Source organism: Cucumis melo, chromosome 4 (assembly GCF_025177605.1).
Source record: "Cucumis melo cultivar AY chromosome 4, USDA_Cmelo_AY_1.0, whole genome shotgun sequence".
Taxonomy (NCBI): domain Eukaryota; kingdom Viridiplantae; phylum Streptophyta; class Magnoliopsida; order Cucurbitales; family Cucurbitaceae; genus Cucumis; species Cucumis melo.
In genome coordinates, this window is record NC_066860.1 from 26,997,819 (window position 1) to 27,127,795 (window position 129,977).

Here is a 129,977-nt window from a genome sequence, read left to right on the forward strand (position 1 = left end):
TTAAGGTTGGTTTGAGGCTAAGTTTGTTGTACTTACACATTTGGTTGCCATTTTCTTTGTGATCTTTGAAGTGCTTTTTTTCACGGTTCTTGACTCTTCGGTACGTTGGGAGTTGTAAACCCACACTTAAACTTTGTGAGGTTGTTTTTAAAGTTTCAAGTGATACGTAGACTCGGTTGGAACACTTTTTAAGTTTGTTTGAGACTAAGTCTGTTGCACTTACATACTTGGTTGGGTTGCCATTTTAGGTCCTCGGTGCTTTTTTCACTCTTTTTGAACTTTTTGGTGGGTTATGAGTTGCGAATTTACACTTAAGCAATGTTCAGAGGTTTTAAACTCTTTTTATTTTGGTTTGGAACTAAGTTTGTTGAACTTGCACACTTGGTTGACATGTCGGGTGCTTTTGTCGCACTTTTTGACATTTTGGTCGGTTGTGATTTACGAACTTATACTTAAGCATTGTTCGATCGTTTTGAAAGCCTACACACGTTTTGAACTCTTTTTAGGTTGGTCTGAAACAAAGTCTGTCGCACTAACACACTTGGTTGCCATTTTCGGCCTTGAAGTGCTTTTTTTCACACTTTTTGAATTTTTTTGGTAGGTTATGGTTTACGAAACTACACTTAAGTTTTGTTAGGTCATTTTGATAGTTCAAGTGATACTTAGACACGTTTTGAACACCTTTTAGGTTTGTTTGAGACTCAGTTTGTTGCATCTACACACTTAATTGCCATTTTGGGTCTTGAAGTGCTTTTTTTACAATGTTTGAATTTTTTTGGTAGGTTATGAGTTACGAAATTATACTTGAGCATTGTTAGGCCATTTTTTTAAGTTCGAATGGTACTTAGACATGTTTTGAACAGGTTTTAGGTTGTTTCGAACTAAGTTTGTTGCACATACAGACATGATTGCCATCGAAGGGCTTTTTCCACACTTTTTTGAACTTTTTGGCAAGTTATGAGTTACAAACTTATACTTAAGCGTCATTAGGTCGTTTGGAAGCTAAGACGTGTTTCGAATGCTTTTTTGGTTTGTTTGAATTTAAGTTTGTTGCACTTACACACTTGGCATTCTAGGTCTTGAAGTGCTTCTTTTCAATCTTTTTTGAACTTTTTGGTACGTTATGAGTTACGAACTTACAGTTAAGATTTGTTAGACCGTTTTGAAAGTTCAAGCGATACTTAGACATGTTTTGAATGCGTTTTAGGTTGGTTCGGCACTAAGTTTGTTGCACTCACACACACACGGTTGCCACTTTGGGTCTTAAAGTGCTTTTTTCACACTTTTTGAACTTTCTGCTAGGTTGTGAGTTATGAACTTACACTTAAGATGTCTTAGGTCGTTTTTTTAAGGTCCAAGTGATACGTAGACATGTTTTCAACACTTTTTAGGTTCGTTTTAAACTTAAACTTACACACTTTGTCGCCATTTTGGGTCTTGAAAGGCTCTTTTCTCACTTTTTTAACTTTTTGCTAGGCTATGAGTAACGAACTAACACTTAAGCTTTGTTAGATCGTTTCTAAAATTCAAGCGATAGTTAGACTCATTTTGAACACTTTTAAGGTTGGTTTGAGGCTAAGTTTGTTGTACTTACACATTTGGTTGCCATTTTCTTTGTGATCTTTGAAGTGCTTTTTTTCACGGTTCTTGACTCTTCGGTACGTTGGGAGTTGTAAACCCACACTTAAACTTTGTGAGGTTGTTTTTAAAGTTTCAAGTGATACGTAGACTCGGTTGGAACACTTTTTAAGTTTGTTTGAGACTAAGTCTGTTGCACTTACATACTTGGTTGGGTTGCCATTTTAGGTCCTCGGTGCTTTTTTCACTCTTTTTGAACTTTTTGGTCGGTTATGAGTTGCGAATTTACACTTAAGCAATGTTCAGAGGTTTTAAACTCTTTTTATTTTGGTTTGGAACTAAGTTTGTTGAACTTGCACACTTGGTTGACATGTCGGGTGCTTTTGTCGCACTTTTTGACATTTTGGTCGGTTGTGATTTACGAACTTATACTTAAGCATTGTTCGATCGTTTTGAAAGCCTACACACGTTTTGAACTCTTTTTAGGTTGGTCTGAAACAAAGTCTGTCGCACTAACACACTTGGTTGCCATTTTCGGCCTTGAAGTGCTTTTTTTCACACTTTTTGAATTTTTTTGGTAGGTTATGGTTTACGAAACTACACTTAAGTTTTGTTAGGTCATTTTGATAGTTCAAGTGATACTTAGACACGTTTTGAACACCTTTTAGGTTTGTTTGAGACTCAGTTTGTTGCATCTACACACTTAATTGCCATTTTGGGTCTTGAAGTGCTTTTTTTACAATGTTTGAATTTTTTTGGTAGGTTATGAGTTACGAAATTATACTTGAGCATTGTTAGGCCATTTTTTTAAGTTCGAATGGTACTTAGACATGTTTTGAACAGGTTTTAGGTTGTTTCGAACTAAGTTTGTTGCACATACAGACATGATTGCCATCGAAGGGCTTTTTCCACACTTTTTTGAACTTTTTGGCAAGTTATGAGTTACAAACTTATACTTAAGCGTCATTAGGTCGTTTGGAAGCTAAGACGTGTTTCGAATGCTTTTTTGGTTTGTTTGAATTTAAGTTTGTTGCACTTACACACTTGGCATTCTAGGTCTTGAAGTGCTTCTTTTCAATCTTTTTTGAACTTTTTGGTACGTTATGAGTTACGAACTTACAGTTAAGATTTGTTAGACCGTTTTGAAAGTTCAAGCGATACTTAGACATGTTTTGAATGCGTTTTAGGTTGGTTCGGCACTAAGTTTGTTGCACTCACACACACACGGTTGCCACTTTGGGTCTTAAAGTGCTTTTTTCACACTTTTTGAACTTTCTGCTAGGTTGTGAGTTATGAACTTACACTTAAGATGTCTTAGGTCGTTTTTTTAAGGTCCAAGTGATACGTAGACATGTTTTCAACACTTTTTAGGTTCGTTTTAAACTTAAACTTACACACTTTGTCGCCATTTTGGGTCTTGAAAGGCTCTTTTCTCACTTTTTTAACTTTTTGCTAGGCTATGAGTAACGAACTAACACTTAAGCTTTGTTAGATCGTTTCTAAAATTCAAGCGATAGTTAGACTCATTTTGAACACTTTTAAGGTTGGTTTGAGGCTAAGTTTGTTGTACTTACACATTTGGTTGCCATTTTCTTTGTGATCTTTGAAGTGCTTTTTTTCACGGTTCTTGACTCTTCGGTACGTTGGGAGTTGTAAACCCACACTTAAACTTTGTGAGGTTGTTTTTAAAGTTTCAAGTGATACGTAGACTCGGTTGGAACACTTTTTAAGTTTGTTTGAGACTAAGTCTGTTGCACTTACATACTTGGTTGGGTTGCCATTTTAGGTCCTCGGTGCTTTTTTCACTCTTTTTGAACTTTTTGGTCGGTTATGAGTTGCGAATTTACACTTAAGCAATGTTCAGAGGTTTTAAACTCTTTTTATTTTGGTTTGGAACTAAGTTTGTTGAACTTGCACACTTGGTTGACATGTCGGGTGCTTTTGTCGCACTTTTTGACATTTTGGTCGGTTGTGATTTACGAACTTATACTTAAGCATTGTTCGATCGTTTTGAAAGCCTACACACGTTTTGAACTCTTTTTAGGTTGGTCTGAAACAAAGTCTGTCGCACTAACACACTTGGTTGCCATTTTCGGCCTTGAAGTGCTTTTTTTCACACTTTTTGAATTTTTTTGGTAGGTTATGGTTTACGAAACTACACTTAAGTTTTGTTAGGTCATTTTGATAGTTCAAGTGATACTTAGACACGTTTTGAACACCTTTTAGGTTTGTTTGAGACTCAGTTTGTTGCATCTACACACTTAATTGCCATTTTGGGTCTTGAAGTGCTTTTTTTACAATGTTTGAATTTTTTTGGTAGGTTATGAGTTACGAAATTATACTTGAGCATTGTTAGGCCATTTTTTTAAGTTCGAATGGTACTTAGACATGTTTTGAACAGGTTTTAGGTTGTTTCGAACTAAGTTTGTTGCACATACAGACATGATTGCCATCGAAGGGCTTTTTCCACACTTTTTTGAACTTTTTGGCAAGTTATGAGTTACAAACTTATACTTAAGCGTCATTAGGTCGTTTGGAAGCTAAGACGTGTTTCGAATGCTTTTTTGGTTTGTTTGAATTTAAGTTTGTTGCACTTACACACTTGGCATTCTAGGTCTTGAAGTGCTTCTTTTCAATCTTTTTTGAACTTTTTGGTACGTTATGAGTTACGAACTTACAGTTAAGATTTGTTAGACCGTTTTGAAAGTTCAAGCGATACTTAGACATGTTTTGAATGCGTTTTAGGTTGGTTCGGCACTAAGTTTGTTGCACTCACACACACACGGTTGCCACTTTGGGTCTTAAAGTGCTTTTTTCACACTTTTTGAACTTTCTGCTAGGTTGTGAGTTATGAACTTACACTTAAGATGTCTTAGGTCGTTTTTTAAGGTCCAAGTGATACGTAGACATGTTTTCAACACTTTTTAGGTTTGTTTTAAACTTAAACTTACACACTTTGTTGCCATTTTTGGTCTTTAAGTGCTTGTTTTACAATGTTTGTATTTAAACTTTGTGAGGTTGTTTTAAAAGTTCAAGTGATACATAGATACGGTTGGATCAAACCGTCAGGACTATTAGTTGTCTCTCTCATATATAATATGTAAATTTCAATGGGTTTACATTTTGTACTTGTTCGCATTCTTGTTGATTGTCTAAGGTGTAGGTATTTAAAGCAATTAACAAAAACCCGAGACTTACGTGGAATCCAGAGAATCGGGAGAAAAACCACGATACTTTAGTTTTTATTATTTTTCTTATTAATACAATAGGTACAGAGGGAGAGAATAAATGGAGTACAATAGAAGTAAGAAAGAAAAAGATCTAGGAAATATTTAGGAAATAAAATCTTTTATATTATTCTTTCCAAAAATACTCTACAGGCAAAGCCCTACTAATTCTAACACTCCCCCTCAAGTTGAGCAGATCAAGGGTGTATTTTCTCTGAGATATGGAGATACCTTATTTAGATCTGGCCACCTCCATTCCAAGGAAATATTTCAGATTTCCCAACTCCTTGATTTCAAATTCATCACCCATTCTCTGTTTTAATTGATTGATTTCTGTTTGATCATCTCCGGTCAAAACAATGTCATCTACATAAACTATTAGAATAGCAATCTTTCCTGTCTTGGAAACCTTTGTAAATAGAGTATGGTCAGAGTGCCCTTGACTATACCCTTGGGACTTGACAAAGGTAGTGAATCTGTCAAACCATGCTCTCGGAGACTGTTTCAGACCGTATAGGGATTTTTGGAGTTTACACACCTGCTGACCAAATTGGGCTTCAAATCTTTGCGGGGGCTCATGTAGACTTCCTCCACAAGGTCTCCATTCAAAAAAGCATTCTTAACATCCAGCTGGTATAGAGGCCAATCTTTGTTCACAACAACAGATAGGAAGACTCTAACAGTATTCAACTTAGCAACTGGAGAAACGGTTTCTGAACAGTTAATACCATAGGTTTGAGTAAATCCCTTTTCAACTAACATTGCCTTGTGTCTATCAAGCGTACCATCTGCTTTTTATTTGAGAGAGAACACCCATTTGTGTCCTACAGTTTTATGTCTCTTGGGTAGAGCACAGATCTCCCAAGTTCTATTCTTTTCAAGAGCATTCATCTCTTCCATAACAGCATTTTTCCATTCATGACACTTTAGAGCAGTGTAGATATTTTTCGGTATTATGGTAGAGTCAAGGCTTGCTGTAAACGTTCTAAACTGTGAAGAGAGATTATCATAGGAAACATAGTTGCAAATGGGATGTTTAGTGCAGGATCTGGTACCTTTTTTCAAAGCAATGGGAATGTCAAGAGAGGGATCATACTCATCAAGTTTCCTTGTATGACCCTGTTCTGCTTCATCATTACTGATTTCTATTCTAACCTCAATCTCATCACCACAGTTATTTTCACCCATATTTTCAAGAACAGCAACATCAGACTTGTCATTCTCACTCATCGTATTATTAGTACAAGGTTCTGTAGGGTTTTCCATACCTTGGTCTCGAGGAGGTTCGAAGTCTTGGACTGGAGCCGGCAGTTGACTAGTAGGGGACCCAACTTCTTTTCTGAGATTCCTCCTGTAATATGCTTTCCAGGGAACTTGGTTTGCGGGTAAGATTATGGGATGAAGATCAACGTCAGATACGCTACGAGGAGTAGGTTTAGTAAATTCGAAAGTGCTGTTAGACTATTCACTCTCACTCTCCCCCTGAAGATGGCTAACGGGAAAGTAGGGTTGGTTCTCACAGAAAGTAACATCCATAGTGACAAAGTATTTCCTGGACGGCGGGTGAAAACATTTATATCCGCGTTGGTGTATGGGATATCCAACAAACGCACAAGCCTGAGCCCGAGGGCTAATAGTCTGATTAAGGCCAAAATTATGGACATAAGGGGTACACCCAAACACACGAAGAGGAACCTCAGACACAAGGCGAGTAGAGGGGTAAGACTCCTTAAGACAATCTAAGGGAGTCTGAAGGTGGAGGATACGAGAAGGCATTCTATTGATTAAGTGAGTGGTTGTAAGAATAGCATCTCCCCACAGGTATGATGGAAGGGAAGTGGGAAGCATAACGGAGCGAGCTACTTCCACAAGGTGACGGTTTTTTTTGTTTGACCACTCTATTTTGTTAAGGAGTGTAGGCACATGAGGTTTGGTGAACAATCCCTTTGGAGGTTAGAAATTCACTAAGGTTATGGTTTTGGAATTTCCAACCATTATCACTTCGAAGAATTGCAATTTTTGTATGAAATTATGTTTCAATAGTATGATAGAAGTTTTGGAAAATGGATGAAACCTCGGATTTATCTGTGATAAGGTAGACCTAGGTAAGATGGGTATGGTCATCGATGAAAGTTACAAACCACCGCTTTCCCGATGAGGTGGTGACCTTGGAAGGACCCCAAACGTCACTATGGATGAGGGTAAACGATTGTGTAGGTTTATATGGTTGTGAGGGAAAAGAGACCCGATGTTGTTTAGCCCGAATACACACATCGCAAGATAGAGAAGAGACATCAAGTTTAGAAAAAAGGTGGGGAAATAAATATTGCATATATGTAAAGTTTGGGTGGTCCAGTCGAAAATGCCACAACATACAGTCTTGTTCAGAAGTACTAAAGTAAGATGACAGTAAACTAACCCTAGACAAACTACTATAAGAAGTATCATCATCAAGGATGTAAAGTCCCCTGCTATGTCAAGCAGTGCCAATCGTCCTCCCCGAGCTCATGTCCTAGAAATAAACCGATTCAGGTAAGAAGATAGCTTTACATTGCAACTCACGAGTGATCTTGCTTATAGATAACAAATTGTAAGACAGTTTAGAGACATGCAAAACATTCTGGAGAGTAAAACTGTCAGAGGGAACTATTTGTCCTTTGCCAGCGATTGGAGCTAGAGAGCCATCAGCTATTCGGATTTTTTCATTACCGACACACGGGGCATACGAGATAAAGTGTTTCGAAGAACCTGTCAAGTGATTTGTAGCCCTTAAGTCTAAGATCCAGGGATTATTCCCATCAACACTAATAAGCCCAAGGGACTGAGGCATACCTGACTGAGCAATGGCACCCAGAGTCGGAGTCTTGGTCTGGCTTGCAGTAGGATCAGTTGATTGAGAGGTGCTGGCAGGGGTAGTCTCACTAATGTAGGCACGTCCTGAGTTCTGTTTCTCGTTGGAGGACCGTTTCTTACCTCTTGGGGGACGACTGTGGAGTTTCCAACACTGATCCTTGGTGTGTCATTGTTTCTTACAATGCTCACACACAGGAATTGATTTACCATTATTCTTGTCACTGTCATGATTTGAGGACCGAGCGCTAAAGGCAGCGGAGTCAATGGTAGGGGTAGTAGTACACTCATGGCATTAGTGCGATCCTCTTCCAGGCGGACTTCAAAACAAACTTCCATTAGGGAGGGAAGAGGACTTTGTCCGAGTATACGACAATAAACAGTATCAGATTTGGGATTAAGTCCTGCAAGGAAGTCATAAACACGGTCAGCCTCTTCAAGTTTAGCATATTGAGTACCATCATTTGGTGTGTCCCAAACTGTCTCTCAGCATAAATCCATCTCTTTCTAGAGGAGAGAGAGCTTGTTAAAATAGGTAGTCACGTCCAGAGTCCCTTGTTTGCAATTATGGACCTGTTTTCGCAGTGTATACAACCGAGAGGCATTCTGTCGTTTCGAGTAAAGGGTTTGAGTTGTATCCCATAAATCTTTTGTTGTGGCAGCATATAGTAGAGGCTTGCCGATCTGTGGTTCTATACTATTAATCAGCATGGACCGAGTAAGTGAGTCCTCCCCTTTCCAAAGTCGTTCTAAGGCCTCTCCTGGAAGAGGACGTACAGTCCCTCCAGATAAGAAGCCAAACTTGTGGCGACCTTCGAGGAACATCTTTATTGATTGGGACCAAGAAAAATAATTTTGCCCATTTAATTTTTCACCTGAAAAATTCCCTGTAGACGAACCCAAAGAGCCAGTTATATAATTAGATAGTAAATTAGGGAACGAAGTTACCGGATTCTTGGAAAACATCGGCAACTCGGTTGGTTTGGAATGCGTCGAAGACTCGCCCGTTTCGATGTTCGATCTGTTCTAGGGTTGATCAATTCCGTTACCAGAAAACAACGATTGTTGTAAAGAGTCAACGTACAGCGGATGCTTACTATACAGATTTCAAAGATTTACGGTTGAGGGTTGCTGTCTAGAGCTCATAGGCGGCGTGTGAGGATGCGGGTGGCTGGAAGGGTTTGATGGTTGGACATCCGAAAGTGCGTAGAAGAGAATGGGCTGGGCGGTGAGATGAAACCGCCCACGTGCCGGATGTCAAGGGCATACTTGTCCAAGGTATTATTTATCTATGGTCGTATGCCCGAATACCCCTAAATTGCTTTATCTTTATGTCTTAATAGTAGTTTAGGTTAATTCTTTTGTTTTCGTGTCGCCGAGCCACAGTGTGACATTTCGACTTTTTCATATGCAAGCCTGGCAAGGCCAAAAATCTCAATATGTACTATAGGGGGTACATGAGTAGTCGCACCCCGCCGAGCCTTGTCGCACTCTTTGCAAACTAAGCTTTTTCTTTGCAACTGACAGTCTTCAATGCCCACTTTTATGATGTTTTCAACAATTTATTTTCTCTCTCACGTTTTATAAAACCATTTTCTCAAGAACGTGAAGGGAGAATACGTCATACTGCATGTTTGTCCGCGGATTCCGAATTTCGAACGGCTGACTTGTTGATCGAGCTAAACAAGTGTCGCACAATCGTGTTGAGAAGTTACGATTGTGACAAGTGGTATCAGAGCCAAATCGGCTTATTGACAATAAGACCGAAACATGTCGTCCGCGAACCCATTGGGCAAGGCCCAGAGAGACTGACTAGTAGAGTTGGAGGAGCAGATGCTTTACCTAGTCGAAGTCCCTGTCTCCATCCGCTTCTTGGAGTCCCGTCTCGAAGAGATTGCTGAGAAAATTGACATGATCGATGCGGTAGCTGGCCGTGTCGAAGGATTATCGATACAAGAGTTGTTGGCAAGAGTCGACACTCTAGAGGGAATTGTTGGAAGAATTGGTAGCCACGAACGTGGGGACAGTTCAACGGGCTCTGTTGCCCATATTGAGGAGCGTGTCCAGGAGCTGGATAGCTCTCAAAAGACACTGTTAGAGATGATAAACGGCATGTCAGAGGATTTTCGAGCTACCCTCGATGTCGTCAGAAACGAAATCGCAGATGTGAATGCGAGACTGAGCCTCACAATGCGAGCAATGGCAAACCAAGCTCCCGCTGGGGGAGCCATTCCGGTTAGTAGAGTGAAGATCCCGGAACCAAAGCCCTTCTGTGGGGCAAGAGACGCGAAGGCCCTAGAAAACTATTATCTTTGACCTGGAGCAGTACTTCAGGGCCACAAACATGGTTACAGAGGAAGCCAACGTCACGTTGGCGACGATGCATCTGTTTGAGGATGCCAGGTTATGGTGGAGGTTCCGATTTGTTGACATGCAGGAGGGACATTGCATGATAGATACTTGGGACGCTTTGAAGAGAGAAATTCGCTCACAATTCTTCCCCGAAGATGTCGAGATCTTGGCTCGACGGAAGTTACGCGAGCTGAAACACACCGGTAGTATTCGGGAGTATGTGAAACAGTTCGCGGGGCTGATGTTGGATATACGCGATATGTTCGAGAAAGACAAAGTTTTCTGTTTTGTCGAAGGATTGAAGCCGTGGGCGAAGACAAAGCTATATGAACAAAGAGTTCAAGACCTCACGTCCGCGTACGCTGCAACCGAACGACTGTTTGACCTGTCTAACGACTCTCAGGATGCGAGACGTCATCCAAGTTCCTCATCTGGAGGAAGTAGGAACAACCGCCCAAGTTCTCCTAAAACTACGGGAGGGGACAGACGCTTTAATGGATCGTAGGTCCCATCAATCGAATACTGGAAACTCCTGGCGAGGACCAAGTAACCAGAATGTGTCCAATCGTCCTCTTAGTTGCTTCATATGTAAGGGACCACACTTGGCCAGAGAATGCCCGAACAAAACTGCTTTCAATGCATTCCAGGCATCTTTAGCCTCAGATTCAGACAACCAACCAAGTCAAACCGAGAGGGAAGTAGACCAGACGGAAGAAGTTGATAACCCTCGAATGGGGGCCTTGAAATTTTTGTCCTCTCTCCAGAAAAAGGTGCGGGAGACGAACACACCAGTGGAAAGGGGCTTAATGTACGTTGAAACCTGGATCAACTAGAAGCCAACCAAAAGCACTATGGTTGACTCCGGTGCCACCCACAATTTCATAACAGAAGCAGAAGCTAAACGTTTGAATCTCCGCTGGGAGAAGGATGCAGGAAGAATGAAAGTCGTGAATTCTGTTGCCCTACCTATCATCGGACTAGTGAAACGAACGATGATAAGATTGGGAGGATGGAGTGGCCTCGTAGACTTTGTAGGTAGTAAAGATGGATGACTTTGATGTGGTACTGGGAATGGAATTCCTACTCGAACATCAAGTAATCCCAATGCCTTTGACCAAATGCTTGGTGATCACTGGATTTACCCCCTCGGTTGTACAGACTGACCTACGTCAGCCAGATGGGTTGAAAATGATCTCGGCCATGCAATTAAAGAAGGGTCTCTCTCGAGACGAACCAACGTTTATGGGCATCCCACTTAATTCGTCAGAGAACTCAGGGGAGACAGTCCCTAAGGAGTTATGCACGTGCTAGAGAAGTACCGTGATGCGATGCCCGATAGTTTGCCCAAGTCTTTGCCACCTCGAAGAATGATTGATCATGAGATCGAGTTGGTGCCAGGGGCAAAACCGCTTGCGAAGAATGCTTATCGTATGGCACCTCCGGAGTTAGCTGAACTTCGGAAACAGTTAGATGAGTTACTCAATGCGAGGTTCATTAGGCCTGCAAAAGCTTCGTATGGGGCCCCAGTTCTTTTCCAGAAGAAGAAAGATGGGAGTTTACGATTGTGCATTGATTATCGTGTCCTGAATAAGCTCACGGTTCGCAACAAGTATCCACTTCCCATAATTACTGACTTGTTCGATCGCTTATATGGGGTGAAGTATTTTTCAAAGTTAGACTTGCGATCGGGATACTGCCAAGTGAGAATTGCAGAGGGAGATGAGCCGAAGACAACCTGTGTCACCCGATATGGTGCGTTCGAATTCCTCGTAATGCCATTTGGTCTCACCAATGCCCCTGCAACCTTCTGTACGTTGATGAACCAGGTCTTCCACGAATATCTCGATAAATTCATAGTAGTCTACCTGGATGATATAGTGGTCTATAGTACGACCATGGAGGAACATAGAGACCATCTACAAAAGGTTTTTTAGAAATTGAAGGAGAATCAACTGTATGTCAAAAGAGAAAAATGTTCTTTTGCACAAGAGCGGATAAACTTCTTGGGCCATGTGATAGAGTGTGGCCGAATTGAAATGGAAGAAGGGAAGATTGCTGCGATACGCGACTGGGCAGTGGCAAAATCAGTCTCGGAGTTACGCTCCTTCCTCGGGCTGGCGAATTACTATTGTCGATTTGTCGAGGGATTCTCCAAACGAGCAAGCCCGCTGATTGAACTACTGAAAAAAGACGTTCGCTGGAGTTGGGACCCCGAGTGCCAAGCCGCCTTCGACGGCCTAAAACAAGCCATGATGGAGGGGCCACTTCTGGGGATTGCGGATGTGACCAAACCTTTCAAAGTCGAGACAAATGCGTCAGATTATGCGTTGGGAGGTGTGCTCCTGCAGAATGGGCACCCGATCGCATACGAAAGTCGAAAGTTGAATGCAGCCGAAAGGAGGTATACTGTGTCCGAAAAAGAAATGCTCGCAGTAATACATTGTTTGAGGGCCTGGAGACAATACCTACTAGGTTCGTCGTTTGTAGTGAAGACGGACAACAGTGCAACCTGCCACTTCTTTACCCAGCCAAAGTTGACTTCGAAGCAAGCAAGATGACAGGAATTTCTGGCCGAGTTCGACTTCGAATTTGAACATAAGAAGGGGTCGAGCAACCAGGCTGCTGATGCCCTAAGTCGAAAACAAGAACATGCAGCCATATGCCTGTTAGCTGACCTCCGGGGGAGCGAGATTGGTGGGTCGGTTAGAGACACCTTGAGAGAGTTCCTACAGAAAGATCATGCCGCTCAGAATGTCATGAATTTAGTGAAGGCGGGCAAAACACGATAGTTTTGGGTCGAGGAAGACTTGTTAGTCACAAAGGGCAATCGGCTATATGTTCCTAAAGCAGAGGACTTAAGGAAGAAATTGTTGTATGAGTGTCACGACACTCTATGGGCTGGCCATCCCGGAGGCAGCAGACGTACGCCTTGCTGAAGAAGGGCTACTTTTGGCCGAATATGAGAGATGATGTCATGCAGTACACTAAGACGTGTCTCATCTGCCAACAAGATAAAGTAGAGAAAGTGAAGGTTGCTGGACTTCTTGACCCTCTACCGGTTCCAACAAGACCTTGGGAGAGTGTCTCTATGAACTTTATCACCCATCTTTCTAAGGTAGGCGACTTTGAAGCCATCTTAGTCATCATTGATCGTTTTTCAAAGTACGCCACCTTCATCCCCACCACCAGGCAGTGTTCAGCAGAAATGACAGCTCAATTGTTCTTTAAGCATGTTGTTAAGTTGTGGGGAGTCCCGACAAGTATAGTGAGTGACAGGGATGGTAGATTCATTGGCTCCTTCTGGACGGAGTTATTTTCCTTCTTGGGTACAAGTCTGAACATATCCTCAAGCTACCACCCCCAAACTGACGACCAGACTGAGCGATTCAACTGCATGCTCGAGGAATACTTGCACCATTTTGTAAACACAAGGCAAAAGAACTGGGTCCAACTATTGGACGTAGCCCAATTCTGTTTCAACGCTCAGACAAGTTCATTTACAGGAAGAAGCCCGTTTGAGATTGTTTCTGGGAGGCAACCAGTACTGCCACACCTTGTCGATCATCCCTTTGCAGGGAAGAACCCTCAAGCCATCAATTTCACGAAAGAGTGGAAACAGACAAACGACATCGCCCGAGCATACTTAGAAAAAGCGTCGAAGCGGATGAAGAAGTGGGCGGACAAGAAGCGACGACCTCTTGAGTTTCGGACGGGAGACCAGGTACTCATCAAACTACGACCAGAGCAAGTCAGGTTTCGAGGACGCAAAGACCAGCTCCTCGTCAGGAAGTATGAAGGACCAGTTGAAGTGCTGAAAAAGGTAGGGAATACTTCTTACAGAGTAGCGTTGCCCACATGGATGAAAATCTACCCAGTAATTCATGTTAGTAACCTGAAACCGTACTATCAAGACACTGAGGACCTGTAGCAGAATATCGTAACTCGCCCAATTATCGATCTTAGTCAGAAGGAAGACAAAGATGTTGAAGAAATTCTGGCCGAGCGAGTAAAAAGGGGCAGAAGACCCATACGAAGGATCCACGAGTATCTGGTAAAGTGGAAGAACCTTCCTGTGGAGGAAACCAGCTGGGAACGTGTCGAAGATCTTAAAGCGTGGAAGCAGAAGATTTCAAGCTTCGCCAGTTGACGGGGACGTCAACCATTTAGGTGAGGGAGAATGTCAAGGGCATACTTGTCCAAGGTATTATTTATCTATGGTCGTATGTTCGAATACCCCTAAATCGCTTTATCTTTATGTCTTGAAAGTAGTTTAGGTTCGTTTTCGTGTCGCCGAGCCACACTGTGACATTTCGGCTTTTTCATATGCAAGCCTGCCAAGGCCAAAAATCTCAATATGTACTATAGAGGGTATATGAGTAGTCGCACCCCCGCCGAGCCTTGTCTCACTCTTTGCAAACTAAGCTCTTTCTTTGCAACTGACAGTCTTCAATGCTCACTTTTATTATGTTTTCAACAATTTATTTTCTCTCACGTTTTATAAAACCATTTTCTCAAGAACGTGAAGAGAGGCTACGTCATACTGCGAGTTTGTCCGCGGATTCCGAATTTCGAACGGCTGACTTGTTGATCGAGCTAAACAAGTACCGCACAATCGTGTTGAGAAGTTACGATTGTAACACTGGACAGGAGCGGCGCGTGAAGCATCTTCATATCAGACGGCGGCTCGTACGGCCTCTTCAAGTTTAGCATATTGAGTACCGTCATTTTGTGTGTCCCAAACTGTCTCTCGGCACAAATCCATCTCTTTCCAGAGGAGAGAGAGCTTGTTAAAATAGGTAGTCACCTCTAGAGACCCTTGTTTGCAATTATGGACCTGTTTTCACAGTGTATACAACCGAGAGGCATTCTGTCGTTTCGAGTAAAAGGTTTGAGTTGTATCCCATAAATCTTTTGCTGTGGCAGCATATAGTAGAGGCTTGTCGATCTGTGGTTCCATACTATTAATCAGCATGGACCGAGTAAGTGAGTCCTCCTCTTTCCAAAGTCGTTCCAAGGCGTCTCCTGGTAGAGGACGTACAGTCCCTCCAGTTAAGAAGCTGAACTTGTGGCGACCTTCGAGGAACATCTTTATTGATTGGGACCAAGAAAAATAATTTTGCCCCATTTAATTTTTCACCTGAAAAATTCCCTGTAGACGAACCCAAAGAGCCAGTTATATAATTTAACAGTAAATTAGGGAACGAAGTTACCGGGTTTTTGGAATACATCGGCAACTCGGTTGGTTTGGAATGCGTCGAAGACTCGCTTGCTTCAATGTTCGATCTGTTCTAGGGTTGATCAATTCCGTTACCAGAAAACAACAGTTGTTGTAAAGAGTCAACGTACAATGGATGCTTACTGTACAGATTTCAAAGATTTACGGTTGAGGGTTGCTATCCGGAGCTCATAGGCGGCGCGTGAGGATGCGGATGGCTGGAAGGGTTTGACGGTTGGACATCCGATGGTGCGTAGAAGGGAATGGGCTGGGCGATGAGATGAAACGGCCCACGTGTCGGACAGGAGCGGCGCGTGAAGCATCTTCTGGTCAGACGGCGGCTCGTACGGCTGCGAAACCACTCCCGTTGGGTAGATTGGCAGTTTCTGTAGGTTCTGGAGCAGTTTCTCCATGGCGGCGGCGGCAGTGACGGGTTCAGTTTCGATCTGGTTTTCTCCTAGGGTTTCGTTATTGCCTTGCTCTGATACCATATTGAAAGCAATTAACAACAACCCGAGACTTACGTGGAAACCAGAGAACTGGGAGAAAAACCACGATACTTTAGCTTTTATTATTTTTCTTATGAATACAATTGGTACAAATGGAGAAAATAAATAGAGTACAATAGGAGTAAGAAAGGAAAAGATCTAGGAAATATTTAGGAAATAAAATCTTATATATTATTCTTTTCAAAAATACTCTAAGGGCAAAGCCCTACTAATTCTAACAGTAGGCTTTAAGGTTTTCTTTGTGAAGATTCTGATTTCAGATTTAAGTTAACGAAAGTGTTTTACATTCCTACATCATGAAGTTGCATCCTTTATCTTTTTAAACATGTGTAGCCATATACTGCTTTAACTTTAAGTTTAAACTGTAACAATCTATTCTTTCAGTGCAGATCATACTTACGGTTGTTGAACATCATAGTGCCATTGTTCCTTGGCAACTTATAGCTGAAAGGACCGGTGTTGTTATGAAGTTTGTAAGTTTAGGTGAACATAATGTCCCAAACTTACTAGAGTTAAAGGAAATGTTTTCTACAAAAACAAAGCTTGTGGTTACCTATCATGTCTCAAAATGTACTGGGTACACCCTTTTATTTGATATTTAGCATTTTTTTAATCTATTTTCTTTTTTTACCATTCAATTTATAAACATTACTCAAATAAAACAAGTAGTAGGTGAATATTTCAAACTGAAGTGTTATCATATTACTTCAGTTATCACACTTCTAGTGGAAAGGTGTGCAGCTGAATAAAAATAATAAAGTCAAATGAATGAAGAACGAAAAGAACTGTCAGACATTTTTCCTTCTCTTGATTTGTGTCCAATTACTCTTGATATCTTTCTAATAATAACTCTATGGAAATAGTGGAATTCAGTATGATTTGATTTTTTTTCTCTGCAACTTCTATTCTTCCAATTGAAGAAATAGTTGGCTTGGCACATCATTTTGAGGCAAAAGTGCTTGTAGATGCGTGCTTGAGTGTTTCACATATGTTTGTCGATATCCAGACACTTGATGCTGACTTTCTTGTTGCTTCTTCTCACAAGGTTAGGTTGTTTTCTTATTAATTAAATGGCAAGCCTTACATTTGGGCATATGAAGATAAGGAATAAACATGCTTCAGATGTGTGGGCCTACGGGCATTGGATTCTTGTACGGAAAGATTGATCTATTGTTTGCAATGCCTCCATTCTTAGGTATGTCCTTTGAGAAGATAAGTTATGAAATTAAAATTGCATCAATTCGTTTTTAGGAAGTCAATATCTAATTTTCATATTTGGTCCTACATGGCTCCAGATGGTGGAGATTTCTTGACCATTCCACATTTGCACAACCTCGTTCCAGGTTAGTGGACTCCATGGTTGCAATTTTGTCCTTTTATTTTACTTTAAAATGAAAATTTTCTCAATGTATTTATTTTATATGATGTGGAAAAATTAAAACGTTCAATATATAGGGCTCAAGAATTGCAAGAGAGCTAAATAACTGTCGTTTATTTAGCATTATTTGTTTGCTCATTTATTCTCATAATAATTGACACTTGATAAATCATCTTTTTGAAGTCATTATGAGATTTAAATAGATGACTTCTTGAATGGTGTTAACATTTTGTGATGTCTATTTTATTCGAACTATTCATTAATTGATGCATTTTTACACATCCTTTTATCTCTTCTATGTAATCTCTTCCTATCCAAATGCCTTTTGGTATTTGCATTAAAAAGTCTTTTTGGTGGACAATATTGTCCTTAATTCTACTAATTACTCATATCCCCCTTCGTTAGATTTGAAGCTGGGACGCCTGCAATTGGAGAAGCAATTGGTTTGGGAGCTGCTATTGATTATTTATCTAGGGTCGAAATGCAAAAAATTCATAGTTACGAAGTGAGTTGATTGAAATTTGGTATATACCCTTTGTTTGAGAATTTTTGGGTTGTGAAAAATGCGTGAAGCAACTAAATCAGGGTATCAACTAAATAATTACCTTCGTAGTAAGTTAGTAATAGAACTTTTTTTCTTTAATCAAAGAATTTAGGTATTATTTTTCTATCAACTAGGTTACCTGGAATACTGAAAATTCAGAATGATATGATAAATATGTTTACAAGTTTTAAGACTTTAGTCTAACGACGAGGAGGTGTTGTATGCTAACAGGAAGAATTGGCGAATTATCTATATGAAAACCTTCGTGCAGTTCCTAACATTCGGTTATATGGCCCAGCGCAATTTAGACTTTAGTGTATTTATAAATTATTTAATTAAGCAACGGTTTCATGGACTACATTTTTTCTACGTAATTATCGATGTATACATCGTTGACACTTACCTGCCTTTGTTTTTTTCAATACAAAGTCTCAAATTCCCTGGGATCAAAATTATAGTGACTCGTTGAACTAGTTAATGAGATTTTAATTATTGCTTAATTAGCCATGTTATTTGGCAATTGCTAAGAGACATCCATAGGCATAAGCAATATTTTATGGTTGAACAAATAAGTTAGGTAGATGAAGTATTGATATATAAAATCATGTAGCTATAAATTTTATTGTTATTATTATTGGTTGGCCTAATAGTGTTAACATTAATGTGTTATTAAATATTTTGAAAAAAAAAGTGAAAAAAGAGACTAAACTAATAATCTACCCTATTATATAAGGGTGTGTTCATAGTTTTTTGGAGTTTGTGTTTTTTAGAATAGAATCAGACCAAAATCGAAAATCAAATTGCATTATGTGGTTTGGTTTGGCTTCACAGTTTTCCTTTTATTAGCATATGTTTTTTTATATATATTTTTTAAATTCCTGAAAGTGATCGTGGCTATGAGAGAGTGAGAGTGGCATGGCATGGCGGTAACGGTAGGAGTGAGAGATGTTGGAGTGGAGACAACCAAATTTAAGAGACTGAAAGTGGTGTGACCGTCGGAGGTGAGGTGAGGCGTGAGTGAGTGAGTGAGGTGATCATCGAAAAAGTTAGATGGAGAGAAAAAGAAAACATAAAGTTAAGTTGAATAAAATTGAATAGATATATATTTTCAAAGAAATATATATTTTCCTAGTAATTGGGGAATAACATTTGTATCCCTTTTGATGTGATGAATAGCCTAGAAAAAAGAACTTTGGGGATATTGGGTCAAAGTTTGGATCGAGGAGGAGAATGATTGTGAACAAAGAAGGAACATACAAAAACCCGAAAGTGTAAATTTGAAGAAAAGTTATGTAATTGGAAGTGAATTTGGAGTAAGACACGCTACAAGAAAAATGGACTTCCATCACAACTTACTATAGTGATCAATTGAAAGAGGAGAAAAATAGTTTCATAAATGTCAAAATTCATATCTTTGGTGGGTAAAAAAATGTTGTTTTCGAATTCTACTTTTTCGTGACACTTATGTGCTGTAGTAAATACATAAAATAACGCTAAATAAATTTAAGTATTATTTTAATAAATATATTTTTCCTAATTACAGTCAAACCCTAATCCCTTTTAGCAAGGAAAAATTCATAAAGTAACCCAAAGAGTAAAGTTATTATGAAAGTGGTAGGAAAATTGAAAAATCAAATTCAAATATTTTGAGAGAATTCCATTGGAGAATTATTTTTCAGCGAAGAGTAAATAATGAAAATTAATGTCTGAGAGGAGCTTTTCTTGTCCCATTGTTGATACAAGATCATTCAATATTGTTGAGAATAAATGTTTTGGTGGAATGTTAGGTAAAAGGTCGAGAAAAAAAGAAAACATAAAGTTAAGTTGAATAAAATTGAATAGATAAAGGTAACAATATAAATTTACATTTTGTCATACCTAATAAAATCTTTAAAAATGAGTTGGTAATAAAAAAGGTTTGTCTTTGATTACTTGTGAAACTACCCTTTCCCTTCCACGAAAACTCTCTCCATCACTCTAATTTGCTACACACTCCTCCGATTTGCCATTTGAGTTCGTCGAGTTCCTCTTCTTCATGTGAATTCGTAGCTATGTATGCTTTTCTTCCTTCTTTTCTTTTTTCGAACATCACCTTCTTCCATTATCCCAACCTTGGTTATGTTCGTTGGAAAATGTTTATTTGACGAAACCAGCTGGTCATACATAGCTTGAAGAACAAAGAAAGGAAGTTGGTTCTCAAGCATTATTATTATTATTATGCATGTCCCTAATTATTTCTCGTTCTATAGATTCATAGTAGCAAGAATAGACATTCTTTTGAATTATTGGAAAATGATCTGGGGAATTAAATAGTCATATACATAATCTGATATTGTAAAATCAATAAAACATCAGTTTGAGTACAAGAATCCTACAGTAAAAAATAAAAAACATAAAGTATCCTAATTCAACGAAATGTATAACTACCTCCCAGCTACTAGTTACTTCTTTACACTTTGAAGTCACTTAGCCCATGTGGAGCAAAGAGTTATTAAAGTCAATATTAGTCATACTACAATAAACAAAAAAGAAAGAAAGAAAATTATAATATTTGTCATTAAGTCTCGTAACATAGAGACATTGTAGTTGAATAAGTTTAGCCCTTGTCTTTGAATGAACAAAATACAGAGAAGGTAAGTGAGTAGACCCATAAATGATCCAATTTGAGTTTTTACAATCTATCTTTTAGACAATATAGTAGATTGAAAATCTAGTTAATACAACAATTAGTTTTAAAATCAAAATGGAGTACATGTATCCAAAGGTAAGTACAAAAGCAAGATTAGATTCGTAGATAGTTTTTGAAGGAAGTTCAAATAATGAACTCTGCATCAGTTTGAGTTTTTTCCTTATAAATATTCACTCATTAATGGAGATAGAGTGTTCTGTTCGGTTGGTGGTTGTGGAAAAAAAAAGGAAAAAGATTTGTGGTTTTCCTAATCCTAGGTCATCCCTCAAGTCCTAAGCCGTTCATGTGGTTTTCCGATCCAAGTACAATTTCATAAGGTGATGAAAAAATTCTACCCTTAATACTATTACTTTTAATTTTATTGTCTTTCTAGTTAAGGCCCCTCTTGCATTTTTCATTTTTCTCACAAAGAGCAGATATAAAATCAGGAAACTTTTTTTACCCACCCATGTCCTGAAATTTCTACCGAATGCTAAAGATATATCCACAGCCCCAACAAACATGACAATGAATCAAAAGCTTGATCATACATTGAAGTTCTTAACAACTCTTAGTTACTGAGATATATACATCTAACAATCTGTCATTTTGATGCTCACTTTCTGACAACTATTCCATGTTAAACTTTGGACCATTTGATTAGTTAATAGACAACATTATTCTTTTTTTTTTTTAAAAAAAAATCATTAATCTTACAAATTAGCTTAAGAACTTTCTTGAGAAAGTTAGAGAATAGGTTATATAAAAGAGAGTTACAACTTTTGGGTAAAAAGAGTAGGGAGGGGGTTGAAAAATGAGAAATGGGTAGAGAAGAGTTTATTGTGTTCTGTCAAAATTTGTTGGTATAGAGGGTGGGGGTTAATTTGTTCCTTGGTTAAAGGAGATTACCAAATATAGAAAAGGAAAAACAAATAAATAAAATTTTGAATTCCAACTTTGTATTCCAACTTCGAGCCATTTCCACAATGCCTTGAACACTCACATTTGTGCGACATAGATAGCTATTTAAAAAGGGAGCTTAAGCGCTCTTTTACCATTTTTAAGAAATGCTTAGATATAGCCTTAAAGATACTATAAATAATTTATGAATATCTTGCTATCCTAGTATTAGAAATTTCTTCAAGATTCTATTGAATCTAATTTCAATTTTGCAACTATTTCCAAAGTAAACAATAATAACAATATTGTAACGTTTCAAAAGAATTCAGGTTTCTTTTTTTTTTTTTTTTTTTTTTTTTATAGAAATGACTATGTACTTTTTTATATTTTCCCCATGAATATTAAACTAGAGTCATGAAATATGATAAGACTCAATTGTGATCAAATTATATGGTAGAAACTTATAACTAATTACGGAATACTTAAATAGGAAGAATTAAGAAATAAAAATGAGTTGTGATTTATTGTAAATTGTAGTTAAATAGATAAATGGTTGAATTTCGGGCACTAAAACGAAACACCGAATCGGCGCCCGATAGGACACGTTTTCACACTTTTTATTTTTTTCTCCACGTGGCTATAAAAAATACAAAATAAATCATTTATGGAAAAAACATAGTTTGATGAAAAGTTATGAAGAAATTATTTTAAATTACTGAATTTATTTTTTAACATATTTATAAATAAAATATTTTAATGATATATAGTTATTTATGTTTAATAAGAAACTTCAACGAGACAAATTTTTTATACTTGATAGAAAAATATTTTATCTGTTTTATTATTATTTTTAATATAAAATTAGAGTTGTTTTAAAAATTAGATTTGTTTTTAAATATATTAAATTTTCAGATTTTATTAAATAATGTCTATTAGTAAAATAGCATCACAATTTATAATAGTTTGTCTAAAAACTATTTAAAAAAACAAGTGCATTAAATATTCTTTTGCAAAAAATGTGTATGCACGTATATATTCTTTTAACTTTAATTATATATTATTTTTTTAATTCAAAATCTCTAATAACTTGTTAAAAATTAAAAAGTTTCATTTCATTTCAAATTTCAAAAAAGCAACTCCGCTTCTCCCTCATTTCTAATTTCTTCATCTTTCTTCTCAACGGCAACTATCTCCCCCCTCTTACCCCTCTCTCCGCCTCCCCTTCTCTCTCGATCTCTTGTCTCCTTCGTCTTCCTCAGAATCTTCACTCTTCCTTTCTCTCAATTTCTATTCTCTAAAATGAAGCATCCACCCAAGAAACCCTATCTTGCTAAATACCCATCTCGCCGATCCACTGCCCATTTTCTATTCCTTGCGCTAACGGCGCCGGAATCAAGGGCGGAAGACCCCTAGGAAACCTATGTCGTCTTCCAAAGAAAATGCTTCACCGTCAGATCCCAAATTCCCAACTCCATGGTTCCCGATTCCAAACCCTCGCCGACTAAGTTGAAGAGCCTGCTCCATCTTCTAACCCACTTAAGCGGAAGCTCAGTATGGAGACCGTTCCGGATAATTCCATCCCTGGGTTGTCTGATTCTGTTGCTAAGGTAGTTTACGTAGTGTGATTATGGGGGTTTTGGTATATTTTTTTCTTAATTTGTGTGGTGTAATGATATTTTTCTGTAATATGAAAAATTAATTTGGTCTTATGTTGAATCATCTCACAGATTAGAGAAGATGTAAAATCTGGTGTAGAAAATTTAACAGAGGAGTGTGTATCCACAATGGCAGCCGTTACTCGGCTTCTAATGAAGGTTTTTATCTTCCTCGTGCTAATATGCGCACCTGAGTGCACCCCTATCCCTGCAACCGTGTACTAAAAAAAAGTTGCAGTTGTCCAAAATGTCTATATATAATTTGTATGCCATCCTTTATATTTTTAATATTGTAATTTTGTAGATTGGTGGAACTGACTTCAGTATGCATTGGACCTTGTTAAGTGAAATTAGTTCTGTTACTAAAGCATGAAAAAAGATCAACTTTAATAAAGATTAGAAAATGTTTGACACTTTATAGTCTTGATTTGTGTCAAAGACTACTTAAAGCATGAAGTCTCTCATCATGATATTGTGAAAAATTGCATGCCTTTAGTAGTTCATGGTCTCCACTGTTCTTCCTTTTCATGGTTAACCTTTTAAAATGAATTGAATACAATTTTAAACACCATCTTTATAATCTCAGAATAATTATGCAGGGTTTATCAGAATAATATGTTTGTTTCTTCAGATATACTTAATATTTCTTTGATTGCTCATTCATTTTGGTTTCCATTTTTAGTCGATTATGGTGGCTCACTTTGGAAACTTGTTACATAGCTACTGCCAAAAGCTTTAAATTGCCTTCCGGATGCACCTCAAAATCAGCTTCATTCTTTGTGTTTTCTAATTTCTAGCTCACTCAATTCAGCCATGGAAGTACGGAGGTAAGTAAAGTTCCCTTTTGGAATTCAAGTTCTTCTGTACTTCTTGTTGGAGTTTAAGAGGCATTTTTGTTCTTGTTCTTCTTCTTGCATAACTGTGGTTGTGGAATTTAGGTTTTAGGTAGTGAAAGAACTTGTATTATAGTTTTCTGTGGTAAAAGGAATTGAACCCACTTGCCATATGTTCACTCAATTTGATTTTTTACTGTAAGTTGAGTCAGTTATGGTCATTTTGAAGGGGTTCAACTGCATCTAGGAAGTTGGGAAGGAGTCAAAAGGGATTTTTTAAGCCAAAACTGACTTCTCTCACTTTGCCAGAATTGACTTCTCTCACTTTCTTTCTCTACACTTCTAACTTCCAAAGTTTTTGTGACTGTTAGTAGTTTCATCAAGTGTTTGTGTTTGCTACTTGGTTATGCTTCATAATTGCTTTAGATTCACAAAAATACTATAACCTGTAGCCCTGTAATTCTATCCATTTCAGGAGTTTGAGATCTTTTTGTGTGTAGGAACTAACACAAATTGAATATTTCAAAAGTGAAAAGAAGTTGGGTTTGTAGAAAATAAGTGCCATTTGGTTGAGTTATGACTACTTTTGAAAATGGTTTTATTTTAACTATGACTGCATTTGCTAGTTTCTTTTTTGGTACTTCATTCACCATCCATTTTCTCTCCATGGTTGAGTTTCTCCCCTCATTTACTTTTTATAACATTCATTAGATCACTCTTTAAATCATTCAATTACAAAGGAAAGGCTACTTCAATTCATCATCAGTAAACTATTTTTTTCCTTTAGTAACAATCACTCACATCATTGTCATTTCTCTATGTATTGTATATAGACCAGGGCGATTTCTAGTTCTCTTCTAAGATTAAAGAATTACCAGCTAATCATTTAGGAAATATTGCAGTTAAATGGTTGTTGGGTTGTCAACTATACTATTTTTTATCTGTTTTCTGTGTGCGGTTGAAATTCTTCTGATGTCCCCCATCTCCTGTGATTCTTTTCTTCAAAATCAAATAGTAGAAGTATCTGTTGGTTCATCTGTTCCACTTGCTTTGTCCCCTGTCCAGGAGTAAACCTTCGTATATTGGAGAAACATGCTCACTGAGAACATTTCGATCAATTTCAACAAGCTTTACTACTAGTTTTGATAGGCTTACGAGTTTTGGAAACATAAGATTTGATCGAGAAGTTAGGAGTAAAGGTTTGGGATATCTTAAATGTTTGGGTGATAGAAACCCGGTATTTCTTCATTTGTGGAATGAAATACTTGTCATGTTGTGTGTGATTGCTACCTTGTTGGATCCTTTGTTCTGTTACACCTTGTTGGTTGATTAAGGCAAAAGATGTGTTGGATTTGACAACAAGATGAGAATAGTAGTTGTAATTGTTAGCTCAATCATAGACTTCCTCTACATAATTCTCATAGTCTGTCATTTTCATTTTAGATATTCCACATTTTATAATGCAAAACCTGATGAAGCCGGTGATGGTGTTTGCACAAGAGCTTGGAGATTCTTTTTATCTTACTTCACAATTGACGTTCTTTCAATTCTTCCACTCCCCCAGGTATGAAACTTCATCCTTTGCTGGCTTAGATTCTATCAATCTTATTGTCAAATTTGTCCATTCCATTCGTAACCAAGGATTCATTTGTAGGACAAGAAAGATAATCATCATTTAGAATATATATGTGAGAGTGCACACACAAAAACAACTAATTATTGAAGCAGAAACATAAAAGCATAATTTACGGAGCATACTGTTCTAAGTTAAGTTTGTGCTACAACAAGATATCCACTCTTGATGTTAAAACACAAAGTCGTATTGTCTAATCCCTTTAGTAATCTACAAGAACTCCAAGGAAATAAGCTCTGGGTCATTATCAATTTTGTTTTCCATCCTAAAATATTCAATTATTCTCCTCTTTGGGAAATTATTGGAGGATGACCATGATGGAGATCTCAAATCTTTACACCAACCAACAGTTGTTTGAATGTCTTTTCTATCATTTCTTTCTTCTTACCTGGGAGGGGTTAAAAATTTTCATTTCTTGTGCATTATTAGCCATGCAGGGTTCACAGAAAGATTTGAACTTTTCATTTGTGGTCGTGAGCTGGCCAATGCATTTTCCGAATTGATCGATCGTATTTATCAAGTAAGAGTTGATTATATCAATCATTAATGTTAGAAGGGTGCACACATGATGAAACTTTTTAGCCAATTTCATGGCATTTGAAAGAGAGAAAGTACATTGGTATTGAACTAAAATTAAACTGGATAATCTATCACCTTTTGGAAGATAACTTTCCTACACTTTGTTCCATCTTGTATAGACCCTTTCAGTCAAAAGGTTACCAAAGGAATCGTTTTTGTTATGTGTTATGTGCTTAACTCCATAACAATGTGCGTCCAAGCTCTACATGAGCATTCTATTCTTCTTGCTTGGTATACTTGTGCATTATTGGTTTATGTGCCATGTCAAGAAATAATAGTTTCTATTGGAACGTTTTAGTGTTTCGGTTCCATGATAATTGGAATGGTTGTAATGATCCTTTTCTTTTAAAACAAACAAAATTGGCACAGAGGATGATTAGAAAACCAGATCAGGCAACACAATGAAAAGCATGGCTCAGCTGTTTCTGAAACAGACTCTTTGGACTTCAATTGCCAAAAAGATGAGGATGGTTCTTATGAAGTGACACTTGATGATGATTTTCTTACTGCTCTGGAATATGGAATGCCACTAGCTTCTGGACTGGTATGCTTGTCTTTTCTGTCTGTCCACTTTTATGTATCTCGTTTCGGATGGGATCCTTAATGCACCGCTAGTGAAACTCTAGATCATTCCATTCTTTTGACATAATAAAATCACAGAAAAAGTAGATTAGAGAGTGGCCAATGAAAGTATCTTGAATAGATATTTCATAGCTGCTATGAAGTTTTTCCACATGCAAACATTTAAAAACCAGCTGCTGAAGTCTCCCATGTGAAAGCAACTAAGCAAGTAGTCTATAATTTTGAAGTGCATACAAATTAACGAATCTGGGATGATATTTGATCTATAATTAAATTGTGGAACGTATGATGGATGTTTCGTTGTACTTGGATGTTTAGTATCCCTTTTCCTCGCTGTAATAGATGGAAAAATTTAACTTTCAAGGAATTGGAATTGATAGATTATATGTAGACCTCAAGATCGTAGCCTTTTATTTATTTAGGGTGATGGTATTATTCTGATGCATGTGAAAAATACTCGTGTGTAGGTGGTGGTTTTAGTTCTCATTCCAAGCTTAAGAGGAAATGGATTTAGATACCCATCAATTGATGATTTGTGGGGTATGTGGGAAAAGAACTAGGGTTAAATAATTTGCAAAAGATCAATGTAAGTATCCAATTAGTGGATAGGTCCTATATGTTAGCCCCATAGGCATAGTTGAGGATGTTCTTATTAAAACAGAACTTATTTTTCTCGTTGATTTTAACATCCTAGATACCCATAAATTTTTAGTTTAACTTCTTTAATAAAATTTTATAGAAATTATTGTTTTCTTTTTGTAGGAATAAAGGAAAATGAAGTATAATCGAATTTGGAACCTTTGCAAGCAAGGGGAAGTTTTCTGTTCCCTATCTCTTTTTTTTATCCTTACAATCTTGCTTAAAATGCTTTGAAGACAAGTTAAAGTTTTAAGTGGGGGGTAGGGTTGTAGCTTTGCATGTTCTATGTCCTTTGGGAAATTTTCATTTTGCCAAAAATGTCCAAATTTTAAACTTTTTCAATTTCTTTATTCTTAAAATAAATACCATGTCTAATTTGCTTTCTAGCTTAGACAAGCATGTCTGCCTAACCCTTGAGCATGGAGCTCGGGTTTGTGATTGTGTTTGTCATTTGAATATTTTAAATATGTTGAAAATGCATTCTTTGATAGCTTAGAAATGTGTAGAAGACATGCTATCCATTTTCTAAATATTTTAAATACTGTACATACTTAATAATATGTGTTGAAAACATGGCCTAACCAAAACAAGATCTGCCTAGCCCTTAGAGTCGACTCGGTTAGGTCAAGTAGAATACGTTAGGCTCCCTCAGTATCAGAGCTTGTGTGGGGAACTCTTCACTTTTCGCCTAACCACAACCAGACCTACATAGCCCTTAAAGTCCAGCCGGTTAGGTCAAGTAGAATGCGTTGAGCTCCCTCAGTATCAGAGCTTGTGTGGGGAACTCTTCACTTTTGGCCTAACCAAAACCAGACCTTCCTAGCCTTCAAAACCCAACCGGTTAGGTGAAGTAGAATGCGTTGAGTTCCCTCAGTATCAGAGCTTGTGTGGGGAACTCTTCACTTTTCGCCTAACCAAAACAAGACCTGCCTAGCCCTTAGAGTCCAGCCGGTTAGGTCAAGTAGAATGCGTTGAGCTCCCTCAGTATCAGAGCTTGTGTGGGGAACTCTTCACTTTTGGCCTAACCAAAACCAGACCTACTTAACACATAAAGTCCAGCCGGTTAGGTCAATTAGAATGCGTTGAGCTCCCTCAGTATCAGAGCTTGTGTGGGGAACTCTTCACTTTTGGCCTAACCAAAACCAGACCTTCCTAGCCTTCAAAACCCAACCGGTTAGTTGAAGTAGAATGCGTTGAGTTCCCTCAGTATCAGAGCTTGTGTGGGGAACTCTTCACTTTTCGCCTAACCAAAACAAGACCTGCCTAGCCCTTAGAGTCCAGCCGGTTAGGTCAAGTAGAATGCGTTGAGCTCCCTCAGTATCAGAGCTTGTGTGGGGAACTCTTCACTTTTGGCCTAACCAAAACCAGACCTACTTAACACATAAAGTCCAGCCGGTTAGGTCAATTAGAATGCGTTGAGCTCCCTCAGTATCAGAGCTTGTGTGGGGAACTCTTCACTTTTGGCCTAACCAAAACCAGACCTTCCTAGCCTTCAAAACCCAACCGGTTAGGTGAAGAATGCGTTGAGCTCCCTCAGTATCAGAGCTTGTGTGGGGAACTCTTCACTTTTCGCTTAACCAAAACCAGACTTGCCTAGCCCTTAGAGTCCAGCCGGTTAGGTCAAGTAGAATGCGTTGAGCTCCCTCAGTATCAGAGCTTGTGTGGGGAACTCTTCACTTTTGGCCTAACCAAAACCAGACCTACGTAGCCCATAAAGTCGAGCCGGTTAGGTCAATTAGAATGCGTTGAGCTCCCTCAGTATCAGAGCTTGTGTGGGGAACTCTTCACTTTTGGCCTAACCAAAACCAGACCTTCCTAGCCTTTAAAACCCAACCGGTTAGGTGAAGTAGAATGCATTGAGCTCCCTCAGTATCAGAGCTTGTGTGGGGAACTCTTCACTTTTCGCCTAACCAAAACCAAACTTGCCTAGCCCTTAGAATCCAACCGGTTAGGTCAAGTAGAATGCGTTGAGCTCCCTCAGTATCAGAGCTTGTGTGGGGAACTCTTCACTTTTGGCCTAACCAAAACCAGACCTTCCTAGCCATCAAAACCCAACCGGTTAGGTGAAGTAGAATGCATTGAGCTCCCTCAGTATCAGAGCTTGTGTGGGGAACTCTTCACTTTTCGCCTAACCAAAACCATACTTGCCTAGCCCTTAGAATCCAGCCGGTTAGGTCAAGTAGAATGCGTTGAGCTCCCTCAGTATCAGAGCTTGTGTGGGGAACTCTTCACTTTTGGCCTAACCAAAACCAGACCTTCCTAGCCTTCAAAACCCAACCGGTTAGGTGAAGTAGAATGCGTTGAGCTCCCTCAGTATCAGAGCTTGTGTGGGGAACTCTTCACTTTTCGCCTAACCAAAACCAGACTTGCCTAGCCCTTAGAATCCAGCCGGTTAGGTCAAGTAGAATGCGTTGAGCTCCCTCAGTATCAGAGCTTGTGTGGGGAACTCTTCACTTTTGGCCTAACCAAAACCAGACCTTCCTAGCCTTCAAAACCCAACCGGTTAGGTGAAGTAGAATGCATTGAGCTCCCTCAGTATCAGAGCTTGTGTGGGGAACTCTTCACTTTTCGCCTAACCAAAACCATACTTGCCTAGCCCTTAGAATCCAGCCGGTTAGGTCAAGTAGAATGCGTTGAGCTCCCTCAGTATCAGAGCTTGTGTGGGGAACTCTTCACTTTTGGCCTAACCAAAACCAGACCTTCCTAGCCTTCAAAACCCAACCGGTTAGGTGAAGTAGAATGCGTTGAGTTCCCTCAGTATCAGAGCTTGTGTGGGGAACTTTTCACTTTTCGCCTAACAAAAACAAGACCTGCCTAGCCCTTAGAGTCCTGCCGGTTAGGTGAAGTAGAATGCGTTGAGCTCCCTCAGTATCAGAGCTTGTGTGGGGAACTCTTCACTTTTGGCCTAACCAAAACCAGACCTACCTTGCACATAAAGTCCAGCCGGTTAGGTCAATTAGAATGCGTTGAGCTCCCTCAGTATCAGAGCTTGTGTGGGGAACTCTTCACTTTTGGCCTAACCAAAACCAGACCTTCCTAGCCTTTAGAACCAAACCGGTTAGGTGAAGAAAGCGTTGAGCTCCCTCAGTATCAGAGCTTGTGTGGGGAACTCTTCACTTTTCGCTTAACCAAAACAGACTTGCCTAGCCCTTAGATTCCAGCCGGTTAGGTCAAGTAGAATGCGTTGAGCTCCCTCAGTATCAGAGCTTGTGTGGGGAACTCTTCACTTTTGGCCTAACCAAAACCAGACCTACGTAGCCCATAAAGTCGAGCCGGTTAGGTCAATTAGAATGCGTTGAGCTCCCTCAGTATCAGAGCTTGTGTGGGGAACTCTTCACTTTTGGCCTAACCAAAACCAGACCTTCCTAGCCTTTAAAACCCAACCGGTTAGGTGAAGTAGAATGCGTTGAGCTCCCTCAGTATCAGAGCTTGTGTGGGGAACTCTTCACTCTTCGCTTAACCAAAACCAGACTTGCCTAGCCCTTAGAGTCCAACCGGTTAGGTCAAGTAGAATGCGTTGAGCTCCCTCAGTATCAGAGCTTGTGTAGGGAACTCTTCAATTTTGGCCTAACCAAAACAAGACCTACGTAGCCCATAAAGTCGAGCCGGTTAGGTCAATTAGAATGCGTTGAGCTCCCTCAGTATCAGAGCTTGTGTGGGGAACTCTTCACTTTTGGCCTAACCAAAACCATACATTCCTAGCCTTTAAAACCCAACCGGTTAGGTGAAGAATGCGTTGAGCTCCCTCAGTATCAGAGCTTGTGTGGGGAACTCTTCACTTTGGGCCTAACCAAAACCCGACCTTCCTAGCCTTTAAAACCCAGCCGGTTAGGTGAAGTAGAATGCGTTGAGCTCCCTCAGTATCAGAGCTTGTGTGGGGAACTTTTCACTTTTGGCCTAACCAAAACCAGACCTGCCTATCCCTTAGAGTCTAGCCGGTTAGGTCAAGTAGAAAGCCTTGAGCTCCATCAGTATCAGAGCTTGTGTGAGGAACTCTTCACTTTTGGCCTAACCAAAACCAGACCTGCCTAACCCTTAAATTCCAACCAGTTAGGTCAAGTTAAATGCGTTGAGCTCCCTCAGTATTAGAGCTTGTGTGGGGAAGTCTTCCCTTTTGGCCTAACCAAAACCAGACCTGCCTATCCCTTAGAGTCCAACCGATTAGGTCAAGTAGACACATACATATATATATGAATAAATGAGTCTAAATTCATTTAATTTCGCTTTCAAATTTTTAAGAATGAAGTGACTTAATTGAATTCCAATTTTGGTCATTCCAATCGCACGATTGAGTTTGATTTCTAAAAGATGTAGGCTGGAAAAGGAGGTGAGTTAACATTGAATAGAAGAACCATAACAAGAGGGGCACTGGATTCATTGAGAAATGGGCGAGAGATTCCATGGCTCCCATTTCTTTAAGTTTTGCAATCGATAGTAATGTCGATCTAGACAGGTAATGTTAATCTGTTTAAGTTGAGAGGTTTAGAATACTTCATGAAAATTAAGCTTGATATAGTCTTAATTTAATGTTGGTTTAGTAGAGATACAAACATAAGATTCAATCTTGGTTCTTTTTTGAATGCAATTCTTGTGGAATGTTCTGAAAAAAATTAAAGTCTGCTAAATTTGAGATTGGATATTGAAACAACTATCTTTTTTACTTGAAAATCTTGATGAAATTGCATTTCTCTTTTGTTTGAGTCAGATTCTTCTTTGAATCTTGGAAACTTTTTTTATTCATGTTTCTGTAATGTGAATGGGTGTGAAACAAAGTTAGGGGTTGAAATCTTGCAGGAATGTTGGGATGAAGATTTAGGAATTAATTCCTCTTTCTTAGAAGAATCCGAATCTATACAAAGGTCTTCTTCTTTGTTTCCAATCATCTGAGGTAATCTTGTACGTTATTTAATTCTTGGTGGAAATTCTAGGATACCTGAGGTAATTTTTCCTTTCTTAATAGTTTTTGTTGCATGTTTTCATGCCATTGTTGAAATTTCTTGAGGTTGTTCTTGATTGTTCCCATGTTTGGTTTCGGTTTGTTTTGAACACCTTTTAGTTTGTTTTGAACACCTTTTAAGTTTGTTTGAGACTCAGTTTGTTGCATCTACATACTTAATTGCTATTTTGGGTCTTGAAGTGCTAAGTTTGTCGTACTTACACATTTGGTTGTCATTTTCTTTGTGGTCTTTGAAGTGCTTTTTTCACAGTTCTTGACTTTTCGGTACGTTGGGAGTTGTAAACTTTTGTTAGACCGTTTTGAAAGTTCAAGTGATACTTAGACATGTTTTGAATGCGTTTTAGGTTGGTTCGGCACTAAGTTTGTTGCACTCACACACACACGGTTGCCACTTTGGGTCTTAAAGTGCTTTTTTCACACTTTTTGAACTTTCTGCTAGGTTGTGAGTTATGAACTTACACTTAAGATGTCTTAGGTCGTTTTTTAAGGTCCAAGTGATACGTAGACATGTTTTCAACACTTTTTAGGTTCGTTTTAAACTTAAACTTACACACTTTGTCGCCATTTTGGGTCTTGAAAGGCTCTTTTCTCACATTTTTAACTTTTTGCTAGGCTATGAGTAACGAACTAACACTTAAGCTTTGTTAGATCGTTTCTAAAATTCAAGCGATAGTTAGACTCATTTTGAACACTTTTAAGGTTGGTTTGAGGCTAAGTTTGTTGTACTTACACATTTGGTTGCCATTTTCTTTGTGATCTTTGAAGTGCTTTTTTTCACGGTTCTTGACTCTTCGGTACGTTGGGAGTTGTAAACCTACACTTAAACTTTGTGAGGTTGTTTTTAAAGTTTCAAGTGATACGTAGACTCGGTTGGAACACTTTTTAAGTTTGTTTGAGACTAAGTCTGTTGCACTTACATACTTGGTTGGGTTGCCATTTTAGGTCCTCGGTGCTTTTTTCACTCTTTTTGAACTTTTTGGTCGGTTATGAGTTGCGAATTTACACTTAAGCAATGTTCAGAGGTTTTAAACTCTTTTTATTTTGGTTTGGAACTAAGTTTGTTGAACTTGCACACTTGGTTGACATGTCGGGTGCTTTTGTCGCACTTTTTGACATTTTGGTCGGTTGTGATTTACGAACTTATACTTAAGCATTGATCGATCGTTTTGAAAGCCTACACACGTTTTGAACTCTTTTTAGGTTGGTCTGAAACAAAGTTTGTCGCACTAACACACTTGGTTGCCATTTTCGGCCTTGAAGTGCTTTTTTTCACACTTTTTGAATTTTTTTGGTAGGTTATGGTTTACGAAACTACACTTAAGTTTTGTTAGGTCATTTTGATAGTTCAAGTGATACTTAGACACGTTTTGAACACCTTTTAGGTTTGTTTGAGACTCAGTTTGTTGCATCTACACACTTAATTGCCATTTTGGGTCTTGAAGTGCTTTTTTTACAATGTTTGAATTTTTTTGGTAGGTTATGAGTTACGAAATTATACTTGAGCATTGTTAGGCCATTTTTTTAAGTTCGAATGGTACTTAGACATGTTTTGAACAGGTTTTAGGTTGTTTCGAACTAAGTTTGTTGCACATACAGACATGATTGCCATCGAAGGGCTTTTTCCACACTTTTTTGAACTTTTTGGCAAGTTATGAGTTACAAACTTATACTTAAGCGTCATTAGGTCGTTTGGAAGCTAAGACGTGTTTCGAATGCTTTTTTGGTTTGTTTGAATTTAAGTTTGTTGCACTTACACACTTGGCATTCTAGGTCTTGAAGTGCTTCTTTTCAATCTTTTTTGAACTTTTTGGTACGTTATGAGTTACGAACTTACAGTTAAGATTTGTTAGACCGTTTTGAAAGTTCAAGCGATACTTAGACATGTTTTGAATGCGTTTTAGGTTGGTTCGGCACTAAGTTTGTTGCACTCACACACACACGGTTGCCACTTTGGGTCTTAAAGTGCTTTTTTCACACTTTTTGAACTTTCTGCTAGGTTGTGAGTTATGAACTTACACTTAAGATGTCTTAGGTCGTTTTTTTAAGGTCCAAGTGATACGTAGACATGTTTTCAACACTTTTTAGGTTCGTTTTAAACTTAAACTTACACACTTTGTCGCCATTTTGGGTCTTGAAAGGCTCTTTTCTCACTTTTTTAACTTTTTGCTAGGCTATGAGTAACGAACTAACACTTAAGCTTTGTTAGATCGTTTCTAAAATTCAAGCGATAGTTAGACTCATTTTGAACACTTTTAAGGTTGGTTTGAGGCTAAGTTTGTTGTACTTACACATTTGGTTGCCATTTTCTTTGTGATCTTTGAAGTGCTTTTTTTCACGGTTCTTGACTCTTCGGTACGTTGGGAGTTGTAAACCCACACTTAAACTTTGTGAGGTTGTTTTTAAAGTTTCAAGTGATACGTAGACTCGGTTGGAACACTTTTTAAGTTTGTTTGAGACTAAGTCTGTTGCACTTACATACTTGGTTGGGTTGCCATTTTAGGTCCTCGGTGCTTTTTTCACTCTTTTTGAACTTTTTGGTGGGTTATGAGTTGCGAATTTACACTTAAGCAATGTTCAGAGGTTTTAAACTCTTTTTATTTTGGTTTGGAACTAAGTTTGTTGAATTTGCACACTTGGTTGACATGTCGGGTGCTTTTGTCGCACTTTTTGACATTTTGGTCGGTTGTGATTTACGAACTTATACTTAAGCATTGTTCGATCGTTTTGAAAGCCTACACACGTTTTGAACTCTTTTTAGGTTGGTCTGAAACAAAGTCTGTCGCACTAACACACTTGGTTGCCATTTTCGGCCTTGAAGTGCTTTTTTTCACACTTTTTGAATTTTTTTGGTAGGTTATGGTTTACGAAACTACACTTAAGTTTTGTTAGGTCATTTTGATAGTTCAAGTGATACTTAGACACGTTTTGAACACCTTTTAGGTTTGTTTGAGACTCAGTTTGTTGCATCTACACACTTAATTGCCATTTTGGGTCTTGAAGTGCTTTTTTTACAATGTTTGAATTTTTTTGGTAGGTTATGAGTTACGAAATTATACTTGAGCATTGTTAGGCCATTTTTTTAAGTTCGAATGGTACTTAGACATGTTTTGAACAGGTTTTAGGTTGTTTCGAACTAAGTTTGTTGCACATACAGACATGATTGCCATCGAAGGGCTTTTTCCACACTTTTTTGAACTTTTTGGCAAGTTATGAGTTACAAACTTATACTTAAGCGTCATTAGGTCGTTTGGAAGCTAAGACGTGTTTCGAATGCTTTTTTGGTTTGTTTGAATTTAAGTTTGTTGCACTTACACACTTGGCATTCTAGGTCTTGAAGTGCTTCTTTTCAATCTTTTTTGAACTTTTTGGTACGTTATGAGTTACGAACTTACAGTTAAGATTTGTTAGACCGTTTTGAAAGTTCAAGTGATACTTAGACATGTTTTGAATGCGTTTTAGGTTGGTTCGGCACTAAGTTTGTTGCACTCACACACACACGGTTGCCACTTTGGGTCTTAAAGTGCTTTTTTCACACTTTTTGAACTTTCTGCTAGGTTGTGAGTTATGAACTTACACTTAAGATGTCTTAGGTCGTTTTTTAAGGTCCAAGTGATACGTAGACATGTTTTCAACACTTTTTAGGTTCGTTTTAAACTTAAACTTACACACTTTGTCGCCATTTTGGGTCTTGAAAGGCTCTTTTCTCACTTTTTTAACTTTTTGCTAGGCTATGAGTAACGAACTAACACTTAAGCTTTGTTAGATCGTGTGAGGATTCTCACTTCTTTCTTATATTCTCTTACTAACTCAAGGGCAAAAACAGAGGCAGCACTCTGTGTTTATATATTTATAATGCCAAAAACAGTAGATACAAGATATATGATAGAAATAACTAGGAAATAAAACAAGGAAAACAGTAAAGAACCAACCAACCTATTCTCCTAGGCTAAGGTAGGGTTCCCCAGCCGCCAATCTCTATTCTTTCTCAAAACATTCTTTATAAATCTCTCATACCTAGAATGCTACCCTCCCCTTGCTATTTATAAGACATTTGGCCGAATAGGACAAACAATATGATCCTGTAGGGCCCACTTGCTGCTCCACTAATCCACTATTTCATTTCCATTCTCTCTTTCCTCCTTGCTGTCATGTAACTTTCCTTTCTTACCCCTCCTCTTATACACATTAATAATAGGAGGTCTTACAATACCCCGGGGTTCCAAAATCACCTTGTCCTCAAGGTGGAATGAAGGAAACTGTTGATTCATTGAGTAAACTGATTCCCAGGTGGCTTCACTGTCTGGCAGTCCTTTCCATTTCACCAGCCATTCATTGGCTCCCAATTCAGGACTCCAACGTATGCCTAAGACTGTCTCCGGCCAAAGTTGTAATTCGAACTCTGCTGTGAGCTGTGGTTGTTGGATTTGGACGTTGTGTTGGTTGCCTAGTTTCAGTTTGAGCTGTGATATGTGGAAAACATTATGAATTGATGCTTCGGGTGGTAAATCAAGTCGGTATGCCACTTCTCCTATGGTTTCAGTGATGCGATATGGGCCATAATATTTAGGAGCTAGCTTTTCTGCCCTTTTTCTTGCTAAGGAGCGCTGCCGGTAGGGTCTTAACTTTAGATAGACTTCATCTCCTACTTTAAACTTAAGTTCTCTCCTCTTTGAGTCCGCAAACTTCTTCATTCTGTTTTGAGCGATCATGAGGTTCTCCTTGAGCGCACTAATAGCCAAATCTCTTTCCTTCAGCAATGCTTCAACTTCATCATTAGGTGTCTTCTTATCTCCATAGGATATCAAGGGTGGTGGGGGTCTACCATACACAGTCTGAAAAGGAGTTGTGCGTGTTGACGAATGGAATGTGGTGTTGTACCATAACTCTGCCCATGGAATGAACTGATGCCATTTGTTTGGTTGCTCATTACAAAAGCACCGTAAGTAGGTTTCTAAACACTGATTGACTCGTTCTGTTTGGCCATCCGTTTGAGGATGAAAGGCAGTGCTTCGTTTAAGGATGGTATTCATGGCATAAAATAGTTCTTTCCAAAAGTTGCTTACAAATATTTTGTCCCTATCTGATATAATTGACTTAGGGATACCGTGTCTTCGAACTATCTTATCAATGAATTCCATGGCAACTTGCTTTGCTGAAAACGGATGCTTCATGGTGACAAAGTAAGCATATTTACTCAGCCGGTCTACAACCACCATAATCACGTTCATACCTCCTGCTTTAGGCAATCCTTCGATGAAGTCCATAGTCCAATCTTCCGATATGCGGTCGGGTATGGGTAATGGTTGTAGAACCCCTGCCGGTTTGGTTGCTTCACTCTTATTTCTTTGGCAGATTTCACACTGTTCCACATACTTCTTGATGTCTTCTTTCATACCTTTCCAAAACAGCTCACCATTCATTCGCTTGTAAGTCCTCAAAAATCCTGAATGGCCCCCCAAAATCGAATCATGGAAGGTGTGTAAAAGGCTGGGTATAATTGACGATGATTTGGACAGCACCACCCTTCCTTTATACATTAGCGTGCCATTTGTTAAAGAGTATTTGCCCTCCAATGCTGGGTTATTCTGCAACTGTTGGATTAGGAGTTGAAGTTCTTCATCTTTCTCGACTTCCTTTGTAACTACTTCCATGTCTACAATCCCTGTTGTTGACAACGCCTTCAATTCTATTGAATGATCCATCCTTGAAAGTGCATCTGCTGCCTTATTTTGAAGTCCCGGTTGGTACAAAATTTCAAAGTCATATCCCAATAACTTGGTTAACCACTTTTGGAATTGTGGTTGTACCTCTCTCTGCTCCAATAAAAACTTTAGAGCTTTTTGGTCTGACATAATGGTGAATCTCCTTCCTAAAAGATAATGCCGCCACTTTTGCACGGATAATACTACAGCCATCAATTCTCTCTCGTATATGGACTTGGCTTGAGCCCTTGTAGACAATTTCTGACTGAAGAATGCTATGGGATGGCTGTTCTGGGATAGTACTGCTCCCAATCCACTACCTGAGGCATCAGTTTCTATCATAAAGGGTAGAGACCAATCGGGTAAAGCCAGTACTGGTATGGTAGACATTGCAGATTTCAGACTTTCAAATGCAAGGGTGGCATTCTCATCCCATTTGAAAGCGTTCTTCTGCAGTAGTTTAGTCAGTGGTGATGCAATCTCACCATAACCTTTGACAAAACGCCTATAGTAGCCTGTCAGCCCCAAAAAACCCCTTAAACCTGTCACATCTTTGGGTTTCGGCCACTGTAACATACTTTTAACTTTATCCTGATCTGCCTCCACTCCATGTTTGGAGATAACATGGCCTAAGTAATGTATTTGTGAGTGAGCAAAAACGCATTTCTTGCGATTAGCATACAACTGGTTGTCTCTTAGTGTTGCAAACACCATTCCTAAGTGTTTCTCGTGTTCTGTTATGTCCGAACTATAGACTAGTATATCATCAAAGAAAACCAAAACACAACGTCGGAGAAAAGGCTTAAATACCTGATTCATTAGGGATTGAAAAGTGGCAGGGGCGTTGGTTAAACCAAATGGCATTACCACGAATTCGTAATGGCCTTCATGCGTCCTAAACGCAGTCTTCTCGATATCTTCTTCTCTCATTCGTATTTGATGGTAACCTGACTTTAAATCTAATTTGGAAAACACCGTGGCCCCATGTAACTCATCCAAGAGTTCTTCAATAACCGGAATGGGAAACTTATCAGCTATTGTAATCTTATTTAGCTTCCTGTAATCGACACAAAACCTCCAGCCCCCATCTTTTTTCTTGACTAACAGCACTGGACTTGAGAAAGGGCTGTGACTTGGTCTAATGATTCCGGTCTGCAGCATTTCAATGACTAGCTTTTCTATCTCTTCTTTCTGTTGATGGCCGTACTTATAAGGTCGGACATTGATTGGCTTCTGCCCCGGTAGAGTGAGTATGCGGTGATCAATGCTTCTCTTGGGTGGTAGAGTGGTCGGACTGTTAAACACATCAGAGTATTGATGGAGTAAGAACTGAATCATTGGTAATCCCTCTTCATCTCCTGTTTGGCTCGTGTTTTTGCTATCAGCATCCTCATTTTCGATCTCATATCTTTGCCAATCAAGCAAAAAACCTTGATCTTCCGCTTCCCATGTTTTCTCTAAGGTCTTGAGTGAACATTCTGCCCTTATCAAAGCCGGGTCTCCTTTTAAAACCACCTTATTCCCTTCCTTCCAAAAGACCATTGTCAACGATGGCCAATGAATCTTCATGGTGCCTGTTGTATCCAACCATTGCATTCCCAGCACCACGTCTATTGTCCCCAATCCCACAACCAACAGATCAGTTACTACTCTTAGCCCTTCAAGCTGGATTTCTACTTTGCTACAAATGCCCTCTCCTTTACAACTTGTGCCATCGCCAATAGTAATCCCAAACTGAGTGTTTCTATTGATGGGGATTTTCCTTTCCTTGACCAGCTCATGATGAATGAAATTGTGGGTTGCCCCACTGTCAATCAATACAATAACCTCTTTTCCTTTGACTATTCCTCTCAGTTTCATAGTTCCTTTAGTTGTCAAACTGGTGATGGCCCGGTATTCGATCATAGTTTCTTCTGGTTCTCCCAACTGATTGATCTCTACTGGTTCTGTGTTTGGTGCCTCTGAACCTTCCCCTTCCTCGGTGCTTTCTTCTTCATTCAAGATAAAAAACATGAGCTCCCTTTTTTCTTTGATTTTGCATCGATGTCCATGAGAATATTTCTCATTACACCTAAAACAGAGACCCTTGTCTAAACGTGCTCTAAATTCGGCATCAGACAGTCTTTTAACGGGGGGCTCTCCTTTTTGGTAACTTCCCTTGAGAGGTATAGTTATTTGCTTCATTTGGAACTCATTTTTCCTCAACATCCCTTTTTCGTTGTTCCATTGCACCTTATTACCAACTGATTCGCTTCTTTTTGGCTCGATAATACCCATCTCTGCTTGAGCCAATTTGAGTGCTAAGTTACGGTCATTCACCAATTGGGCTGCCATCATACAATCTTCTAGTGTTTGAGGGTGTCGACTCATCACTTCAGCTTGAAGCGCAGGTTCTAAGCCAGTTAAGAAGGCATCACGGAGCACGCTTTCAGCCATGTGTGGGAGAGGTGCCGAGTAGTTCACGAACTTCTTAACATAATCACTGTAGGAGCCTTCTTGTTGAATGCGTATTAGCCTAGCCCCCAAGCTTTTCTGTCCAGTATCCCTGAAGAATTCAAACATTCTGGTCTTCAGATCTTCCCACGATTCCACCTTTCTCCTATTGTGGCTCCACCTGTACCAGTCCACTTCATCTTGTCCAAAGCTCACCACTGCCACCTCGACCTTTTCTGCTTCTGGTAAGTTGTTGATCTCAAAAAAATGCTCTGCCCGGTAAACCCAGGATTCTGGATTTTCTCCCAGAAACATGGGCATTTCCAGCTTCTTATATTTGCTTCGATCGATCTGGTGGGTATGTATTTCTCCAGTTACATCTGTCTCTTCCATTTTTCCTTTCATTTTCATAATGGACCCGTCGGATGTACCAGATTCTTCTTTTTTCTTATAAGACTGGTCCCTCAACTCATCGGCCAATCTGTCCATACTCTTCTTCATCTCCAGCATCATTTCCTTGAGGCTCAACACCTCTTTTTCCGTTCCCTCCAGCCTTTCTTCCATTTGTCGTTGTGCCATCAGTCTTGTAATCACTCCCAGTTTGACAAGGCTCTGATACCAATTGTGAGGATTCTCACTTCTTTCTTATATTCTCTTACTAACTCAAGGGCAAAAACAGAGGCAGCACTCTGTGTTTATATATTTATAATGCCAAAAACAGTAGATACAAGATATATGATAGAAATAACTAGGAAATAAAACAAGGAAAACAGTAAAGAACCAACCAACCTATTCTCCTAGGCTAAGGTAGGGTTCCCCAGCCGCCAATCTCTATTCTTTCTCAAAACATTCTTTATAAATCTCTCATACCTAGAATGCTACCCTCCCCTTGCTATTTATAAGACATTTGGCCGAATAGGACAAACAATATGATCCTGTAGGGCCCACTTGCTGCTCCACTAATTCACTATTTCATTTCCATTCTCTCTTTCCTCCTTGCTGTCATGTAACTTTCCTTTCTTACCCCTCCTCTTATACACATTAATAATAGGAGGTCTTACAGATCGTTTCTAAAATTCAAGCGATAGTTAGACTCATTTTGAACACTTTTAAGGTTGGTTTGAGGCTAAGTTTGTTGTACTTACACATTTGGTTGCCATTTTCTTTGTGATCTTTGAAGTGCTTTTTTTCACGGTTCTTGACTCTTCGGTACGTTGGGAGTTGTAAACCTACACTTAAACTTTGTGAGGTTGTTTTTAAAGTTTCAAGTGATACGTAGACTCGGTTGGAACACTTTTTAAGTTTGTTTGAGACTAAGTCTGTTGCACTTACATACTTGGTTGGGTTGCCATTTTAGGTCCTCGGTGCTTTTTTCACTCTTTTTGAACTTTTTGGTCGGTTATGAGTTGCGAATTTACACTTAAGCAATGTTCAGAGGTTTTAAACTCTTTTTATTTTGGTTTGGAACTAAGTTTGTTGAACTTGCACACTTGGTTGACATGTCGGGTGCTTTTGTCGCACTTTTTGACATTTTGGTCGGTTGTGATTTACGAACTTATACTTAAGCATTGTTCGATCGTTTTGAAAGCCTACACACGTTTTGAACTCTTTTTAGGTTGGTCTGAAACAAAGTCTGTCGCACTAACACACTTGGTTGCCATTTTCGTCCTTGAAGTGCTTTTTTTCACACTTTTTGAATTTTTTTGGTAGGTTATGGTTTACGAAATTACACTTAAGTTTTGTTAGGTCATTTTGATAGTTCAAGTGATACTTAGACACGTTTTGAACACCTTTTAGGTTTGTTTGAGACTCAGTTTGTTGCATCTACACACTTAATTGCCATTTTGGGTCTTGAAGTGCTTTTTTTACAATGTTTGAATTTTTTTGGTAGGTTATGAGTTACGAAATTATACTTGAGCATTGTTAGGCCATTTTTTTAAGTTCGAATGGTACTTAGACATGTTTTGAACAGGTTTTAGGTTGTTTCGAACTAAGTTTGTTGCACATACAGACATGATTGCCATCGAAGGGCTTTTTCCACACTTTTTTGAACTTTTTGGCAAGTTATGAGTTACAAACTTATACTTAAGCGTCATTAGGTCGTTTGCAAGCTAAGACGTGTTTCGAATGCCTTTTTGGTTTGTTTGAATTTAAGTTTGTTGCACTTACACACTTGGCATTCTAGGTCTTGAAGTGCTTCTTTTCAATCTTTTTTGAACTTTTTGGTACGTTATGAGTTACGAACTTACAGTTAAGATTTGTTAGACCGTTTTGAAAGTTCAAGTGATACTTAGACATGTTTTGAATGCGTTTTAGGTTGGTTCGGCACTAAGTTTGTTGCACTCACACACACACGGTTGCCACTTTGGGTCTTAAAGTGCTTTTTTCACACTTTTTGAACTTTCTGCTAGGTTGTGAGTTATGAACTTACACTTAAGATGTCTTAGGTCGTTTTTTAAGGTCCAAGTGATACGTAGACATGTTTTCAACACTTTTTAGGTTCGTTTTAAACTTAAACTTACACACTTTGTCGCCATTTTGGGTCTTGAAAGGCTCTTTTCTCACTTTTTTAACTTTTTGCTAGGCTATGAGTAACGAACTAACACTTAAGCTTTGTTAGATCGTTTCTAAAATTCAAGCGATAGTTAGACTCATTTTGAACACTTTTAAGGTTGGTTTGAGGCTAAGTTTGTTGTACTTACACATTTGGTTGCCATTTTCTTTGTGATCTTTGAAGTGCTTTTTTTCACGGTTCTTGACTCTTCGGTACGTTGGGAGTTGTAAACCTACACTTAAACTTTGTGAGGTTGTTTTTAAAGTTTCAAGTGATACGTAGACTCGGTTGGAACACTTTTTAAGTTTGTTTGAGACTAAGTCTGTTGCACTTACATACTTGGTTGGGTTGCCATTTTAGGTCCTCGGTGCTTTTTTCACTCTTTTTGAACTTTTTGGTCGGTTATGAGTTGCGAATTTACACTTAAGCAATGTTCAGAGGTTTTAAACTCTTTTTATTTTGGTTTGGAACTAAGTTTGTTGAACTTGCACACTTGGTTGACATGTCGGGTGCTTTTGTCGCACTTTTTGACATTTTGGTCGGTTGTGATTTACGAACTTATACTTAAGCATTGTTCGATCGTTTTGAAAGCCTACACACGTTTTGAACTCTTTTTAGGTTGGTCTGAAACAAAGTCTGTCGCACTAACACACTTGGTTGCCATTTTCGGCCTTGAAGTGCTTTTTTTCACACTTTTTGAATTTTTTTGGTAGGTTATGGTTTACGAAACTACACTTAAGTTTTGTTAGGTCATTTTGATAGTTCAAGTGATACTTAGACACGTTTTGAACACCTTTTAGGTTTGTTTGAGACTCAGTTTGTTGCATCTACACACTTAATTGCCATTTTGGGTCTTGAAGTGCTTTTTTTACACTGTTTGAATTTTTTTGGTAGGTTATGAGTTACGAAATTATACTTGAGCATTGTTAGGCCATTTTTTTAAGTTCGAATGGTACTTAGACATGTTTTGAACAGGTTTTAGGTTGTTTCGAACTAAGTTTGTTGCACATACAGACATGATTGCCATCGAAGGGCTTTTTCCACACTTTTTTGAACTTTTTGGCAAGTTATGAGTTACAAACTTATACTTAAGCGTCATTAGGTCGTTTGGAAGCTAAGACGTGTTTCGAATGCTTTTTTGGTTTGTTTGAATTTAAGTTTGTTGCACTTACACACTTGGCATTCTAGGTCTTGAAGTGCTTCTTTTCAATCTTTTTTGAACTTTTTGGTACGTTATGAGTTACGAACTTACAGTTAAGATTTGTTAGACCGTTTTGAAAGTTCAAGTGATACTTAGACATGTTTTGAATGCGTTTTAGGTTGGTTCGGCACTAAGTTTGTTGCACTCACACACACACGGTTGCCACTTTGGGTCTTAAAGTGCTTTTTTCACACTTTTTGAACTTTCTGCTAGGTTGTGAGTTATGAACTTACACTTAAGATGTCTTAGGTCGTTTTTCAAGGTCCAAGTGATACGTAGACATGTTTTCAACACTTTTTAGGTTCGTTTTAAACTTAAACTTACACACTTTGTTGCCATTTTTGGTCTTTAAGTGCTTGTTTTACAATGTTTGTATTTAAACTTTGTGAGGTTGTTTTAAAAGTTCAAGTGATACATAGATACGGTTGGATCAAACCGTCAGGACTATTAGTTGTCTCTCTCATATATAATATGTAAATTTCAATGGGTTTACATTTTGTACTTGTTCGCATTCTTGTTGATTGTCTAAGGTGTAGGTATTTAAAGCAATTAACAAAAACCCGAGACTTACGTGGAATCCAGAGAATCGGGAGAAAAACCACGATACTTTAGTTTTTATTATTTTTCTTATTAATACAATAGGTACAGAGGGAGAGAATAAATGGAGTACAATAGAAGTAAGAAAGAAAAAGATCTAGGAAATATTTAGGAAATAAAATCTTTTATATTATTCTTTCCAAAAATACTCTACAGGCAAAGCCCTACTAATTCTAACACTCCCCCTCAAGTTGAGCAGATCAAGGGTGTATTTTCTCTGAGATACGGAGATACCTTATTTAGATCTGGCCACCTCCATTCCAAGGAAATATTTCAGATTTCCCAACTCCTTGATTTCAAATTCATCACCCATTCTCTGTTTTAATTGATTGATTTCTGTTTGATCATCTCCGGTCAAAACAATGTCATCTACATAAACTATTAGAATAGCAATCTTTCCTGTCTTGGAAACCTTTGTAAATAGAGTATGGTCAGAGTGCCCTTGACTATACCCTTGGGACTTGACAAAGGTAGTGAATCTGTCAAACCATGCTCTCGGAGACTGTTTCAGACCGTATAGGGATTTTTGGAGTTTACACACCTGCTGACCAAATTGGGCTTCAAATCTTTGCGGGGGCTCATGTAGACTTCCTCCACAAGGTCTCCATTCAAAAAAGCATTCTTAACATCCAGCTGGTATAGAGGCCAATCTTTGTTCACAACAACAGATAGGAAGACTCTAACAGTATTCAACTTAGCAACTGGAGAAACGGTTTCTGAACAGTTAATACCATAGGTTTGAGTAAATCCCTTTTCAACTAACATTGCCTTGTGTCTATCAAGCGTACCATCTGCTTTTTATTTGAGAGAGAACACCCATTTGTGTCCTACAGTTTTATGTCTCTTGGGTAGAGCACAGATCTCCCAAGTTCTATTCTTTTCAAGAGCATTCATCTCTTCCATAACAGCATTTTTCCATTCATGACACTTTAGAGCAGTGTAGATATTTTTCGGTATTATGGTAGAGTCAAGGCTTGCTGTAAACGTTCTAAACTGTGAAGAGAGATTATCATAGGAAACATAGTTGCAAATGGGATGTTTAGTGCAGGATCTGGTACCTTTTTTCAAAGCAATGGGAATGTCAAGAGAGGGATCATACTCATCAAGTTTCCTTGTATGACCCTGTTCTGCTTCATCATTACTGATTTCTATTCTAACCTCAATCTCATCACCACAGTTATTTTCACCCATATTTTCAAGAACAGCAACATCAGACTTGTCATTCTCACTCATCGTATTATTAGTACAAGGTTCTGTAGGGTTTTCCATACCTTGGTCTCGAGGAGGTTCGAAGTCTTGGACTGGAGCCGGCAGTTGACTAGTAGGGGACCCAACTTCCTTTCTGAGATTCCTCCTGTAATATGCTTTCCAGGGAACTTGGTTTGCGGGTAAGATTATGGGATGAAGATCAACGTCAGATACGCTACTAGGAGTAGGTTTAGTAAATTCGAAAGTGCTGTTAGACTATTCACTCTCACTCTCCCCCTGAAGATGGCTAACGGGAAAGTAGGGTCGGTTCTCACAGAAAGTAACATCCATAGTGACAAAGTATTTCCTGGACGGCGGGTGAAAACATTTATATCCGCGTTGGTGTATGGGATATCCAACAAACGCACAAGCCTGAGCCCGAGGGCTAAATTTAGTCTGATTAAGGCCAAAATTATGGACATAAGTGGTACACCCAAACACACGAAGAGGAACCTCAGACACAAGGCGAGTAGAGGGGTAAGACTCCTTAAGACAATCTAAGGGAGTCTGAAGGTGGAGGATACGAGAAGGCATTCTATTGATTAAGTGAGTGGTTGTAAGAATAGCATCTCCCCACAGGTATGATGGAAGGGAAGTGGGAAGCATAACGGAGCGAGCTACTTCCACAAGGTGACGGTTTTTTTGTTTGACCACTCCATTTTGTTAAGGAGTGTAGGCACATGAGGTTTGGTGAACAATCCCTTTGGAGGTTAGAAATTCACTAAGGTTATGGTTTTGGAATTTCCAACCATTATCACTTCGAAGAATTGCAATTTTTGTATGAAATTATGTTTCAATAGTATGATAGAAGTTTTGGAAAATGGATGAAACCTCGGATTTATCTGTGATAAGGTAGACCTAGGTAAGATGGGTATGGTCATCGATGAAAGTTACAAACCACCGCTTTCCCGATGAGGTGGTGACCTTGGAAGGACCCCAAACGTCACTATGGATGAGGGTAAACGATTGTGTAGGTTTATATGGTTGTGAGGGAAAAGAGACCCGATGTTGTTTAGCCCGAATACACACATCGCAAGATAGAGAAGAGACATCAAGTTTAGAAAAAAGGTGGGGAAATAAATATTGCATATAGGTAAAGTTTGGGTGGTCCAGTCGAAAATGCCACAACATACAGTCTTGTTCAGAAGTACTAAAGTAAGATGACAGTAAACTAACCCTAGACAAACTACTATAAGAAGTATCATCATCAAGGATGTAAAGTCCCCTGCTATGTCAAGCAGTGCCAATCGTCCTCCCCGAGCTCATGTCCTAGAAATAAACCGATTCAGGTAAGAAGATAGCTTTACATTGCAACTCACGAGTGATCTTGCTTATAGATAACAAATTGTAAGACAGTTTAGAGACATGCAAAACATTCTGGAGAGTAAAACTGTCAGAGGGAACTATTTGTCCTTTGCCAGCGATTGGAGCTAGAGAGCCATCAGCTATTCGGATTTTTTCATTACCGACACACGGGGCATACGAGATAAAGTGTTTCGAAGAACCTGTCAAGTGATTTGTAGCCCTTAAGTCTAAGATCCAGGGATTATTCCCATCAACACTAATAAGCCCAAGGGACTGAGGCATACCTGACTGAGCAATGGCACCCAGAGTCGGAGTCTTGGTCTGGCTTGCAGTAGGATCAGTTGATTGAGAGGTGCTGGCAGGGGTAGTCTCACTAATGTAGGCACGTCCTGAGTTCTGTTTCTCGTTGGAGGACCGTTTCTTACCTCTTGGGGGACGACTGTGGAGTTTCCAACACTGATCCTTGGTGTGTCATTGTTTCTTACAATGCTCACACACAGGAATTGATTTACCATTATTCTTGTCACTGTCATGATTTGAGGACCGAGCGCTAAAGGCAGCGGAGTCAATGGTAGGGGTAGTAGTACACTCATGGCATTAGTGCGATCCTCTTCCAGGCGGACTTCAAAACAAACTTCCATTAGGGAGGGAAGAGGACTTTGTCCGAGTATACGACAATAAACAGTATCAGATTTGGGATTAAGTCCTGCAAGGAAGTCATAAACACGGTCAGCCTCTTCAAGTTTAGCATATTGAGTACCATCATTTGGTGTGTCCCAAACTGTCTCTCAGCATAAATCCATCTCTTTCTAGAGGAGAGAGAGCTTGTTAAAATAGGTAGTCACGTCCAGAGTCCCTTGTTTGCAATTATGGACCTGTTTTCGCAGTGTATACAACCGAGAGGCATTCTGTCGTTTCGAGTAAAGGGTTTGAGTTGTATCCCATAAATCTTTTGTTGTGGCAGCATATAGTAGAGGCTTGCCGATCTGTGGTTCTATACTATTAATCAGCATGGACCGAGTAAGTGAGTCCTCCCCTTTCCAAAGTCGTTCCAAGGCGTCTCCTGGAAGAGGACGTACAGTCCCTCCAGATAAGAAGCCAAACTTGTGGCGACCTTCGAGGAACATCTTTATTGATTGGGACCAAGAAAAATAATTTTGCCCATTTAATTTTTCACCTGAAAAATTCCCTGTAGACGAACCCAAAGAGCCAGTTATATAATTTGATAGTAAATTAGGGAACGAAGTTACCGGATTCTTGAAAAACATCGGCAACTCGGTTGGTTTGGAATGCGTCGAAGACTCGTCCGTTTCGATGTTCGATCTGTTCTAGGGTTGATCAATTCCGTTACCAGAAAACAACGATTGTTGTAAAGAGTCAACGTACAGCGGATGCTTACTATACAGATTTCAAAGATTTACGGTTGAGGGTTGCTGTCTAGAGCTCATAGGCGGCGTGTGAGGATGCGGGTGGCTGGAAGGGTTTGATGGTTGGACATCCGAAAGTGCGTAGAAGAGAATGGGCTGGGCGGTGAGATGAAACCGCCCACGTGCCGGATGTCAAGGGCATACTTGTCCAAGGTATTATTTATCTATGGTCGTATGCCCGAATACCCCTAAATTGCTTTATCTTTATGTCTTAATAGTAGTTTAGGTTAATTCTTTTGTTTTCGTGTCGCCGAGCCACAGTGTGACATTTCGACTTTTTCATATGCAAGCCTGGCAAGGCCAAAAATCTCAATATGTACTATAGGGGGTACATGAGTAGTCGCACCCCGCCGAGCCTTGTCGCACTCTTTGCAAACTAAGCTTTTTCTTTGCAACTGACAGTCTTCAATGCCCACTTTTATGATGTTTTCAACAATTTATTTTCTCTCTCACGTTTTATAAAACCATTTTCTCAAGAACGTGAAGGGAGAATACGTCATACTGCATGTTTGTCCGCGGATTCCGAATTTCGAACGGCTGACTTGTTGATCGAGCTAAACAAGTGTCGCACAATCGTGTTGAGAAGTTACGATTGTGACAAGTGGTATCAGAGCCAAATCGGCTTATTGACAATAAGACCGAAACATGTCGTCCGCGAACCCATTGGGCAAGGCCCAGAGAGACTGACTAGTAGAGTTGGAGGAGCAGATGCTTTACCTAGTCGAAGTCCCTGTCTCCATCCGCTTCTTGGAGTCCCGTCTCGAAGAGATTGCTGAGAAAATTAACATGATCGATGCGGTAGCTGGCCGTGTCGAAGGATTATCGATACAAGAGTTGTTGGCAAGAGTCGACACTCTAGAGGGAATTGTTGGAAGAATTGGTAGCCACGAACGTGGGGACAGTTCAACGGGCTCTGTTGCCCATATTGAGGAGCGTGTCCAGGAGCTGGATAGCTCTCAAAAGACACTGTTAGAGATGATAAACGGCATGTCAGAGGATTTTCGAGCTACCCTCGATGTCGTCAGAAACGAAATCGCAGATGTGAATGCGAGACTGAGCCTCACAATGCGAGCAATGGCAAACCAAGCTCCCGCTGGGGGAGCCATTCCGGTTAGTAGAGTGAAGATCCCGGAACCAAAGCCCTTCTGTGGGGCAAGAGACGCGAAGGCCCTAGAAAACTATTATCTTTGACCTGGAGCAGTACTTCAGGGCCACAAACATGGTTACAGAGGAAGCCAACGTCACGTTGGCGACGATGCATCTGTTTGAGGATGCCAGGTTATGGTGGAGGTTCCGATTTGTTGACATGCAGGAGGGACATTGCATGATAGATACTTGGGACGCTTTGAAGAGAGAAATTCGCTCACAATTCTTCCCCGAAGATGTCGAGATCTTGGCTCGACGGAAGTTACGCGAGCTGAAACACATCGGTAGTATTCGGGAGTATGTGAAACAGTTCGCGGGGCTGATGTTGGATATACGCGATATGTTCGAGAAAGACAAAGTTTTCTGTTTTGTCGAAGGATTGAAGCCGTGGGCGAAGACAAAGCTATATGAACAAAGAGTTCAAGACCTCACGTCCGCGTACGCTGCAACCGAACGACTGTTTGACCTGTCTAACGACTCTCAGGATGCGAGACGTCATCCAAGTTCCTCATCTGGAGGAAGTAGGAACAACCGCCCAAGTTCTCCTAAAACTACGAGAGGGGACAGACGCTTTAATGGATCGTAGGTCCCATCAATCGAATACTGGAAACTCCTGGCGAGGACCAAGTAACCAGAATGTGTCCAATCGTCCTCTTAGTTGCTTCATATGTAAGGGACCACACTTGGCCAGAGAATGCCCGAACAAAACTGCTTTCAATGCATTCCAGGCATCTTTAGCCTCAGATTCAGACAACCAACCAAGTCAAACCGAGAGGGAAGTAGACCAGACGGAAGAAGTTGATAACCCTCGAATGGGGGCCTTGAAATTTTTGTCCTCTCTCCAGAAAAAGGTGCGGGAGACGAACACACCAGTGGAAAGGGGCTTAATGTACGTTGAAACCTGGATCAACTAGAAGCCAACCAAAAGCACTATGGTTGACTCCGGTGCCACCCACAATTTCATAACAGAAGCAGAAGCTAAACGTTTGAATCTCCGCTGGGAGAAGGATGCAGGAAGAATGAAAGTCGTGAATTCTGTTGCCCTACCTATCATCGGACTAGTGAAACGAACGATGATAAGATTGGGAGGATGGAGTGGCCTCGTAGACTTTGTAGGTAGTAAAGATGGATGACTTTGATGTGGTACTGGGAATGGAATTCCTACTCGAACATCAAGTAATCCCAATGCCTTTGACCAAATGCTTGGTGATCACTGGATCTACCCCCTCGGTTGTACAGACTGACCTACGTCAGCCAGATGGGTTGAAAATGATCTCGGCCATGCAATTAAAGAAGGGTCTCTCTCGAGACGAACCAACGTTTATGGGCATCCCACTTAATTCGTCAGAGAACTCAGGGGAGACAGTCCCTAAGGAGTTATGCACGTGCTAGAGAAGTACCGTGATGCGATGCCCGATAGTTTGCCCAAGTCTTTGCCACCTCGAAGAATGATTGATCATGAGATCGAGTTGGTGCCAGGGGCAAAACCGCCTGCGAAGAATGCTTATCGTATGGCACCTCCGGAGTTAGCTGAACTTCGGAAACAGTTAGATGAGTTACTCAATGCGAGGTTCATTAGGCCTGCAAAAGCTTCGTATGGGGCCCCAGTTCTTTTCCAGAAGAAGAAAGATGGGAGTTTACGATTGTGCATTGATTATCGTTTCCTGAATAAGCTCACGGTTCGCAACAAGTATCCACTTCCCATAATTACTGACTTGTTCGATCGCTTATATGGGGTGAAGTATTTTTCAAAGTTAGACTTGCGATCGGGATACTGCCAAGTGAGAATTGCAGAGGGAGATGAGCCGAAGACAACCTGTGTCACCCGATATGGTGCGTTCGAATTCCTCGTAATGCCATTTGGTCTCACCAATGCCCCTGCAACCTTCTGTACGTTGATGAACCAGGTCTTCCACGAATATCTCGATAAATTCATAGTAGTCTACCTGGATGATATAGTGGTCTATAGTACGACCATGGAGGAACATAGAGACCATCTACAAAAGGTTTTTTAGAAATTGAAGGAGAATCAACTGTATGTCAAAAGAGAAAAATGTTCTTTTGCACAAGAGCGGATAAACTTCTTGGGCCATGTGATAGAGTGTGGCCGAATTGAAATGGAAGAAGGGAAGATTGCTGCGATACGCGACTGGGCAGTGGCAAAATCAGTCTCGGAGTTACGCTCCTTCCTCGGGCTGGCGAATTACTATTGTCGATTTGTCGAGGGATTCTCCAAACGAGCAAGCCCGCTGATTGAACTACTGAAAAAAGACGTTCGCTGGAGTTGGGACCCCGAGTGCCAAGCCGCCTTCGACGGCCTAAAACAAGCCATGATGGAGGGGCCACTTCTGGGGATTGCGGATGTGACCAAACCTTTCAAAGTCGAGACAAATGCGTCAGATTATGCGTTGGGGGGTGTGCTCCTGCAGAATGGGCACCCGATAGCATACGAAAGTCGAAAGTTGAATGCAGCCGAAAGGAGGTATACTGTGTCCGAAAAAGAAATGCTCGCAGTAATACATTGTTTGAGGGCCTGGAGACAATACCTACTAGGTTCGTCGTTTGTAGTGAAGACGGACAACAGTGCAACCTGCCACTTCTTTACCCAGCCAAAGTTGACTTCGAAGCAAGCAAGATGACAGGAATTTCTGGCCGAGTTCGACTTCGAATTTGAACATAAGAAGGGGTCGAGCAACCAGGCTGCTGATGCCCTAAGTCGAAAACAAGAACATGCAGCCATATGCCTGTTAGCTGACCTCCGGGGGAGCGAGATTGGTGGGTCGGTTAGAGACACCTTGAGAGAGTTCCTACAGAAAGATCATGCCGCTCAGAATGTCATGAATTTAGTGAAGGCGGGCAAAACACGATAGTTTTGGGTCGAGGAAGACTTGTTAGTCACAAAGGGCAATCGGCTATATGTTCCTAAAGCAGAGGACTTAAGGAAGAAATTGTTGTATGAGTGTCACGACACTCTATGGGCTGGCCATCCCGGAGGCAGCAGACGTACGCCTTGCTGAAGAAGGGCTACTTTTGGCCGAATATGAGAGATGATGTCATGCAGTACACTAAGACGTGTCTCATCTGCCAACAAGATAAAGTAGAGAAAGTGAAGGTTGCTGGACTTCTTGACCCTCTACCGGTTCCAACAAGACCTTGGGAGAGTGTCTCTATGAACTTTATCACCCATCTTTCTAAGGTAGGCGACTTTGAAGCCATCTTAGTCATCATTGATCGTTTTTCAAAGTACGCCACCTTCATCCCCACCACCAGGCAGTGTTCAGCAGAAATGACAGCTCAATTGTTCTTTAAGCATGTTGTTAAGTTGTGGGGAGTCCCGACAAGTATAGTGAGTGACAGGGATGGTAGATTCATTGGCTCCTTCTGGACGGAGTTATTTTCCTTCTTGGGTACAAGTCTGAACATATCCTCAAGCTACCACCCCCAAACTGACGACCAGACTGAGCGATTCAACTGCATGCTCGAGGAATACTTGCACCATTTTGTAAACGCAAGGCAAAAGAACTGGGTCCAACTATTGGACGTAGCCCAATTCTGTTTCAACGCTCAGACAAGTTCATTTACAGGAAGAAGCCAGTTTGAGATTGTTTCTGGGAGGCAACCAGTACTGCCACACCTTGTCGATCATCCCTTTGCAGGGAAGAACCCTCAAGCCATCAATTTCACGAAAGAGTGGAAACAGACAAACGACATCGCCCGAGCATACTTAGAAAAAGCGTCGAAGCGGATGAAGAAGTGGGCGGACAAGAAGCGACGACCTCTTGAGTTTCGGGCGGGAGACCAGGTACTCATCAAACTACGACCAGAGCAAGTCAGGTTTCGAGGACGCAAAGACCAGCTCCTCGTCAGGAAGTATGAAGGACCAGTTGAAGTGCTGAAAAAGGTAGGGAATACTTCTTACAGAGTAGCGTTGCCCACATGGATGAAAATCTACCCAGTAATTCATGTTAGTAACCTGAAACCGTACTATCAAGACACTGAGGACCTGTAGCAGAATATCGTAACTCGCCCAATTATCGATCTTAGTCAGAAGGAAGACAAAGATGTTGAAGAAATTCTGGCCGAGCGAGTAAAAAGGGGCAGAAGACCCATACGAAGGATCCACGAGTATCTGGTAAAGTGGAAGAACCTTCCTGTGGAGGAAACCAGCTGGGAACGTGTCGAAGATCTTAAAGCGTGGAAGCAGAAGATTTCAAGCTTCGCCAGTTGACGGGGACGTCAACCATTTAGGTGAGGGAGAATGTCAAGGGCATACTTGTCCAAGGTATTATTTATCTATGGTCGTATGTTCGAATACCCCTAAATCGCTTTATCTTTATGTCTTGAAAGTAGTTTAGGTTCGTTTTCGTGTCGCCGAGCCACAGTGTGACATTTCGGCTTTTTCATATGCAAGCCTGCCAAGGCCAAAAATCTCAATATGTACTATAGAGGGTATATAAGTAGTCGCACCCCCGCCGAGCCTTGTCGCACTCTTTGCAAACTAAGCTTTTTCTTTGCAATTGACAGTCTTCAATGCTCACTTTTATTATGTTTTCAACAATTTATTTTCTCTCACGTTTTATAAAACCATTTTCTCAAGAACGTGAAGAGAGGCTACGTCATACTGCGAGTTTGTCCGCGGATTCCGAATTTCGAACGGCTGACTTGTTGATCGAGCTAAACAAGTGCCGCACAATCGTGTTGAGAAGTTACAATTGTAACACTGGACAGGAGCGGCGCGTGAAGCATCTTCATATCAGACGGCGGCTCGTACGGCCTCTTCAAGTTTAGCATATTGAGTACCGTCATTTGGTGTGTCCCAAACTGTCTCTCGGCACAAATCCATCTCTTTCCAGAGGAGAGAGAGCTTGTTAAAATAGGTAGTCACATCTAGAGTCCCTTGTTTGCAATTATGGACCTGTTTTCACAGTGTATACAACCGAGAGGCATTATGTCGTTTCGAGTAAAAGGTTTGAGTTGTATCCCATAAATCTTTTGCTGTGGCAGCATATAGTAGAGGCTTGTCGATCTGTGGTTCCATACTATTAATCAGCATGGACCGAGTAAGTGAGTCCTCCTCTTTCCAAAGTCGTTCCAAGGCGTCTCCTGGTAGAGGACGTACAGTCCCTCCAGTTAAGAAGCTGAACTTGTGGCGACCTTCGAGGAACATCTTTATTGATTGGGACCAAGAAAAATAATTTTGCCCATTTAATTTTTCACCTGAAAAATTCCCTGTAGACGAACCCAAAGAGCCAGTTATATAATTTAACAGTAAATTAGGGAACGAAGTTACCGGGTTTTTGGAATACATCGGCAACTCGGTTGGTTTGGAATGCGTCGAAGACTCGCTTGCTTCAATGTTCGATCTGTTCTAGGGTTGATCAATTCCGTTACCAGAAAACAACAGTTGTTGTAAAGAGTCAACGTACAACGGATGCTTACTGTACAAATTTCAAAGATTTACGGTTGAGGGTTGCTGTCCGGAGCTCATAGGCGGCGCGTGAGGATGCGGATGGCTGGAAGGGTTTGACGGTTGGACATCCGATGGTGCGTAGAAGGGAATGGGCTGGGCGATGAGATGAAACGGCCCACGTGTCGGACAGGAGCGGCGCGTGAAGCATCTTCTGGTCAGACGGCGGCTCGTACGGCTGCGAAACCACTCCCGTTGGGTAGATTGGCAGTTTCTGTAGGTTCTGGAGCAGTTTCTCCATGGCGGCGGCGGCAGTGACGGGTTCAGTTTCGATCTGGTTTTCTCCTAGGGTTTCGTTATTGCCTTGCTCTGATACCATATTGAAAGCAATTAACAACAACCCGAGACTTACGTGGAAACCAGAGAACTGGGAGAAAAACCACGATACTTTAGCTTTTATTATTTTTCTTATGAATACAATTGGTACAAATGGAGAAAATAAATAGAGTACAATAGGAGTAAGAAAGGAAAAGATCTAGGAAATATTTAGGAAATAAAATCTTATATATTATTCTTTTCAAAAATACTCTAAGGGCAAAGCCCTACTAATTCTAACAGTAGGCTTTAAGGTTTTCTTTGTGAAGATTCTGATTTCAGATTTAAGTTAACGAAAGTGTTTTACATTCCTACATCATGAAGTTGCATCCTTTATCTTTTTAAACATGTGTAGCCATATACTGCTTTAACTTTAAGTTTAAACTGTAACAATCTATTCTTTCAGTGCAGATCATACTTACGGTTGTTGAACATCATAGTGCCATTGTTCCTTGGCAACTTATAGCTGAAAGGACCGGTGTTGTTATGAAGTTTGTAAGTTTAGGTGAACATAATGTCCCAAACTTACTAGAGTTAAAGGAAATGTTTTCAACAAAAACAAAGCTTGTGGTTACCTATCATGTCTCAAAATGTACTGGGTACACCCTTTTATTTGATATTTAGCATTTTTTTAATCTATTTTCTTTTTTTACCATTCAATTTATAAACATTACTCAAATAAAACAAGTAGTAGGTGAATATTTCAAACTGAAGTGTTATCATATTACTTCAGTTATCACACTTCTAGTGGAAAGGTGTGCAGCTGAATAAAAATAATAAAGTCAAATGAATGAAGAACGAAAAGAACTGTCAGACATTTTTCCTTCTCTTGATTTGTGTCCAATTACTCTTGATATCTTTCTAATAATAACTCTATGGAAATAGTGGAATTCAGTATGATTTGATTTTTTTTCTCTGCAACTTCTATTCTTCCAATTGAAGAAATAGTTGGCTTGGCACATCATTTTGAGGCAAAAGTGCTTGTAGATGTGTGCTTGAGTGTTTCACATATGTTTGTCGATATCCAGACACTTGATGCTGACTTTCTTGTTGCTTCTTCTCACAAGGTTAGGTTGTTTTCTTATTAATTAAATGGCAAGCCTTACATTTGGGCATATGAAGATAAGGAATAAACATGCTTCAGATGTGTGGGCCTACGGGCATTGGATTCTTGTACGGAAAGATTGATCTATTGTTTGCAATGCCTCCATTCTTAGGTATGTCCTTTGAGAAGATAAGTTATGAAATTAAAATTGCATCAGTTCGTTTTTAGGAAGTCAATATCTAATTTTCATATTTGGTCCTACATGGCTCCAGATGGTGGAGATTTCTTGACTATTCCACATTTGCACAACCTCGTTCCAGGTTAGTGGACTCCATGGTTGCAATTTTGTCCTTTTATTTTACTTTAAAATGAAAATTTTCTCAATGTATTTATTTTATATGATGTGGAAAAATTAAAACGTTCAATATATAGGGCTCAAGAATTGCAAGAGAGCTAAATAACTGTCGTTTATTTAGCATTATTTGTTTGCTCATTTATTCTCATAATAATTGACACTTGATAAATCATCTTTTTGAAGTCATTATGAGATTTAAATAGATGACTTCTTGAATGGTGTTAACATTTTGTGATGTCTATTTTATTCGAACTATTCATTAATTGATGCATTTTTACACATCCTTTTATCTCTTCTATGTAATCTCTTCCTATCCAAATGCCTTTTGGTATTTGCATTAAAAAGTCTTTTTGGTGGACAATATTGTCCTTAATTCTACTAATTACTCATATCCCCCTTCGTTAGATTTGAAGCTGGGACGCCTGCAATTGGAGAAGCAATTGGTTTGGGAGCTGCTATTGATTATTTATCTAGGGTCGAAATGCAAAAAATTCATAGTTACGAAGTGAGTTGATTGAAATTTGGTATATACCCTTTGTTTGAGAATTTTTGGGTTGTGAAAAATGCGTGAAGCAACTAAATCAGGGTATCAACTAAATAATTACCTTCGTAGTAAGTTAGTAATAGAACTTTTTTTCTTTAATCAAAGAATTTAGGTATTATTTTTCTATCAACTAGGTTACCTGGAACACTGAAAATTCAGAATGATATGATAAATATGTTTACAAGTTTTAAGACTTTAGTCTAACGACGAGGAGGTGTTGTATGCTAACAGGAAGAATTGGCGAATTATCTATATGAAAACCTTCGTGCAGTTCCTAACATTCGGTTATATGGCCCAGCGCAATTTAGACTTTAGTGTATTTATAAATTATTTAATTAAGCAACGGTTTCATGGACTACATTTTTTCTACATAATTATCGATGTATACATCGTTGACACTTACCTGCCTTTGTTTTTTTCAATACAAAGTCTCAAATTCCCTGGGATCAAAATTATAGTGACTCGTTGAACTAGTTAATGAGATTTTAATTATTGCTTAATTAGCCATGTTATTTGGCAATTGCTAAGAGACATCCATAGGCATAAGCAATATTTTATGGTTGAACAAATAAGTTAGGTAGATGAAGTATTGATATATAAAATCATGTAGCTATAAATTTTATTGTTATTATTATTGGTTGGCCTAATAGTGTTAACATTAATGTGTTATTAAATATTTTGAAAAAAAAAGTGAAAAAAGAGACTAAACTAATAATCTACCCTATTATATAAGGGTGTGTTCATAGTTTTTTGGAGTTTGTGTTTTTTAGAATAGAATCAGACCAAAATCGAAAATCAAATTGCATTATGTGGTTTGGTTTGGCTTCACAGTTTTCCTTTTATTAGCATATGTTTTTTTATATATATTTTTTAAATTCCTGAAAGTGATCGTGGCTATGAGAGAGTGAGAGTGGCATGGCATGGCGGTAACGGTAGGAGTGAGAGATGTTGGAGTGGAGACAACCAAATTTAAGAGACTGAAAGTGGTGTGACCGTCGGAGGTGAGGTGAGGCGTGAGTGAGTGAGTGAGGTGATCATCGAAAAAGTTAGATGGAGAGAAAAAGAAAACATAAAGTTAAGTTGAATAAAATTGAATAGATATATATTTTCAAAGAAATATATATTTTCCTAGTAATTGGGGAATAACATTTGTATCCCTTTTGATGTGATGAATAGCCTAGAAAAAAGAACTTTGGGGATATTGGGTCAAAGTTTGGATCGAGGAGGAGAATGATTGTGAACAAAGAAGGAACATACAAAAACCCGAAAGTGTAAATTTGAAGAAAAGTTATGTAATTGGAAGTGAATTTGGAGTAAGACACGCTACAAGAAAAATGGACTTCCATCACAACTTACTATAGTGATCAATTGAAAGAGGAGAAAAATAGTTTCATAAATGTCAAAATTCATATCTTTGGTGGGTAAAAAAATGTTGTTTTCGAATTCTACTTTTTCGTGACACTTATGTGCTGTAGTAAATACATAAAATAACGCTAAATAAATTTAAGTATTATTTTAATAAATATATTTTTCCTAATTACAGTCAAACCCTAATCCCTTTTAGCAAGGAAAAATTCATAAAGTAACCCAAAGAGTAAAGTTATTATGAAAGTGGTAGGAAAATTGAAAAATCAAATTCAAATATTTTGAGAGAATTCCATTGGAGAATTATTTTTCAGCGAAGAGTAAATAATGAAAATTAATGTCTGAGAGGAGCTTTTCTTGTCCCATTGTTGATACAAGATCATTCAATATTGTTGAGAATAAATGTTTTGGTGGAATGTTAGGTAAAAGGTCGAGAAAAAAAGAAAACATAAAGTTAAGTTGAATAAAATTGAATAGATAAAGGTAACAATATAAATTTACATTTTGTCATACCTAATAAAATCTTTAAAAATGAGTTGGTAATAAAAAAGGTTTGTCTTTGATTACTTGTGAAACTACCCTTTCCCTTCCACGAAAACTCTCTCCATCACTCTAATTTGCTACACACTCCTCCGATTTGCCATTTGAGTTCGTCGAGTTCCTCTTCTTCATGTGAATTCGTAGCTATGTATGCTTTTCTTCCTTCTTTTCTTTTTTCGAACATCACCTTCTTCCATTATCCCAACCTTGGTTATGTTCGTTGGAAAATGTTTATTTGACGAAACCAGCTGGTCATACATAGCTTGAAGAACAAAGAAAGGAAGTTGGTTCTCAAGCATTATTATTATTATTATGCATGTCCCTAATTATTTCTCGTTCTATAGATTCATAGTAGCAAGAATAGACATTCTTTTGAATTATTGGAAAATGATCTGGGGAATTAAATAGTCATATACATAATCTGATATTGTAAAATCAATAAAACATCAGTTTGAGTACAAGAATCCTACAGTAAAAAATAAAAAACATAAAGTATCCTAATTCAACGAAATGTATAACTACCTCCCAGCTACTAGTTACTTCTTTACACTTTGAAGTCACTTAGCCCATGTGGAGCAAAGAGTTATTAAAGTCAATATTAGTCATACTACAATAAACAAAAAAGAAAGAAAGAAAATTATAATATTTGTCATTAAGTCTCGTAACATAGAGACATTGTAGTTGAATAAGTTTAGCCCTTGTCTTTGAATGAACAAAATACAGAGAAGGTAAGTGAGTAGACCCATAAATGATCCAATTTGAGTTTTTACAATCTATCTTTTAGACAATATAGTAGATTGAAAATCTAGTTAATACAACAATTAGTTTTAAAATCAAAATGGAGTACATGTATCCAAAGGTAAGTACAAAAGCAAGATTAGATTCGTAGATAGTTTTTGAAGGAAGTTCAAATAATGAACTCTGCATCAGTTTGAGTTTTTTCCTTATAAATATTCACTCATTAATGGAGATAGAGTGTTCTGTTCGGTTGGTGGTTGTGGAAAAAAAAAGGAAAAAGATTTGTGGTTTTCCTAATCCTAGGTCATCCCTCAAGTCCTAAGCCGTTCATGTGGTTTTCCGATCCAAGTACAATTTCATAAGGTGATGAAAAAATTCTACCCTTAATACTATTACTTTTAATTTTATTGTCTTTCTAGTTAAGGCCCCTCTTGCATTTTTCATTTTTCTCACAAAGAGCAGATATAAAATCAGGAAACTTTTTTTACCCACCCATGTCCTGAAATTTCTACCGAATGCTAAAGATATATCCACAGCCCCAACAAACATGACAATGAATCAAAAGCTTGATCATACATTGAAGTTCTTAACAACTCTTAGTTACTGAGATATATACATCTAACAATCTGTCATTTTGATGCTCACTTTCTGACAACTATTCCATGTTAAACTTTGGACCATTTGATTAGTTAATAGACAACATTATTCTTTTTTTTTTTTAAAAAAAAATCATTAATCTTACAAATTAGCTTAAGAACTTTCTTGAGAAAGTTAGAGAATAGGTTATATAAAAGAGAGTTACAACTTTTGGGTAAAAAGAGTAGGGAGGGGGTTGAAAAATGAGAAATGGGTAGAGAAGAGTTTATTGTGTTCTGTCAAAATTTGTTGGTATAGAGGGTGGGGGTTAATTTGTTCCTTGGTTAAAGGAGATTACCAAATATAGAAAAGGAAAAACAAATAAATAAAATTTTGAATTCCAACTTTGTATTCCAACTTCGAGCCATTTCCACAATGCCTTGAACACTCACATTTGTGCGACATAGATAGCTATTTAAAAAGGGAGCTTAAGCGCTCTTTTACCATTTTTAAGAAATGCTTAGATATAGCCTTAAAGATACTATAAATAATTTATGAATATCTTGCTATCCTAGTATTAGAAATTTCTTCAAGATTCTATTGAATCTAATTTCAATTTTGCAACTATTTCCAAAGTAAACAATAATAACAATATTGTAACGTTTCAAAAGAATTCAGGTTTCTTTTTTTTTTTTTTTTTTTTTTTTTATAGAAATGACTATGTACTTTTTTATATTTTCCCCATGAATATTAAACTAGAGTCATGAAATATGATAAGACTCAATTGTGATCAAATTATATGGTAGAAACTTATAACTAATTACGGAATACTTAAATAGGAAGAATTAAGAAATAAAAATGAGTTGTGATTTATTGTAAATTGTAGTTAAATAGATAAATGGTTGAATTTCGGGCACTAAAACGAAACACCGAATCGGCGCCCGATAGGACACGTTTTCACACTTTTTATTTTTTTCTCCACGTGGCTATAAAAAATACAAAATAAATCATTTATGGAAAAAACATAGTTTGATGAAAAGTTATGAAGAAATTATTTTAAATTACTGAATTTATTTTTTAACATATTTATAAATAAAATATTTTAATGATATATAGTTATTTATGTTTAATAAGAAACTTCAACGAGACAAATTTTTTATACTTGATAGAAAAATATTTTATCTGTTTTATTATTATTTTTAATATAAAATTAGAGTTGTTTTAAAAATTAGATTTGTTTTTAAATATATTAAATTTTCAGATTTTATTAAATAATGTCTATTAGTAAAATAGCATCACAATTTATAATAGTTTGTCTAAAAACTATTTAAAAAAACAAGTGCATTAAATATTCTTTTGCAAAAAATGTGTATGCACGTATATATTCTTTTAACTTTAATTATATATTATTTTTTTAATTCAAAATCTCTAATAACTTGTTAAAAATTAAAAAGTTTCATTTCATTTCAAATTTCAAAAAAGCAACTCCGCTTCTCCCTCATTTCTAATTTCTTCATCTTTCTTCTCAACGGCAACTATCTCCCCCCTCTTACCCCTCTCTCCGCCTCCCCTTCTCTCTCGATCTCTTGTCTCCTTCGTCTTCCTCAGAATCTTCACTCTTCCTTTCTCTCAATTTCTATTCTCTAAAATGAAGCATCCACCCAAGAAACCCTATCTTGCTAAATACCCATCTCGCCGATCCACTGCCCATTTTCTATTCCTTGCGCTAACGGCGCCGGAATCAAGGGCGGAAGACCCCTAGGAAACCTATGTCGTCTTCCAAAGAAAATGCTTCACCGTCAGATCCCAAATTCCCAACTCCATGGTTCCCGATTCCAAACCCTCGCCGACTAAGTTGAAGAGCCTGCTCCATCTTCTAACCCACTTAAGCGGAAGCTCAGTATGGAGACCGTTCCGGATAATTCCATCCCTGGGTTGTCTGATTCTGTTGCTAAGGTAGTTTACGTAGTGTGATTATGGGGGTTTTGGTATATTTTTTTCTTAATTTGTGTGGTGTAATGATATTTTTCTGTAATATGAAAAATTAATTTGGTCTTATGTTGAATCATCTCACAGATTAGAGAAGATGTAAAATCTGGTGTAGAAAATTTAACAGAGGAGTGTGTATCCACAATGGCAGCCGTTACTCGGCTTCTAATGAAGGTTTTTATCTTCCTCGTGCTAATATGCGCACCTGAGTGCACCCCTATCCCTGCAACCGTGTACTAAAAAAAAGTTGCAGTTGTCCAAAATGTCTATATATAATTTGTATGCCATCCTTTATATTTTTAATATTGTAATTTTGTAGATTGGTGGAACTGACTTCAGTATGCATTGGACCTTGTTAAGTGAAATTAGTTCTGTTACTAAAGCATGAAAAAAGATCAACTTTAATAAAGATTAGAAAATGTTTGACACTTTATAGTCTTGATTTGTGTCAAAGACTACTTAAAGCATGAAGTCTCTCATCATGATATTGTGAAAAATTGCATGCCTTTAGTAGTTCATGGTCTCCACTGTTCTTCCTTTTCATGGTTAACCTTTTAAAATGAATTGAATACAATTTTAAACACCATCTTTATAATCTCAGAATAATTATGCAGGGTTTATCAGAATAATATGTTTGTTTCTTCAGATATACTTAATATTTCTTTGATTGCTCATTCATTTTGGTTTCCATTTTTAGTCGATTATGGTGGCTCACTTTGGAAACTTGTTACATAGCTACTGCCAAAAGCTTTAAATTGCCTTCCGGATGCACCTCAAAATCAGCTTCATTCTTTGTGTTTTCTAATTTCTAGCTCACTCAATTCAGCCATGGAAGTACGGAGGTAAGTAAAGTTCCCTTTTGGAATTCAAGTTCTTCTGTACTTCTTGTTGGAGTTTAAGAGGCATTTTTGTTCTTGTTCTTCTTCTTGCATAACTGTGGTTGTGGAATTTAGGTTTTAGGTAGTGAAAGAACTTGTATTATAGTTTTCTGTGGTAAAAGGAATTGAACCCACTTGCCATATGTTCACTCAATTTGATTTTTTACTGTAAGTTGAGTCAGTTATGGTCATTTTGAAGGGGTTCAACTGCATCTAGGAAGTTGGGAAGGAGTCAAAAGGGATTTTTTAAGCCAAAACTGACTTCTCTCACTTTGCCAGAATTGACTTCTCTCACTTTCTTTCTCTACACTTCTAACTTCCAAAGTTTTTGTGACTGTTAGTAGTTTCATCAAGTGTTTGTGTTTGCTACTTGGTTATGCTTCATAATTGCTTTAGATTCACAAAAATACTATAACCTGTAGCCCTGTAATTCTATCCATTTCAGGAGTTTGAGATCTTTTTGTGTGTAGGAACTAACACAAATTGAATATTTCAAAAGTGAAAAGAAGTTGGGTTTGTAGAAAATAAGTGCCATTTGGTTGAGTTATGACTACTTTTGAAAATGGTTTTATTTTAACTATGACTGCATTTGCTAGTTTGTTTTTTGGTACTTCATTCACCATCCATTTTCTCTCCATGGTTGAGTTTCTCCCCTCATTTACTTTTTATAACATTCATTAGATCACTCTTTAAATCATTCAATTACAAAGGAAAGGCTACTTCAATTCATCATCAGTAAACTATTTTTTTCCTTTAGTAACAATCACTCACATCATTGTCATTTCTCTATGTATTGTATATAGACCAGGGCGATTTCTAGTTCTCTTCTAAGATTAAAGAATTACCAGCTAATCATTTAGGAAATATTGCAGTTAAATGGTTGTTGGGTTGTCAACTATACTATTTTTTATCTGTTTTCTGTGTGCGGTTGAAATTCTTCTGATGTCCCCCATCTCCTGTGATTCTTTTCTTCAAAATCAAATAGTAGAAGTATCTGTTGGTTCATCTGTTCCACTTGCTTTGTCCCCTGTCCAGGAGTAAACCTTCGTATATTGGAGAAACATGCTCACTGAGAACATTTCGATCAATTTCAACAAGCTTTACTACTAGTTTTGATAGGCTTACGAGTTTTGGAAACATAAGATTTGATCGAGAAGTTAGGAGTAAAGGTTTGGGATATCTTAAATGTTTGGGTGATAGAAACCCGGTATTTCTTCATTTGTGGAATGAAATACTTGTCATGTTGTGTGTGATTGCTACCTTGTTGGATCCTTTGTTCTGTTACACCTTGTTGGTTGATTAAGGCAAAAGATGTGTTGGATTTGACAACAAGATGAGAATAGTAGTTGTAATTGTTAGCTCAATCATAGACTTCCTCTACATAATTCTCATAGTCTGTCATTTTCATTTTAGATATTCCACATTTTATAATGCAAAACCTGATGAAGCCGGTGATGGTGTTTGCACAAGAGCTTGGAGATTCTTTTTATCTTACTTCACAATTGACGTTCTTTCAATTCTTCCACTCCCCCAGGTATGAAACTTCATCCTTTGCTGGCTTAGATTCTATCAATCTTATTGTCAAATTTGTCCATTCCATTCGTAACCAAGGATTCATTTGTAGGACAAGAAAGATAATCATCATTTAGAATATATATGTGAGAGTGCACACACAAAAACAACTAATTATTGAAGCAGAAACATAAAAGCATAATTTACGGAGCATACTGTTCTAAGTTAAGTTTGTGCTACAACAAGATATCCACTCTTGATGTTAAAACACAAAGTCGTATTGTCTAATCCCTTTAGTAATCTACAAGAACTCCAAGGAAATAAGCTCTGGGTCATTATCAATTTTGTTTTCCATCCTAAAATATTCAATTATTCTCCTCTTTGGGAAATTATTGGAGGATGACCATGATGGAGATCTCAAATCTTTACACCAACCAACAGTTGTTTGAATGTCTTTTCTATCATTTCTTTCTTCTTACCTGGGAGGGGTTAAAAATTTTCATTTCTTGTGCATTATTAGCCATGCAGGGTTCACAGAAAGATTTGAACTTTTCATTTGTGGTCGTGAGCTGGCCAATGCATTTTCCGAATTGATCGATCGTATTTATCAAGTAAGAGTTGATTATATCAATCATTAATGTTAGAAGGGTGCACACATGATGAAACTTTTTAGCCAATTTCATGGCATTTGAAAGAGAGAAAGTACATTGGTATTGAACTAAAATTAAACTGGATAATCTATCACCTTTTGGAAGATAACTTTCCTACACTTTGTTCCATCTTGTATAGACCCTTTCAGTCAAAAGGTTACCAAAGGAATCGTTTTTGTTATGTGTTATGTGCTTAACTCCATAACAATGTGCGTCCAAGCTCTACATGAGCATTCTATTCTTCTTGCTTGGTATACTTGTGCATTATTGGTTTATGTGCCATGTCAAGAAATAATAGTTTCTATTGGAACGTTTTAGTGTTTCGGTTCCATGATAATTGGAATGGTTGTAATGATCCTTTTCTTTTAAAACAAACAAAATTGGCACAGAGGATGATTAGAAAACCAGATCAGGCAACACAATGAAAAGCATGGCTCAGCTGTTTCTGAAACAGACTCTTTGGACTTCAATTGCCAAAAAGATGAGGATGGTTCTTATGAAGTGACACTTGATGATGATTTTCTTACTGCTCTGGAATATGGAATGCCACTAGCTTCTGGACTGGTATGCTTGTCTTTTCTGTCTGTCCACTTTTATGTATCTCGTTTCGGATGGGATCCTTAATGCACCGCTAGTGAAACTCTAGATCATTCCATTCTTTTGACATAATAAAATCACAGAAAAAGTAGATTAGAGAGTGGCCAATGAAAGTATCTTGAATAGATATTTCATAGCTGCTATGAAGTTTTTCCACATGCAAACTTTTGAAAACCAGCTGCTGAAGTCTCCCATGTGAAAGCAACTAAGCAAGTAGTCTATAATTTTGAAGTGCATACAAATTAACGAATCTGGGATGATATTTGATCTATAATTAAATTGTGGAACGTATGATGGTGTTTCGTTGTACTTGGATGTTTAGTATCCCTTTTCCTCGCTGTAATAGATGGAAAAATTTAACTTTCAAGGAATTGGAATTGATAGATTATATGTAGACCTCAAGATCGTAGCCTTTTATTTATTTAGGGTGATGGTATTATTCTGATGCATGTGAAAAATACTCGTGTGTAGGTGGTGGTTTTAGTTCTCATTCCAAGCTTAAGAGGAAATGGATTTAGATACCCATCAATTGATGATTTGTGGGGTATGTGGGAAAAGAACTAGGGTTAAATAATTTGCAAAAGATCAATGTAAGTATCCAATTAGTGGATAGGTCCTATATGTTAGCCCCATAGGCATAGTTGAGGATGTTCTTATTAAAACAGAACTTATTTTTCTCGTTGATTTTAACATCCTAGATACCCATAAATTTTTAGTTTAACTTCTTTAATAAAATTTTATAGAAATTATTGTTTTCTTTTTGTAGGAATAAAGGAAAATGAAGTATAATCGAATTTGGAACCTTTGCAAGCAAGGGGAAGTTTTCTGTTCCCTATCTCTTTTTTTTATCCTTACAATCTTGCTTAAAATGCTTTGAAGACAAGTTAAAGTTTTAAGTGGGGGGTAGGGTTGTAGCTTTGCATGTTCTATGTCCTTTGGGAAATTTTCATTTTGCCAAAAATGTCCAAATTTTAAACTTTTTCAATTTCTTTATTCTTAAAATAAATACCATGTCTAATTTGCTTTCTAGCTTAGACAAGCATGTCTGCCTAACCCTTGAGCATGGAGCTCGGGTTTGTGATTGTGTTTGTCATTTGAATATTTTAAATATGTTGAAAATGCATTCTTTGATAGCTTAGAAATGTGTAGAAGACATGCTATCCATTTTCTAAATATTTTAAATACTGTACATACTTAATAATATGTGTTGAAAACATGGCCTAACCAAAACAAGATCTGCCTAGCCCTTAGAGTCGACTCGGTTAGGTCAAGTAGAATACGTTAGGCTCCCTCAGTATCAGAGCTTGTGTGGGGAACTCTTCACTTTTCGCCTAACCACAACCAGACCTACATAGCCCTGAAAGTCCAGCCGGTTAGGTCAAGTAGAATGCGTTGAGCTCCCTCAGTATCAGAGCTTGTGTGGGGAACTCTTCACTTTTGGCCTAACCAAAACCAGACCTTCCTAGCCTTCAAAACCCAACCGGTTAGGTGAAGTAGAATGCGTTGAGTTCCCTCAGTATCAGAGCTTGTGTGGGGAACTCTTCACTTTTCGCCTAACCAAAACAAGACCTGCCTAGCCCTTAGAGTCCAGCCGGTTAGGTCAAGTAGAATGCGTTGAGCTCCCTCAGTATCAGAGCTTGTGTGGGGAACTCTTCACTTTTGGCCTAACCAAAACCAGACCTACTTAACACATAAAGTCCAGCCGGTTAGGTCAATTAGAATGCGTTGAGCTCCCTCAGTATCAGAGCTTGTGTGGGGAACTCTTCACTTTTGGCCTAACCAAAACCAGACCTTCCTAGCCTTCAAAACCCAACCGGTTAGGTGAAGTAGAATGCGTTGAGTTCCCTCAGTATCAGAGCTTGTGTGGGGAACTCTTCACTTTTCGCCTAACCAAAACAAGACCTGCCTAGCCCTTAGAGTCCAGCCGGTTAGGTCAAGTAGAATGCGTTGAGCTCCCTCAGTATCAGAGCTTGTGTGGGGAACTCTTCACTTTTGGCCTAACCAAAACCAGACCTACTTAACACATAAAGTCCAGCCGGTTAGGTCAATTAGAATGCGTTGAGCTCCCTCAGTATCAGAGCTTGTGTGGGGAACTCTTCACTTTTGGCCTAACCAAAACCAGACCTTCCTAGCCTTTAAAACCCAACCGGTTAGGTGAAGAATGCGTTGAGCTCCCTCAGTATCAGAGCTTGTGTGGGGAACTCTTCACTTTTCGCTTAACCAAAACCAGACTTGCCTAGCCCTTAGAGTCCAGCCGGTTAGGTCAAATAGAATGCGTTGAGCTCCCTCAGTATCAGAGCTTGTGTGGGGAACTCTTCACTTTTGGCCTAACCAAAACCAGACCTACGTAGCCCATAAAGTCGAGCTGGTTAGGTCAATTAGAATGCGTTGAGCTCCCTCAGTATCAGAGCTTGTGTGGGGAACTCTTCACTTTTGGCCTAACCAAAACCAGACCTTCCTAGCCTTTAAAACCCAACCGGTTAGGTGAAGTAGAATGCATTGAGCTCCCTCAGTATCAGAGCTTGTGTGGGGAACTCTTCACTTTTCGCCTAACCAAAACCAGACTTGCCTAGCCCTTAGAATCCAACCGGTTAGGTCAAGTAGAATGCGTTGAGCTCCCTCAGTATCAGAGCTTGTGTGGGGAACTCTTCACTTTTGGCCTAACCAAAACCAGACCTTCCTAGCCATCAAAACCCAACCGGTTAGGTGAAGTAGAATGCATTGAGCTCCCTCAGTATCAGAGCTTGTGTGGGGAACTCTTCACTTTTCGCCTAACCAAAACCATACTTGCCTAGCCCTTAGAATCCAGCCGGTTAGGTCAAGTAGAATGCGTTGAGCTCCCTCAGTATCAGAGCTTGTGTGGGGAACTCTTCACTTTTGGCCTAACCAAAACCAGACCTTCCTAGCCTTCAAAACCCAACCGGTTAGGTGAAGTAGAATGCGTTGAGCTCCCTCAGTATCAGAGCTTGTGTGGGGAACTCTTCACTTTTCGCCTAACCAAAACCAGACTTGCCTAGCCCTTAGAATCCAGCCGGTTAGGTCAAGTAGAATGCGTTGAGCTCCCTCAGTATCAGAGCTTGTGTGGGGAACTCTTCACTTTTGGCCTAACCAAAACCAGACCTTCCTAGCCTTCAAAACCCAACCGGTTAGGTGAAGTAGAATGCATTGAGCTCCCTCAGTATCAGAGCTTGTGTGGGGAACTCTTCACTTTTCGCCTAACCAAAACCATACTTGCCTAGCCCTTAGAATCCAGCCGGTTAGGTCAAGTAGAATGCGTTGAGCTCCCTCAGTATCAGAGCTTGTGTGGGGAACTCTTCACTTTTGGCCTAACCAAAACCAGACATTCCTAGCCTTCAAAACCCAACCGGTTAGGTGAAGTAGAATGCGTTGAGTTCCCTCAGTATCAGAGCTTGTGTGGGGAACTTTTCACTTTTCGCCTAACAAAAACAAGACCTGCCTAGCCCTTAGAGTCCTGCCGGTTAGGTGAAGTAGAATGCGTTGAGCTCCCTCAGTATCAGAGCTTGTGTGGGGAACTCTTCACTTTTGGCCTAACCAAAACCAGACCTACCTTGCACATAAAGTCCAGCCGGTTAGGTCAATTAGAATGCGTTGAGCTCCCTCAGTATCAGAGCTTGTGTGGGGAACTCTTCACTTTTGGCCTAACCAAAACCAGACCTTCCTAGCCTTTAGAACCAAACCGGTTAGGTGAAGAAAGCGTTGAGCTCCCTCAGTATCAGAGCTTGTGTGGGGAACTCTTCACTTTTCGCTTAACCAAAACAGACTTGCCTAGCCCTTAGATTCCAGCCGGTTAGGTCAAGTAGAATGCGTTGAGCTCCCTCAGTATCAGAGCTTGTGTGGGGAACTCTTCACTTTTGGCCTAACCAAAACCAGACCTACGTAACCCATAAAGTCGAGCTGGTTAGGTCAATTAGAATGCGTTGAGCTCCCTCAGTATCAGAGCTTGTGTGGGGAACTCTTCACTTTTGGCCTAACCAAAACCAGACCTTCCTAGCCTTTAAAACCCAACCGGTTAGGTGAAGTAGAATGCGTTGAGCTCCCTCAGTATCAGAGCTTGTGTGGGGAACTCTTCACTTCTCGCTTAACCAAAACCAGACTTGCCTAGCCCTTAGAGTCCAACCGGTTAGGTCAAGTAGAATGCGTTGAGCTCCCTCAGTATCAGAGCTTGTGTGGGGAACTCTTCAATTTTGGCCTAACCAAAACAAGACCTACCTAGCCCATAAAGTCGAGCCGGTTAGGTCAATTAGAATGCGTTGAGCTCCCTCAGTATCAGAGCTTGTGTGGGGAACTCTTCACTTTTGGCCTAACCAAAACCATACCTTCCTAGCCTTTAAAACCCAACCGGTTAGGTGAAGAATGCGTTGAGCTCCCTCAGTATCAGAGCTTGTGTGGGGAACTCTTCACTTTGGGCCTAACCAAAACCCGACCTTCCTAGCCTTTAAAACCCAGCCGGTTAGGTGAAGTAGAATGCGTTGAGCTCCCTCAGTATCAGAGCTTGTGTGGGGAACTTTTCACTTTTGGCCTAACCAAAACCAGACCTGCCTATCCCTTAGAGTCTAGCCGGTTAGGTCAAGTAGAAAGCCTTGAACTCCATCAGTATCAGAGCTTGTGTGAGGAACTCTTCACTTTTGGCCTAACCAAAACCAGACCTGCCTAACCCTTAAATTCCAACCAGTTAGGTCAAGTTAAATGCGTTGAGCTCCCTCAGTATTAGAGCTTGTGTGGGGAAGTCTTCCCTTTTGGCCTAACCAAAACCAGACCTGCCTATCCGTTAGAGTCCAACCGATTAGGTCAAGTAGACACATACATATATATATGAATAAATGAGTCTAAATTCATTTAAGTTCGCTTTCAAATTTTTAAGAATGAAGTGACTTAATTGAATTCCAATTTTGGTCATTCCAATCGCACGATTGAGTTTGATTTCTAAAAGATGTAGGCTGGAAAAGGAGGTGAGTTAACATTGAATAGAAGAACCATAACAAGAGGGGCACTGGATTCATTGAGAAATGGGCGAGAGATTCCATGGCTCCCATTTCTTTAAGTTTTGCAATCGATAGTAATGTCGATCTAGACAGGTAATGTTAATCTGTTTAAGTTGAGAGGTTTAGAATACTTCATGAAAATTAAGCTTGATATAGTCTTAATTTAATGTTGGTTTAGTAGAGATACAAACATAAGATTCAATCTTGGTTCTTTTTTGAATGCAATTCTTGTGGAATGTTCTGAAAAAAATTAAAGTCTGCTAAATTTGAGATTGGATATTGAAACAACTATCTTTTTTACTTGAAAATCTTGATGAAATTGCATTTCTCTTTTGTTTGAGTCAGATTCTTCTTTGAATCTTGGAAACTTTTTTTATTCATGTTTCTGTAATGTGAATGGGTGTGAAACAAAGTTAGGGGTTGAAATCTTGCAGGAATGTTGGGATGAAGATTTAGGAATTAATTCCTCTTTCTTAGAAGAATCCGAATCTATACAAAGGTCTTCTTCTTTGTTTCCAATCATCTGAGGTAATCTTGTACGTTCTTTAATTCTTGGTGGAAATTCTAGGATACCTGAGGTAATTTTTCCTTTCTTAATAGTTTTTGTTGCATGTTTTCATGCCATTGTTGAAATTTCTTGAGGTTGTTCTTGATTGTTCCCATGTTTGGTTTCGGTTTGTTTTGAACACCTTTTAGTTTGTTTTGAACACCTTTTAAGTTTGTTTGAGACTCAGTTTGTTGCATCTACATACTTAATTGCTATTTTGGGTCTTGAAGTGCTAAGTTTGTCGTACTTACACATTTGGTTGTCATTTTCTTTGTGGTCTTTGAAGTGCTTTTTTCACATTTCTTGACTTTTCGGTACGTTGGGAGTTGTAAACTTTTGTTAGACCGTTTTGAAAGTTCAAGTGATACTTAGACATGTTTTGAATGCGTTTTAGGTTGGTTCGGCACTAAGTTTGTTGCACTCACACACACACACGGTTGCCACTTTGGGTCTTAAAGTGCTTTTTTCACACTTTTTGAACTTTCTGCTAGGTTGTGAGTTATGAACTTACACTTAAGATGTCTTAGGTCGTTTTTTAAGGTCCAAGTGATACGTAGACATGTTTTCAACACTTTTTAGGTTCGTTTTAAACTTAAACTTACACACTTTGTCGCCATTTTGGGTCTTGAAAGGCTCTTTTCTCACTTTTTTAACTTTTTGCTAGGCTATGAGTAACGAACTAACACTTAAGCTTTGTTAGATCGTTTCTAAAATTCAAGCGATAGTTAGACTCATTTTGAACACTTTTAAGGTTGGTTTGAGGCTAAGTTTGTTGTACTTACACATTTGGTTGCCATTTTCTTTGTGATCTTTGAAGTGCTTTTTTTCACGGTTCTTGACTCTTCGGTACGTTGGGAGTTGTAAACCCACACTTAAACTTTGTGAGGTTGTTTTTAAAGTTTCAAGTGATACGTAGACTCGGTTGGAACACTTTTTAAGTTTGTTTGAGACTAAGTCTGTTGCACTTACATACTTGGTTGGGTTGCCATTTTAGGTCCTCGGTGCTTTTTTCACTCTTTTTGAACTTTTTGGTGGGTTATGAGTTGCGAATTTACACTTAAGCAATGTTCAGAGGTTTTAAACTCTTTTTATTTTGGTTTGGAACTAAGTTTGTTGAACTTGCACACTTGGTTGACATGTCGGGTGCTTTTGTCGCACTTTTTGACATTTTGGTCGGTTGTGATTTACGAACTTATACTTAAGCATTGTTCGATCGTTTTGAAAGCCTACACACGTTTTGAACTCTTTTTAGGTTGGTCTGAAACAAAGTCTGTCGCACTAACACACTTGGTTGCCATTTTCGGCCTTGAAGTGCTTTTTTTCACACTTTTTGAATTTTTTTGGTAGGTTATGGTTTACGAAACTACACTTAAGTTTTGTTAGGTCATTTTGATAGTTCAAGTGATACTTAGACACGTTTTGAACACCTTTTAGGTTTGTTTGAGACTCAGTTTGTTGCATCTACACACTTAATTGCCATTTTGGGTCTTGAAGTGCTTTTTTTACAATGTTTGAATTTTTTTGGTAGGTTATGAGTTACGAAATTATACTTGAGCATTGTTAGGCCATTTTTTTAAGTTCGAATGGTACTTAGACATGTTTTGAACAGGTTTTAGGTTGTTTCGAACTAAGTTTGTTGCACATACAGACATGATTGCCATCGAAGGGCTTTTTCCACACTTTTTTGAACTTTTTGGCAAGTTATGAGTTACAAACTTATACTTAAGCGTCATTAGGTCGTTTGGAAGCTAAGACGTGTTTCGAATGCTTTTTTGGTTTGTTTGAATTTAAGTTTGTTGCACTTACACACTTGGCATTCTAGGTCTTGAAGTGCTTCTTTTCAATCTTTTTTGAACTTTTTGGTACGTTATGAGTTACGAACTTACAGTTAAGATTTGTTAGACCGTTTTGAAAGTTCAAGCGATACTTAGACATGTTTTGAATGCGTTTTAGGTTGGTTCGGCACTAAGTTTGTTGCACTCACACACACACGGTTGCCACTTTGGGTCTTAAAGTGCTTTTTTCACACTTTTTGAACTTTCTGCTAGGTTGTGAGTTATGAACTTACACTTAAGATGTCTTAGGTCGTTTTTTTAAGGTCCAAGTGATACGTAGACATGTTTTCAACACTTTTTAGGTTCGTTTTAAACTTAAACTTACACACTTTGTCGCCATTTTGGGTCTTGAAAGGCTCTTTTCTCACTTTTTTAACTTTTTGCTAGGCTATGAGTAACGAACTAACACTTAAGCTTTGTTAGATCGTTTCTAAAATTCAAGCGATAGTTAGACTCATTTTGAACACTTTTAAGGTTGGTTTGAGGCTAAGTTTGTTGTACTTACACATTTGGTTGCCATTTTCTTTGTGATCTTTGAAGTGCTTTTTTTTCACGGTTCTTGACTCTTCGGTACGTTGGGAGTTGTAAACCCACACTTAAACTTTGTGAGGTTGTTTTTAAAGTTTCAAGTGATACGTAGACTCGGTTGGAACACTTTTTAAGTTTGTTTGAGACTAAGTCTGTTGCACTTACATACTTGGTTGGGTTGCCATTTTAGGTCCTCGGTGCTTTTTTCACTCTTTTTGAACTTTTTGGTGGGTTATGAGTTGCGAATTTACACTTAAGCAATGTTCAGAGGTTTTAAACTCTTTTTATTTTGGTTTGGAACTAAGTTTGTTGAACTTGCACACTTGGTTGACATGTCGGGTGCTTTTGTCGCACTTTTTGACATTTTGGTCGGTTGTGATTTACGAACTTATACTTAAGCATTGTTCGATCGTTTTGAAAGCCTACACACGTTTTGAACTCTTTTTAGGTTGGTCTGAAACAAAGTCTGTCGCACTAACACACTTGGTTGCCATTTTCGGCCTTGAAGTGCTTTTTTTCACACTTTTTGAATTTTTTTGGTAGGTTATGGTTTACGAAACTACACTTAAGTTTTGTTAGGTCATTTTGATAGTTCAAGTGATACTTAGACACGTTTTGAACACCTTTTAGGTTTGTTTGAGACTCAGTTTGTTGCATCTACACACTTAATTGCCATTTTGGGTCTTGAAGTGCTTTTTTTACAATGTTTGAATTTTTTTGGTAGGTTATGAGTTACGAAATTATACTTGAGCATTGTTAGGCCATTTTTTTAAGTTCGAATGGTACTTAGACATGTTTTGAACAGGTTTTAGGTTGTTTCGAACTAAGTTTGTTGCACATACAGACATGATTGCCATCGAAGGGCTTTTTCCACACTTTTTTGAACTTTTTGGCAAGTTATGAGTTACAAACTTATACTTAAGCGTCATTAGGTCGTTTGGAAGCTAAGACGTGTTTCGAATGCTTTTTTGGTTTGTTTGAATTTAAGTTTGTTGCACTTACACACTTGGCATTCTAGGTCTTGAAGTGCTTCTTTTCAATCTTTTTTGAACTTTTTGGTACGTTATGAGTTACGAACTTACAGTTAAGATTTGTTAGACCGTTTTGAAAGTTCAAGCGATACTTAGACATGTTTTGAATGCGTTTTAGGTTGGTTCGGCACTAAGTTTGTTGCACTCACACACACACGGTTGCCACTTTGGGTCTTAAAGTGCTTTTTTCACACTTTTTGAACTTTCTGCTAGGTTGTGAGTTATGAACTTACACTTAAGATGTCTTAGGTCGTTTTTTTAAGGTCCAAGTGATACGTAGACATGTTTTCAACACTTTTTAGGTTCGTTTTAAACTTAAACTTACACACTTTGTCGCCATTTTGGGTCTTGAAAGGCTCTTTTCTCACTTTTTTAACTTTTTGCTAGGCTATGAGTAACGAACTAACACTTAAGCTTTGTTAGATCGTTTCTAAAATTCAAGCGATAGTTAGACTCATTTTGAACACTTTTAAGGTTGGTTTGAGGCTAAGTTTGTTGTACTTACACATTTGGTTGCCATTTTCTTTGTGATCTTTGAAGTGCTTTTTTTCACGGTTCTTGACTCTTCGGTACGTTGGGAGTTGTAAACCCACACTTAAACTTTGTGAGGTTGTTTTTAAAGTTTCAAGTGATACGTAGACTCGGTTGGAACACTTTTTAAGTTTGTTTGAGACTAAGTCTGTTGCACTTACATACTTGGTTGGGTTGCCATTTTAGGTCCTCGGTGCTTTTTTCACTCTTTTTGAACTTTTTGGTGGGTTATGAGTTGCGAATTTACACTTAAGCAATGTTCAGAGGTTTTAAACTCTTTTTATTTTGGTTTGGAACTAAGTTTGTTGAACTTGCACACTTGGTTGACATGTCGGGTGCTTTTGTCGCACTTTTTGACATTTTGGTCGGTTGTGATTTACGAACTTATACTTAAGCATTGTTCGATCGTTTTGAAAGCCTACACACGTTTTGAACTCTTTTTAGGTTGGTCTGAAACAAAGTCTGTCGCACTAACACACTTGGTTGCCATTTTCGGCCTTGAAGTGCTTTTTTTCACACTTTTTGAATTTTTTTGGTAGGTTATGGTTTACGAAACTACACTTAAGTTTTGTTAGGTCATTTTGATAGTTCAAGTGATACTTAGACACGTTTTGAACACCTTTTAGGTTTGTTTGAGACTCAGTTTGTTGCATCTACACACTTAATTGCCATTTTGGGTCTTGAAGTGCTTTTTTTACAATGTTTGAATTTTTTTGGTAGGTTATGAGTTACGAAATTATACTTGAGCATTGTTAGGCCATTTTTTTAAGTTCGAATGGTACTTAGACATGTTTTGAACAGGTTTTAGGTTGTTTCGAACTAAGTTTGTTGCACATACAGACATGATTGCCATCGAAGGGCTTTTTCCACACTTTTTTGAACTTTTTGGCAAGTTATGAGTTACAAACTTATACTTAAGCGTCATTAGGTCGTTTGGAAGCTAAGACGTGTTTCGAATGCTTTTTTGGTTTGTTTGAATTTAAGTTTGTTGCACTTACACACTTGGCATTCTAGGTCTTGAAGTGCTTCTTTTCAATCTTTTTTGAACTTTTTGGTACGTTATGAGTTACGAACTTACAGTTAAGATTTGTTAGACCGTTTTGAAAGTTCAAGCGATACTTAGACATGTTTTGAATGCGTTTTAGGTTGGTTCGGCACTAAGTTTGTTGCACTCACACACACACGGTTGCCACTTTGGGTCTTAAAGTGCTTTTTTCACACTTTTTGAACTTTCTGCTAGGTTGTGAGTTATGAACTTACACTTAAGATGTCTTAGGTCGTTTTTTTAAGGTCCAAGTGATACGTAGACATGTTTTCAACACTTTTTAGGTTCGTTTTAAACTTAAACTTACACACTTTGTCGCCATTTTGGGTCTTGAAAGGCTCTTTTCTCACTTTTTTAACTTTTTGCTAGGCTATGAGTAACGAACTAACACTTAAGCTTTGTTAGATCGTTTCTAAAATTCAAGCGATAGTTAGACTCATTTTGAACACTTTTAAGGTTGGTTTGAGGCTAAGTTTGTTGTACTTACACATTTGGTTGCCATTTTCTTTGTGATCTTTGAAGTGCTTTTTTTCACGGTTCTTGACTCTTCGGTACGTTGGGAGTTGTAAACCCACACTTAAACTTTGTGAGGTTGTTTTTAAAGTTTCAAGTGATACGTAGACTCGGTTGGAACACTTTTTAAGTTTGTTTGAGACTAAGTCTGTTGCACTTACATACTTGGTTGGGTTGCCATTTTAGGTCCTCGGTGCTTTTTTCACTCTTTTTGAACTTTTTGGTGGGTTATGAGTTGCGAATTTACACTTAAGCAATGTTCAGAGGTTTTAAACTCTTTTTATTTTGGTTTGGAACTAAGTTTGTTGAACTTGCACACTTGGTTGACATGTCGGGTGCTTTTGTCGCACTTTTTGACATTTTGGTCGGTTGTGATTTACGAACTTATACTTAAGCATTGTTCGATCGTTTTGAAAGCCTACACACGTTTTGAACTCTTTTTAGGTTGGTCTGAAACAAAGTCTGTCGCACTAACACACTTGGTTGCCATTTTCGGCCTTGAAGTGCTTTTTTTCACACTTTTTGAATTTTTTTGGTAGGTTATGGTTTACGAAACTACACTTAAGTTTTGTTAGGTCATTTTGATAGTTCAAGTGATACTTAGACACGTTTTGAACACCTTTTAGGTTTGTTTGAGACTCAGTTTGTTGCATCTACACACTTAATTGCCATTTTGGGTCTTGAAGTGCTTTTTTTACAATGTTTGAATTTTTTTGGTAGGTTATGAGTTACGAAATTATACTTGAGCATTGTTAGGCCATTTTTTTAAGTTCGAATGGTACTTAGACATGTTTTGAACAGGTTTTAGGTTGTTTCGAACTAAGTTTGTTGCACATACAGACATGATTGCCATCGAAGGGCTTTTTCCACACTTTTTTGAACTTTTTGGCAAGTTATGAGTTACAAACTTATACTTAAGCGTCATTAGGTCGTTTGGAAGCTAAGACGTGTTTCGAATGCTTTTTTGGTTTGTTTGAATTTAAGTTTGTTGCACTTACACACTTGGCATTCTAGGTCTTGAAGTGCTTCTTTTCAATCTTTTTTGAACTTTTTGGTACGTTATGAGTTACGAACTTACAGTTAAGATTTGTTAGACCGTTTTGAAAGTTCAAGCGATACTTAGACATGTTTTGAATGCGTTTTAGGTTGGTTCGGCACTAAGTTTGTTGCACTCACACACACACGGTTGCCACTTTGGGTCTTAAAGTGCTTTTTTCACACTTTTTGAACTTTCTGCTAGGTTGTGAGTTATGAACTTACACTTAAGATGTCTTAGGTCGTTTTTTTAAGGTCCAAGTGATACGTAGACATGTTTTCAACACTTTTTAGGTTCGTTTTAAACTTAAACTTACACACTTTGTCGCCATTTTGGGTCTTGAAAGGCTCTTTTCTCACTTTTTTAACTTTTTGCTAGGCTATGAGTAACGAACTAACACTTAAGCTTTGTTAGATCGTTTCTAAAATTCAAGCGATAGTTAGACTCATTTTGAACACTTTTAAGGTTGGTTTGAGGCTAAGTTTGTTGTACTTACACATTTGGTTGCCATTTTCTTTGTGATCTTTGAAGTGCTTTTTTTCACGGTTCTTGACTCTTCGGTACGTTGGGAGTTGTAAACCCACACTTAAACTTTGTGAGGTTGTTTTTAAAGTTTCAAGTGATACGTAGACTCGGTTGGAACACTTTTTAAGTTTGTTTGAGACTAAGTCTGTTGCACTTACATACTTGGTTGGGTTGCCATTTTAGGTCCTCGGTGCTTTTTTCACTCTTTTTGAACTTTTTGGTGGGTTATGAGTTGCGAATTTACACTTAAGCAATGTTCAGAGGTTTTAAACTCTTTTTATTTTGGTTTGGAACTAAGTTTGTTGAACTTGCACACTTGGTTGACATGTCGGGTGCTTTTGTCGCACTTTTTGACATTTTGGTCGGTTGTGATTTACGAACTTATACTTAAGCATTGTTCGATCGTTTTGAAAGCCTACACACGTTTTGAACTCTTTTTAGGTTGGTCTGAAACAAAGTCTGTCGCACTAACACACTTGGTTGCCATTTTCGGCCTTGAAGTGCTTTTTTTCACACTTTTTGAATTTTTTTGGTAGGTTATGGTTTACGAAACTACACTTAAGTTTTGTTAGGTCATTTTGATAGTTCAAGTGATACTTAGACACGTTTTGAACACCTTTTAGGTTTGTTTGAGACTCAGTTTGTTGCATCTACACACTTAATTGCCATTTTGGGTCTTGAAGTGCTTTTTTTACAATGTTTGAATTTTTTTGGTAGGTTATGAGTTACGAAATTATACTTGAGCATTGTTAGGCCATTTTTTTAAGTTCGAATGGTACTTAGACATGTTTTGAACAGGTTTTAGGTTGTTTCGAACTAAGTTTGTTGCACATACAGACATGATTGCCATCGAAGGGCTTTTTCCACACTTTTTTGAACTTTTTGGCAAGTTATGAGTTACAAACTTATACTTAAGCGTCATTAGGTCGTTTGGAAGCTAAGACGTGTTTCGAATGCTTTTTTGGTTTGTTTGAATTTAAGTTTGTTGCACTTACACACTTGGCATTCTAGGTCTTGAAGTGCTTCTTTTCAATCTTTTTTGAACTTTTTGGTACGTTATGAGTTACGAACTTACAGTTAAGATTTGTTAGACCGTTTTGAAAGTTCAAGCGATACTTAGACATGTTTTGAATGCGTTTTAGGTTGGTTCGGCACTAAGTTTGTTGCACTCACACACACACGGTTGCCACTTTGGGTCTTAAAGTGCTTTTTTCACACTTTTTGAACTTTCTGCTAGGTTGTGAGTTATGAACTTACACTTAAGATGTCTTAGGTCGTTTTTTAAGGTCCAAGTGATACGTAGACATGTTTTCAACACTTTTTAGGTTCGTTTTAAACTTAAACTTACACACTTTGTCGCCATTTTGGGTCTTGAAAGGCTCTTTTCTCACTTTTTTAACTTTTTGCTAGGCTATGAGTAACGAACTAACACTTAAGCTTTGTTAGATCGTTTCTAAAATTCAAGCGATAGTTAGACTCATTTTGAACACTTTTAAGGTTGGTTTGAGGCTAAGTTTGTTGTACTTACACATTTGGTTGCCATTTTCTTTGTGATCTTTGAAGTGCTTTTTTTCACGGTTCTTGACTCTTCGGTACGTTGGGAGTTGTAAACCCACACTTAAATTTGTGAGGTTGTTTTTAAAGTTTCAAGTGATACGTAGACTCGGTTGGAACACTTTTTAAGTTTGTTTGAGACTAAGTCTGTTGCACTTACATACTTGGTTGGGTTGCCATTTTAGGTCCTCGGTGCTTTTTTCACTCTTTTTGAACTTTTTGGTCGGTTATGAGTTGCGAATTTACACTTAAGCAATGTTCAGAGGTTTTAAACTCTTTTTATTTTGGTTTGGAACTAAGTTTGTTGAACTTGCACACTTGGTTGACATGTCGGGTGCTTTTGTCGCACTTTTTGACATTTTGGTCGGTTGTGATTTACGAACTGTTAGAATTAGTACTTTTGGAAAGAATAAAATATACTTTTACAAAAAATAAAATGTAAGATTTTATTTCCTAAATATTTCCTAAATCTTTTCCTTTCTTATTCCTATTGTACTCTATTTATACTCCCTTTGTACCTATTGTTTTTGTTCATAAGAAAAATAATAAAAACTAAAGTATCGTGGTTTTTCTCCCGGTTCTCGGGTTTCCACGTAAGTCTCGGGTTGTTGTTAATTGCTTTCAATATGGTATCAGAGCAAAGCAATAACGAAACCCTAGAAAATAACCTAGGAGAAACCCAGATCGAAACTGAACCCGTCACCGCCGCCGCCGCCGCCGGAATCGCCGCCGCCGTGGACGCCGCCGTCGCCGCCGCCATGGAGAAACTGCTCCAGAACCTACAGAAACCGCCGATCTACCCAACGGGAGTGGTTCCGCAGCCGTACGCGCCGCCGTCTGACCAGAAGTTGATTCACGCGCCGCTCGTGTCCGGCGCGTGGGCCCACGCGCCGCCGCCGTTTCACGTCACCGCCCATCCCGTTCCCTTCTACGCGCCGTCGGATGTCCAGCCGTCAAACCCTTCCGGCCATCCGCATCCTCATGCGCCGTCTACGAGCTCCGGACAGCATCCCTCAACCGTAAATTTGTCAAATCAGTACAGTAAGCAGCAGCTGTACGTTGACCCTTTACAGCAACCGCTGTTTTCTGGTAACGGAATTGATCAACCCCAAAACAGATCGGACATTGAAGCGGGCAAATCTTCAACGCATTCCAAACCAACCGAGTTGCCGATGTATTCCAAGAACCCGGTAACTTCGTTCCCTAATTCACAGTCAAATTATATAACTGGCTCTTTGGGTTCGTCTACAGGGAATTTTTCAGGCGAAAAATTAAATGGTCAAAATTATTTTTCTTGGTCCCAATCAATAAAGATGTTCCTCGAAGGTCGATACCAGTTTGGATTCTTAACTGGAGAGACTGTACGTCCTCCACCAGGAGACGCCTTGGAACGACTCTGGAAAGGAGAGGACTCACTTATTCGGTCCATGCTGATTAATAGTATGGAACCACAGATCGGCAAGCCTTTACTATATGCAGCCACAGCAAAAGATTTGTGGGATACAACTCAGACCCTTTACTCGAAAAGACAGAATGCCTCTCGGTTATATACACTGCGAAAACAGGTCCATAATTGCAAACAAGAGACCCTGGACGTAACTACCTATTTTAACAAGCTCTCTCTCCTCTGGCAAGAGATGGATTTGTGCAGAGAGACAGTTTGGGACACACCAAATGACAGTACACAATATGCTAAACTTGAAGAGGCTGACCGTGTTTATGACTTCCTTGCAGGACTTAATCCCAAATTTGATAATGTTTGTGGTCGTATACTCGGACAAAGACCTCTTCCCTCGCTAATGGAAGTTTGTTTTGAAGTCCGCCTGGAAGAGGATCGCACTAATGCCATGGGTGTATTGACTACCCCTACCATTGACTCCGCAGCCTTTAGCGCTCGGTCCTCAAATCATGACAGTGACAAGAATAATGGGAAGTCAATTCCTGTGTGTGAGCACTGCAAGAAACAATGGCACACCAAGGATCAGTGTTGGAAACTCCACGGTCGTCCCCTAGGAGGTAAGAAACGGTCCTCCAACGAGAAACAGAACTCAGGACGTGCCTACATTAGTGAGACTACACCTGCTAGCACTTCTCAATCAACTGATCCTACTGTGAGCCAGACCAAGACTCCGACTCTGGGTGCCATTGCTCAGTCAGGTATGCCTCAGTCCCTTGGGCTTATTAGCGTTGATGGGAAGAATCCCTGGATCTTAGACTCGGGGGCTACAGATCACTTGACAGGTTCTTCAGAACACTTTATCTCATATGCCCCGTGTGCCGGTAATGAAAAAATCCGAATAGCCGATGGCTCTCTAGCTCCAATCGCTGGCAAAGGACAAATAGTTCCCTTTGACGGTTTTGCTCTCCAGAATGTTTTGCATGTCCCTAAACTGTCTTACAATTTGTTATCTATAAGCAAGATCACTCGTGAGTTGCATTGTAAAGCTATCTTCTTACCGGAATCGGTTTATTTTCAGGACATGAGCTCGGGGAGGACGATTGGCACTGCCCGGCATAGCAGGGGACTTTACATCCTTGATGATGATACCTCATGTAGTAGTTTGTCTAGGGTTAGTTTACTGTCATCCTACTTTAGCACTTCTGAACAAGACTGTATGTTGTGGCATTTTCGACTGGGCCACCCAAACTTTACATATATGCAACATTTATTTCCCCACCTTTTTTCTAAAGTTGATGTCTCTTCTCTATCTTGTGATGTGTGTATCCGGGCAAAACAACATCGAGTCTCTTTTCCCTCACAACCATATAAACCTACACAACCGTTTAACCTCATCCATAGTGACGTTTGGGGTCCTTCCAAGGTCACCACCTCCTCGGGAAAGCGGTGGTTTGTAACTTTCATTGATGACCATACCCGTCTCACCTGGGTCTACCTTATCTCAGATAAATCCGAGGTTCCATCCATTTTCCAAAACTTCTATCATACTATCAAAACACAATTTCATACAAAAATTGCAATTCTTCGAAGTGATAATGGTCGGGAATTCCAAAACCATAACCTTAGTGAATTTCTAGCCTCCAAGGGGATTGTTCACCAAACCTCATGTGCCTACACTCCTCAACAAAATGGAGTGGCCGAACGAAAAAACCGACACCTTGTGGAAGTAGCCCGCTCACTTATGCTTTCCACTTCCCTTCCATCATACCTGTGGGGAGATGCTATTCTTACAGCTGCTCACTTAATCAATAGAATGCCTTCTCGTATCCTCCACCTTCAGACTCCCTTAGATTGTCTTAAGGAGTCTTACCCCTCTACTCGTCTTGTTTCTGAGGTTCCTCTTCGTGTGTTTGGGTGCACCGCCTATGTCCATAATTTCGGCCCTAATCAGACCAAATTTACCCCTCGGGCTCAGGCCTGTGTGTTTGTTGGGTATCCCCTTCACCAACACGGTTATAAATGTTTTCACCCGCCGTCTAGGAAATATTTTGTCACTATGGACGTTACTTTCTGTGAAAACCGACCCTACTTTCCTGTTAGCCATCTTCAGGGGGAGAATGTGAGTGAAGAGTCTAACAACACCTTTGAATTTGTTGAACCTACTCTTATTACCGTGTCTGACATTGATCCTCATCCCATAATCTTACCCACAAACCAAGTTCCCTGGAAAACATATTACAGGAGGAATCTCAGAAAGGAAGTTGGGTCCCCTACTAGTCAACCGCCGGCTCCAGTCCAAAATTTCGAACCTCCTCGAGACCAAGGTATGGAAAACCCTACAAAACCTTGTACTAATAATACAATGAGTGAGAATGACAAGTCTGATGTTGCTGTTCTTGAAAATATGGAAGAAAAGAACCGTGATGATGAGACTGAGGTTAGAATAGAAACCAGTAACGATGAAGCTGAACAGGGTCATACAAGAAAACTTGATGAGTATGATCCCTCTCTTGACATTCCAATTGCATTGAGAAAAGGTACCAGATCATGCACTAAACATCCCATTTGCAACTATGTTTCCTATGATAATCTCTCTCCACAGTTTAGAGCGTTTACAGCAAACCTTGACTCTACCATAATACCGAAAAATATCTACACTGCTCTAGAGTGTCCTGAATGGAAGAATGCTGTTATGGAAGAGATGAAGGCTCTCGAAAAGAATAGAACTTGGGAGATCTGTGCTCTACCCAAGGGACATAAAACTGTAGGATGCAAATGGGTATTCTCTCTCAAATACAAAGCAGATGGTACGCTTGATAGACACAAGGCAAGGTTAGTTGCAAAGGGGTTCACTCAAACCTATGGTATTGACTATTCGGAAACTTTTTCTCCAGTTGCTAAATTGAATACTGTTAGAGTCCTGCTATCTGTTGCTGTGAACAAAGATTGGCCTCTATACCAGCTGGATGTTAAGAATGCTTTTTTGAATGGAGACCTTGTGGAGGAAGTCTACATGAGCCCCCCACCAGGATTTGAAGCCCAATTTGGTCAGGAGGTGTGTAAACTCCAAAAATCTCTATATGGTCTGAAACAGTCTCCAAGAGCATGGTTTGACAGATTCACTACCTTTGTCAAGTCCCAAGGGTACAGTCAAGGGCACTCTGACCATACTTTATTTACAAAGGCTTCCAAAACAGGAAAGATAGCTATTCTAATTGTTTATGTGGATGACATTGTTTTGACTGGAGATGATCAAACAGAAATCAGTCAACTAAAGCAAAGAATGGGTGATGAATTTGAAATCAAAGACTTGGGAAATCTGAAATGTTTCCTTGGAATGGAGGTGGCTAGATCAAAAGAAGGTATTTCCGTGTCTCAGAGAAAATACACCCTTGATTTGCTAACCGAGACAGGTATGTTGGGATGTCGTCCTGCTGATACTCCTATTGAGTTCAACTGTAAACTAGGAAACTCTGATGATCAAGTTCCAGTTGATAAAGAACAATATCAGCGCCTTGTAGGTAAATTAATTTACTTATCCCATACTCGTCCAGATATTTCCTTTGCTGTGAGTGTTGTCAGCCAGTTTATGCAGGCTCCCTATGAGAAACATATGGAAGCTGTTAACAAAATCCTGAGATACTTGAAAAATACACCTGGTAAAGGGTTGATGTTTAGAAAAACAAATAGAAAGACCATTGAGGCATATACTGACTCAGATTGGGCAGGATCTGTTATTGATAGAAAGTCTACATCCGGTTATTGTACCTTTGTTTGGGGCAATCTTGTAACTTGGAGGAGTAAGAAGCAAAGTGTTGTGGCCAGGAGCAGTGCTGAGGCTGAATACAGAGCTATGAGTCTGGGAATATGTGAGGAAATTTGGCTCCAGAAAGTCTTGTCAGATCTTCATCAGGAATGTGAGACACCATTGAAGCTTTTTTGTGATAATAAAGCCGCTATTAGTATTGCTAACAACCCAGTGCAACATGATAGAACTAAACATGTTGAGATTGATCGGCATTTCATCAAAGAAAGACTTGACAGTGGAAGCATATGCATTCCGTACATTCCTTCAAGCCAACAGATTGCTGATGTTCTTACCAAGGGGCTTCTCCGACCACACTTCGACCTTTGCGTTAGCAAGTTGGGACTCATTGATATTTACCTCCCAACTTGAGGGGGAGTGTTAGAATTAGTACTTTTGGAAAGAATAAAATATACTTTTGGAAAAAATAAAATATAAGATTTTATTTCCTAAATATTTCCTAAATCTTTTCCTTTCTTATTCCTATTGTACTCTATTTATACTCCCTTTGTACCTATTGTTTTTGTTCATAAGAAAAATAATAAAAACTAAAGTATCGTGGTTTTTCTCCCGGTTCTCGGGTTTTCACGTAAGTCTCGGGTTGTTGTTAATTGCTTTCAATACGAACTTATACTTAAGCATTGTTCGATCGTTTTGAAAGCCTACACACGTTTTGAACTCTTTTTAGGTTGGTCTGAAACAAAGTCTGTCGCACTAACACACTTGGTTGCCATTTTCGGCCTTGAAGTGCTTTTTTTCACACTTTTTGAATTTTTTTGGTAGGTTATGGTTTACGAAACTACACTTAAGTTTTGTTAGGTCATTTTGATAGTTCAAGTGATACTTAGACACGTTTTGAACACCTTTTAGGTTTGTTTGAGACTCAGTTTGTTGCATCTACACACTTAATTGCCATTTTGGGTCTTGAAGTGCTTTTTTTACAATGTTTGAATTTTTTTGGTAGGTTATGAGTTACGAAATTATACTTGAGCATTGTTAGGCCATTTTTTTAAGTTCGAATGGTACTTAGACATGTTTTGAACAGGTTTTAGGTTGTTTCGAACTAAGTTTGTTGCACATACAGACATGATTGCCATCGAAGGGCTTTTTCCACACTTTTTTGAACTTTTTGGCAAGTTATGAGTTACAAACTTATACTTAAGCGTCATTAGGTCGTTTGGAAGCTAAGACGTGTTTCGAATGCTTTTTTGGTTTGTTTGAATTTAAGTTTGTTGCACTTACACACTTGGCATTCTAGGTCTTGAAGTGCTTCTTTTCAATCTTTTTTGAACTTTTTGGTACGTTATGAGTTACGAACTTACAGTTAAGATTTGTTAGACCGTTTTGAAAGTTCAAGCGATACTTAGACATGTTTTGAATGCGTTTTAGGTTGGTTCGGCACTAAGTTTGTTGCACTCACACACACACGGTTGCCACTTTGGGTCTTAAAGTGCTTTTTTCACACTTTTTGAACTTTCTGCTAGGTTGTGAGTTATGAACTTACACTTAAGATGTCTTAGGTCGTTTTTTAAGGTCCAAGTGATACGTAGACATGTTTTCAACACTTTTTAGGTTCGTTTTAAACTTAAACTTACACACTTTGTCGCCATTTTGGGTCTTGAAAGGCTCTTTTCTCACTTTTTTAACTTTTTGCTAGGCTATGAGTAACGAACTAACACTTAAGCTTTGTTAGATCGTTTCTAAAATTCAAGCGATAGTTAGACTCATTTTGAACACTTTTAAGGTTGGTTTGAGGCTAAGTTTGTTGTACTTACACATTTGGTTGCCATTTTCTTTGTGATCTTTGAAGTGCTTTTTTTCACGGTTCTTGACTCTTCGGTACGTTGGGAGTTGTAAACCCACACTTAAATTTGTGAGGTTGTTTTTAAAGTTTCAAGTGATACGTAGACTCGGTTGGAACACTTTTTAAGTTTGTTTGAGACTAAGTCTGTTGCACTTACATACTTGGTTGGGTTGCCATTTTAGGTCCTCGGTGCTTTTTTCACTCTTTTTGAACTTTTTGGTGGGTTATGAGTTGCGAATTTACACTTAAGCAATGTTCAGAGGTTTTAAACTCTTTTTATTTTGGTTTGGAACTAAGTTTGTTGAACTTGCACACTTGGTTGACATGTCGGGTGCTTTTGTCGCACTTTTTGACATTTTGGTCGGTTGTGATTTACGAACTTATACTTAAGCATTGTTCGATCGTTTTGAAAGCCTACACACGTTTTGAACTCTTTTTAGGTTGGTCTGAAACAAAGTCTGTCGCACTAACACACTTGGTTGCCATTTTCGGCCTTGAAGTGCTTTTTTTCACACTTTTTGAATTTTTTTGGTAGGTTATGGTTTACGAAACTACACTTAAGTTTTGTTAGGTCATTTTGATAGTTCAAGTGATACTTAGACACGTTTTGAACACCTTTTAGGTTTGTTTGAGACTCAGTTTGTTGCATCTACACACTTAATTGCCATTTTGGGTCTTGAAGTGCTTTTTTTTACAATGTTTGAATTTTTTTGGTAGGTTATGAGTTACGAAATTATACTTGAGCATTGTTAGGCCATTTTTTTAAGTTCGAATGGTACTTAGACATGTTTTGAACAGGTTTTAGGTTGTTTCGAACTAAGTTTGTTGCACATACAGACATGATTGCCATCGAAGGGCTTTTTCCACACTTTTTTGAACTTTTTGGCAAGTTATGAGTTACAAACTTATACTTAAGCGTCATTAGGTCGTTTGGAAGCTAAGACGTGTTTCGAATGCTTTTTTGGTTTGTTTGAATTTAAGTTTGTTGCACTTACACACTTGGCATTCTAGGTCTTGAAGTGCTTCTTTTCAATCTTTTTTGAACTTTTTGGTACGTTATGAGTTACGAACTTACAGTTAAGATTTGTTAGACCGTTTTGAAAGTTCAAGCGATACTTAGACATGTTTTGAATGCGTTTTAGGTTGGTTCGGCACTAAGTTTGTTGCACTCACACACACACGGTTGCCACTTTGGGTCTTAAAGTGCTTTTTTCACACTTTTTGAACTTTCTGCTAGGTTGTGAGTTATGAACTTACACTTAAGATGTCTTAGGTCGTTTTTTAAGGTCCAAGTGATACGTAGACATGTTTTCAACACTTTTTAGGTTCGTTTTAAACTTAAACTTACACACTTTGTTGCCATTTTTGGTCTTTAAGTGCTTGTTTTACAATGTTTGTATTTAAACTTTGTGAGGTTGTTTTAATAGTTCAAGTGATACATAGATACGGTTGGATCAAACCGTCAGGACTATTAGTTGTCTCTCTCATATATAATATGTAAATTTCAATGGGTTTACATTTTGTACTTGTTCGCATTCTTGTTGATTGTCTAAGGTGTAGGTATTTAAAGCAATTAACAAAAACCCGAGACTTACGTGGAATCCAGAGAATCGGGAGAAAAACCACGATACTTTAGTTTTTATTATTTTTCTTATTAATACAATAGGTACAGAGGGAGAGAATAAATGGAGTACAATAGAAGTAAGAAAGAAAAAGATCTAGGAAATATTTAGGAAATAAAATCTTTTATATTATTCTTTCCAAAAATACTCTACAGGCAAAGCCCTACTAATTCTAACACTCCCCCTCAAGTTGAGCAGATCAAGGGTGTATTTTCTCTGAGATACGGAGATACCTTATTTAGATCTGGCCACCTCCATTCCAAGGAAATATTTCAGATTTCCCAACTCCTTGATTTCAAATTCATCACCCATTCTCTGTTTTAATTGATTGATTTCTGTTTGATCATCTCCGGTCAAAACAATGTCATCTACATAAACTATTAGAATAGCAATCTTTCCTGTCTTGGAAACCTTTGTAAATAGAGTATGGTCAGAGTGCCCTTGACTATACCCTTGGGACTTGACAAAGGTAGTGAATCTGTCAAACCATGCTCTCGGAGACTGTTTCAGACCGTATAGGGATTTTTGGAGTTTACACACCTGCTGACCAAATTGGGCTTCAAATCTTTGCGGGGGCTCATGTAGACTTCCTCCACAAGGTCTCCATTCAAAAAAGCATTCTTAACATCCAGCTGGTATAGAGGCCAATCTTTGTTCACAACAACAGATAGGAAGACTCTAACAGTATTCAACTTAGCAACTGGAGAAACGGTTTCTGAACAGTTAATACCATAGGTTTGAGTAAATCCCTTTTCAACTAACATTGCCTTGTGTCTATCAAGCGTACCATCTGCTTTTTATTTGAGAGAGAACACCCATTTGTGTCCTACAGTTTTATGTCTCTTGGGTAGAGCACAGATCTCCCAAGTTCTATTCTTTTCAAGAGCATTCATCTCTTCCATAACAGCATTTTTCCATTCATGACACTTTAGAGCAGTGTAGATATTTTTCGGTATTATGGTAGAGTCAAGGCTTGCTGTAAACGTTCTAAACTGTGAAGAGAGATTATCATAGGAAACATAGTTGCAAATGGGATGTTTAGTGCAGGATCTGGTACCTTTTTTCAAAGCAATGGGAATGTCAAGAGAGGGATCATACTCATCAAGTTTCCTTGTATGACCCTGTTCTGCTTCATCATTACTGATTTCTATTCTAACCTCAATCTCATCACCACAGTTATTTTCACCCATATTTTCAAGAACAGCAACATCAGACTTGTCATTCTCACTCATCGTATTATTAGTACAAGGTTCTGTAGGGTTTTCCATACCTTGGTCTCGAGGAGGTTCGAAGTCTTGGACTGGAGCCGGCAGTTGACTAGTAGGGGACCCAACTTCCTTTCTGAGATTCCTCCTGTAATATGCTTTCCAGGGAACTTGGTTTGCGGGTAAGATTATGGGATGAAGATCAACGTCAGATACGCTACTAGGAGTAGGTTTAGTAAATTCGAAAGTGCTGTTAGACTATTCACTCTCACTCTCCCCCTGAAGATGGCTAACGGGAAAGTAGGGTCGGTTCTCACAGAAAGTAACATCCATAGTGACAAAGTATTTCCTGGACGGCGGGTGAAAACATTTATATCCGCGTTGGTGTATGGGATATCCAACAAACGCACAAGCCTGAGCCCGAGGGCTAAATTTAGTCTGATTAAGGCCAAAATTATGGACATAAGTGGTACACCCAAACACACGAAGAGGAACCTCAGACACAAGGCGAGTAGAGGGGTAAGACTCCTTAAGACAATCTAAGGGAGTCTGAAGGTGGAGGATACGAGAAGGCATTCTATTGATTAAGTGAGTGGTTGTAAGAATAGCATCTCCCCACAGGTATGATGGAAGGGAAGTGGGAAGCATAACGGAGCGAGCTACTTCCACAAGGTGACGGTTTTTTTGTTTGACCACTCCATTTTGTTAAGGAGTGTAGGCACATGAGGTTTGGTGAACAATCCCTTTGGAGGTTAGAAATTCACTAAGGTTATGGTTTTGGAATTTCCAACCATTATCACTTCGAAGAATTGCAATTTTTGTATGAAATTATGTTTCAATAGTATGATAGAAGTTTTGGAAAATGGATGAAACCTCGGATTTATCTGTGATAAGGTAGACCTAGGTAAGATGGGTATGGTCATCGATGAAAGTTACAAACCACCGCTTTCCCGATGAGGTGGTGACCTTGGAAGGACCCCAAACGTCACTATGGATGAGGGTAAACGATTGTGTAGGTTTATATGGTTGTGAGGGAAAAGAGACCCGATGTTGTTTAGCCCGAATACACACATCGCAAGATAGAGAAGAGACATCAAGTTTAGAAAAAAGGTGGGGAAATAAATATTGCATATATGTAAAGTTTGGGTGGTCCAGTCGAAAATGCCACAACATACAGTCTTGTTCAGAAGTACTAAAGTAAGATGACAGTAAACTAACCCTAGACAAACTACTATAAGAAGTATCATCATCAAGGATGTAAAGTCCCCTGCTATGTCAAGCAGTGCCAATCGTCCTCCCCGAGCTCATGTCCTAGAAATAAACCGATTCAGGTAAGAAGATAGCTTTACATTGCAACTCACGAGTGATCTTGCTTATAGATAACAAATTGTAAGACAGTTTAGAGACATGCAAAACATTCTGGAGAGTAAAACTGTTAGAGGGAACTATTTGTCCTTTGCCAGCGATTGGAGCTAGAGAGCCATCAGCTATTCGGATTTTTTCATTACCGACACACGGGGCATACGAGATAAAGTGTTTCGAAGAACCTGTCAAGTGATTTGTAGCCCTTAAGTCTAAGATCCAGGGATTATTCCCATCAACACTAATAAGCCCAAGGGACTGAGGCATACCTGACTGAGCAATGGCACCCAGAGTCGGAGTCTTGGTCTGGCTTGCAGTAGGATCAGTTGATTGAGAGGTGCTGGCAGGGGTAGTCTCACTAATGTAGGCACGTCCTGAGTTCTGTTTCTCGTTGGAGGACCGTTTCTTACCTCTTGGGGGACGACTGTGGAGTTTCCAACACTGATCCTTGGTGTGTCATTGTTTCTTACAATGCTCACACACAGGAATTGATTTACCATTATTCTTGTCACTGTCATGATTTGAGGACCGAGCGCTAAAGGCAGCGGAGTCAATGGTAGGGGTAGTAGTACACTCATGGCATTAGTGCGATCCTCTTCCAGGCGGACTTCAAAACAAACTTCCATTAGGGAGGGAAGAGGACTTTGTCCGAGTATACGACAATAAACAGTATCAAATTTGGGATTAAGTCCTGCAAGGAAGTTATAAACACGGTCAGCCTCTTCAAGTTTAGCATATTGAGTACCATCATTTGGTGTGTCCCAAACTGTCTCTCAGCATAAATCCATCTCTTTCTAGAGGAGAGAGAGCTTGTTAAAATAGGTAGTCACGTCCAGAGTCCCTTGTTTGCAATTATGGACCTGTTTTCGCAGTGTATACAACCGAGAGGCATTCTGTCGTTTCGAGTAAAGGGTTTGAGTTGTATCCCATAAATCTTTTGTTGTGGCAGCATATAGTAGAGGCTTGCCGATCTGTGGTTCTATACTATTAATCAGCATGGACCGAGTAAGTGAGTCCTCCCCTTTCCAAAGTCGTTCCAAGGCGTCTCCTGGAAGAGGACGTACAGTCCCTCCAGATAAGAAGCCAAACTTGTGGCGACCTTCGAGGAACATCTTTATTGATTGGGACCAAGAAAAATAATTTTGCCCATTTAATTTTTCACCTGAAAAATTCCCTGTAGACGAACCCAAAGAGCCAGTTATATAATTTGATAGTAAATTAGGGAACGAAGTTACCGGATTCTTGGAAAACATCGGCAACTCGGTTGGTTTGGAATGCGTCGAAGACTCGTCCGTTTCGATGTTCGATCTGTTCTAGGGTTGATCAATTCCGTTACCAGAAAACAACGATTGTTGTAAAGAGTCAACGTACAGCGGATGCTTACTATACAGATTTCAAAGATTTACGGTTGAGGGTTGCTGTCTAGAGCTCATAGGCGGCGTGTGAGGATGCGGGTGGCTGGAAGGGTTTGATGGTTGGACATCCGAAAGTGCGTAGAAGAGAATGGGCTGGGCGGTGAGATGAAACCGCCCACGTGCCGGATGTCAAGGGCATACTTGTCCAAGGTATTATTTATCTATGGTCGTATGCCCGAATACCCCTAAATTGCTTTATCTTTATGTCTTAATAGTAGTTTAGGTTAATTCTTTTGTTTTCGTGTCGCCGAGCCACAGTGTGACATTTCGACTTTTTCATATGCAAGCCTGGCAAGGCCAAAAATCTCAATATGTACTATAGGGGGGTACATGAGTAGTCGCACCCCGCCGAGCCTTGTCGCACTCTTTGCAAACTAAGCTTTTTCTTTGCAACTGACAGTCTTCAATGCCCACTTTTATGATGTTTTCAACAATTTATTTTCTCTCTCACGTTTTATAAAACCATTTTCTCAAGAACGTGAAGGGAGAATACGTCATACTGCATGTTTGTCCGCGGATTCCGAATTTCGAACGGCTGACTTGTTGATCGAGCTAAACAAGTGTCGCACAATCGTGTTGAGAAGTTACGATTGTGACAAGTGGTATCAGAGCCAAATCGGCTTATTGACAATAAGACCGAAACATGTCGTCCGCGAACCCATTGGGCAAGGCCCAGAGAGACTGACTAGTAGAGTTGGAGGAGCAGATGCTTTACCTAGTCGAAGTCCCTGTCTCCATCCGCTTCTTGGAGTCCCGTCTCGAAGAGATTGCTGAGAAAATTGACATGATCGATGCGGTAGCTGGCCGTGTCGAAGGATTATCGATACAAGAGTTGTTGGCAAGAGTCGACACTCTAGAGGGAACTGTTGGAAGAATTGGTAGCCACGAACGTGGGGACAGTTCAACGGGCTCTGTTGCCCATATTGAGGAGCGTGTCCAGGAGCTGGATAGCTCTCAAAAGACACTGTTAGAGATGATAAACGGCATGTCAGAGGATTTTCGAGCTACCCTCGATGTCGTCAGAAACGAAATCGCAGATGTGAATGCGAGACTGAGCCTCACAATGCGAGCAATGGCAAACCAAGCTCCCGCTGGGGGAGCCATTCCGGTTAGTAGAGTGAAGATCCCGGAACCAAAGCCCTTCTGTGGGGCAAGAGACGCGAAGGCCCTAGAAAACTATTATCTTTGACCTGGAGCAGTACTTCAGGGCCACAAACATGGTTACAGAGGAAGCCAACGTCACGTTGGCGACGATGCATCTGTTTGAGGATGCCAGGTTATGGTGGAGGTTCCGATTTGTTGACATGCAGGAGGGACATTGCATGATAGATACTTGGGACGCTTTGAAGAGAGAAATTCGCTCACAATTCTTCCCCGAAGATGTCGAGATCTTGGCTCGACGGAAGTTACGCGAGCTGAAACACACCGGTAGTATTCGGGAGTATGTGAAACAGTTCGCGGGGCTGATGTTGGATATACGCGATATGTTCGAGAAAGACAAAGTTTTCTGTTTTGTCGAAGGATTGAAGCCGTGGGCGAAGACAAAGCTATATGAACAAAGAGTTCAAGACCTCACGTCCGCGTACGCTGCAACCGAACGACTGTTTGACCTGTCTAACGACTCTCAGGATGCGAGACGTCATCCAAGTTCCTCATCTGGAAGAAGTAGGAACAACCGCCCAAGTTCTCCTAAAACTACGGGAGGGGACAGACGCTTTAATGGATCGTAGGTCCCATCAATCGAATACTGGAAACTCCTGGCGAGGACCAAGTAACCAGAATGTGTCCAATCGTCCTCTTAGTTGCTTCATATGTAAGGGACCACACTTGGCCAGAGAATGCCCGAACAAAACTGCTTTCAATGCATTCCAGGCATCTTTAGCCTCAGATTCAGACAACCAACCAAGTCAAACCGAGAGGGAAGTAGACCAGACGGAAGAAGTTGATAACCCTCGAATGGGGGCCTTGAAATTTTTGTCCTCTCTCCAGAAAAAGGTGCGGGAGACGAACACACCAGTGGAAAGGGGCTTAATGTACGTTGAAACCTGGATCAACTAGAAGCCAACCAAAAGCACTATGGTTGACTCCGGTGCCACCCACAATTTCATAACAGAAGCAGAAGCTAAACGTTTGAATCTCCGCTGGGAGAAGGATGCAGGAAGAATGAAAGTCGTGAATTCTGTTGCCCTACCTATCATCGGACTAGTGAAACGAACGATGATAAGATTGGGAGGATGGAGTGGCCTCGTAGACTTTGTAGGTAGTAAAGATGGATGACTTTGATGTGGTACTGGGAATGGAATTCCTACTCGAACATCAAGTAATCCCAATGCCTTTGACCAAATGCTTGGTGATCACTGGATACTGCCAAGTGAGAATTGCAGAGGGAGATGAGCCGAAGACAACCTGTGTCACCCGATATGGTGCGTTCGAATTCCTCGTAATGCCATTTGGTCTCACCAATGCCCCTGCAACCTTCTGTACGTTGATGAACCAGGTCTTCCACGAATATCTCGATAAATTCATAGTAGTCTACCTGGATGATATAGTGGTCTATAGTACGACCATGGAGGAACATAGAGACCATCTACAAAAGGTTTTTTAGAAATTGAAGGAGAATCAACTGTATGTCAAAAGAGAAAAATGTTCTTTTGCACAAGAGCGGATAAACTTCTTGGGCCATGTGATAGAGTGTGGCCGAATTGAAATGGAAGAAGGGAAGATTGCTGCGATACGCGACTGGGCAGTGGCAAAATCAGTCTCGGAGTTACGCTCCTTCCTCGGGCTGGCGAATTACTATTGTCGATTTGTCGAGGGATTCTCCAAACGAGCAAGCCCGCTGATTGAACTACTGAAAAAAGACGTTCGCTGGAGTTGGGACCCCGAGTGCCAAGCCGCCTTCGACGGCCTAAAACAAGCCATGATGGAGGGGCCACTTCTGGGGATTGCGGATGTGACCAAACCTTTCAAAGTCGAGACAAATGCGTCAGATTATGCGTTGGGGGGTGTGCTCCTGCAGAATGGGCACCCGATCGCATACGAAAGTCGAAAGTTGAATGCAGCCGAAAGGAGGTATACTGTGTCCGAAAAAGAAATGCTCGCAGTAATACATTGTTTGAGGGCCTGGAGACAATACCTACTAGGTTCGTCGTTTGTAGTGAAGACGGACAACAGTGCAACCTGCCACTTCTTTACCCAGCCAAAGTTGACTTCGAAGCAAGCAAGATGACAGGAATTTCTGGCCGAGTTCGACTTCGAATTTGAACATAAGAAGGGGTCGAGCAACCAGGCTGCTGATGCCCTAAGTCGAAAACAAGAACATGCAGCCATATGCCTGTTAGCTGACCTCCGGGGGAGCGAGATTGGTGGGTCGGTTAGAGACACCTTGAGAGAGTTCCTACAGAAAGATCATGCCGCTCAGAATGTCATGAATTTAGTGAAGGCGGGCAAAACACGATAGTTTTGGGTCGAGGAAGACTTGTTAGTCACAAAGGGCAATCGGCTATATGTTCCTAAAGCAGAGGACTTAAGGAAGAAATTGTTGTATGAGTGTCACGACACTCTATGGGCTGGCCATCCCGGAGGCAGCAGACGTACGCCTTGCTGAAGAAGGGCTACTTTTGGCCGAATATGAGAGATGATGTCATGCAGTACACTAAGACGTGTCTCATCTGCCAACAAGATAAAGTAGAGAAAGTGAAGGTTGCTGGACTTCTTGACCCTCTACCGGTTCCAACAAGACCTTGGGAGAGTGTCTCTATGAACTTTATCACCCATCTTTCTAAGGTAGGCGACTTTGAAGCCATCTTAGTCATCATTGATCGTTTTTCAAAGTACGCCACCTTCATCCCCACCACCAGGCAGTGTTCAGCAGAAATGACAGCTCAATTGTTCTTTAAGCATGTTGTTAAGTTGTGGGGAGTCCCGACAAGTATAGTGAGTGACAGGGATGGTAGATTCATTGGCTCCTTCTGGACGGAGTTATTTTCCTTCTTGGGTACAAGTCTGAACATATCCTCAAGCTACCACCCCCAAACTGACGACCAGACTGAGCGATTCAACTGCATGCTCGAGGAATACTTGCACCATTTTGTAAACGCAAGGCAAAAGAACTGGGTCCAACTATTGGACGTAGCCCAATTCTGTTTCAACGCTCAGACAAGTTCATTTACAGGAAGAAGCCAGTTTGAGATTGTTTCTGGGAGGCAACCAGTACTGCCACACCTTGTCGATCATCCCTTTGCAGGGAAGAACCCTCAAGCCATCAATTTCACGAAAGAGTGGAAACAGACAAACGACATCGCCCGAGCATACTTAGAAAAAGCGTCGAAGCGGATGAAGAAGTGGGCGGACAAGAAGCGACGACCTCTTGAGTTTCGGGCGGGAGACCAGGTACTCATCAAACTACGACCAGAGCAAGTCAGGTTTCGAGGACGCAAAGACCAGCTCCTCGTCAGGAAGTATGAAGGACCAGTTGAAGTGCTGAAAAAGGTAGGGAATACTTCTTACAGAGTAGCGTTGCCCACATGGATGAAAATCTACCCAGTAATTCATGTTAGTAACCTGAAACCGTACTATCAAGACACTGAGGACCTGTAGCAGAATATCGTAACTCGCCCAATTATCGATCTTAGTCAGAAGGAAGACAAAGATGTTGAAGAAATTCTGGCCGAGCGAGTAAAAAGGGGCAGAAGACCCATACGAAGGATCCACGAGTATCTGGTAAAGTGGAAGAACCTTCCTGTGGAGGAAACCAGCTGGGAACGTGTCGAAGATCTTAAAGCGTGGAAGCAGAAGATTTCAAGCTTCGCCAGTTGACGGGGACGTCAACCATTTAGGTGAGGGAGAATGTCAAGGGCATACTTGTCCAAGGTATTATTTATCTATGGTCGTATGTTCGAATACCCCTAAATCGCTTTATCTTTATGTCTTGAAAGTAGTTTAGGTTCGTTTTCGTGTCGCCGAGCCACCGTGTGACATTTCGGCTTTTTCATATGCAAGCCTGCCAAGGCCAAAAATCTCAATATGTACTATAGAGGGTATATGAGTAGTCGCACCCCCGCCGAGCCTTGTCGCACTCTTTGCAAACTAAGCTTTTTCTTTGCAACTGACAGTCTTCAATGCTCACTTTTATTATGTTTTCAACAATTTATTTTCTCTCTCACGTTTTATAAAACCATTTTCTCAAGAACGTGAAGAGAGGCTACGTCATACTGCGAGTTTGTCCGCGGATTCCGAATTTCGAACGGCTGACTTGTTGATCGAGCTAAACAAGTGCCGCACAATCGTGTTGAGAAGTTACGATTGTAACACTGGACAGGAGCGGCGCGTGAAGCATCTTCATATCAGACGGCGGCTCGTACGGCCTCTTCAAGTTTAGCATATTGAGTACCGTCATTTGGTGTGTCCCAAACTGTCTCTCGGCACAAATCCATCTCTTTCCAGAGGAGAGAGAGCTTGTTAAAATAGGTAGTCACATCTAGAGTCCCTTGTTTGCAATTATGGACCTGTTTTCACAGTGTATACAACCGAGAGGCATTCTGTCGTTTCGAGTAAAAGGTTTGAGTTGTATCCCATAAATCTTTTGCTGTGGCAGCATATAGTAGAGGCTTGTCGATCTGTGGTTCCATACTATTAATCAGCATGGACCGAGTAAGTGAGTCCTCCTCTTTCCAAAGTCGTTCCAAGGCGTCTCCTGGTAGAGGACGTACAGTCCCTCCAGTTAAGAAGCTGAACTTGTGGCGACCTTCGAGGAACATCTTTATTGATTGGGACCAAGAAAAATAATTTTGCCCATTTAATTTTTCACCTGAAAAATTCCCTGTAGACGAACCCAAAGAGCCAGTTATATAATTTAACAGTAAATTAGGGAACGAAGTTACCGGGTTTTTGGAATACATCGGCAACTCGGTTGGTTTGGAATGCGTCGAAGACTCGCTTGCTTCAATGTTCGATCTGTTCTAGGGTTGATCAATTCCGTTACCAGAAAACAACAGTTGTTGTAAAGAGTCAACGTACAACGGATGCTTACTGTACAAATTTCAAAGATTTACGGTTGAGGGTTGCTGTCCGGAGCTCATAGGCGGCGCGTGAGGATGCGGATGGCTGGAAGGGTTTGACGGTTGGACATCCGATGGTGCGTAGAAGGGAATGGGCTGGGCGATGAGATGAAACGGCCCACGTGTCGGACAGGAGCGGCGCGTGAAGCATCTTCTGGTCAGACGGCGGCTCGTACGGCTGCGAAACCACTCCCGTTGGGTAGATTGGCAGTTTCTGTAGGTTCTGGAGCAGTTTCTCCATGGCGGCGGCGGCAGTGACGGGTTCAGTTTCGATCTGGTTTTCTCCTAGGGTTTCGTTATTGCCTTGCTCTGATACCATATTGAAAGCAATTAACAACAACCCGAGACTTACGTGGAAACCAGAGAACTGGGAGAAAAACCACGATACTTTAGCTTTTATTATTTTTCTTATGAATACAATTGGTACCAATGGAGAAAATAAATAGAGTACAATAGGAGTAAGAAAGGAAAAGATCTAGGAAATATTTAGGAAATAAAATCTTATCTATTATTCTTTTCAAAAATACTCTAAGGGCAAAGCCCTACTAATTCTGACAGTAGGCTTTAAGGTTTTCTTTGTGAAGATTCTGATTTCAGATTTAAGTTAACGAAAGTGTTTTACATTCCTACATCATGAAGTTGCATCCTTTATCTTTTTAAACATGTGTAGCCATATACTGCTTTAACTTTAAGTTTAAACTGTAACAATCTATTCTTTCAGTGCAGATCATACTTACGGTTGTTGAACATCATAGTGCCATTGTTCCTTGGCAACTTATAGCTGAAAGGACCGGTGTTGTTATGAAGTTTGTAAGTTTAGGTGAACATAATGTCCCAAACTTACTAGAGTTAAAGGAAATGTTTTCAACAAAAACAAAGCTTGTGGTTACCTATCATGTCTCAAAATGTACTGGGTACACCCTTTTATTTGATATTTAGCATTTTTTTAATCTATTTTCTTTTTTTACCATTCAATTTATAAACATTACTCAAATAAAACAAGTAGTAGGTGAATATTTCAAACTGAAGTGTTATCATATTACTTCAGTTATCACACTTCTAGTGGAAAGGTGTGCAGCTGAATAAAAATAATAAAGTCAAATGAATGAAGAACGAAAAGAACTGTCAGACATTTTTCCTTCTCTTGATTTGTGTCCAATTACTCTTGATATCTTTCTAATAATAACTCTATGGAAATAGTGGAATTCAGTATGATTTGATTTTTTTTCTCTGCAACTTCTATTCTTCCAATTGAAGAAATAGTTGGCTTGGCACATCATTTTGAGGCAAAAGTGCTTGTAGATGCGTGCTTGAGTGTTTCACATATGTTTGTCGATATCCAGACACTTGATGCTGACTTTCTTGTTGCTTCTTCTCACAAGGTTAGGTTGTTTTCTTATTAATTAAATGGCAAGCCTTACATTTGGGCATATGAAGATAAGGAATAAACATGCTTCAGATGTGTGGGCCTACGGGCATTGGATTCTTGTACGGAAAGATTGATCTATTGTTTGCAATGCCTCCATTCTTAGGTATGTCCTTTGAGAAGATAAGTTATGAAATTAAAATTGCATCAGTTCGTTTTTAGGAAGTCAATATCTAATTTTCATATTTGGTCCTACATGGCTCCAGATGGTGGAGATTTCTTGACTATTCCACATTTGCACAACCTCGTTCCAGGTTAGTGGACTCCATGGTTGCAATTTTGTCCTTTTATTTTACTTTAAAATGAAAATTTTCTCAATGTATTTATTTTATATGATGTGGAAAAATTAAAACGTTCAATATATAGGGCTCAAGAATTGCAAGAGAGCTAAATAACTGTCGTTTATTTAGCATTATTTGTTTGCTCATTTATTCTCATAATAATTGACACTTGATAAATCATCTTTTTGAAGTCATTATGAGATTTAAATAGATGACTTCTTGAATGGTGTTAACATTTTGTGATGTCTATTTTATTCGAACTATTCATTAATTGATGCATTTTTACACATCCTTTTATCTCTTCTATGTAATCTCTTCCTATCCAAATGCCTTTTGGTATTTGCATTAAAAAGTCTTTTTGGTGGACAATATTGTCCTTAATTCTACTAATTACTCATATCCCCCTTCGTTAGATTTGAAGCTGGGACGCCTGCAATTGGAGAAGCAATTGGTTTGGGAGCTGCTATTGATTATTTATCTAGGGTCGAAATGCAAAAAATTCATAGTTACGAAGTGAGTTGATTGAAATTTGGTATATACCCTTTGTTTGAGAATTTTTGGGTTGTGAAAAATGCGTGAAGCAACTAAATCAGGGTATCAACTAAATAATTACCTTCGTAGTAAGTTAGTAATAGAACTTTTTTTCTTTAATCAAAGAATTTAGGTATTATTTTTCTATCAACTAGGTTACCTGGAACACTGAAAATTCAGAATGATATGATAAATATGTTTACAAGTTTTAAGACTTTAGTCTAACGACGAGGAGGTGTTGTATGCTAACAGGAAGAATTGGCGAATTATCTATATGAAAACCTTCGTGCAGTTCCTAACATTCGGTTATATGGCCCAGCGCAATTTAGACTTTAGTGTATTTATAAATTATTTAATTAAGCAACGGTTTCATGGACTACATTTTTTCTACATAATTATCGATGTATACATCGTTGACACTTACCTGCCTTTGTTTTTTTCAATACAAAGTCTCAAATTCCCTGGGATCAAAATTATAGTGACTCGTTGAACTAGTTAATGAGATTTTAATTATTGCTTAATTAGCCATGTTATTTGGCAATTGCTAAGAGACATCCATAGGCATAAGCAATATTTTATGGTTGAACAAATAAGTTAGGTAGATGAAGTATTGATATATAAAATCATGTAGCTATAAATTTTATTGTTATTATTATTGGTTGGCCTAATAGTGTTAACATTAATGTGTTATTAAATATTTTGAAAAAAAAAAGTGAAAAAAGAGACTAAACTAATAATCTACCCTATTATATAAGGGTGTGTTCATAGTTTTTTGGAGTTTGTGTTTTCTAGAATAGAATCAGACCAAAATCGAAAATCAAATTGCATTATGTGGTTTGGTTTGGCTTCACAGTTTTCCTTTTATTAGCATATGTTTTTTTATATATATTTTTTAAATTCCTGAAAGTGATCGTGGCTATGAGAGAGTGAGAGTGGCATGGCATGGCGGTAACGGTAGGAGTGAGAGATGTTGGAGTGGAGACAACCAAATTTAAGAGACTGAAAGTGGTGTGACCGTCGGAGGTGAGGTGAGGCGTGAGTGAGTGAGTGAGGTGATCATCGAAAAAGTTAGATGGAGAGAAAAAGAAAACATAAAGTTAAGTTGAATAAAATTGAATAGATATATATTTTCAAAGAAATATATATTTTCCTAGTAATTGGGGAATAACATTTGTATCCCTTTTGATGTGATGAATAGCCTAGAAAAAAGAACTTTGGGGATATTGGGTCAAAGTTTGGATCGAGGAGGAGAATGATTGTGAACAAAGAAGGAACATACAAAAACCCGAAAGTGTAAATTTGAAGAAAAGTTATGTAATTGGAAGTGAATTTGGAGTAAGACACGCTACAAGAAAAATGGACTTCCATCACAACTTACTATAGTGATCAATTGAAAGAGGAGAAAAATAGTTTCATAAATGTCAAAATTCATATCTTTGGTGGGTAAAAAAATGTTGTTTTCGAATTCTACTTTTTCGTGACACTTATGTGCTGTAGTAAATACATAAAATAACGCTAAATAAATTTAAGTATTATTTTAATAAATATATTTTTCCTAATTACAGTCAAACCCTAATCCCTTTTAGCAAGGAAAAATTCATAAAGTAACCCAAAGAGTAAAGTTATTATGAAAGTGGTAGGAAAATTGAAAAATCAAATTCAAATATTTTGAGAGAATTCCATTGGAGAATTATTTTTCAGCGAAGAGTAAATAATGAAAATTAATGTCTGAGAGGAGCTTTTCTTGTCCCATTGTTGATACAAGATCATTCAATATTGTTGAGAATAAATGTTTTGGTGGAATGTTAGGTAAAAGGTCGAGAAAAAAAGAAAACATAAAGTTAAGTTGAATAAAATTGAATAGATAAAGGTAACAATATAAATTTACATTTTGTCATACCTAATAAAATCTTTAAAAATGAGTTGGTAATAAAAAAGGTTTGTCTTTGATTACTTGTGAAACTACCCTTTCCCTTCCACGAAAACTCTCTCCATCACTCTAATTTGCTACACACTCCTCCGATTTGCCATTTGAGTTCGTCGAGTTCCTCTTCTTCATGTGAATTCGTAGCTATGTATGCTTTTCTTCCTTCTTTTCTTTTTTCGAACATCACCTTCTTCCATTATCCCAACCTTGGTTATGTTCGTTGGAAAATGTTTATTTGACGAAACCAGCTGGTCATACATAGCTTGAAGAACAAAGAAAGGAAGTTGGTTCTCAAGCATTATTATTATTATTATGCATGTCCCTAATTATTTCTCGTTCTATAGATTCATAGTAGCAAGAATAGACATTCTTTTGAATTATTGGAAAATGATCTGGGGAATTAAATAGTCATATACATAATCTGATATTGTAAAATCAATAAAACATCAGTTTGAGTACAAGAATCCTACAGTAAAAAATAAAAAACATAAAGTATCCTAATTCAACGAAATGTATAACTACCTCCCAGCTACTAGTTACTTCTTTACACTTTGAAGTCACTTAGCCCATGTGGAGCAAAGAGTTATTAAAGTCAATATTAGTCATACTACAATAAACAAAAAAGAAAGAAAGAAAATTATAATATTTGTCATTAAGTCTCGTAACATAGAGACATTGTAGTTGAATAAGTTTAGCCCTTGTCTTTGAATGAACAAAATACAGAGAAGGTAAGTGAGTAGACCCATAAATGATCCAATTTGAGTTTTTACAATCTATCTTTTAGACAATATAGTAGATTGAAAATCTAGTTAATACAACAATTAGTTTTAAAATCAAAATGGAGTACATGTATCCAAAGGTAAGTACAAAAGCAAGATTAGATTCGTAGATAGTTTTTGAAGGAAGTTCAAATAATGAACTCTGCATCAGTTTGAGTTTTTTCCTTATAAATATTCACTCATTAATGGAGATAGAGTGTTCTGTTCGGTTGGTGGTTGTGGAAAAAAAAAGGAAAAAGATTTGTGGTTTTCCTAATCCTAGGTCATCCCTCAAGTCCTAAGCCGTTCATGTGGTTTTCCGATCCAAGTACAATTTCATAAGGTGATGAAAAAATTCTACCCTTAATACTATTACTTTTAATTTTATTGTCTTTCTAGTTAAGGCCCCTCTTGCATTTTTCATTTTTCTCACAAAGAGCAGATATAAAATCAGGAAACTTTTTTTTACCCACCCATGTCCTGAAATTTCTACCGAATGCTAAAGATATATCCACAGCCCCAACAAACATGACAATGAATCAAAAGCTTGATCATACATTGAAGTTCTTAACAACTCTTAGTTACTGAGATATATACATCTAACAATCTGTCATTTTGATGCTCACTTTCTGACAACTATTCCATGTTAAACTTTGGACCATTTGATTAGTTAATAGACAACATTATTCTTTTTTTTAAAAAAAAAAAATCATTAATCTTACAAATTAGCTTAAGAACTTTCTTGAGAAAGTTAGAGAAGAGGTTATATAAAAGAGAGTAACAACTTTTGGGTAAAAAGAGTAGGGAGGGGGTTGAAAAATGAGAAATGGGTAGAGAAGAGTTTATTGTGTTCTGTCAAAATTTGTTGGTATAGAGGGTGGGGGTTAATTTGTTCCTTGGTTAAAGGAGATTACCAAATATAGAAAAGGAAAAACAAATAAATAAAATTTTGAATTCCAACTTTGTATTCCAACTTCGAGCCATTTCCACAATGCCTTGAACACTCACATTTGTGCGACATAGATAGCTATTTAAAAAGGGAGCTTAAGCGCTCTTTTACCATTTTTAAGAAATGCTTAGATATAGCCTTAAAGATACTATAAATAATTTATGAATATCTTGCTATCCTAGTATTAGAAATTTCTTCAAGATTCTATTGAATCTAATTTCAATTTTGCAACTATTTCCAAAGTAAACAATAATAACAATATTGTAACGTTTCAAAAGAATTCAGGTTTCTTTTTTTTTTCTTTTTTTTTTTTTTTTATAGAAATGACTATGTACTTTTTTATATTTTCCCCATGAATATTAAACTAGAGTCATGAAATATGATAAGACTCAATTGTGATCAAATTATATGGTAGAAACTTATAACTAATTACGGAATACTTAAATAGGAAGAATTAAGAAATAAAAATGAGTTGTGATTTATTGTAAATTGTAGTTAAATAGATAAATGGTTGAATTTCGGGCACTAAAACGAAACACCGAATCGGCGCCTGATAGGACACGTTTTCACATTTTTTATTTTTTTCTCCACGTGGCTATAAAAAATACAAAATAAATCATTTATGGAAAAAACATAGTTTGATGAAAAGTTATGAAGAAATTATTTTAAATTACTGAATTTATTTTTTAACATATTTATAAATAAAATATTTTAATGATATATAGTTATTTATGTTTAATAAGAAACTTCAACGAGACAAATTTTTTATACTTGATAGAAAAATATTTTATCTGTTTTATTATTATTTTTAATATAAAATTAGAGTTGTTTTAAAAATTAGATTTGTTTTTAAATATATTAAATTTTCAGATTTTATTAAATAATGTCTATTAGTAAAATAGCATCACAATTTATAATAGTTTGTCTAAAAACTATTTAAAAAAACAAGTGCATTAAATATTCTTTTGCAAAAAATGTGTATGCACGTATATATTCTTTTAACTTTAATTATATATTATTTTTTTAATTCAAAATCTCTAATAACTTGTTAAAAATTAAAAAGTTTCATTTCATTTCAAATTTCAAAAAAGCAACTCCGCTTCTCCCTCATTTCTAATTTCTTCATCTTTCTTCTCAACGGCAACTATCTCCCCCCTCTTACCCCTCTCTCCGCCTCCCCTTCTCTCTCGATCTCTTGTCTCCTTCGTCTTCCTCAGAATCTTCACTCTTCCTTTCTCTCAATTTCTATTCTCTAAAATGAAGCATCCACCCAAGAAACCCTATCTTGCTAAATACCCATCTCGCCGATCCACTGCCCATTTTCTATTCCTTGCGCTAACGGCGCCGGAATCAAGGGCGGAAGACCCCTAGGAAACCTATGTCGTCTTCCAAAGAAAATGCTTCACCGTCAGATCCCAAATTCCCAACTCCATGGTTCCCGATTCCAAACCCTCGCCGACTAAGTTGAAGAGCCTGCTCCATCTTCTAACCCACTTAAGCGGAAGCTCAGTATGGAGACCGTTCCGGATAATTCCATCCCTGGGTTGTCTGATTCTGTTGCTAAGGTAGTTCGTAGTGTGATTATGGGGGTTTTGGTATATTTTTTTCTTAATTTGTGTGGTGTAATGATATTTTTCTGTAATATGAAAAATTAATTTGGTCTTATGTTGAATCATCTCACAGATTAGAGAAGATGTAAAATCTGGTGTAGAAAATTTAACAGAGGAGTGTGTATCCACAATGGCAGCCGTTACTCGGCTTCTAATGAAGGTTTTTATCTTCCTCGTGCTAATATGCGCACCTGAGTGCGCCCCTATCCCTGCAACCGTGTACTAAAAAAAAGTTGCAGTTGTCCAAAATGTCTATATATAATTTGTATGCCATCCTTTATATTTTTAATATTGTAATTTCGTAGATTGGTGGAACTGACTTCAGTATGCATTGGACCTTGAAATTAGTTCTGTTACTAAAGCATGAAAAAAGATCAACTTTAATAAAGATTAGAAAATGTTTGACACTTTATAGTCTTGATTTGTGTCAAAGACTACTTAAAGCATGAAGTCTCTCATCATGATATTGTGAAAAATTGCATGCCTTTAGTAGTTCATGGTCTCCACTGTTCTTCCTTTTCATGGTTAACCTTTTAAAATGAATTGAATACAATTTTAAACACCATCTTTATAATCTCAGAATAATTATGCAGGGTTTATCAGAATAATATGTTTGTTTCTTCAGATATACTTAATATTTCTTTGATTGCTCATTCATTTTGGTTTCCATTTTTAGTCGATTATGGTGGCTCACTTTGGAAACTTGTTACATAGCTACTGCCAAAAGCTTTAAATTGCCTTCCGGATGCACCTCAAAATCAGCTTCATTCTTTGTGTTTTCTAATTTCTAGCTCACTCAATTCAGCCATGGAAGTACGGAGGTAAGTAAAGTTCCCTTTTGGAATTCAAGTTCTTCTGTACTTCTTGTTGGAGTTTAAGAGGCATTTTTGTTCTTGTTCTTCTTCTTGCATAACTGTGGTTGTGGAATTTAGGTTTTAGGTAGTGAAAGAACTTGTATTATAGTTTTCTGTGGTAAAAGGAATTGAACCCACTTGCCATATGTTCACTCAATTTGATTTTTTACTGTAAGTTGAGTCAGTTATGGTCATTTTGAAGGGGTTCAACTGCATCTAGGAAGTTGGGAAGGAGTCAAAAGGGATTTTTTAAGCCAAAACTGACTTCTCTCACTTTGCCAGAATTGACTTCTCTCACTTTCTTTCTCTACACTTCTAACTTCCAAAGTTTTTGTGACTGTTAGTAGTTTCATCAAGTGTTTGTGTTTGCTACTTGGTTATGCTTCATAATTGCTTTAGATTCACAAAAATACTATAACCTGTAGCCCTGTAATTCTATCCATTTCAGGAGTTTGAGATCTTTTTGTGTGTAGGAACTAACACAAATTGAATATTTCAAAAGTGAAAAGAAGTTGGGTTTGTAGAAAATAAGTGCCATTTGGTTGAGTTATGACTACTTTTGAAAATGGTTTTATTTTAACTATGACTGCATTTGCTAGTTTGTTTTTTGGTACTTCATTCACCATCCATTTTCTCTCCATGGTTGAGTTTCTCCCCTCATTTACTTTTTATAACATTCATTAGATCACTCTTTAAATCATTCAATTACAAAGGAAAGGCTACTTCAATTCATCATCAGTAAACTATTTTTTTCCTTTAGTAACAATCACTCACATCATTGTCATTTCTCTATGTATTGTATATAGACCAGGGCGATTTCTAGTTCTCTTCTAAGATTAAAGAATTACCAGCTAATCATTTAGGAAATATTGCAGTTAAATGGTTGTTGGGTTGTCAACTATACTATTTTTTATCTGTTTTCTGTGTGCGGTTGAAATTCTTCTGATGTCCCCCATCTCCTGTGATTCTTTTCTTCAAAATCAAATAGTAGAAGTATCTGTTGGTTCATCTGTTCCACTTGCTTTGTCCCCTGTCCAGGAGTAAACCTTCGTATATTGGAGAAACATGCTCACTGAGAACATTTCGATCAATTTCAACAAGCTTTACTACTAGTTTTGATAGGCTTACGAGTTTTGGAAACATAAGATTTGATCGAGAAGTTAGGAGTAAAGGTTTGGGATATCTTAAATGTTTGGGTGATAGAAACCCGGTATTTCTTCATTTGTGGAATGAAATACTTGTCATGTTGTGTGTGATTGCTACCTTGTTGGATCCTTTGTTCTGTTACACCTTGTTGGTTGATTAAGGCAAAAGATGTGTTGGATTTGACAACAAGATGAGAATAGTAGTTGTAATTGTTAGCTCAATCATAGACTTCCTCTACATAATTCTCATAGTCTGTCATTTTCATTTTAGATATTCCACATTTTATAATGCAAAACCTGATGAAGCCGGTGATGGTGTTTGCACAAGAGCTCGGAGATTCTTTTTATCTTACTTCACAATTGACGTTCTTTCAATTCTTCCACTCCCCCAGGTATGAAACTTCATCCTTTGCTGGCTTAGATTCTATCAATCTTATTGTCAAATTTGTCCATTCCATTCGTAACCAAGGATTCATTTGTAGGACAAGAAAGATAATCATCATTTAGAATATATATGTGAGAGTGCACACACAAAAACAACTAATTATTGAAGCAGAAACATAAAAGCATAATTTACGGAGCATACTGTTCTAAGTTAAGTTTGTGCTACAACAAGATATCCACTCTTGATGTTAAAACACAAAGTCGTATTGTCTAATCCCTTTAGTAATCTACAAGAACTCCAAGGAAATAAGCTCTGGGTCATTATCAATTTTGTTTTCCATCCTAAAATATTCAATTATTCTCCTCTTTGGGAAATTATTGGAGGATGACCATGATGGAGATCTCAAATCTTTACACCAACCAACAGTTGTTTGAATGTCTTTTCTATCATTTCTTTCTTCTTACCTGGGAGGGGTTAAAAATTTTCATTTCTTGTGCATTATTAGCCATGCAGGGTTCACAGAAAGATTTGAACTTTTCATTTGTGGTCGTGAGCTGGCCAATGCATTTTCCGAATTGATCGATTGTATTTATCAAGTAAGAGTTGATTATATCAATCATTAATGTTAGAAGGGTGCACACATGATGAAACTTTTTAGCCAATTTCATGGCATTTGAAAGAGAGAAAGTACATTGGTATTGAACTAAAATTAAACTGGATAATCTATCACCTTTTGGAAGATAACTTTCCTACACTTTGTTCCATCTTGTATAGACCCTTTCAGTCAAAAGGTTACCAAAGGAATCGTTTTTGTTATGTGTTATGTGCTTAACTCCATAACAATGTGCGTCCAAGCTCTACATGAGCATTCTATTCTTCTTGCTTGGTATACTTGTGCATTATTGGTTTATGTGCCATGTCAAGAAATAATAGTTTCTATTGGAACGTTTTAGTGTTTCGGTTCCATGATAATTGGAATGGTTGTAATGATCCTTTTCTTTTAAAACAAACAAAATTGGCACAGAGGATGATTAGAAAACCAGATCAGGCAACACAATGAAAAGCATGGCTCAGCTGTTTCTGAAACAGACTCTTTGGACTTCAATTGCCAAAAAGATGAGGATGGTTCTTATGAAGCGACACTTGATGATGATTTTCTTACTGCTCTGGAATATGGAATGCCACTAGCTTCTGGACTGGTATGCTTGTCTTTTCTGTCTGTCCACTTTTATGTATCTCGTTTCGGATGGGATCCTTAATGCACCGCTAGTGAAACTCTAGATCATTCCATTCTTTTGACATAATAAAATCACAGAAAAAGTAGATTAGAGAGTGGCCAATGAAAGTATCTTGAATAGATATTTCATAGCTGTTATGAAGTTTTTCCACATGCAAACATTTAAAAACCAGCTGCTGAAGTCTCCCATGTGAAAGCAACTAAGCAAGTAGTCTATAATTTTGAAGTGCATACAAATTAACGAATCTGGGATGATATTTGATCTATAATTAAATTGTGGAACGTATGATGGATGTTTCGTTGTACTTGGATGTTTAGTATCCCTTTTCCTCGCTGTAATAGATGGAAGAATTTAACTTTCAAGGAATTGGAATTGATAGATTATATGTAGACCTCAAGATCGTGGCCTTTTATTTATTTAGGGTGATGGTATTATTCTGATGCATGTGAAAAATACTCGTGTGTAGGTGGTGGTTTTAGTTCTCATCCCAAGCTTAAGAGGAAATGGATTTAGATACCCATCAATTGATGATTTGTGGGGTATGTGGGAAAAGAACTAGGGTTAAATAATTTGCAAAAGATCAATGTAAGTATCCAATTAGTGGATAGGTCCTATATGTTAGCCCCATAGGCATAGTTGAGGATGTTCTTATTAAAACAGAACTTATTTTTCTCGTTGATTTTAACATCCTAGATACCCATAAATTTTTAGTTTAACTTCTTTAATAAAATTTTATAGAAATTATTGTTTTCTTTTTGTAGGAATAAAGGAAAATGAAGTATAATCGAATTTGGAACCTTTGCAAGCAAGGGGAAGTTTTCTGTTCCCTATCTCTTTTTTTTATCCTTACAATCTTGCTTAAAATGCTTTGAAGACAAATTAAAGTTTTAAGTGGGGGGTAGGGTTGTAGCTTTGCATGTTCTATGTCCTTTGGGAAATTTTCATTTTGCCAAAAATGTCCAAATTTTAAACTTTTTCAATTTCTTTATTCTTAAAATAAATACCATGTCTAATTTGCTTTCTAGCTTAGACAAGCATGTCTGCCTAACCCTTGAGCATGGAGCTCGGTTTTGTGATTGTGTTTGTCATTTGAATATTTTAAATATGTTGAAAATGCATTCTTTGATAGCTTAGAAATGTGTAGAAGACATGCTATCCATTTTCTAAATATTTTAAATACTGTACATACTTAATAATATGTGTTGAAAACATGGCCTAACCAAAACAAGATCTGCCTAGCCCTTAGAGTCGACTCGGTTAGGTCAAGTAGAATACGTTAGGCTCCTTCAGTATCAGAGCTTGTGTGGGGAACTCTTCACTTTTCGCCTAACCACAACCAGACCTACATAGCCCTTAAAGTCCAGCCGGTTAGGTCAAGTAGAATGCGTTGAGCTCCCTCAGTATCAGAGCTTGTGTGGGGAACTCTTCACTTTTGGCCTAACCAAAACCAGACCTTCCTAGCCTTCAAAACCCAACCGGTTAGGTGAAGTAGAATGCGTTGAGTTCCCTAAGTATCAGAGCTTGTGTGGGGAACTCTTCACTTTTCGCCTAACCAAAACAAGACCTGCCTAGCCCTTAGAGTCCAGCCGGTTAGGTCAAGTAGAATGCGTTGAGCTCCCTCAGTATCAGAGCTTGTGTGGGGAACTCTTCACTTTTGGCCTAACCAAAACCAGACCTACTTAACACATAAAGTCCAGCCGGTTAGGTCAATTAGAATGCGTTGAGCTCCTTCAGTATCAGAGCTTGTGTGGGGAACTCTTCACTTTTGGCCTAACCAAAACCAGACCTTCCTAGCCTTTAAAACCCAACCGGTTAGGTGAAGAATGCGTTGAGCTCCCTCAGTATCAGAGCTTGTGTGGGGAACTCTTCACTTTTCGCTTAACCAAAACCAGACTTGCCTAGCCCTTAGAGTCCAGCCGGTTAGGTCAAGTAGAATGCGTTGAGCTCCCTCAGTATCAGAGCTTGTGTGGGGAACTCTTCACTTTTGGCCTAACCAAAACCAGACCTACGTAGCCCATAAAGTCGAGCCGGTTAGGTCAATTAGAATGCGTTGAGCTCCCTCAGTATCAGAGCTTGTGTGGGGAACTCTTCACTTTTGGCCTAACCAAAACCAGACCTTCCTAGCCTTTAAAACCCAACCGGTTAGGTGAAGTAGAATGCATTGAGCTCCCTCAGTATCAGAGCTTGTGTGGGGAACTCTTCACTTTTCGCCTAACCAAAACCAGACTTGCCTAGCCCTTAGAATCCAGCCGGTTAAGTAGAATGCGTTGAGCTCCCTCAGTATCAGAGCTTGTGTGGGGAACTCTTCACTTTTGGCCTAACCAAAACCAGACCTTCCTAGCCATCAAAACCCAACCGGTTAGGTGAAGTAGAATGCATTGAGCTCCCTCAGTATCAGAGCTTGTGTGGGGAACTCTTCACTTTTCGCCTAACCAAAACCATACTTGCCTAGCCCTTAGAATCCAGCCGGTTAGGTCAAGTAGAATGCGTTGAGCTCCCTCAGTATCAGAGCTTGTGTGGGGAACTCTTCACTTTTGGCCTAACCAAAACCAGACTTGCCTAGCCCTTAGAGTCCAACCGGTTAGGTCAAGTAGAATGCGTTGAGCTCCCTCAGTATCAGAGCTTGTGTGGGGAACTCTTCACTTTTCGCTTAACCAAAACCAGACTTGCCTAGCCCTTAGAGTCCAACCGGTTAGGTCAAGTAGAATGCGTTGAGCTCCCTCAGTATCAGAGCTTGTGTGGGGAACTCTTCACTTTTCGCTTAACCAAAACCAGACTTGCCTAGCCCTTAGAGTCCAACCGGTTAGGTCAAGTAGAATGCGTTGAGCTCCCTCAGTATCAGAGCTTGTGTGGGGAACTCTTCACTTTTGGCCTAACCAAAACCAGACCTACGTAGCCCATAAAGTCGAGCCGGTTAGGTCAATTAGAATGCGTTGAGCTCCCTCAGTATCAGAGCTTGTGTGGGGAACTCTTCACTTTTGGCCTAACCAAAACCAGACCTTCCTAGCCTTTAAAACCCAACCGGTTAGGTGAAGTAGAATGCGTTGAGCTCCCTCAGTATCAGAGCTTGTGTGGGGAACTCTTCACTTTTCGCGTAACCAAAACCAGACTTGCTTAGCCCTTAGAGTCCAACCGGTTAGGTCAAGTAGAATGCGTTGAGCTCCCTCAGTATCAGAGCTTGTGTGGGGAACTCTTCAATTTTGGCCTAACCAAAACAAGACCTACCTAGCCCATAAAGTCGAGCCGGTTAGGTCAATTAGAATGCGTTGAGCTCCCTCAGTATCAGAGCTTGTGTGGGGAACTCTTCACTTTTGGCCTAACCAACACCAGACCTTCCTAGCCTTTAAAACCCAACCGGTTAGGTGAAGAATGCGTTGAGCTCCCTCAGTATCAGAGCTTGTGTGGGGAATTCTTCACTTTGGGCCTAACCAAAACCCGACCTTCCTAGCCTTTAAAACCCAACCGGTTAGGTGAAGTAGAATGCGTTGAGCTCCCTCAGTATCAGAGCTTGTGTGGGGAACTTTTCACTTTTGGCCTAACCAAAACCAGACCTGCCTATCCCTTAGAGTCTAGCCGGTTAGGTTAAGTAGAAAGCCTTGAGCTCCATCAGTATCAGAGCTTGTGTGGGGAACTCTTCACTTTTGGCCTAACCAAAACCATACCTGCCTAACCCTTAAATTCCAACCAGTTAGGTCAAGTTAAATGCGTTGAGCTCCCTCAGTATTAGAGCTTGTGTGGGGAAGTCTTCCCTTTTGGCCTAACCAAAACCAGACCTGCCTATCCCTTAGAGTCCAACCGATTAGATCAAGTAGACACATACATATATATATGAATAAATGAGTCTAAATTCATTTAATTTCGCTTTCAAATTTTTAAGAATGAAGTGACTTAATTGAATTCCAATTTTGGTCATTCCAATCGCACGATTGAGTTTGATTTCTAAAAGATGTAGGCTGGAAAAGGAGGTGAGTTAACATTGAATAGAAGAACCATAACAAGAGGGGCACTGGATTCATTGAGAAATGGGCGAGAGATTCCATGGCTCCCATTTCTTTAAGTTTTGCAATCGATAGTAATGTCGATCTAGACAGGTAATGTTAATCTGTTTAAGTTGAGAGGTTTAGAATACTTCATGAAAATTAAGCTTGATATAGTCTTAATTTAATGTTGGTTTAGTAGAGATACAAACATAAGATTCAATCTTGGTTCTTTTTTGAATGCAATTCTTGTGGAATGTTCTGAAAAAAATTAAAGTCTGCTAAATTTGAGATTGGATATTGAAACAACTATCTTTTTTACTTGAAAATCTTGATGAAATTGCATTTCTCTTTTGTTTGAGTCAGATTCTTCTTTGAATCTTGGAAACTTTTTTTATTCATGTTTCTGTAATGTGAATGGGTGTGAAACAAAGTTAGGGGTTGAAATCTTGCAGGAATGTTGAGATGAATATTTAGGAATTAATTCCTCTTTCTTAGAAGAATCCGAATCTATACAAAGGTCTTCTTCTTTGTTTCCAATCATCTGAGGTAATCTTGTACGTTCTTTAATTCTTGGTGGAAATTCTAGGATACCTGAGGTAATTTTTCCTTTCTTAATAGTTTTTGTTGCATGTTTTCATGCCATTGTTGAAATTTCTTGAGGTTGTTCTTGATTGTTCCCATGTTTGGTTTCGGTTTGTTTTGAACACCTTTTAGTTTGTTTTGAACACCTTTTAAGTTTGTTTGAGACTCAGTTTGTTGCATCTACATACTTAATTGCTATTTTGGGTCTTGAAGTGCTAAGTTTGTCGTACTTACACATTTGGTTGCCATTTTCTTTGTGATCTTTGAAGTGCTTTTTTTCACGGTTCTTGACTATTCGGTACGTTGGGAGTTGTAAACCTACACTTAAACTTTGTGAGGTTGTTTTTAAAGTTTCAAGTGATACGTAGACTCGGTTGGAACACTTTTTAAGTTTGTTTGAGACTAAGTCTGTTGCACTTACATACTTGGTTGGGTTGCCATTTTAGGTCCTCGGTGCTTTTTTCACTCTTTTTGAACTTTTTGGTCGGTTATGAGTTGCGAATTTACACTTAAGCAATGTTCAGAGGTTTTAAACTCTTTTTATTTTGGTTTGGAACTAAGTTTGTTGAACTTGTACACTTGGTTGACATGTCGGGTGCTTTTGTCGCACTTTTTGACATTTTGGTCGGTTGTGATTTACGAACTTATACTTAAGCATTGTTCGATCGTTTTGAAAGCCTACACACGTTTTGAACTCTTTTTAGGTTGGTCTGAAACAAAGTCTGTCGCACTAACACACTTGGTTGCCATTTTCGGCCTTGAAGTGCTTTTTTTCACACTTTTTGAATTTTTTTGGTAGGTTATGGTTTACGAAATTACACTTAAGTTTTGTTAGGTCATTTTGATAGTTCAAGTGATACTTAGACACATTTTGAACACCTTTTAGGTTTGTTTGAGACTCAGTTTGTTGCATCTACACACTTAATTGCCATTTTGGGTCTTGAAGTGCTTTTTTTACAATGTTTGAATTTTTTTGGTAGGTTATGAGTTACGAAATTATACTTGAGCATTGTTAGGCCATTTTTTTAAGTTCGAATGGTACTTAGACATGTTTTGAACAGGTTTTAGGTTGTTTCGAACTAAGTTTGTTGCACATACAGACATGATTGCCATCGAAGGGCTTTTTCCACACTTTTTTGAACTTTTTGGCAAGTTATGAGTTACAAACTTATACTTAAGCGTCATTAGGTCGTTTGAAAGCTAAGACGTGTTTCGAATGCTTTTTTGGTTTGTTTGAATTTAAGTTTGTTGCACTTACACACTTGGCATTCTAGGTCTTGAAGTGCTTCTTTTCAATCTTTTTTGAACTTTTTGGTACGTTATGAGTTACGAACTTACAGTTAAGATTTGTTAGACCGTTTTGAAAGTTCAAGTGATACTTAGACATGTTTTGAATGCGTTTTAGGTTGGTTCGGCACTAAGTTTGTTGCACTCACACACACACGGTTGCCACTTTGGGTCTTAAAGTGCTTTTTTCACACTTTTTGAACTTTCTGCTAGGTTGTGAGTTATGAACTTACACTTAAGATGTCTTAGGTCGTTTTTTAAGGTCCAAGTGATACGTAGACATGTTTTCAACACTTTTTAGGTTCGTTTTAAACTTAAACTTACACACTTTGTCGCCATTTTAGGTCTTTAAGTGCTTGTTTTACAATGTTTGTATTTAAACTTTGTGAGGTTGTTTTAAAAGTTCAAGTGATACATAGATACGGTTGGATCAAACCGTCAGGAATATTAGTTGTCTCTCTCATATATAATATGTAAATTTCAACGGGTTTACATTTTGTACTTGTTCGCATTCTTGTTGATTGTCTAAGGTGTAGGTATTTAAAGCAATTAACAAAAACCCGAGACTTACGTGGAATCCAGAGAATCGGGAGAAAAACCACGATACTTTAGTTTTTATTATTTTTCTTATTAATACAATAGGTACAGAGGGAGAGAATAAATGGAGTACAATAGAAGTAAGAAAGAAAAAGATCTAGGAAATATTTAGGAAATAAAATCTTTTATATTATTCTTTCCAAAAATACTCTACAGGCAAAGCCCTACTAATTCTAACACTCCCCCTCAAGTTGAGCAGATCAAGGGTGTATTTTCTCTGAGATACGGAGATACCTTATTTAGATCTGGCCACCTCCATTCCAAGGAAATATTTCAGATTTCCCAACTCCTTGATTTCAAATTCATCACCCATTCTCTGTTTTAATTGATTGATTTCTGTTTGATCATCTCCGGTCAAAACAATGTCATTTACATAAACTATTAGAATAGCAATCTTTCCTGTCTTGGAAACCTTTGTAAATAGAGTATGGTCAGAGTGCCCTTGACTATACTCTTGGGACTTGACAAAGGTAGTGAATCTGTCAAACCATGCTCTCGGAGACTGTTTCAGACCGTATAGGGATTTTTGGAGTTTACACACTTGCTGACCAAATTGGGCTTCAAATCTTTGCGGGGGCTCATGTAGACTTCCTCCACAAGGTCTCCATTCAAAAAAGCATTCTTAACATCCAGCTGGTATAGAGGCCAATCTTTGTTCACAACAACAGATAGGAAGACTCTAACAGTATTCAACTTAGCAACTGGAGAAACGGTTTCTGAACAGTTAATACCATAGGTCTGAGTAAATCCCTTTTCAACTAACATTGCCTTGTGTCTATCAAGCGTACCATCTGCTTTTTATTTGAGAGAGAACACCCATTTGTGTCCTACAGTTTTATGTCTCTTGGGTAGAGCACAGATCTCCCAAGTTCTATTCTTTTCAAGAGCATTCATCTCTTCCATAACAGCATTTTTCCATTCATGACACTTTAGAGCAGTGTAGATATTTTTCGGTATTATGGTAGAGTCAAGGCTTGCTGTAAACGTTCTAAACTGTGAAGAGAGATTATCATAGGAAACATAGTTGCAAATGGGATGTTTAGTGCAGGATCTGGTACCTTTTTTCAAAGCAATGGGAATGTCAAGAGAGGGATCATACTCATCAAGTTTCCTTGTATGACCCTGTTCTGCTTCATCATTACTGATTTCTATTCTAACCTCAATCTCATCACCACAGTTATTTTCACCCATATTTTCAAGAACAGCAACATCAGACTTGTCATTCTCACTCATCGTATTATTAGTACAAGGTTCTGTAGGGTTTTCCATACCTTGGTCTCGAGGAGGTTCGAAGTCTTGGACTGGAGCCGGCAGTTGACTAGTAGGGGACCCAACTTCCTTTCTGAGATTCCTCCTGTAATATGCTTTCCAGGGAACTTGGTTTGCGGGTAAGATTATGGGATGAAGATCAACGTCAGATACGCTACTAGGAGTAGGTTTAGTAAATTCGAAAGTGCTGTTAGACTATTCACTCTCACTCTCCCCCTGAAGATGGCTAACGGGAAAGTAGGGTCGGTTCTCACAGAAAGTAACATCCATAGTGACAAAGTATTTCCTGGACGGCGGGTGAAAACATTTATATCCGCGTTGGTGTATGGGATATCCAACAAACGCACAAGCCTGAGCCCGAGGGCTAAATTTAGTCTGATTAAGGCCAAAATTATGGACATAAGTGGTACACCCAAACACACGAAGAGGAACCTCAGACACAAGGCGAGTAGAGGGGTAAGACTCCTTAAGACAATCTAAGGGAGTCTGAAGGTGGAGGATACGAGAAGGCATTCTATTGATTAAGTGAGTGGTTGTAAGAATAGCATCTCCTCACAGGTATGATGGAAGGGAAGTGGGAAGCATAACGAAGCGAGCTACTTCCACAAGGTGACGGTTCTTTTGTTTGACCACTCCATTTTGTTAAGGAGTGTAGGCACATGAGGTTTGGTGAACAATCCCTTTGGAGGTTAGAAATTCACTAAGGTTATGGTTTTGGAATTTCCAACCATTATCACTTCGAAGAATTGCAATTTTTGTATGAAATTATGTTTCAATAGTATGATAGAAGTTTTGGAAAATGGATGAAACCTCGGATTTATCTGTGATAAGGTAGACCTAGGTAAGATGGGTATGGTCATCGATGAAAGTTACAAACCACCGCTTTCCCGATGAGGTGGTGACCTTGGAAGGACCCCAAACGTCACTATGGATGAGGGTAAACGATTGTGTAGGTTTATATGGTTGTGAGGGAAAAGAGACCCGATGTTGTTTAGCCCGAATACACACATCGCAAGATAGAGAAGAGACATCAAGTTTAGAAAAAAGGTGGGGAAATAAATATTGCATATATGTAAAGTTTGGGTGGTCCAGTCGAAAATGCCACAACATACAGTCTTGTTCAGAAGTACTAAAGTAAGATGACAGTAAACTAACCCTAGACAAACTACTATAAGAAGTATCATCATCAAGGATGTAAAGTCCCCTGCTATGTCAAGCAGTGCCAATCGTCCTCCCCGAGCTCATGTCCTAGAAATAAACCGATTCAGGTAAGAAGATAGCTTTACATTGCAACTCACGAGTGATCTTGCTTATAGATAACAAATTGTAAGACAGTTTAGAGACATGCAAAACATTCTGGAGAGTAAAACTGTCAGAGGGAACTATTTGTCCTTTGCCAGCGATTGGAGCTAGAGAGCCATCAGCTATTCGGATTTTTTCATTACCGACACACGGGGCATACGAGATAAAGTGTTTCGAAGAACCTGTCAAGTGATTTGTAGCCCTTAAGTCTAAGATCCAGGGATTATTCCCATCAACACTAATAAGCCCAAGGGACTGAGGCATACCTGACTGAGCAATGGCACCCAGAGTCGGAGTCTTGGTCTGGCTTGCAGTAGGATCAGTTGATTGAGAGGTGCTGGCAGGGGTAGTCTCACTAATGTAGGCACGTCCTGAGTTCTGTTTCTCGTTGGAGGACCGTTTCTTACCTCTTGGGGGACGACTGTGGAGTTTCCAACACTGATCCTTGGTGTGTCATTGTTTCTTACAATGCTCACACACAGGAATTGATTTACCATTATTCTTGTCACTGTCATGATTTGAGGACCGAGCGCTAAAGGCAGCGGAGTCAATGGTAGGGGTAGTAGTACACTCATGGCATTAGTGCGATCCTCTTCCAGGCGGACTTCAAAACAAACTTCCATTAGGGAGGGAAGAGGACTTTGTCCGAGTATACGACAATAAACAGTATCAAATTTGGGATTAAGTCCTGCAAGGAAGTCATAAACACGGTCAGCCTCTTCAAGTTTAGCATATTGAGTACCACCATTTGGTGTGTCCCAAACTGTCTCTCAGCATAAATCCATCTCTTTCTAGAGGAGAGAGAGCTTGTTAAAATAGGTAGTCACGTCCAGAGTCCCTTGTTTGCAATTATGGACCTGTTTTCGCGGTGTATACAACCGAGAGGCATTCTGTCGTTTCGAGTAAAGGGTTTGAGTTGTATCCCATAAATCTTTTGTTGTGGCAGCATATAGTAGAGGCTTGCCGATCTGTGGTTCTATATTATTAATCAGCATGGACCGAGTAAGTGAGTCCTCCCCTTTCCAAAGTCGTTCCAAGGCGTCTCCTGGAAGAGGACGTACAGTCCCTCCAGATAAGAAGCCAAACTTGTGGCGACCTTCGAGGAACATCTTTATTGATTGGGACCAAGAAAAATAATTTTGCCCATTTAATTTTTCACCTGAAAAATTCCCTATAGACGAACCCAAAGAGCCAGTTATATAATTTGATAGTAAATTAGGGAACGAAGTTACCGGATTCTTGGAATACATCGGCAACTCGGTTGGTTTGGAATGCGTCGAAGACTCGCCCGTTTCGATGTTCGATCTGTTCTAGGGTTGATCAATTCCGTTACCAGAAAACAACGATTGTTGTAAAGAGTCAACGTACAGCGGATGCTTACTATACAGATTTCAAAGATTTACGGTTGAGGGTTGCTGTCTAGAGCTCATAGGCGGCGTGTGAGGATGCGGGTGGCTGGAAGGGTTTGATGGTTGGACATCCGAAAGTGCGTAGAAGAGAATGGGCTGGGCGGTGAGATGAAACCGCCCACGTGCCGGATGTCAAGGGCATACTTGTCCAAGGTATTATTTATCTATGGTCGTATGCCCGAATACCCCTAAATTGCTTTATCTTTATGTCTTAATAGTAGTTTAGGTTAATTCTTTTGTTTTCGTGTCGCCGAGCCACAGTGTGACATTTCGACTTTTTCATATGCAAGCCTGGCAAGGCCAAAAATCTCAATATGTACTATAGGGGGGTACATGAGTAGTCGCACCCCGCCGAGCCTTGTCGCACTCTTTGCAAACTAAGCTTTTTCTTTGCAACTGACAGTCTTCAATGCCCACTTTTATGATGTTTTCAACAATTTATTTTCTCTCTCACGTTTTATAAAACCATTTTCTCAAGAACGTGAAGGGAGAATACGTCATACTGCATGTTTGTCCGCGGATTCCGAATTTCGAACGGCTGACTTGTTGATCGAGCTAAACAAGTGTCGCACAATCGTGTTGAGAAGTTACGATTGTGACAAGTGGTATCAGAGCCAAATCGGCTTATTGACAATAAGACCGAAACATGTCGTCCGCGAACCCATTGGGCAAGGCCCAGAGAGACTGACTAGTAGAGTTGGAGGAGCAGATGCTTTACCTAGTCGAAGTCCCTGTCTCCATCCGCTTCTTGGAGTCCCGTCTCGAAGAGATTGCTGAGAAAATTGACATGATCGATGCGGTAGCTGGCCGTGTCGAAGGATTATCGATACAAGAGTTGTTGGCAAGAGTCGACACTCTAGAGGGAACTGTTGGAAGAATTGGTAGCCACGAACGTGGGGACAGTTCAACGGGCTCTGTTGCCCATATTGAGGAGCGTGTCCAGGAGCTGGATAGCTCTCAAAAGACACTGTTAGAGATGATAAACGGCATGTCAGAGGATTTTCGAGCTACCCTCGATGTCGTCAGAAACGAAATCGCAGATGTGAATGCGAGACTGAGCCTCACAATGCGAGCAATGGCAAACCAAGCTCCCGCTGGGGGAGCCATTCCGGTTAGTAGAGTGAAGATCCCGGAACCAAAGCCCTTCTGTGGGGCAAGAGACGCGAAGGCCCTAGAAAACTATTATCTTTGACCTGGAGCAGTACTTCAGGGCCACAAACATGGTTACAGAGGAAGCCAACGTCACGTTGGCGACGATGCATCTGTTTGAGGATGCCAGGTTATGGTGGAGGTTCCGATTTGTTGACATGCAGGAGGGACATTGCATGATAGATACTTGGGACGCTTTGAAGAGAGAACTTCGCTCACAATTCTTCCTCGAAGATGTCGAGATCTTGGCTCGACGGAAGTTACGCGAGCTGAAACACACCGGTAGTATTCGGGAGTATGTGAAACAGTTCGCGGGGCTGATGTTGGATATACGCGATATGTTCGAGAAAGACAAAGTTTTCTGTTTTGTCGAAGGATTGAAGCCGTGGGCGAAGACAAAGCTATATGAACAAAGAGTTCAAGACCTCACGTCCGCGTACGCTGCAACCGAACGACTGTTTGACCTGTCTAACGACTCTCAGGATGCGAGACGTCATCCAAGTTCCTCATCTGGAGGAAGTAGGAACAACCGCCCAAGTTCTCCTAAAACTACGGGAGGGGACAGACGCTTTAATGGATCGTAGGTCCCATCAATCGAATACTGGAAACTCCTGGCGAGGACCAAGTAACCAGAATGTGTCCAATCGTCCTCTTAGTTGCTTCATATGTAAGGGACCACACTTGGCCAGAGAATGCCCGAACAAAACTGCTTTCAATGCATTCCAGGCATCTTTAGCCTCAGATTCAGACAACCAACCAAGTCAAACCGAGAGGGAAGTAGACCAGACGGAAGAAGTTGATAACCCTCGAATGGGGGCCTTGAAATTTTTGTCCTCTCTCCAGAAAAAGGTGCGGGAGACGAACACACCAGTGGAAAGGGGCTTAATGTACGTTGAAACCTGGATCAACTAGAAGCCAACCAAAAGCACTATGGTTGACTCCGGTGCCACCCACAATTTCATAACAGAAGCAGAAGCTAAACGTTTGAATCTCCGCTGGGAGAAGGATGCAGGAAGAATGAAAGTCGTGAATTCTGTTGCCCTACCTATCATCGGACTAGTGAAACGAACGATGATAAGATTGGGAGGATGGAGTGGCCTCGTAGACTTTGTAGGTAGTAAAGATGGATGACTTTGATGTGGTACTGGGAATGGAATTCCTACTCGAACATCAAGTAATCCCAATGCCTTTGGCCAAATGCTTGGTGATCACTGGATCTACCCCCTCGGTTGTACAGACTGACCTACGTCAGCCAGATGGGTTGAAAATGATCTCGGCCATGCAATTAAAGAAGGGTCTCTCTCGAGACGAACCAACGTTTATGGGCATCCCACTTAATTCGTCAGAGAACTCAGGGGAGACAGTCCCTAAGGAGTTATGCACGTGCTAGAGAAGTACCGTGATGCGATGCCCGATAGTTTGCCCAAGTCTTTGCCACCTCGAAGAATGATTGATCATGAGATCGAGTTGGTGCCAGGGGCAAAACCGCCTGCGAAGAATGCTTATCGTATGGCACCTCCGGAGTTAGCTGAACTTCGGAAACAGTTAGATGAGTTACTGAATGCAGGGTTCATTAGGCCTGCAAAAGCTCCGTATGGGGCCCCAGTTCTTTTCCAGAAGAAGAAAGATGGGAGTTTACGATTATGCATTGATTATCGTGCCCTAAATAAGCTCACTGTTCGCAACAAGTATCTACTTTCCATAATTACTGACTTGTTCGATCGCTTACATGGGCCAAAGTATTTTTCAAAGTTAGACTTGCGATCGGGATACTACCAAGTGAGAATTACAGAGGGAGATGAGCCGAAGATAACCTGTGTCACCCGATATGGTGCGTTCGAATTCCTCGTAATGCCATTTGGTCTCACCAATGCCCCTGCAACCTTCTGTACGTTGATGAACCAGGTCTTCCACGAATATCTCGATAAATTCGTAGTAGTCTACCTGGATGATATAGTGGTCTATAGTACGACCATGGAGGAACATAGAGACCACCTGCAAAAGGTTTTTTAGAAATTGAAGGAGAATCAACTATATGTCAAAAGAGAAAAATGTTCTTTTGCACAAGAGCGGATAAACTTCTTGGGCCATGTGATAGAGTGTGGCCGAATTAGAATGGAAGAAGGGAAGATTGCTGTGATACGCGATTGGGCAGTGTCAAAATCAGTCTCGGAGTTACGCTCCTTCCTCGGACTGGCGAATTACTATTGTCGATTTGTCGAGGGATTCTCCAAACGAGCAAGCCCGCTGACTGAACTACTGAAAAAAGACGTTCACTGGAGTTGGGACCCCGAGTGCCAAGCCACCTTCGACGACCTAAAACAAGCCATGATGGAGAGGCCACTTCTGGGGATTGCGAATGTGACCAAACCTTTCAAAGTCGAGATAAATGCGTCAGATTATGCGTTGGGGGGTGTGCTCCTGCAGAATGGGCACCCGATCGCATACGAAAGTCGAAAGTTGAATGCAGCCGAAAGGAGGTATACTGTATCCGAAAAAGAAATGCTCGCAGTAGTACATTGTTTGAGGGCCTGGAGACAATACCTACTAGGTTCGTCGTTTGTAGTGAAAACGGACAACAGTGCGACCTGCCACTTCTTTACCCAGCCAAAGTTGACTTCGAAGCAAGCAAGATGACAGGAATTTCTGGCCGAGTTCGACTTCGAATTTGAACACAAGAAGGGGTCAAGCAACCAGGCTGCTGATGCCCTAAGTTGAAAACAAGAACATGCAGCCATATGCCTGTTAGCTGACCTCCGAGGGAGCAAGATTGGTGGGTCGGTTAGAGACACCTTGAGAGAGTTCCTACAGAAAGATCATGCCGCTCAGAATGTCATGAATTTAGTTAAGGTGGGCAAAACACGATAGTTTTGGGTCGAGGAAGACTTGTTAGTCACAAAGGGAAATCGGCTATATGTTCCTAGAGCAGGGGACTTAAGGAAGAAATTGTTGTATGAGTGTCACGACACTCTATGGGCTGACCATCCCGAATGGCAGCTGACGTACGCCTTGCTGAAGAAGGGCTACTTTTGGCCGAATATGAGAGATGATGTCATGCAGTACACTAAGACGTGTCTCATCTGCCAACAAGATAAAGTAGAGAAAGTGAAGGTTGCTGGACTTCTTGACCCTCTACCGGTTCCAACAAGACCTTGGGAGAGTGTCTCTATGAACTTTATCACCCATCTTCCTAAGGTAGGCGACTTTGAAGCCATCTTAGTCATCATTGATCGTTTTTCAAAGTACGCCACCTTCATCCTCACCACCAGGCAGTGTTCAGCAGAAATGACAGCTCAATTGTTCTTTAAGCATGTTGTTAAGTTGTGGGGAGTCCTGACAAGTATAGTGAGTGACAGGGATGGTAGATTCATTGGCTCCTTCTGGACGGAGTTATTTTCCTTCTTGGGGACAAGTCTGAACATATCTTCAAGCTACCACCCCCAAATTGACGGCCAGACTGAGCGATTCAACTGCATGCTCGAGGAATACTTGCACCATTTTGTAAACGCAAGGCAAAAGAACTGGGTCCAGCTATTGGACGTAGCCCAATTCTGTTTCAACGCTCAACAAGTTCATCTACAAGGAGAAGCCCGTTTGAGATTGTTTCTGGGAGGCAGGGGGTTGAAAAATGAGAAATGGGTAGAGAAGAGTTTATTGTGTTCTGTCAAAATTTGTTGGTACAGAGGGTGGGGGTTAATTTGTTCCTTGGTTAAAGGAGATTACCAAATATAGAAAAGGAAAAACAAATAAATAAAGTTTTGAAAATTTTATACATTAGATAATTAAGTGTGATTGAGAATCTACGTCAGCAAGCAAAAACTATGGGTGGACCTTCTTTGTATTCCAACCTCGAGCCATTTCCACAATGCCTTCCCACAAATGTGTGGAACTTTTTGTTCTATCTTTAGTTACTGGATCTTGGACCTTAATAGATGAAAGCTTTTGCTTTTAGTTATGTTATATATATATATATATATATATATATATATATATATATACATACATACATACATAATTTTTTAAAATAAAATGATTTTATTCGGTTTTAGAATCAGTTTAACTTCTTAAATTGAATCGAACCACATAAGAAGCGGTTTCAATTTAAACAAAACCGAACCGAACCACATGCATTCGATTTCGGATCGGTTTGCGGTTCGTTTTGGTTTTCAAGTGTTTTTGAACACCCCTACTAGGATTAGAGTATTTTAATGTAATATCTAATAAATATGAGTATTTTCAACATTTCTTTTCTTTTAATAAAAGTCTAAAGCTATTTCTAAAACTTTTGAAAGTTGAAAGTTAATTCTCACGGATAATACCAAAGATTATCATGGCTTTAGTTATTTTTGAAAATTTAAAATTTAAAGCACAGAGGAATTGTAAAAAAAGAAAATGTCATGGATAGCTTTTTAAGAATAATATATGGCAAACATGACACGTGACTTTAGAATTTTGCAAATATGACAAAATTCTCATTTTTTTAAATAATTTTCATCATAAATTTATTATTATTACAAGACTATCCTTATTTCTTCTATCACTTTTAAAAGGAGATTTGTATTGGGTAGTTTTTTTAGAATAACATATAGTAAATATGACACAAAGTTTTAGAATTTTGCAAATAAGATAAGGTTCCCATTCTTAAAAATATTTTTCATTTTAAATCTGTTATTATTCCCAAACTATCTTTCAAGGTATTTTTTCTCCCACTTTTTTTAAGCCCTAGTCATCCTTTCTCTTACATTCTTCGCAATTTGTTTTTCCTCATTCTTCCTCGTTGGTACATTTTAATTGGTTTATGAAGTTGGTAAGGACGTATTCATTTGTCAATCATTTGTCAAATCATTCAAAACTTATATGAAGATGGATTTCTGATTTTGTTTTTGTCCTTCATTATTATTGATTTCAATTTTCTCATTGTGGTTTTAGGAGTTCGGTTTTTTGTATCTTCAACATTTGAATGTTTTTTTAAGTTTTATTTCTTCTTTTGTTTTTTTTTTTTTTTCCTTTTTGGTTTTTAAGTGGATGTACAGCTATTAGGTATCCATGAAGTTCTTCTTAATCTTGATTTTAAGATATCAATGGTACATTAATTACAATATGATATATAATGGACGTTGATTTGAAGAATTGACTTCATATGTGATTGTTCTATGTTTTCTTCGATGTAAATTTTGGAGTTAAATCTGATTTCAAATAATTTTGTTTTATTTTGTTTACATTGGTTTTGTTTTAGTTTTATCTTGTCTATTAGACTATCAATGTTGTGATGTATTTATGTTATATGTATATAGTTGGTTGATATACTTATCACGTGATTTTCATTTTTTCCAAAAAGTTTGCAGTTCATTGTAGTTATGTTTAGTTATATAATAAAATTTGTATCAATTGTATAAAGCAGTACGTTTTTAAGTATATGAATGATATAACTAAGTGTATCATTATCAAGTATATCAACGATATATTAGTAAAGTACATCAATATATCAGTAAAGTGAATAATTATCAATCAAGTTTACAAGTGTATATCAATAGTGTATCAGTAAGACTTCAAGTATATTAAGTGTATTTAATCGATCGAGTGTATCAATGAAGAATAATAAGTGTATATGCAGTACATCAAGTGTATGTATCAAACATATCAAGTGTATCAAGCGTATCAAATTCGTTGAGTGTACCTGTGAAGCATAACAAGTTTATCAGTAGTGCATCAAGTGTATCAAACTAATCAAGTTTATCAGTCAAACACAACGTAAGGGCAAGTTTATAATTTTCATTTTCAAATATAGGTGAGGTTTGGGTTTTGACATTTTTGCAAAACAAAAAATTGTGTGCTATAGGCCTAATTTATTAAACCTATTGTGATAAATGTGCAATAAACCTTAAGAATCTTATTGAGTGTATTTTAAATACATCAACAAGTTAAGTTATCATACATCAAACAATAACATAAAAACATTTAATTACCTGAGTGTTTCAAACATCAATCAGTAAATATTTGAAGTAACATTTCAAGTGCATTGACAATATATAAAATTATCAACAATTATATATAACAGTGATCAACATTTCAAATGCATCAACAATATCTTACAACAATCAACATTAAATAGTATAAGGTGCATCATGTGTATAAAAGAGTATTAGGCGTATCAAGAAGTATCAGATGTATCAAATGTATATCAATAACGAGATCATTTGTGATATTTTACATCTTATATATGTGGGATGAGTTTTGTTCTTGTAAATGATAAATATGTGTGTGCTCCAAAATAATTATTATAACTCGCTCGACCTTTTTTGCAAGTTGTAAAAAATGGCAATGATGTATTTTCATCGATTTATGTTAATTTTTAAAATTTTGTCAAAAATAGCAAAATACATAAATATCATTCACAGATAGTACATAGTTGAAACCAAATAAAGAAATGGAAATTATTATGGATGAAAAAAAATATTTATAAAATACAATAAAAAAAACTTAAAATAACTTAACAGAGATCGATGACTTTTAAGGGGTGTTTGGGCCTCAGGTAAAGGGGAAAAAGAAAAAAGAAATTGGGTCAAACAAGTATTTTGTTAAAAGGGGATTAGGGTTATCCTAATCCCCTTTTAACCTATCTTCTCCTACCGCCTTACCCGTCGTATGCCTCTCCTAACCCTAGCATTTTTCCATCGAACGTCGTAGTTTTTCTCGCAATTTTCGTTCCGTATTCCTCTCATTATCTTCCCTTTTTTTCTCTGATTACCTCCCTTTTACCGATCTCTTCTCCTTTCGAAGGATATGTTCGTGTTGTTCGTGCTTCATTTTTTGTCCTACTCTTCCCGAAACCCTTTTTATTCTCTCTGTTTTGTTGATTGATTGCCACCAACGTGCGTGACCTCCAAAACGTTTCTCATCCTCTCTCTATATTTCCATACCATTTGTCTGCCGAAGAAACCCTTTCCGCTCCCCACTCTTGTCAATCCTAGAACGAATTTACTACACATTTTTTATATCGAACAACCATTTTATCGTAGATGCTACACTAAATCGGTGAAAGGAATTCGAGTACGGGCATGGTGGAGCACGGCAGGGGTCCTCGGTCTGCACCAAAGGTATGGTCAACCTATGATGAGTCTTGTGGTGGTGATTCTGATTGTTTTTTGCAATTTTTGTTTTTATTTTTGGTCCAATATTCATTCTTGTTCGCAGTGATGAGTTTGATTTAGGGCTTCTATTCAATTTTTGTTTAATGCCTCCTCTGTGAAGTTGATTAATCATCCACGCTCTCTGTTTTTCACATGTATTCCGAATTTGTTGTATCATATGCACTCTCTGTTATTCACATGTATTCTGAATTTGTTTACTCATCCTCACTCTCTGTTTTTCACATGTATTCCTTTGTTTTCTGTCCATACGTGATCATAACTTGTTTTGCCTTCTAATGTGATAAATTTTGTTAGAATTTTGTATCTTGAACATGTTTTGATTTGTTTTAGAACATCTTCCATTTCAATTGTTGTATTCAATTGCTCTTAGACCCTCAATTGTATCTATTCCTGTAGCTTATGTAAAAAAAAATGTCATGCCTACTGTGTACTTCTGTTGAAAAAAATGACCTGCTACTTGCTTGAAGTTTGACTACATTTGTGAAATCCCCATTTTTATGGGATTCTTGTTGGACTTAATTATTTCTGGCTGATACTCCCTTTACTATATAATGGAGCCTTCCTCCTTCCATTCCACGTTACTATCTTTCCCTTTTGGTATACTTCCATTTGTCTTTGGTATGTTCATCAAATTCCTTTGGTCTACTTGCATTCCATTACGTTTGTCACTTTACCTACTGTTTTCAATATTTGAATGTAACATGTTTGCCACTTTACCCACCGTTTTCAATATTTCTTTGGTCTACTTGCATTTCCATTACGTTTGCCACTTTACCTACTGTTTTCTTTGGTCTACTTGCATTCCATTCTTTGTTCTTTGGTATGTTCATCATGTTTGAATGTAACATTTCCAATGACACTTGATATATGTCTCCTATGCTAAAAGATATATTCAATTCAACCCCTGTGTTTCGCCTTCTTTGCCTCTGTCTGTAATTTACAAAATCCTGATTTTGTAAATTTGTTTGCTTCCTATTTCAAATGACCCCTTGCAACCAAAAATGCTCCATTGTTTGATTCTGTAAATTTATATGTTCTTCAAATT

The 129,977-nt window shown here is 38.8% G+C and overlaps 2 protein-coding genes and 2 long non-coding RNA genes across 12 annotated transcripts; all 4 read left to right on the forward strand.

Annotated features, from left to right (window-relative positions):
* Window positions 1-22,357: 22,357 nt before the first annotated feature.
* Window positions 22,358-27,356, forward strand: LOC127149059 (uncharacterized). 2 transcript variants are annotated; one of them, XR_007820285.1, is made up of 7 exons: window positions 22,358-22,828; window positions 22,949-23,035; window positions 23,597-23,703; window positions 25,153-25,273; window positions 25,772-25,862; window positions 26,291-26,465; window positions 27,266-27,354. XR_007820285.1 is itself a non-coding variant. In XM_051083806.1 (5 exons), exons 1-5 carry the CDS (start codon window positions 22,775-22,777, stop codon window positions 27,269-27,271), a joined length of 375 nt encoding a protein of 124 aa, XP_050939763.1. In that variant the 5' UTR covers window positions 22,358-22,774; the 3' UTR covers window positions 27,272-27,356. The 2 variants fall into 2 exon arrangements, 1 of the variants encoding a protein (XP_050939763.1); XM_051083806.1 differs by lacking the exons at window positions 25,772-25,862; window positions 26,291-26,465 and having other exon boundaries at window positions 27,266-27,356.
* A 34,786-nt stretch (window positions 27,357-62,142) lies between these two features.
* On the forward strand, window positions 62,143-111,217 carry LOC127149057 (uncharacterized). 5 transcript variants are annotated; one of them, XR_007820284.1, is made up of 6 exons: window positions 62,143-62,613; window positions 62,734-62,820; window positions 63,382-63,488; window positions 64,938-65,058; window positions 65,557-65,647; window positions 109,993-110,109. XR_007820284.1 is itself a non-coding variant. In XM_051083803.1 (5 exons), the coding sequence occupies exons 1-5, from the start codon at window positions 62,560-62,562 to the stop codon at window positions 110,971-110,973; spliced, it is 375 nt and encodes a 124-aa protein (XP_050939760.1). In that variant the 5' UTR covers window positions 62,143-62,559; the 3' UTR covers window positions 110,974-111,217. The 5 variants fall into 5 exon arrangements, 4 of the variants coding, with proteins under 4 accessions (XP_050939760.1, XP_050939758.1, XP_050939759.1 ...); XM_051083803.1 differs by lacking the exons at window positions 65,557-65,647; window positions 109,993-110,109 and adding an exon at window positions 110,968-111,217; XM_051083801.1 differs by lacking the exon at window positions 65,557-65,647 and having other exon boundaries at window positions 109,993-110,089.
* On the forward strand, window positions 106,069-108,913 carry LOC127149060 (uncharacterized). 2 transcript variants are annotated; one of them, XR_007820286.1, is made up of 4 exons: window positions 106,069-106,539; window positions 106,658-106,744; window positions 107,261-107,405; window positions 108,855-108,913. It is a non-coding gene; the product is annotated as an uncharacterized LOC127149060 (long non-coding RNA). The 2 variants fall into 2 exon arrangements; XR_007820287.1 differs by having other exon boundaries at window positions 108,836-108,861.
* A 309-nt stretch (window positions 111,218-111,526) lies between the features above and the next one.
* On the forward strand, window positions 111,527-113,537 carry LOC127149061 (uncharacterized). 3 transcript variants are annotated; one of them, XR_007820288.1, is made up of 3 exons: window positions 111,527-111,689; window positions 112,570-113,013; window positions 113,347-113,537. It is a non-coding gene; the product is annotated as an uncharacterized LOC127149061 (long non-coding RNA). The 3 variants fall into 3 exon arrangements; XR_007820289.1 differs by having other exon boundaries at window positions 112,570-112,902; XR_007820290.1 differs by lacking the exon at window positions 111,527-111,689 and adding an exon at window positions 112,078-112,352 and having other exon boundaries at window positions 112,792-113,013.
* The last annotated feature ends 16,440 nt before the right edge of the window (window positions 113,538-129,977 follow it).

Excerpts from the sequence above, each read along its gene's own strand:
- LOC127149059 (XM_051083806.1), top strand. The coding sequence starts at position 22,775 with ATGGAGACCGTTCCGGATAATTCCATCCCTGGGTTGTCTGATTCTGTT. Across the intron at positions 22,829-22,948 it reads TGTCTGATTCTGTTGCTAAG|ATTAGAGAAGATGTAAAATC; the intron begins GTAGTTTACGTA and ends ATCATCTCACAG. Across the intron at positions 23,704-25,152 it reads TCAGCCATGGAAGTACGGAG|ATATTCCACATTTTATAATG; the intron begins GTAAGTAAAGTT and ends TTTTCATTTTAG.
- LOC127149057 (XM_051083801.1), top strand. The coding sequence starts at position 62,560 with ATGGAGACCGTTCCGGATAATTCCATCCCTGGGTTGTCTGATTCTGTT. Across the intron at positions 63,489-64,937 it reads TCAGCCATGGAAGTACGGAG|ATATTCCACATTTTATAATG; the intron begins GTAAGTAAAGTT and ends TTTTCATTTTAG. Across the intron at positions 65,059-109,992 it reads CAATTCTTCCACTCCCCCAG|AGGATGATTAGAAAACCAGA; the intron begins GTATGAAACTTC and ends AAATTGGCACAG.